The following is a 144179-nucleotide window of genomic DNA, read 5'->3' as shown; positions in this document are numbered from 1 at the left end:
GCATCAGATTGAGGAAGAGCAGTGTGGTTTCAGAAGTGGTAGAGGATGTGTGAATCAGGTGTTTGCTTTGAAGAATGGATGTGAGAAACACTTAGAAAGACATATGGATTTGTATGTAGCATTTATGGATCTGGAAAAGGCATATGAGAAAGCTGATAGAGATGCTTTGTGGAAGGTATTTAGAGTATTTGGTAAGGGAGGTAATTTGCTGGAAGTAGTGAAAAGGATATATGGCATGTACACCAGTGGGAAGAGAGGAAAGTGATTGGTTCCCATTGAATGTCGGTATGCGATAGGGATACGTGATGTCTCCATGGTTGTTTAATTTGTTTATGCATAGGGTTGTTAGGGAGGTAAATGCAAGAGTTTTGGAGAGGGGGGAGGGCAAATATGCAGTCTGTTGTGGATGAGAGGGCTTGGGAAGTGAGTCATTTGTTGAGAGAGCAGACGAGGGTGTATTGAAATGGTTTGGTCACATGGAGAGAATGAGTGATGAAAGATTGATAAAGAGGATGTATATGTCAGAGGTGGAGGGAACGAGAAGCGGGAGACCAAATTGGAGGTGGAAGGATGGAGTGAAAAAGATTTTGCGCGATCGCGGCCTCAACATACAGGAGGGTGAAAGGCGAGCAAGGAATAGAGTGAATTAGAACGATGAAGTATACCGGGGTCGACGTGCTGTCAATGGATTGAGCCAGGACATGTGAAGCGTCTGTGGTAAACCATGGAAAGTTATGTGGGGCCTGGATGTGGAGAGGGAGCTGTGGTTTCGGTGGATTACACATGACAGCTAGAGACTGAGTGTGATCGAATGTGGCCTTTGTTGTCTTTTCCTAGCGCTACCTCGCGCGCGCGTGGTGGGGGGGGGGAAGTGCTGTTTGATGTGTGGACGGGTGGTGATGGGAAAAGATGAACACAGCAAGTATGAATCTGTAGATGTGTTTATATGTATATGTCTGTGTACGTATATGTATGTATACGTTGAAATGTATAGGTATATTTGCGTGAGTGCGCGTTTTTGTATATACATGTGTATGTGGGTGGGTTGGGCCATTCTTTCGTCTATTTCCTTGTGCTACCTCGCTAACGCGGGAGACAGCGACTAAGTATAATAAGCCAATAGAAATGATATATGTATATAACTTTTAACATGATTAAACAAAGCACTTGATTCTTGTCCTGCTCTTATATTGTTCGTTTGTTTCTTTTCTTGGGTTTAACGGTCAGCGACCTATAAGTAAGGTCATTAGGCCTGCAACCTTGTTATGTTGTTATCATCACCAAGCAGATTGTGTATGGTGAAGTTTGTTTTTTTTCTTGAAAAATAATTTGTCAGACTCCCTGTTTTCACGGTACTTTTTGCATTTTATGATAAGGTGGTCTATTGTTATATTGGTTTGGCAGGTTTCACATATCGCTGGAAAGTTTCGGTTAATATAGGGTTGTAGATGGCTGTTGTATGTGCAGTTGAGGCGTAGATGGGCTAGCATTACTTCTCTTCCGTTCCTCCTGTACGAGGTCGTTCTGTCCGCTACTTGTGGTTGGATATTTTTGGTTTACTCAGATTGGTCCACTGACTTTGCCACAGAAGAAATATTGATTATTTTTCCTGCATTATATTCATGTTGCTTAAGTCTAACAGAAAGGTCTTTACCAGTCTGCCCAACATAAAACATATTACAGTTTTTATAGTGGACTTTGTAAACACAACCCGAAGAATTTTCTGGAGGTTTTGATTAAGATATTCATGATAGTATTGTTATAGCTGAACGCTACGTTTACGTTACAAGATTTAAACAATCTGGGAAGTAATGAAGAATTATCACTAAAAGGGAGAATTAAAGGATTCTTGGTATCAGAGGGAACCCATTTTCAAAGAGGTGTTTTTGTGTTGCTCAGTGACCCACTTGAACCTTAGTGAAATCCTAGTACCTGCCCCTAAATGCCATCGGGAGCTTACCAGTCTCATTTTCTCCTCACACAAGAAGGTGAGTACACTTCTTGTTTGTTCTGCAACATATTTGATAGGCTTCTAGGAGGCGTTAGGAAAAAAGCGAATCCTTGGAAAAACTAGATGATAGGATAAAAGGATGTGAAGAGGAAGCTGGGCTCTTGACGGCGAAACAGGAAACACCCACAGGTATATGATCTGGGTATATAGTTTAGATAGTAGGACAGCAACCGTTGAGACGAAGTTGGAAGATACTTCCACCTTCCAACCTGCGAGGAAAACTTGTCACCGCATTACCAACTAGCAACGAACTCTCCACGCACGATAGGTTTAGCGTACTGGATGATGAAGTACAGGATGATCCTAGCATCACCATGGTCGGGACTCTATAATCAGACATCAGGACCACGAGTTCTGTGCGAAGGGTAGAAATAGGAAGAACTTGTGTTACGCAGGTGCTAAGTTAAAACAAGTCCTAAATAAGTATGTCAAAATGTTTAGAATACTGATGGCGTTACTGCGTTGTCGGTTCTTTTTTATTTTGCTCTTTGAGAACCATTTGTAATCCTCGATTAGAGTCTGAAGATCATGAAACTGATTTGTGACTTTCATCTCTTGATATGATGTGGTATATGTCTGTTGTTTATTGGATTAAGAGGTAATTAGGCTTCCTATAGAAACTGTCTTTTAGAATATGTGTGGAATGTATCCTGCTGAGCAGCCAGTCTTATTTACCTTGAGTGAATCATCTCATCTTTGGCAGAAAAAAATTTCTTGATGTTACTATTCCCAGTATATGTCTGGTTTTGTGTGTGTATCTTCCATTCTTCCACAAGTTTTGTTCTTGTTATAATACTGGGGTGATATCACCATCCACCCTGTAGTCTAGTAGCCTTTGTATAAGATTGCTAGTGTCGGGTAAGGCCAGGGAGATTATATCGCATGGGGTTAAGTCAGGGAGATTATGTCCGGCATGGAGTGAGGCCAGGAAGACTGTCTGGTGTGGGGTGAGGCCAGGGAGATTATGTCTGGTGTGTGGTGAGACCAAGGAGATTATATAGTGTGGGGTGAGACCAAGGAGATTATATAGTGTGGGGTGAGGCCAGGGAGATTATATAGTGTGGGGTGAGACCAAGGAGATTATATAGTGTGGGGTGAGACCAAGGAGATTATATAGTGTGGGGTGAGGCCAGGGAGATTATATAGTGTGGGGTGAGACCAAGGAGATTATATAGCGTGGGGCGAGGCCAGGGAGATTACATATGGGATGGGGTGAGACCAGGGAAATTACATTAGGCGTGTGGTGACACCATGGAGATTATGTCTGGTTTGTGGTGAGACCAGGGAGATTATGTATAGTGTGGGGCGAGGCCAGGGACATTGTACCTAGTTTGGAGCAAGTCCAAAATTACATTTGGTGTGGGGTGAGTCCAGGGAGATTATATCTGGTTTGGAGTGAGTCCAGGGAGATCATATGCTCCAGGCCGTCTTTGACTACTTACTTCCTCGTTTCCTTTGTTAAGGTCTTCTTATTTCTCGGAAAAATTTTCTTTTCTTCTTCCTTGAGCTTATTTCATCTCTTCACCCATAAGGCAAGAGGTCTCTATTCTACTGCTTCCTTATAAAGGCTTATGAATTTTGTTGGCGTCTTCTGCTAAGGATTTATAGGTGTCTCCTGCTGGGGATTTATAGGTGTCTCCTGCTGGGGATTTATAGGTGTCTCCTGCTGGGGATTTATAGGTGTCTCCTGCTGGGGATTTATAGGTGTCTCCTGCTGGGGATTCTGTCTCCTGATGGGTATTTGTGTCTCCTGCTGGGGATTTGTTTGAGTCTTTTTCTGGGGATCTATACGTGTCTCCTGCTGGGGATTTGTAGGTTTCTCCTGCTGGGATTACTAGGTTTTCTAGATTCTTCACATTGTTCTCCTACATTAAGTTTGCTGCCTCTATTCCGCCTCTTTCTGAAGGAGGTGTATCAAAAGTTGGTAAATAAAGACCGAGATGATCTATCAGTCCTGCTTGTATGAACGCAATGAACTGTCTTCGTGCTGTTAGTCAGGTTTGTTTTATATCAGGCCTCCCAGCAGATAGACTGGTACGACTTCTCTGATCAGATTATATAAGTTTCATGTACTACTGAGCGGCAGATATATGTTGCCAGGCCTCTGGTCATGAGAAAACCCATCAGTTAGTTTACAGGAATGTCATGTTTTATGACGACTGTTGTCACGTCACTGATACTTTCCATGGTGTGGAACTCTATGCATTACTGTGTAGCGAGGGATTTTCAGAGTGCTCGTTGCTTTTAAGGTCATGACTATTGATGAGGATGACGTCCGGATGGCATTGTGTCTGTGTTGTTGAGTTTTGCACTTCCTGGTAAACCGGTACTGGACATTCTGTTGTACTATTCATAAATCAGAAGTTCTTATCTGGGTCTCTGTCTGGAAGTGATGTCTTTTGGCCATCTTTGTTCATCGGTTGTTGATTTTTTGAACTGATACAAAGGACTACAAAGGAATTCAAGCATCAACAGATCACTGGATCCTCTCGAGGCTGCTTGTGATAGTGGAAGATCTCAGAAACACAAAGAATGGTGTGGTAAAGGTTAGGTGGCATACACATAATTCAAAAGGTATGTAACATGCAAATTCTCATATTGACTCTGGAGGCACAAATAATGAAAGCCGTGGAACTGAAACCAAGTATTTATCAGGTTTATTCTTAAACATATCTATAGTATTGCCTTCAACCATTCTAATAGGCAAACCGTTCCTTATGTTAACAATCCTGTTGAATAAAGTACTGCGCCTCATTCGAGGTAGATTTGCCGAAGGGTTTGTATCCATTATCGTGAGTAAAATCAAACGAGTCAAGACTTAGGTAACTTGATAGATCAAGATTATAAAAGCCGTTCATCACTTTGAATACCTGTATTACTTCACCTCTTAACCTTCCTTCTCTAAGCTAAGCGGATTCGTGTAATCTGATCTCGTAGGATTTACATCTCAATCCGGGAATCATCTTTATAGCACAGCACTGTGGGCTCTCCATTCTCTCTGTCTTTCTCCAGGTTAAGTGACCATAACTGAACACAATACTAAAGATGTGGAAGAACTAATGAAATCCAAAGAGTAAAGATGATTTCCTTAGACTTCAGTTCGAAGACACTGCCCATGAAGTCAAGGAAAAGGTTTGCTCTCTTCACGGGTTGTGTTCATTTACTTGACTTTACGCCACAAGAGATTATTACACCAACGTCTTTTTTCTCGATTTCCTTGGGCAGTTCAACAGAATTTGTATTGTAGCTTACCTTATTGGTTTTACTACCAATATATAAAACTTTATACTTATCAATATATATATATATATATATATATATATATATATATATATATATATATATATATATATATATATATATATATATATATATATATATATATATATATATATATATATATATATATATATGCATATATATATATATATATATATATATATATATATATATATATATATATATATATATATATATATTTTATTTTTTTTTTGTCGCTGTCTCCCGCGTTTGCGAGGTAGCGCAAGGAAACAGACGAAAGAAATGGCCCAACCCACCCCCATACACAGGTATATACATACGTCCACACACGCAAATATACATACCTACACAGCTTTCCATGGTTTACCCCAGACGCTTCACATGCCCCGATTCAATCCACTGACAGCACGTCAACCACGGTATACCACATCGATCCAATTCACTCTATTCCTTGCCCTCCTTTCACCCTCCTGCATGTTCAGGCCCCGATCACACAAAATCTTTTTCACTCCATCTTTCCACCTCCAATTTGGTCTCCCTCTTCTCCTCGTTCCCTCCACCTCCGACACATATATCCTCTTGGTCAATCTTTCCTCACTCATTCTCTCCATGTGCCCAAACCATTTCAAAACACCCTCTTCTGCTCTCTCAACCACGCTCTTTTTATTTCTACACATCTCTCTTACCCTTACGTTACTTACTCGATCAAACCACCTCACATAACACAATGTCCTCAAACATCTCATTTCCAGCACATCCATCCTCCTGCGCACAACTCTATCCATAGCCCACGCCTCGCAACCATACAACACTGTTGGAACCACTATTCCTTCAAACATACCCATTTTTCCTTTCCGAGATAATGTTCTCGACTTCCACACATTCTTCAAGGCTCCCAGAATTTTCGCCCCCTCCCCCACCCTATGATCCACTTCCGCTTCCATGGTTCCATCCGCTGCCAGATTCACTCCCAGATATCTAAAACACTTCACTTCTTCCAGTTTTTCTCCATTCAAACTCACCTCCCAATTGACTTGACGCTCAACCCGACTGTACCTAATAACCTTGCTCTTATTCACATTTACTCTTAACTTTCTTCTTTCACACACTTTACCAAACTCAGTCACCAGCTTCTGCAGTTTCTCACATGAATCAGCCACCAGCGCTGTATCATCAGCGAACAACAACTGACTCACTTCCCAAGCTCTCTCATCCCCAACAGACTTCATACTTGCCCCTCTTTCCAAAACTCTTGCATTCACCTCCCTAACAACCCCATCCATAAACAAATTAAACAACCATGGAGACATCACACACCCCTGCCGCAAAATATATATATATATATATATATATATATATATATATATATATATATATATATATATATATATATATATATATATATATATATATATCCCTGGGGATAGGGGTGAAAGAATACTTCCCACGCATTCCTCGCGTGTCGTAGAAGGCGACTAGAGGGGACGGGAGCGGGGAGCCAGAAATCCTCCCCTCCTTGTATTTTTTTAACTTTCTAAAATGGGAAACAGAAGAAGGAGTCACGCGGGGAGTGCTTATCCTCCTCGAAGGCTCAGACTGGCGTGTCTAAATGTGTGTGGATGTAACCAAGATGTGAAAAAAGGAGAGATAGGTAGTAAGTTTGAGGAAAGGAACCTGGATGTTTTGGCTCTGAGTGAATAGAAAGCTCAAGGTTAAAGGGGAAGAGTGGTTTGGGAATGTCTTGGGAGTAAAGTCAGGGGTTAGTGACAGGACAAGAGCAAGGGAAGGAGTAACAGTACTCCTGAAACAGGAGTTGTGGGAGTATGTGATAGAATGTAAGAAAGTAAGTTCTCGATTAATATGGGTAAAACTGAAAGTTGATGGAAAGAGATGGGTGATTATTTGTGCATATCACCTGGGCATGAGAAGAAAGATCATGAGAGGCAAGTGTTTTGGAAGCAGCTGAATGAGTGTGTTAGTGGTTCTGATGCACGAGACCGGGTTATAGTGATGGGTGATTTGAATGCAAAGGTGAGTAATGTGGCAGTTGAGGGAATAATTGGTATACATGGGGTGTTCAGTGTTGTAAATGGAAATGGTGAAGAGCTTGTAGATTTGTGTGCTGAAAAAGGACTGGTGATTGGGAATACCTGGTTTAAAAAGCGAGATATACATAAGTATACGTATGTAAGTAGGAGAGATGGCCAGAGAGCGTTATTGGATTACGTGTTAATTGACAGGCGCGCGAAAGAGAGACTTTTGGATGTTAATGTGCTGAGAGGTGCAACTGGAGGGATGTCTGATCATTATCTTGTGGAGGCTAAGGTGAAGATTTGTATGGGTTTTCAGAAAAGAAGAGTGAATGTTGGGGTGAAGAGGGTGGTGAGAGTAAGTGAGCTTGGGAAGGAGACTTGTGTGAGGAAGTACCAGGAGAGACTGAGTACAGAATGGAAAAAGGTGAGGACAATGGAAGTAAGGGGAGTGGGGGAGGAATGGGATGTATTTAGGGAAACAGTGATGGATTGCGCAAAAGATGCTTGTGGTATAAGAAGAGTGGGAGGTAGGTTGATTAGAAAGGGTAGTGAGTGGTGGGATGAAGAAGTAAGATTATTAGTGAAAGAGAAGAGAGAGGCATTTTAACGATTTTTGCAGGGAAAAAATGCAATTGAGTGGGAGATGTATAAAAGAAAGAGACAAGAGGTCAAGAGAAAGGTGCAAGAGGTGAAAAAGAGGGCAAATGAGAGTTTGGGTGAGAGAGTATCATTAAATTTTAGGGAGAATAAAAAGATGTTCTGGAAGGAGGTAAATAAAGTGCGTAAGACAAGGGAGCAAATGGGTAACTTCAGTGAAGGGCGCAAATGGGGAGGTGATAACAAGTAGTGGTGATGTGAGAAGGAGATTGAGTGAGTATTTTGAAGGTTTGTTGAATGTGTTTGATGATAGAGTGGCAGATATAGGGTGTTTTGGTCGAGGTGGTGTTCAAAGTGAGAGGGTAAGAGAAAATAATTTGGTAAACAGAGAAGAGGTAGTAAAAGCTTTGCGGAAGATGAAAGCCGGCAAGGCAGCAGGTTTGGATGGTATTGCAGTGGAATTTATTAAAAAAGGGGGTGACTGTATTGTTGACTGGTTGGTAAGGTTATTTAATGTATGTATGACTCATGGTGAGGTGCCTGAGGATTGGCGGAATGCGTGCATAGTGCCATTGTACAAAGGCAAAGGGGATAAGAGTGAGTGCTCAAATTACAGAGGTATAAGATTGTTGATTATTCCTGGTAAATTATATTGGAGGGTATTGATTGAGAGAGTGAAGCCATGTACAGAGCATCAGACTGGGGAAGAGCAGTGTGGTTTCAGAAGTGGTAGAGGATGTGTGGATCAGGTGTTTGCTTTGAAGAATGTATGTGAGAAATACTTAGAAAAGCAAATGGATTTGTATGTAGTATTTATGGATCTGGAGAAGGCATATGATAGAGTTGATAGAGATGCTCTGTGGAAGGTATTAAGAATATATGGTGTGCAAGGCAAGTTGTTAGAAGCAGTGAAAAGTTTTTATCGAGGATATAAGGCATGTGTACGTGTAGGAAGAGAGGAAAGTGATTGGTTCTCAGTGAATGTTCGTTTGCGGCAGGGGTGTGTGATGTCTCCATGGTTGTTCAATTGTTTATGGATGGGGTTGTTAGGGAGGTAAATGCAAGAGTTTTGGAAAGAAGAGCAAGTATGAAGTCTGTTGGGGATGAGAGAGCTTGGGAAGTGAGTCAGTTGTTGTTCGCTGATGATACAGCGCTGGTGGTTGATTCATGTGAGAAACTGCAGAAGCTGGTGACTGAGTTTGGTAAAGTGTGTAAAAGATGAAAGTTAAAAGTAAATGTGAATAAGAGCAAGGTTATTAGGTACAGTAGGGTTGAGGGTCAAGTCAATTGGGAGGTTAGTTTGAATGGAGAAAAACTGGAGGAAGTAAAGTGTTTTAGATATCTGGGAGTGGATCTGGCAGCGGATGGAACCATGGAAGCGGAAGTGGATCATAGGGTGGGGGAGGGGGCGAAAATCCAGGGAGCCTTGAAGAATGTGTGGAAGTCGAGAACATTATCTCGGAAAGCAAAAATGGGTATGTTTGAAGGAATAGTGGTTCCAACAATGTTGTATGGTTGCGAGGCGTGGGCTATGGATAGAGTTGTGCGTAGGGGGATGGATGTGCTGGAAATGAGATGTTTGAGGACAATGTGTGGTGTGAGGTGGTTTGATCGAGTAAGTAACGTAAGGGTAAGAGAGATGTGTGGAAATAAAAAGAGCGTGGTTGAGAGAGCAGAAGAGGGTGTTTTGAAATGGTTTGGGCACATGGAGAGAATGAGTGAGGAAAGATTGACCAAGAGGATATATGTGTCGGAGGTGAAAGGAACAAGGAGAAGTGGGAAACCAAATTGGAGGTGGAAAGATGGAGTGAAAAAGATTTTGTGATCGGGTCCTGAACATGCAGGAGGGTGAAAGGAGGGCAAGGAATAGAGTGAATTCGATCGATGTGGTATACCGGGGTTGACGTGCTGTCAGTGTATTGAATCAGGGCATGTGAAGCGTCTGGGATAAACCATGGAAAGCTGTGTAGGTATGTATATTTGCGTGTGTGGACGTATGTATATACATGTGTATGGGGGGGGGGTTGGGCCATTTCTTTCGTCTGTTTCCTTGCGCTACCTCGCAAACGCGGGAGACAGCGACAAAGTATAAAAAAAAAAAAAAAAATATATATATATATATATATATATATATATATATGAAAGCCGGCAAGGCAGCAGGTTTGGATGGTATTGCAGTGGAATTTATTAAAAAAGGGGGTGACTGTATTGTTGACTGGTTGGTAAGGTTATTTAATGTATGTATGACTCATGGTGAGGTGCCTGAGGATTGGCGGAATGCGTGCATAGTGCCATTGTACAAAGGCAAAGGGGATAAGAGTGAGTGCTCAAATTACAGAGGTATAAGTTTGTTGAGTATTCCTGGTAAATTATATGGGAGGGTATTGATTGAGAGGGTGAAGGCATGTACAGAGCATCAGATTGGGGAAGAGCAGTGTGGTTTCAGAAGTGGTAGAGGATGTGTGGATCAGGTGTTTGCTTTGAAGAATGTATGTGAGAAATATTTAGAAAAGCAAATGGATTTGTATGTAGCATTTATGGATCTGGAGAAGGCATATGATAGAGTTGATAGAGATGCTCTGTGGAAGGTATTAAGAATATATGGTGTGGGGGGAAAGTTGTTAGAAGCAGTGAAAAGTTTTTATCGAGGATGTAAGGCATGTGTACGTGTAGGAAGAGAGGAAAGTGATTGGTTCTCAGTGAATGTAGGTTTGCGGCAGGGGTGTGTGATGTCTCCATGGTTGTTTAATTTGTTTATGGATGGGGTTGTTAGGGAGGTAAATGCAAGAGTTTTGGAAAGAGGGGCAAGTATGAAGTCTGTTGGGGATGAGAGAGCTTGGGAAGTGAGTCAGTTGTTGTTCGCTGATGATACAGCGCTGGTGGCTGATTCATGTCAGAAACTGCAGAAGCTGGTGACTGAGTTTGGAAAAGTGTGTGGAAGAAGAAAGTTAAGAGTAAATGTGAATAAGAGCAAGGTTATTAGGTACAGTAGGGTTGAGGGTCAAGTCAATTGGGAGGTGAGTTTGAATGGAGAAAAACTGGAGGAAGTGAAGTGTTTTAGATATCTGGGAGTGGATCTGGCAGCGGATGGATCCATGGAAGCGGAAGTGGATCATAGGGTGGGGGAGGGGGCGAAAATCCTGGGGGCCTTGAAGAATGTGTGGAAATCGAGAACATTATCTCGGAAAGCAAAAATGGGTATGTTTGAAGGAATAGTGGTTCCAACAATGTTGTATGGTTGCGAGGCGTGGGCTATGGATAGAGTTGTGCGCAGGAGGATGGATGTGCTGGAAATGAGATGTTTGAGGACAATGTGTGGTGTGAGGTCGTTTGATCGAGTGAGTAACGTAAGGGTAAGAGAGATGTGTGGAAATAAAAAGAGCGTGGTTGAGAGAGCAGAAGAGGGTGTTTTGAAGTGGTTTGGGCACATGGAGAGGATGAGTGAGGAAAGATTGACCAAGAGGATATATGTGTCGGAGGTGGAGGGAACAAGAAGAAGAGGGAGACCAAATTGGAGGTGGAAAGATGGAGTGAAAAAGATTTTGTGTGATCGGGGCCTGAACATGCAGGAGGGTGAAAGGAGGGCAAGGAATAGAGTGAATTGGAGCGATGTGTTATATCGGGGTTGACGTGCTGTCAGTGGATTGAAGCAAGGCATGTGAAGCGTCTGGGGTAAACCATGGAAAGCTGTGTAGGTATGTATATTTGCGTGTGTAGACGTGTATGTATATACATTGTGTATGGGGGTGGGTTGGGCCAATGTACACATATATATACACACACAGACACATACATATATACCCATGCACACAATTCACACTGTCTGCCTTTATTCATTCCCATCGCCACCTTGCCACACATGGAATACCATAGCCCTCCCCCCCACATGTGTGCGAGGTAGCACCAGGAAAAGACAACAAAGGCCCCATTCGTTCACACTCAGTCTCTAGCTGTCATGCAATAATAACCGAAACCACAGCTCCCTTTCCACATCCAGGCCCCACACAACTTTCCATGGTTTACTCCAGAGGCTTCACATGCCCTGATTCAATCCTCTGACAGCACGTCAACCCCGGTATACCACACCGATCCAATTCACTCTATTCCTTGCCCTCCTTTCACCCTCCTGCATGTTCAGGCCCCGATCACACAAAATCTTTTTCACTCCATCTTTCCACCTCCAATTTCGTCTCCCACTTCTCCTCGTCCCCTCTACCTCCGACACATATATCCGCTTGGTCAATCTTTCCTCACTCATTTTCTCCATGTGCCCAAACTATTTCAAAACACCCTCTTCTGCTCTCTCAACCACGCTCTTTTTAGTTCCACACATCTCTCTTACCCTTACATTACTTACTCGATCAAACCACCTCACACCATACATTGTCCTCAAACATCTCATTTCCAGCACATCCACCCTCCTGCGCACAACTCTATCCATAGCCCACGCCTCGCAACCATACAACATTGTTGGAACCACTATTCCTTCAAACATACCCATTTTTGCTTTCCGAGATAATGTTCTCGACTTCCACACATTCTTCAAGGCTCCCAGGATTTTCGCCCCCTCCAACACCCTATGATTCACTTCCATCTGCTGCCAGATCCACTCCCAGATATCTAAAACACTTTACTTTCTCCAGTTTTTCTCTATTCAAACTTACCTCCCAATTGACTTGACCCTCAAGCCTACTGTACCTAATAACCTTGCTCTTATTCACATTTACTCTTAACTTTCTTCTTTCACACACTTTACCAAACTCAGTCACCAGCTTCTGCAGTTTCTCACATGAATCAGCCACCAGCGATGTATCATCAGCGAACAACAACTGACTCACTTCCCAAGCTCTCTCATTCACAACAGACTTCATACTTGCCCTTCTTTCCAAAACTCTTCCATTCACCTCCCTAACAACCCCATCCATAAACAAATTAAATAATCATGGAGACATCACACACCCCTGCCGCAAACCTACATTCACTGAGAACCAATCACTTTCCTCTCTTCCTACACGTACACATGCCTTACATCCTCTATAAAAACTTTTAACTGCTTCTAACAACTTGCCTCCCACACCATATATTCTTAAAACCTTCCACAGAGCATCTCTATCAACTCTATCATATGCCTTCTCCAGATCCATAAATGCTACATACAAATCCATTTGCTTTTCTAAGTATTTCTGACATATATTCTTCAAAGCAAACACCTGATCCACACATCCTCTATCACTTCTGAAACCACACTGCTCTTTCCGAATATGATGCTCTGTACACGCCTTCACCCTCTCAATCAATCAATATATATATATATATATATATATATATATATATATATATATATATATATATATATATATATATAAATATATATATATATATATATATATATATATATATATATATATATATATATATATATATATATATATATATACATATATATATATATATATATATATATATATATATATATATATATTTTCTTTTCTTTTCTTTGTCGCTGTCTCCCGCGTTTGCGAGGTAGCGCAACTAAACAGACGAAAGAAATGGCCCAACCCACCCCCATACACATGTATATACATACGTCCACACACGCAAATATACATACCTACACAGCTTTCCATGGTTTACCCCAGACGCTTCACATGCCCTGATTCAATCCACTGACAGCACGTCAACCCCGGTATACCACATCGATCCAATTCACTCTATTCCTTGCCCTCCTTTCATCCTCCTGCATGTTCAGGCCCCGATCACACAAAATCTTTTTCACTCCATCTTTCCACCTCCAATTTGGTCTCCCACTTCTCCTTGTTCCTTTCACCTCCGACACATATATCCTCTTGGTCAATCTTTCCTCACTCATTCTCTCCATGTGCCCAAACCATTTCAAAACACCCTCTTCTGCTCTCTCCACCACGCTCTTTTTATTTCCAAACATCTCTCTTACCCTTACGTTACTTACTCGATCAAACCACCTCACACCACACATTGTCCTCAAACATCTCATTTCCAGCACATCCATCCTCCTGCGCACAATTCTATCCATATCCCACGCCTCTCAACCATACAACATTGTTGGAACCACTATTCCTTCAAACATACCCCTTTTTGCTTTCCTAGATAATGTTCTCGACTTCCACACATTCTTCAAGGCTCCCAGGATTTTCGCCACCTCCCCCTCCCTATGATCCACTTCCGCTTCCGTGGTTCCATCCGCTGCCAGATCCACTCCCAGATATCTAAAGCACTTTACTTCCTCCAGTTTTTCTCCATTCAAACTTACCTCCCAATTGACTTGACCCTCAACCTTACTGTACCTAATAACCTTGCTCTTATTCACATTTACTCTTAACTTTCTTCTTTCACACACTTTACCAAACTCAGTCACCAGCTTCTGCAATTTCTCACATGAATCAGCCACCAGCGCTGTTATCATCAGCGAACAATAACTGACTCACTTCCCAAGCTCTCTCATCCCCAACAGACTTCATACTTGCCCCACTTTCCAAAACTCTTATATTCACCTCCCTAACAACCCCATCCATAAACAAATTAAACAACCATGGAGACATCACACACCCCTGCCGCAATCCTGCATTCACTGAGAACCAGTCACTTTCCTCTCTTCCTACACGTACATATGCCTTATATCCTCGAAAAAACTTTTCACTGCTTCTAACAATATATATATATATATATATATATATATATATATATATATATATATATATATATATATATATATATATAATATATATATATATATATATATATATCTATTTATATTTTATTTTTATTTATTAAACTTTGTCGCTGTCTCCCGCGTTTGCGAGGTAGCGCAAGAAACAGACGAAAGAAATGGCCCAACCCACCCCCATACACATGTATATACATACTTCCACACACGCAAATATACTTACCTACACAGCTTTCCATGGTTTACCCCAAACGCTTCATATGCCATGATTCAATCCACTGACAGCACGTCAACCCCGGTATACTACATCGATCCAATTCACTCTATTTCTTGCCTTCCTTTCACCCTCCTGCATGTTCAGGCCCCGATCTCACAAAATCTTTTTCACTCCATCTTTCCACCTCCAATTTGGTCTCCCACTTCTCCTCGTTCCCTCCACCTCCGACACATATATCCTCTTGGTCAATCTTTCCTCACTCATTCTCTCCATGTGCCCAAACCATTTCAAAACACCCTCTTCTGCTCTCTCAACCACGCTCTTTTTATTTCCAAACATCTCTCTTACGCTTACGTTACTTACTCGATCAAACCACCTCACACAACACATTGTCCTCAAACATCTCATTTCCAGCACATCCATCCTCCTCCGCACAACTCTATCCATAGTCCACGCCTCGCAACCATACAACATTGTTGGAACCACTATTCCTTCAAACATACCCAATTTTCCTTTCCGAGATAATGTTCTCGACTTCCACACATTCTTCAAGGCTCCCTGGATTTTCGCCCTCTCCCCCACCCTATGATCCACTTCCGCTTCCATGGTTCCATCCGCCGCCAGATCCACTCCCAGATATCTAAAACACTTTACTTCCTCCAGTTTCTCTCCATTTAAACTTACCTCCCAATTGACTTGACCCTCAACCCTACTGTACCTAATAACCTTTCTCTTATTCACATTTACTCTTAACTTTCTTCTTTCACACACTTTACCAAACTCAGTCACCAGCTTCTGCAGTTTCTCACATGAATCAGCCACCAGCGCTGTATCATCAGCGAACAAGAACTGACTCACTTCCCAAGCTCTCTCATCCCCAACATACTTCATACTTGCCCCTCTTTCTAAAACTCTTGCATTCACCTCCCTAACAACCCCATCCATAAACAGATTAAACAACCATGTAGACATCACACAACCCTGACGCAAACGTACATTCACTGAGAACCAATCATTTTCCTCTCTTCCTACACGTACACATGCCTTACATCCTCGATAAAGACTTTTCACTGCTTCTAACAACTTGCCTCCCACACCATATATTCTTAATACCTTCCACAGAGCATCTCTATCAACTCTATCATATGCCTTCTCCAGATCCATAAATGCTACATACAAATCCATTTGCTTTTCTAAGTATTTCTCACATACATTCTTCAAAGCAAACACCTGATCCACACATACTCTAACACTTCTGAAACCACACTGCTCTTCCCCAATCTGATGCTCTGTACATGCCTTCACCCTCTCAATCAATACCCTCCCATATAATTTACCAGGAATACTCAACAAACTTATACCTCTGTAATTTGAGCACTCACTCTTATCCCCTTTGCCTTTGTACAATGGCACTATGCACGCATTCCGCCAATCCTCAGGCACGTCACCTTGAGTCATACATACATAAAATAACCTTACCAACCAGTCAATAATACATATATATATAAATATATATATATATATATATATATATATATATATATATATATATATATATATATATATATATATATATATATATATATATATATATATATATATATATATATTTTTCTATCTTTTCTTTTAAACTGAGGGGTGTGTGATTTCTCCATTGCTGTTTAATTTGCTTATGGATGTGGTTGTTAAGGAGGTGAATGCAAGAGTTTTGGAAAGAGGGGCAAGTATGAAGTCTGTTGTGAATGAGAGAGCTCGGGAAGTGGGTCAGTTGTTGTTCGTTGATGATACAGCGCTGGTGGCTGATTCATGAGAGAAACTGCAGAAGCTGGTGACTGAGTATGGTAAAGTGTGTGAAAGAAGAAAGTTAAGAGTAAATGTGAATAAGAGCAAGGTTATTAGGTACAGTAGGGTTGAGCGTCAAGTCAATTGGGAGGTAAGTTTGAATGGAGAAAAACTGATTGAAGTAAAGTGTTTTAGATATCTGGGAGTGGATCTGGCAGCGGATGGAAAAATGGAAGCGGAAGTAAATCATAGGGTGGGGGAGGGGGCGAAAATCCTGGTAGCCTTGAAGAATGTGTGGAAGTCGAGAACATTATCTCGGAAAGGAAAAATGGGTATGTTTGAAGGAATAGTGGTTCCAACAATGTTGTATGGTTGCGAGGCGTGGGCTATGGATAGAGTTGTGCGCAGGAGGGTGGATGTGCTGGAAATGAGATGTTTGAGGACAATGTGTGGTGTGAGGTGGTTTGATCGAGTAAGTAATGTAAGGGTAAGAGAGATGTTTGGAAATAAAAAGAGCGTGGTTGAGAGAGCAGAAGAAGGTGTTTTGAAATGGTTTGGGCACATGGAGAGAATGAGTGAGGAAAGATTGACCAAGAGGATATATGTGTCGCAGGTGGAGGGAACGAGGAGAAGTTGGAGACCAAATTGGAGGTGGAAAGATGGAGTGAAAAAGATTTTGTGTGATCGGGGCCTGAACAAGCAGGAGTGTGAAAGGAGGGCAAGGAATAATGTGAATTGGATCGATGTGGTATACCGTGGTTGACGTGCTGTCAGTGGATTGAATCAGGGTATGTGAAGCGTCTGGGGTAAACCATGGAAAGTTGTGTGGGGCCTGGATGTGGAAAGGGAGCTGTGGTTTCGGGCATTATTGCATGACAGCTAGAGACTGAGTGTGAACGAATGGGGCCTTTGTTGTCTTTTCCTAGCGCTACCTCGCACACTTGAGGGGGGGAGGGCTATGGTATTCCATGTGTGGCGAGGTGGTGATGGGAATGAATAAAAGCAGACAGTGTGAATTGTGTGCATGGGTATATATGTATGTGTCTGTGTGTGCATATATATATATGTGTGCATTGAGATGTATACGTATGTATATTTGCGTGTGTGGACGTGTATGTATATACATGGTGTATGGGGGTGGGTTGGGCCATTTCTTTCGTCTGTTTCCTTGCGCTACCTCGCAAACGCGGGAGACAGCGAAAGAATACCTCCCACGCATTCCTCACGTGTCGGAGAAGGCGACTAAAGGGGACGGGAGCGGGGGCTCAAAAACTCTCCCCTCCTTGTATTTTAACTTTCTAAAAGGGGAAACAGAAGAAGGAGTCACGCGAGGAGTGCTCATCCTCCTGGAAGGCTCAGATTGGTGGGTCTAAATGTGTATGGATGTAACTAAGATGATAAAAAAGGAGAGATAGGTAGTATGTTTGAGGAAAGGAACCTGGATGTTTTGGCTCTGAGTGAAAGGAAGCTAAAGGGTAAAGGGGAAGAGTGGTTTGGGAATGTCTTGGGAGTAAAGTCAGGGGTTCGTGAGAGGACAAGAGCAAGGGAAGGAGTAGCACTACTCCTGAATCAGGAGTTGTAGGAGTATGTTATAGAGTGTAAGAAAGTAAATTCTAGATTGATATGGGTAAAACTGAAAGTTGATGGAGAGAGATGGGTGATTATTGGTGCATATGCACCTTGGCGTGAGAAGAAAGATCATGAGAGGCAAGTGTTTTGGGAGCAGATGAATGAGTGTGTTAGTGGTTTTGATGCACAAGACCGGGTTACAGTGATGGGTGATTTGAATGCAAAGGTGAGTAATGTGGCAGTTGAGGGAATAATTGATATAAATGAAGTGTTCAGTGTTGTAAATGGAAATGGTGAGGAGCTTGTAGATTTATGTGCTGAAAAAGGACTGGTGATTGGGAATACCTGGTTTAAAAAGCGAGATATACATAAGTATACGTATGTAAGTAGGAGAGATGGCCAGGGAGCGTTATTGGATTACGCACTATAGAGAGACTTTTGGATGTTAATGTGCTGAGAGGTGCAACTGGAGGGATGTCTGATCATTATTTTTTGGAGGCGAAGGTGAAGATTTGTGGGGGTTTTCAGAAAAGAAGAGAGAATGTTGGGGTGAAGAGAGTGGTGAGAGTAAGTGAGCTTGTAAAGGAGACTTTTGCGAGGAAGTACTAGGAGAGACTGAGTACAGAATGGAAAAAGGTGAGAACAAAGGAGGTAAGGGGAATGGGGAAGGAATGGGATGTATTTTGGGAAGCAGTGATGGCTTCCGCAAAAGATGCTTGTGGCATGAGAAGCGTGGGAGGTGGGTTGATTAGAAAAGGTAGTGAGTGCTGGGATGAAGAAGTAAGATTATTATGAATGAGAAGAGAGAGGCATTTGAACTATTTTTGCAGGGAAAAAATGCAAATGAGTGGGAGAGGAATAAAAGAAAGAGGCAGGAGGTCAAGAGAAAGGTGCAAGAGGTGAAAAAGAGGGCAAATGAGAGTTGGGGTGAGAGGGTATCATTAAATATCAGGGAGAAAAAAAACATGTTTTGGAAGGAGGTAAATAAAGTGCGTAAGATAAGGGAGCAAATGGGAACTTCAGTGAAGGGGGCTAATGGGGAGGTGATAAAAAGTAGTGGTGATGTGAGAAGGAGATGGAGTGAGTATTTTGAAGGTCTTTTGAATGTGTTTGATGATAGAGTGGCAGATATAGGGTGTTTTGGTCGAGATGGTGTGCAAAGTGAGAGGGTTAGGGAAAATGATTTGGTAAATAGAGAAGAGGTAGTAAAAGCTTTACGAAAGATGAAAGCCGGCAAAGCAGCAGGCTTGGATGGTATTGCAGTGGAATTCATTAAAAAATGGGGTGACTGTATTGTTGAGTGGTTGGTAAGGTTATTTAATGCATGTATGATTCATGGTGAGGTGCCTGAGGATTGGCGGAATGCTTGCATAGTGCCATTGTATAAAGGCAAAGGGGATAAGAGTGAGTGCTCAAATTACAGAGGTATAAGTTTGTTGAGTATTCCTGGTAAATTATATGGGAGGGTATTGATTGAGAGGGTGAAGGCGTGTACAGATCATCAGATTGGGGAAGAGCAGTGTGGTTTCAGAAGTGGTAGAGGATGTGTGGATCAGGTGTTTGCTTTGAAGAATGTATGTGAGAAATACTTAGAAAAACAAATGGATTTGTATGTAGCATTTATGGATCTGGAGAAGCCATATGATTGAGTTGATAGAGATGCTCTGTGGAAGGTTTTAAGAATATATGGTGTGGGAGGCAAGTTGTTAGAAGCAGTAAAAAGTTTTTATCGAGGATGTAAGGCATGTGTACGTGTAAGAAGAGAGGAAAGTGATTGGTTCTCAGTGAATGTAGATTTGCGGCAGGGGTGTCTGATGTCTCCAAGCTTGTTTAATTTGTTTATGGATGGGGTTGTTAGGGAGGTGAATGCAAGAGTTTTGGAAAGAGGGTCAAATATGCAGTCTGTTGTGGATGAGAGAGCTTGGGAAGTGAGTCAGTTGTTGTTCGCTGATGATACAGCGCTGGTGGCTGATTCATGTAAGAAACTGCAGAAGCTTGTGACTGAGTTTGGTAAAGTGTGTGAAAGAAGAAAGTTAAGAGTAAATGTGAATAAGAGCAAGGTTATTAGGTACAGTAGGGTTGAGGGTCAAGTCAATTGGGAGGTAAGTTTGAATGGAGAAAAACTGGAGGAAGTAAAGTGTTTTAGATATCTGGGAGTGGATCTGGCAGCGGATGGAACCATGGAAGCGGAAGTAAATCATAGGGTGGGGGAGGTGGCGAAAATTCTGGGAGCCTTGAAGAATGTTTGGAAGTCGAGAACATTATCTCCGAAAGCAAAAATGGGTATGTTTGAAGGAATAGTGGTTCCGACAATGTTGTGTGGTTGCGAGGCGTGGGCTATGGATAGAGTTGTGCGCAGGAGGGTGGATATGCTGGAAATGATATGTTTGAGGACAATGTGTGGTGTGAGGTGGTTTGATCGAGTAAGTAACGTAAGGGTGAGAGAGATGTGTGGAAATAAAAAGAGTGTGGTTGAGAGAGCAGAAGAGGGTGTTTTGAAATGGTTTGGTCATATGGAGAGAATGAGTGAGGAAAGATTGACCAAGACGATATATGTGTCAGAGCAGGAGGGAACGAGGAGAAGTGGGAGACCAAATTGAAGGTGGAACGATGGAGTGAAAAAGATTTTGAGTGATCAGGTCCTGAACATGCAGGAGGATGAAAGGCGTGCAAGGAATAGAGTGAATTTGAACGATGTGGTATACCGGGGTCGACGTGCTGTCAATGGATTGAACCAGGGCATGTGAAGCGTCTGGGGTAAACCATGGAAAGCGTGTGGGGCCTGGATGTGGAAAGGGAGCTGTGGTTTCGGTGCATTATTACATGACAACCAAAGACTGAGTGTGAACGAATGGGGCCTTTGTTGTCTTTCCTAGCGCTACCTCTCACACATGAGGGGGAGTTGGTTGGTGAGAGTAAGTGAGCTTGGGAAGGAGACTTGTGTGAGGAAGTACAAGGAGAGACTGAGTACAGAATGGAAAAAGGTGAGAACAAAGGAGGGAAGGGGAGTGGGGGTGGAATGGGACGTATTTAGGGAAGCAGTGATGGCTTGCGCAGAAGATACTTGTGGCATGAGAAGCGTGGGAGGTGGGTTGATTAGAAAGGGTAGTGAGTGCTGGGATGCTGAAGATTATTAGTGAAAGAGAAGAGAGAGGCATTTGGATGATTTTTGCAGGGAAAAAATGCAAATGAGTGGGAGATGTATAAAAGATTAAGACAGGAGGTCAAGAGAAAGGTGCAAGAGGTGAAAAAGAGGGCAAATGAGAGTTGGGGTGAGAGAGTATCATTAAATTTTAGGGAGAATAAAAAGATGTTCTGGAAGGAGGTAAATAAAGTGCGTAAGACAAGGGAGCAAATGGGAACTTCAGTGAAGGGGGCTAATGGGGAGGTGATAACAAGTAATGGTGATGTGAGAAGGAGGTGGAGTGAGTATTTTGAAGGTTTGTTGAATGTGTTTGATGATAGAGTGGCAGATATAGGGTGTTTTGGTCGAGGTGGTGTGCAAAGTGAGAGAGTTAGGGAAAATAATTTGGTAAACAGAGAAGAGGTAGTAAAAGCTTTGCGGAAGATGAAAGCCGGCAAGGCAGCAGGTTTGAATGGTATTGCAGTGGAATTTATTGAAAAAGGGGGTAACTGTATTGTTGACTAGTTGGTAAGGTTATCTAATGTATGTAAGACTCATGGTGAGGTGCCTGAGGATTGGCGGAATGCGTGCATAGTGCCATTGTACAAAGGCAAAGGGGATAAGAGTGAGTGCTCTAATTACAGAGGTATAAGTTTGTTGAGTATTCCTGGTAAATTATATGGGAGGGTATTGATTGAGAGGGTGAAGGCATTCACAGTGCATCAGACTGGGGAAGAGCAGTGTGGTTTCAGAAGTGGTAGAGGATGTGTGGATCAGGTGTTTGCTTTGAAGAATGTATGCGAGAAATACTTAGAAAAACAAGCAAATGGATTTGTATGTAGCATTTATGGATCTGGAGAAAGCATATGATAGAGTTGATAGATATGCTCTGTGGAAGGTACTAAGAATATATGTTGTGGGAGGCAAGTTGTTAGAAGCAGTGAAAAGTTTTTATCGAGGATGTAAGGCATGTGTACGTGTAGGAAGAGAGGAAAGTGATTGGTTCTCAGTGAATGTAGGTTTGCGGCAGGGGTGTGTGATGTCTCCATGGTTGTTTAATTTGTTCATGGATTTTGTTGTTAGGGAGGTGAATGCAAGAGTTTTGGAAAGTGGGGCAAGTATGAAGTCTGTTGGGGATGAGAGAGCTTGGGAAGTGAGTCAGTTGTTGTTCGTTGATGATACAACGCTGGTGGCTGATTCATGTGAGAAACTGCAGAAGCTTGTGACTGAGTTTGGTAAAGTGTGTGAAAGATGAAAGTTAAGAGTAAATGTGAATAAGAGCAAGGTTATTAGGTACAGTAGGGTTGAGCGTCAAGTCAATTGGGAAGTAAGTTTGAATGGAGAGAAACTGGAGGAAGTAAAGTGTTTTAGATATCTAGGAGTGGATCTGGCAGCGGATGGAACCATGGAAGCAGAAGTAAATGATAGGGTGGGGGAGAGGGCAAAAATCCTGGGAGCCTTGAAGAATGTTTGGAAGTCGAGAACATTATCTCCGAAAGGAAAATGGCTATGTTTGACGGAATAGTGGTTCCAACAATGTTGTATGGTTGCGAGGCTTTGGCTATGGATAGAGTTGTGCGCAGGAAGGTGGATGTGCTGGAAATGAGATGTTTGAGGACAATATGTGGTGTGAGGTGGTTTGATCGCGTAAGTAATGTAAGGGTAAGAGAGATGTGTGGACATAAAAAGAGCGTGGTTGAGAGGGCAGAAGATGGTGTTTTGAAATGATTTGGGCACGTGGAGAGAATGAGTGAGGAAAGATTGACCAAGAGGATATATGTGTCGGAGGTGGAGGGAACGAGGAGAAGTGGGAAACCAAATTGGAGGTGGAAAGATGGTGTGAAAAAAAATATTGAGCGATCGGGCTTGAAAATGCAGGAGGATGAAAGGCGGGCAAAGAATAGGGTGAATTGGATCGATGTGGTATACCGGGGTCGACTTGCTGTCAATGGATTGAATCAGGGCATATGAAGCGTCTGGGGGAAACCATGGAAAGTTCTGTGGAGCCTGGATGTGGAATCAGAGCTGTGGTTTCGGGCATATTTGCATGTCAGCTAGAGACTGAGTGTGAACGAATGGGGCCTTTGTTGTCTTTTCCTAGCGCTACCTCGCACACATGAGGGGGGAGGGGGGTGTTATTCCATGTATGGCGAGGTGGCGATGTGAATTGTGTACATGTGTATATATGTCTGTGTCTGTGTTTGTATATATATGTGTACATTGAGGTGTATGGGTATGTATATTTGCTTGTGTGGACGTGTATGTATATACATGTGTATGGGGGTGGGTTGGGCCATTTCTTTCTTCTGTTTCCTTGCGCTACCTCGCAAACGCGGGAGACAGCGACAAAACAAAATAAAACAGAAAAAGAAAAAAAAAAGAAAAATATATATATATATATATATATATATATATATATATATATATATATATATATATATATATATATATATATATATATATATATATTTCTTTTTTCTTTCAAACTATTCGCCATTTCCCGCGTTAGCGAGGTAGCGTTAAGAACAGAGGACTTTTTTTCTTTCACTCTCCTGTATGCTTGGGCCCCGATCGCTCAAAATGTTTTTCACTCCATTCCTCCATCTCCAATTTGGCCTTCCATTTCTCTTCTTTCCCTCCACCTCTGACGCACATACACTGTTTGTCAATCTTTCCTCACTCATTCTCTTCATGTGACCAAACCATTTTAATACACCCTCTTCTGCTCCCTCAACCACACTCATTTTATTATCACACATCTCTCTTACCCTTTCATTACTTACTCGATCAAACCACCTCACACCACATAATGTCGTCAAACATCTCATATCCAACACATTCACCCTCCTCCGTACTACCCTATACATAGCCCATTCCTCGCAACCATATAACATTGTTGGAACCACTATTCCTTCAAATATACCCATTTTTGCTCTTCGAGATAACGTTCTCGCCATCCACATATTTTTAACCCTCCCAGAACCCTCGCCCCCTACCCTACCTGTGACTCCGCTGCTATATCCACTCCCAGATATCTAAAACACTTCAGTTTCTCCAGCTTTTCTCCATTCAAACTTGCTTCCCAGTTGACTAGTCCCTCAACCCTACTGAACCTAAAACCTTGCTCTTATTCACATTTACTCTCAGCTTTCTTCTTTCACACACTTTACCAAACTCATTCACCAAAATCTGCAGTTTCTCACCGGAAACAGCCACCAGCGCAGTATCATCAGTGAACAACAATTGATTCACTTCCCAAGCCCTCTCATCCACAGCAGACTGCATATTCGCCCCTCTCTCCAAAACTCTTGCATTTACCTCCCTAACAACCCCATCCATAAACAAATTAAATAACCGTGAAGCCATCACACACCCCTGCCGCAAACCGACATTCACCGAGAACAATCACTTTCTTCTCTTCCTACTCGTTCACAGGCTTACATCCTTGATAAAAACATTTCACTGCTTCTAGCAATTTACCTCCTACACCATATACTCTTAATGCCTTCCACAAAGCATCTCTATCAACTCTATCATATGCCTACTCCAGATCCATAAATGCTACATACAAATTCATCTGTTTTTCTAAGTATTTCTCACATACATTCTTCAAAGCAAACACCTGATCCACACATCCTGTACCTCTTCTGAAACCACACTGCTCTTCCCTAGTCTGATGCTCTATGCGTGCCTTCACCCTGTCAATCAATACTTTCCCATATAATTTCCCAGGAGTTCTCGACAAACTTATACCTCTGTAATTTGTACAATAGCACTACGCATGCATTACGCCAATCCTCAGGCACTTCCCCATGAACCATACATACATTCAATATCCTTACCAACCAGTCAACAATACAGTCGCTACCCTTTTTAATAGATTCCGCTCCAGTACCATCCAAACCCGCCGCCTTGCCGGCTCTCATTTTCCGCAATGCTTTAACTACCTCTTTTCTGTTCACCAAACCATTTTCCCTGACCCTCCCACTTCGCACATCACCTCGACCAAAACACCCTACATCTGCCATTATATCTTCAAACACATTCGACAAACCTTCAAAATACTCACTCCATCTCCTTCTCACTTCACCACTACTTGTTATTATGTCCCCATTAGCCCCCTTCACTTATGTTCCCATCTGTTCTCTTGTCTTACGCACTATGTTTACCTGCTTCCAAAACATCTTTTTATAATACCTAAAATATTATGATACTCTCTCACCCAAACTCTCACTTGCCCTCTTTTTCACCTCTTGGACCTTTCCCTTGACCTCCTGCCTCTTTCTTTTATACATCTCCCAGTCATTCGCACTACGTCTCTGCAAAAACCGTCCAAATTCCTCTCTCTTCTCTTTCACTAACAATCTTTCTTCTTCATCCCAACACTCACTACCCTTTCTAATCTGCCCACCTCCCACCTTTCTCATGCCACACGCATCTTTTGTGCAAGCCATCACTGCTTTCCTATGTACATCCCATTCCTCTTCCTTTCCCTTTACGTCATTTGCTCTCACCTTTTTCCATTCTGCACTCAATCTCTCCTGGCACTTCCTCACACAAGTCTCCTTTCCAAGCTCACTTACTCTCACCACTCTCTTCACCCCAACACTTCCTTCTTTTTTGAAAACCTCTACAAATCTTCACCTTCGCCTCCACATCCCTCCAGTTGCACCTCTCAGCACATTACCCTCCAAAAGTCTCTCTTTCACGCGCCTATCAATTAATACATAGTCCAATAAGGCTCTTCGGCCATCTCTCCTTCTTACATACTTATACTTATGTATATCTCTCTTTTTAAACCAGGTATTTCCAATCACGAGTCCTTTTTCGGCACACAAATCTATAAGCTCTTCACCATCTCTATTCACAGCACTGAACACCCCATTTACGTCATTTGCTCTCACCTTTTTCCATTCTGCACTCAATCTCTCCTGGCACTTCCTCACACAAGTCTCCTTTCCAAGCTCACTTACTCTCACCACTCTCTTCACCCCAACACTCCCTTCTTTTTTGAAAACCTCTACAAATCTTCACCTTCGCCTCTACATCCCTCCAGTTGCACCTCTCAGCACATTACCCTCCAAAAGTCTCTCTTTCACGCGCCTATCAATTAATACATAGTCCAATAAGGCTCTCCGGCCATCTCTCCTTCTTACATACTTATACTTATGTATATCTCTCTTTTTAAACCAGGTATTTCCAATCACGAGTCCTTTTTCAGCACACAAATCTATAAGCTCTTCACCATTTCTATTCACAGCACTTAACACCCCATGCACACCAATTATACCCTCAACTGCCACATTACCTACCTCTGCATTCAAATTACCTATAACTATAATCGGGTCTCGTGCATCAAAGCTGCTAACACACTCACTCAGCTGCTCCCAAAACACTTGCCTCTCATGATTTTTCTTCTCATGACCAGGTGAATAGGCCCTTGTAATCACCCACCTCTCTCCATCCAGTTTCAGTTTTACCCATATCACTCTAGAGTTCACTTTCTTACACTCTATCACACACTCCCACAACTTCTGCTTCAGGAGTAGTGCTACTCCTTCCTTTGCTCTTGTCCTCTCACCAACTCCTGACTTTACTCCCAAGACGTTCCCAAACCAATCTTCCTGTTTACCTTTGAGCTTTGTTTTACTCAGAGCCCAAACATCCAGGTTCCTTTCCTCAAACATATTACCATTCTCACCCTTTTTGTCATCTTGGTCCTTTTTCAGCACACAAATCTACATGCTCTTCACAAATTCCATTTACAACGCTGAACACCCCATGTACACCAATTATACCCTCAACTGCCACATAATTCTCCTTTGCATTCAAAACACCCATCACTCTAACCCGGTCTCGTTCATCAAAGCTGCTAACACACCCACACAGCTGCTTCCAAAAGAATTGCCTCTCATGACCTTTCTTCTCATGACCAGGTGCATAGGCACCAATAATCACCCATATCTCTCCATCCACTTTCAGTTTTACCCATACAATCTAGAGTTTACTTTCTTACACTTTATCACATACTCCCATAATTCCTGCTTCAGGAGTAGTGCTACTATTTCCTTTGTTATTGTCCTCTCACCAACCCCAGACTTTACTCCCAAGACTTTCCCTAACCACTCCTCCCCTTAACCCTTGAGCTTTCTTTCACTCAGAGATAAGACATCCAGGTTCCTCTCCCCAAACATACTATCTAACTCTCCTTTTTTCTCATCTCTGTTACATCCACACACAAAACAAACGCAGACGGACTCAACAACTGAGCAGATGGTCGACATTGTTGTGATATCTATCTAACCTGTATAGTATCCTTGACTCATAGTTGTTATTTGATATGTTGGGAATATCATATCTTGCAATTAAGAATATACATTATTACTAGAGCCACTATATGGAGGAGGGAGATCATATGCTTGCAACCTCACAGTGTTGATCGGTGCCCCAGGGCAACAGCAAACACCATCAGAAGGTGGGAATGTTCACATATAGAGGAAAAGTACAGCAGGAATGATCTCACACAGAGGAAGACAGTGGGAATCTTCTCATATAGAATGAAGGAGCTATGAGAATGATCTTATATAAAAGAGGTCAGTGTGAGTGTTATATACAGGAGGAAGACGGTGTGAATGTTCTCATACAGGAGGGGGACGGTGGGAATGTTCTCATACAGGAGGGGGACGGTGGGAATGTTTTCATACAGACTGAAAAGACGGTGGGAATGTCCTCATAGAGAATGGAAGGACGGTGGAAATATTGTCATATAGAAGAGAACGACGATGAGAATACTATCATATAAAGGAGAATAACGGTAGGAATGTTTTCATATACAGTGAAAGATACAGTGAAGGACGTTGACAACATTCTCATATACAGTGAAGGACGTTGAGAACATTCTCATATACAGTGAAGGACGTTGAGAACATTCTCATATAGAGAAGAGGGACGGTGGTAATGTTCTCATATGGAGGAAATAGACGGTAAGAAAGTTCTAGTACAGCAGGGAAGGACGGTAGGAATGTTCTCATATAGAGGAGGACTTTGTTAATGTTCTCATATAGAGGAGGACTTTGTTAATGTTCTCATAAAGTAGAGGAGGACGGTGTGAATGTTCTCATATGGAGAAGGACGGAGGGATGGGAGGGGGGGATTTCTTCATTTACAGAGGAAAGGCTCTGAGAAAATTCTCCTATGCAGGAAAAGGACGGTCGGGATGGTCTAATATATAGGTGGGGACGGTGGAAATGTTCTCCTACAGAGGGGAAGGACGATGGAAATGTTCTCCTACAGAGGGGAAGGACGGTGGAAATGTTCTCCTACAGAGGGGAAGGACGATGGAAATGTTCTCCTACAGAGGGGAAGGACGGTGGAAATGTTCTCCTACAGAGGGGAAGGACGGTGGAAATGTTCTCCTACAGAGGGGAAGGACGATGGAAATGTTCTCCTACAGAGGGGAAGGACGGTGGAAATGTTGTGTCACATGAAGTGCGGGGTTCTGAATGTTACTCACCTCTGAGACTGAAGGGCCCAAGCCTCTGTCCGCTTACCGGATGATTGATTATTGACAGGCTACCTCCAGCGGCTCTGCCTCGTCTAAAACACACACACACACACACACACACACACACACACACACACACACGGGAGCATTGTATTCCCTAAGTTTATTAGGCAGACCGACTCTGCCTAGACTTCTAAGATCAGTTAAAGTCCTACACATCCGTTGGTTGACCGTCACAGAAAATTGTTACTAATTATGAAAATTAAAACCATCAACAGGAAAGCAGTTGTAAGAGAAGCAAAATATGTCTCTACAAATCATAAGTTTACTGAGGGTGTGTTCTTATCATAGTAAGTTATTTGTAAAGTTAATGTTTCTAGGTTTATAGTTTTAGTTTGGTTAATAGCATGTTTCTCAGGATGTTCATGTATCTGTGTCTGATAAGTTCAGGCTGTTCATGAATCTGTGTTTGGTAAGGTTCTTTTAAACACATGTGTTTGTTAATTCTAAACTTTGTCTTTGTCAAGGTCATTTTTGCCACGCTGGCTTTGCATTTGTTAATGGTTTGTCTTTGTCTAGGTCATGGTCTGGTCCCGTGTTTATTAGGGTCTCGTCTTTTCCAGGCTGTCTTGAGTCTATTTTGTTTCTACGTTTGGCGGAACTTCTCTCATTAGAGTCCTCCATTTGAAGTTTTATTCGTGTCAAGGTCTTGTTTTAGTATGTATTTTTTGTTTTGTTTTGTTTTTGGTTGTGTAATTCAGGTTTTTTTGTACATTTGTATTTTAGGGAATTTTCTTTCCCAAATCTTAAATACTTCATGATCATTTTTTCTATTGCTGAAGCCATTATTTGTTGATTAGATCAAGTGTTCGTTATCATTGTTGGCTAGAATGCTGTAGGCAGCAATGATCATAACACCAAAGACATGAGGCGCTGGGCTGAACTGGTCGTGAGGTACGGTGAGCCAGGGGTGGATACGGTACAGAGAGCTCGGCTTTAATTGTGCCTGTGTCCCTGCTTGCATGTTTCCTGCTTTTCTTCAACCCTGACACATGGACCCTCTGACGTGAGGGCCATAGTAGTAGTAGGAAAAAAATCATTAATGATCATTTACGTTCATTGCCTCGGCTTCCATCGCAGCACCAGGTTCTCCAATGCTCTTCGCCCATTCCTCTTCATTAACAGGTGTCGTCGTCAGTGTGGCCGTCTCCACCAACCTTATCACCAGTGATTGATCTTCATTTTTTCTGTTCTCTAATTTTTTTGTCATTCAGCCATTAGGTGGGTGCTCAAAAGCAAGCTGTCCAAAATTCTCCATTTTATTTCAATCAAGCTTTCACCTTCAGGAATCTACAAGAAAGAGGAAAAAATGCGTCATAAAACTAAGATATCAATTGTAAAAGGCAAACAGCATGTATATGAGAAACAAATTCGGAAAATCCCACAAAACATAGAATGTAAGGGAAAAACACTAAAAGCGATAAAAATTAATGATATCATGACGGGTAGTAAGAGCTACACCATAGATACAAAATATGGATGAAGATTTATAGAAAAACTTACAGTTGAGGAAACACAAAACTGATACGCTTCACCTGGTACCCTGTTCTTGGTGTCCTGCTCCTTATGTCCGTCTGTTGGTATGCTGTTTACTCTCTGTTTATGCTCTTATTGTCGTGCTCTTGATGCCCTTTTCCTGGTAACTTACTGCTGGTGTCCTGCTCCTAGGGCCGTTCATCTGTTACTCTGCTCTTGGTGTCATGCTAATGGTGCCCATTTCCTGGTATCCTGGTCTTTGTGTCCTGCTCCTGATGCCATTCTCATGGTACCCTGATCTTGGATGTCCTGATCTTGATGCCCTTCTGGTACCCTGCTTTTGGTGTATCGCTCCTCATTCTACTTTCCTGGTTCCCTGATCTTGGATGTCCTGTTGTTGATGCCCTTTTCCTGGTACCCTGTTCCTTGTGTCGTGCTCCTAGTACCCTTCTTCTGATACCATCTTCTTTGTATCCTAGCTCAGATGCCCTCCTCCTGTTACCCTTCTCTTGTTGTCCTACTCCTGATGCCATTCTCTTGGTAACTTGTTCTTAGTGTCCTGTTCCTAGTACCCTTTTCCTGGTACCCTGCTCTTGGTGTGATACTCCTTATGCCCTTCTGTTACTATGCCTTTGGTGTCGTAATGCTGCTGCCCTGCTCTTGATGTACTACTCCTGATGCCCTTCTCCTGCTAACGTGCTCTTGGAGTCCTGCTCCTGATACCCATCTCCCTAAATCTGATGCCCATCTCTTGGTACCCTGCTCTTATTCTCCTGCTCCTAGTGCCCTTCTCTTAGTACCGTACCCTTTTTGGCCTGCTCCTGATTTCATTTTCCGAGAATCCTTCTTTTGGCGTCCTGGTCTCGGTGCCCTTTACCTGATAACCTGTTCTTGGTGTCCTGCATCTGTTGCCCACTTCCTTTTATCCTGCTCTTGGGAACCTACTACTGATGCCCATCTCCTGGTACCCTGCTCTTGGTGTCCTGCTGTTAATGCCCTTCCCCAGGTCTCCTACTCGTGATACCCATCTCTTGTTACCTTGCTCTTGTTCCCCTGCTCCTAGTGCCCTTTTCGTAGTACCCTGCCCTTTTTGCCCTAAGCCTGGTGTCATTTTCTTTGTATCCTGGTTTTGTTGTCCTATTCTTGATGCCCATCTCCTGGTACCCTGCTCTTACTTTGATACTACTTATGCCCTTCTGCTACCATGCCTTTGGTGTCGTAATCCTGACACCCTTTTTCTGCTGCCCTATTCTTGGTGTACTGCCCCTGATGCCCTTCCCTTGGTCTCCCGCTCTTGATGTCCTGTTCCTGATACCCTTTTCCTGCAGCCCTGCTCTTGGTATACTGCTCCTGGTTCCTTCTCCTGGTAGCGTGCTCTTGGTGTTCTGCTCCTGATACTCATCTCCGTATACCTTTTTCTTAGTGTTCTGTTCCTGATGCCAATCTCATGGTATCCTGTTCTTGTTCTCCTGCTCCTAGTGCTCTTTTCCTAGTACGCTGCCCCTTTGGGCCTGTTCCTGGTGACATTTATCTAGTATCCTGCTTTTGGTGTCCTACTCTTGATGTCCTTCTCCTGGTAACTTGTTCTTGGTGTCTTGATCCTGATGCCTTTTTATTGGTACCATGATCTCGGTGTCATGCAAATTGTTTCCTTCTCCTGGTATCCTTCATTTGGTGTCCTGCTCTGGATGCCTTTTTCCTGCTCCGAGTGCCCTTCTCCTACTCCTGATGCCCTTCCCTTAGTACCCTACTCTTAGTATCCTGCTCCTGATTCCCTTCTTCTGGTATCCTGTTCTTGGTGTCCTGATCCTTGTGCCTTTTTCCTGGCACACTACTCTTGGTGTCCAGCTCCTGATGCCCTTCCCCTGGTGTCCTGCTCTTGATGTCCTGATCCTGACGCCCTTCTCCTGGTGCCCTGCTCTTGCATTCCTGCTCCTGATGCCCTTCTCGTAGTCTCCTGTTCTTGATGTCCTGCACCTGATGCCCTTCCCCTGGTACCCTGACTTTGATGTCTTATTCCTAGTGACCTTCCCCAGGTGCCCTGCTCTTGTTGTCTTGCTCTTGTTGTCCTGCTCCTGATGCCCTTCTACTTGTACCCTGTTCTTGGTGTCTTATTCCTAGTGCCCTCTTCTAGTACCCTGCCATTGGCGTTCTGCTCCTGGTGCCCATATGCTGGTATCCTTCTAGTGTCTTCCTCTTGATGCCCTTTTTCTGGTAAACCGTTCTGGGTGTCCAGCTCCTAGAGCCGTTCTCGTGGTATAATTCGCTTTGTGTTCTACTCCTGATGCCCTTCTCTTGGTAACGTGCTCTTGGTGTCCAGCTCCTGATGCCCTTTTCCTGGTACACTGCTCTTGATATACATCTATTGCCCTTCTCCTGGTACCTTGCTCTTAGTGACGTGCTCTTCATGCCCTTCTCCTGGTACCTTGCTCTTAGTGACGTGCTCTTCATGCCCTTCTCCTGGTACCTTGCTCTTAGTGACGTGCTCTTCATGCCCTTCTCCTGGTACCTTGCTCTTAGTGACGTGTTCTTGATGCCTGGTACCCACCTCTTTTCTTATCCTGCCCCTGATGATCTTCTGTTATTATACTCTTTGTCTCCTGCTTCTGATGTCCTTCTAAAGCTCTTGGTCCTGCTCGTAGTGCCCTCTTCGTAGTACCCTGCTCTTCATGTCCTGTTCCTGATGTCCTTCCCTTGGTACCCTGCTCTTGGTGTGATATTCCGCATGCCCTTCTGCCACCCTGCCTTTGGTGTTGTAATCCTGCTGCCCTGCTTTTGGTGTAATGCTCTTGATGCCCTTTTCCTGTTAGCGTGCTCTTGGCGTCCTACTTATGATACCCAACTCCGTACACCTTATTCTTAGTGTCCTGTTACTGATGCCTATCTCTTGGTACCCTTCTCTTCTTCTGCTCCTAGTGCTCTTTTCCAATTACCCTGCCTTTTTTGGCTTGCGCCTGATGTCATTTTCCCAGTACCCTGCTTTTGATGTCCTACTCTTGATGCCCTCTTGGTAACCTGCTCCTGGTGTCTTGTTCCTGATGCCCTCTTCATGGTGTCCTGCTCCTGATGCCTATTTTCTGGTACCTGCTTCGGTATCCCGGTCCTGATACCCTTCCCCTTGTACCCTGCTCTTCTGCTACTAGTACCGTTCTCCTAGTACCCTGCTCTTGAAGTTCTGCTCCCGATGCCCTTCTCCTAATACCTTGTTCTTCATGTCCTGCTTCTGATGCCCTTCTCCTAGTACCCTGCTCTTGGTGCCCTAACCATAATGCCCTTTTCCTATTACCTTCCTTTTCGTGTCGTGCTCCTGTTGCCCTTCTGGTATCCTGTTCTTGATGTCCTGCTCCTTATGCCTTTCTCTTTGTACCCTGTTGTTGGTTTCCTGCTCTGACGACATTATCCAGGTACCCTGCTCTTGCTGTCCTGCTCCTAGTGCACCTCCCCTAGTACCCTGATCTTGATGTCCTCCTGATACCCTTGTCCTGTTACCCTACACTTGGTGTCATGCTTATGATGCCCTTCTCCTGGTATCCAACAGCTGGTGCCCTGCTCCTGACGCCCTTCTTCTGGTAGCCTGCTCTGGGTGTCCTGCTTCTGATGCGCTTTTACTGGTACATTACTCCTAACCTCCTGCTCCTAGTGCCCTTTTCTTAGTACCCTGCTCTAAGTGTCCTTCCAATGATTCTATTTTCCTGGTACCCTGCTCTTGATGTCCTGCGCCTGGTATCCTTCTTCTGGTACCTTACTCTTTGTGTCCTGCTCCTGATACCCTTTTTCCTTGTATCCTGCTCTTAGAGTCCTACTCCTGATGACCTTCTCGTGGTATCCTCCTCTTGGTGTATTACTTTCATTGTCCTTTTCCTGTTACCCTACTCTTAATGACGTGCTCTTAATGCCCTTCTCCTCGTACCTTGCTCCTCTTGTCCTTCTGATACTCTTCTGGTTCCCTTCTCTTGGTGTCCTCCTCCTGATACCATTTTCCTAGTTCCCTGCTATTGGTGTCGTGTTCCTAATGCCATTCTACTGTTACACACATCTTGTTGTCCTGCTCCTCATGCCGTTTTTCTAATACCCTTCTCTTGGTATCCTGCCTCTAATACCATTTTCCTAGTACCCTGCTCTTGCTGTCCTGTTCCTAGTGCTCTACTCTTTAAACCAATCTCTTTTGTCCTTCCTATGATGACCTGGGACCCTGTTCTTGGTGTCTTGTTCCTGACATCATTTTCATGATACCCTGCCCTTAGTGTCGTCTTCCTAATGCCGTTCTCCTGATACTCACTTCTTGGTGTCCTACTCCTAGTGCCCTTCTTTTTGAACCATTCTGTTTGTGTCCTGCTTATATGGCCCTTTACTTGTACCCTGTTCTTGATGTCCTGCTATTTGTTCCCTTTTCATGGTGCTCTGCTCTTGGTGTCTTGTTCCTGAAGCCCTTTTCCTAGTGTTCTTCTCTTGGTGCCCTGCTCCTGGTGCCCTTCCCCTAGTACTCTGCTCTTAGTGTCCTTTTCTTGATGCTCTTCTACTTTTACCCTGCACTTAGTCTCCTGCTCCTAGTGGCCTTTTCCTGGTACCCTGCTCTTGGTATTCTATTCCTGATGTCCCTCCCCTGGTACCCTGCTCTTAGTGTCCTGCATCTGATGCCCTTCTCTTGGTACCCTGCTCTTGGTGTCATACTCCTTATACCCTTCTGCTACCCTGCACCTGGAGTCCTGCTTATGGTACCCTTTTCTTGCTACCCTGCCCTTGGTAGTACCTTACTCTCAGTGTGTTATGCCTGATGCCCTTCTCCTTGTGCCCTGCACTTTTTGTCCTCCTGATGCCCTTCTTCTGGTACCATGTTCTTTGTGTCCTTCTCTTGATGCCCTTTCCCTTGTACCCTGATTTTGATGTCCTACTCTTGATCCCTGGTACCTTGTTGCTGGTGTCCTGTTCCTCTTGGCATTTTCCTGGTAACCTAATCTTGATGTGCTGCCCTTGATGCCATTTTCCTGGTATCATGCTTTTGGTGTCCTTTTTATAACTTTCTCCTGGCAACCCATTGTCGATGTCCTGCTCCTGGTGCCCTTTGCTTGGTAGCCAGCTTTCAGTGTCCTGCTCCTGGTGCCCTTTGCTTGGTAGCCAGCTTTCAGTGTCCTGCTCCTGATGCCCTTCTCCTGGTACCCTTCTATTTGTGTCCTGTTCCTAGTGCCCTTTTCTTGGTGCCCTGTTCTTGGTGTCCAATTCCATATTCCATTTTTCTAGTACCCTTCTCTTAGTGTCCTACTCCTGATTGATGCCCTTCTCCTGGAACCCTACTCTTGGTGTTATGCTTCCTGATATCCTTCACTAAGTGCCCTGTTCTGGGTGTCCTACTCCTGATTGATGCACTGCTCGTGGTACCCTGCTCTTGATGTACTGCTTCTGTTGCCCATCTCCTGGTATCATGCTCTTGGTGTCCAGCTCCTGATACTCTTTTCCTGGTACATTACTCGTGCCCTTCTTCTGGTAACCAACCTTTGTTGTCCTGCTCCTGATGTCCTTCTACAGTTACACTGGTCTTGTTGTCTTGTCTCTGATGCCCTTCTTTTCTGTTATCCTACTCTTGGTGTGCTGCTTCTGATCCCCTTTCCCTGGTATTCTGCTCTTAGTGTCCTACTCCGGTTGCATTTTTCCTGATACCATTTTGCTGCTGTTCTGTACCTCATGTCACTTTCCTGGTACCCTGATCTTGGTGTGCTGCCTCTAATGCCCTTTTTCTGGTATCCTGCTTTATGTGTTCAGCTCCTGATGACCTTCTCCTGGTACCCTGCCGTTGGTGCCCTGCTCCTAGTGCCCTTTTCCTAGTACCTTGCCCTTCATGTCTTATTCCATATTCAATTTACTAATACCCTACTCTTAGTGTCCTGCTCCTGATGCCCTTCTCTTTGTACCCCTCGTAGTATCCTACTTCTGGTGCCCTTTTCTTGGAACCCTGTTCTTGATATTCTGCCCTAATGTCCTTTTCCTAATGCCCTGCTCTTGGTGTCCTGCTCCTAGTGCCCTTCTCCTTGTACCAAGCCCTTGTTGTCCTGCTCCTGCTGCCTATCTGCTGGTATCCTGCTCTAAATGTCTTGCTGTTGATGCCCTTTTCCTGGTAAACTGCTCCTGGTGTTCCTCTCTTGTTGCCATTCTCCTGGTGCCCTGGTCTTGGTGTCTTGTCCCTGATGTCCTTCTCCAAGTATATCGTGCGCTTGGTGTCCTGCTCCTGAAGCCCTTTTCCTGGTAGCCTGCTCTTGGTGTCCTGCTCCTGATGCCCTTTACTTGGTATCCTGCTCCTGGCGTCCTGCTTCTAGTGTCCTTTTCATGGTACCCTGCTCTTAGTGTCCTACTTCTAGTGCCCTTCTCCTGGTGCCCTACTCCTAATGCCCTTCTTTCACCTTCCTTTTTGTGTCCTGCTCTTGTTGCCCTTCTCTTGTTACTCTGTTCTTGATGTCCTGCTCCTGATGTCATTCTCCTGGTGCCCTGTTCTTGGTGTCCTGCTCCCAGTGCTCTTCCCTGGTACCCTGCTCTTGATATCCTCCTTCTGAGACCCTTTTACCCTAATCTTTGTGTCATGCTAATAGTGCCCTTCTCCTGGTACCCTGCTCTTGCTGTCCTGTTACTATTGCCTGGTACCCTTCTGTTGGTGTGCTGTTCTGATGCCCTTCCCCTGGTATTCTGCCCTTTGTGCCACTCTCTTGGCACCCTGCTCCAGGTGTCCCGCTCCTAGAAACCTTTTCCTGGGACCCTGCTCGAAATGTCCTTTTCATAGTTCCATTTTCCCAGTACCTTGCTCTTAGTGTCCTACACTTGATACCTTTCCCTTCGATGCCTACTCTTTGTGTCTTGCTTCTGAAGCCCTGTTTCTGGTACCCTGTTCTTGCTGTTCTGCGCATAGTACTATTTCCTTGTATCCTGCTTATGGAGTCCTGTTTATGTAGTCCTTCTACTGATACCATCTCTTAGTGTCCTACTCCTGATGGCCTTTTTCTGGTGCCCTCCATTGTTGTCATCCTAATGCCATTTTCCTAGTACCCTACTCTTGGTGTACTGTGCCTGACGCCATTTTCCTGGTACAATTCTCTTGGTGTCTTGCCCTAGAGTCCATCTCCTTGCACCCTGCTCTTCGTGCCTTCTCCTGATACCCTTCTCATGGTTCTCATGTGTTTTCCTCTTGATGCTATTTTGCTTGTACCCTGCTCTTGGTGTCGTGTTTCTGATTCCATTATAATGGTACCATGCTTTTGGTGTCTTGCCCTTGAGTCACTCTCTTAGTAACCTGCTCTTTGTGTCCTGCTTCTTTTCCCCTTCACTTGGTACTCTGCTTTTAGTTTCCTGCTTCCAATGTCCTTGTTCTGATACTCTGCTCTTGACGTCCTCCTGTTCCTGATGCACTTTTTCTAATACCCTGGTCTTGCTCTCCAGCTTTTGGTGCCCTTCTACTGGTACCCTGCTCTTGGTGTCATGCTTCTGATGCCCTTCTCTTGCTTCCCTGCTCTTGCTTCCCTGCACCTGATGCCCTTCTCCTGGTACCCTACTTTTGCCGTCCTGCTCCTTATTCCCTTCTCCTGGTGCCTCAGTATTGGTGTCCTGCTCCTACTGCCATTTTCCTATTGCTGTGCTCTTAGTGACCTGCTCCTGATGCCATTTTCCTAGCATCCTTCTCTTGGTGTCATGTTCCTGATGATCTTCTCCTGTTACTATGATATTGGTGTCTTGCCCCTGATGCTCTCCTCCTGGTACTCTATTCTTGGTGTCCTAGTCCTGATGCCCTTCACCTGGTACCTTGTTGATGGCGTCCTGTTCCTGACGCCATTTTTGTGGTACCCTGCTCTTGGTGTGCTGCACTTGAAGCCCTTCTTCTGGTACCCTGCTCTTGCATTCCTGCTTCTGATGCATTTCTCGTGTTACCCTGCTCCTGATGTCCTGTTCCTGGTACCCTGCTCTTGGTGTCCTACTCCTAATGCCCTTGTCTTGGTACCCTCCTCATTGTGTCTTGCTCCTGATGCCCTTTTCCTGATACCCTGCTCTTATTATCCTGGTCCTAGTGTTCTCCTCCTGGTACCATGCTTTTTGCGCTGCTCTTGATGTCCTTCTCCTGGTACCCTGCTCTTGGTGTTCTGCTCCTGATGCCCTTCTCCTGGTGCACTGCTCTTGGTGTTTTGTTCCTGATCCCTTTCTTCTGGTACCCTTCTCTTTTCGTCCTGCTCATGATGCACTTTTCCTGTGTCCCTGCTCTCGATGTCCTGCTCCTTATGTCCCTTTCATAATGCCCTGCTCCTGATGTCCTGTTCCTGATGCCTATTTCCTGGTATCCTGCTCTTGGTGTCCTGATCCTAATGCCCTTTTTCCCTTGTCCCTACTCTTGGTCTCCTGCTCCTGGTGTCCTTCTCCTGGTGCGCCGACCTTGGTGTCTTGCTCCTGATGTCCTTCTCCCGGTTCCGTGGTCTTGATGTACTGCTCCTGATGCCATTTTCCAGGTACCCTACTTCTGGTGACCTGCTCTTGTTGCCTTTTTCCCAGTATCTTAGTCTTAGTGTCCTCCTCCTGATGCCCTTCTCCTATTGCACTGCACTTGGTGTCCTAGATCTGATGCCCTTCACCTGGTACCCTGTTGTTAGTGTCCTGCTCCTGGTGTCCTCTTCCTAGTAACATCCTGTTGCTGTCCTTTTCCTGGTCTGCTTGTGTCCTGCTCCTGGTACACTGCTGTTTCTATTCTGCTCCTGGTACCCTGTTGTTAATGTTCAGCTCCTGTTGCCCTGTTGCTGTTAGTGTCCTGCTGCTGGTACCCTGCTCTTGGTGTCCTGATCCTAATGCCTTTCTTCGGTACCCTGCTTTTGGTATGCTTCTCTTGGTGCACTTCTCTTGGAGCACTGCTCCTAGCGACCTGATGCTAGGGTTCTATTCCTAGTGCCTCACTGCTGGTACCCTTCTCCTTGTATCCTGTCGTTGGTGTCCCTTTCCTGGTATCTTTTTTTCTGGAACTTGCTCGTTGCATCCTATACCTTTTGCCTTGCTCCTTGTGTCCTGCTCCAGGTGCCCTGCTCTTAGTACCTTACTCCAAGAGACCTGATACTGATGATCTGCTCCCTGTACCCTTTTTCTGGTACCTTCCTGTTGGTATTCCTATTCCCAGTGTCCTTTTCTTGGTAACCTCCTGTTGATGTCCTTTTTCTGGTCTTTTTGTGTCCTGTTTCTGGTGTCCTGCAGTTAGTGTCCTGCTCCTGTTACCCTACTGTTTCTATCTTGTTCCTGGTATCCTACTGTTGTTGTCCAGTTCATGGTGCCCTTCTGTTGCCGTGTTGCTCTTTGCACCGTTCCTTTGGTATCTTGTCCCTAGCACCCTGATGTTAATGTCCTGCTCCTGGTACCTGATGTTGGTGTCTTGCTCCTGGTACCCTACTATCAGTGTCCTGTTCCCGGTACCCTCATGTTAGTGTCTTGCTCCTGGTACTGCTCCTGCTGCTATCTTCCTGGTGTCCTGCTCCTGATGCCCTGCTGTTGGTGTCCTACTGTTGGTGCCCTTCTCCTGGTGTCCTACTCCTGCTACCTTCCTCCTCAAGCACTGCTCCAGGTGCCCATCTCCTGGTGTCATGTTCCTCTTGCCCTTCTCCTCGTGATAACTTCTTTGTTGTGTATGGAGAGAATGTTCCAAACTCGTCGGGCCCCAGCTCCATCATAAAATTTTAAATTTCATTATACTCTCAGCATCCACAATTTCATCATTAAGTTTATCCAATCATCCATCACAGTTATACTGAAAATGTATTTCAGATTCCCTTTCGAACAAGATTCTTATCTAATTACATGTTATGGCCTCTGGTTATATCTCTACACCTTTCGAAGAACTGTTAGCTGCTGACATCACCAAACTGGTTAAAAACCTTAAGGGTTGTAAGCATGTCACCTCTCACTCTTCCTTCTTCCACGATGGTGAAATCTAAGGCTTCTCTGTAATTGATTTCTGTCAATCCTGGTATCATTTTCGTTGCCCTCTTCAGGACCTTCATTAGTAGTTCTTTTTACTTTTTAATCTCGTAGACCGACTGGAAGAGAAGCATATTCTGGTTTTGGCCTAGTGAAGGATGCGAACAGCTTGCTGATAATTTCCTTGTTTATATATTTGACTGCTGCTGTTCTGATACTTGCCGAGAGACAATTTTTCTCTTGTCCACTTCTTCCAAGGCGAGACTATGGAGACTGATTAGGAATGATGTCTACTTCCAAGTCTCTCTCGCACACGCATTGCTTCATCTTATTTCATGTTGGATTACATTTACATTGAGGTCTTCTCTCACTGTCTCCCAGCCTTAATATTTGGCATAAATTCGGGTTGAGTTTCATCAACCATTATCAGTCCAATTTTGGAGATTTTCTGGTTCCCCTTGTAGACGAATGTACTTTGCTTTTCACCTCCCTCACGACTTTGGCATCATTCAGAGATATTTTCAGGCAGGAGTCTAATCCTTTTGGTACATACATATGTCATGTACATAGATCAAAACATATAAGGGGATGGTTGGAGAGACTGTATTTTGGAAGCACACAGGAAGCACTGACCAGAGTAGTCTACCACCTTGCTGCTCAGATCACTGCTAATAACTTATCAAGAAAATATATAATTTCTTCACTTGATCTTTCCTTTGAGAGAGAAAATAGATCTTATCTCAACTTTGATTTTATATGTACCTTTGACGTATTTTTGTCTCAATTCTACATATGCAGAGTCTAATTTTGTACCATCAAATCTTGTCTAGATTCAATATTTGTGGAAATTCTAAGTTTTCCGTTTTCTTTTTTAATATCACCTAATTCTATAGCGTACAGTTCTAACTCCCCTTGGTGAATTTACTCAAAATTCTATAGGTGCTTTTTAATTAATGTTACTTAAATCTGTCTGATTTCTGTAGAATTCTTGATCTCCTTCATGCTTCTTACCAACAAATCTCTGTTCTTAGTCATTGTTCAATCAGGTTGCATAACTTTCATACCCTTTGTTATGTGTGCTTGTATTAGTACGCTTGGAATACACAGTTATGTATTACATGATGTGTTACTGATATTGTTATATGATTTCTTAATCTTCGAGAGCTGAGTTTTGCAGCAGCACACGATTTGTTTTGTCGTTTTCTTTGAAACATTTTAGTGACCAAGTATGCTTGGCTGTCTGTTATTAAAGACAGCTGATATGCTACAAACTTTGGATTAGTGTGTTGGTGTCGCGATGAATTTGTTGTTACAGTGTTCATAACCTTTTCCACACACACACACACACACACACACACACACACACACACACTCACACACACACACACACACACTGGTTTAGCTGCTCCCTCTCCTAGTGTCATGGGAACGAGAATAAGAGCAGCTTTGCAAGAATTTGTAATAGAATTAAGGCAGAATGAAACTCAGGATGAAAATAGGTTCATGGCCTGATACGCTTTATTCCTGTCAGGTCAAGAATTATAACAAGACCGGTAAAATCACAATGGACAAACAACTTTATCCCAATCAAATTGACTTCTGCTATGCAATCAGCACAGCTGGAGGCATCTCAGTCGTCGTAGGAATACTGGTCTTAATGAAAGTCCGTATACGAGGGAAAGCTCCGTGCCCTTCCGAGCCTTGCTTGACGGAGGAGGCGAATTCTGATCGGAAGACCCTCAGGTGAAGAAATGGTAGTGTTTAGAGGCAGAAAACAGGTGAGAGGAGCAAACGTAACAATCAAAACCTTGTGTTAAGTATTTAGTTGATTGTTCCACATTGTCAATGAAGGGGAAAAGAAAGGGCCTTGACTCCATCACGATCATCCCGAGAAAAGCCAAATCAATGTAGTAAACATAGAAGGAAAGATTTCGAGGATAAAGAAATCTTGAGCTGAGAAACTTAAGATCCTCGGGGCAAGAAACGGACGCTTTTATATGGCAGTTAACACAAATACTACATCTTTGGGGCGCAAACGTAAATACAGACTGTAAGTGGGGAGTTTATATGTAACAGGAGAGGTAACCCTGGACTGTTGGATCTCAGAGAGAAAATATCTATTCATTTAATCACATCCCAAAAAAGACGATTACGCGAGGAAATAAATAGGCGAACGGTTTTAAACATACAGCAAGCTGGATCAAAGGCCTTTAGTGTTTCAGAAGTCGACAAAGAAAGGATCAGGTCTGGGACCAGCGTCGGTAAAGGTGGGGGAAGGTTACGTTCGTTCGATGACATTGATGGGATGTCCCAGGAATATGAAGCCCTCCTCGACCAGTGGGTCCGTTTCGATTCAACGCCAGAGGCCCAATATCATGAGACGTTTTCATCTACGTGACAAGGAAAAGGAAACCAAATACTCTATAGTACAGAGCCGTGTTTATTACGTGTTGTCAGGTGTCACGTGTAACTTGGGGAGAATGCATATTTGTGTATTGAAATCCTTCACGCCACGTGTAGATGAAAGAGAAAGAAAATGACAGCAACTGGGGCCTGGAAGGGGAACGTGACAGCCACTACAAAGTAAGTTCAGTGCTCCTTCGTAACCATCCTTCCCAACACCGAGCCAGAAGTGCCTCTCTGGTCATTGGCTGCTGACTTGTCCCCTTATGGTCATGATTCAGCCTAAAATGCTAGTGACGTCCCTTAAGGTTGTGACGTGATCCGAGATGCTTGTGATGTGCCCGTAAGGTTGTGACGTGATCCAAGATGCTTGTGATGTGCCCGTAAGGTTGTGACGTGATCCAAGATGCTTGTGATGTGCCCGTAAGGTTGTGACGTGATCCGAGATGCTTGTGATGTGCCCGTAAGGTTGTGACGTGATCCAAGATGCTTGTGATGTGCCCGTAAGGTTGTGACGTGATCCAAGATGCTTGTGATGTGCCCGTAAGGTTGTGACGTGATCCAAGATGCTTGTGATGTGCCCGTAAGGTTGTGACGTGATCCAAGATGCTTGTGATGTGCCCGTAAGGTTGTGACGTGATCCAAGATGCTTGTGATGTGCCCGTAAGGTTGTGACGAGATCCGAGATGCTTGTGATGTGCCCGTAAGGTTGTGACGTGATCCAAGATGCTTGTGATGTGCCCGTAAGGTTGTGACGTGATCCGAGATGCTTGTGATGTGCCCGTAAGGTTGTGACGTGATCCGAGATGCTTGTGATGTGCCCGTAAGGTTGTGACGTGATCCGAGATGCTTGTGATGTGCCCGTAAGGTTGTGACGTGATCCAAGATGCTTGTGATGTGCCCGTAAGGTTGTGACGTGATCCGAGATGTTTGTGATGTGCCCGTAAGGTTGTGACGTGATCCGAGATGTTTGTGATGTGCCCGTAAGGTTGTGACGTGATCCAAGATGCTTGTGATGTGCCCGTAAGGTTGTGACGTGATCCGAGATGTTTGTGATGTGCCCGTAAGGTTGTGACGTGATCCGAGATGCTTGTGATGTGCCCGTAAGGTTGTGACGTGATCCGAGATGTTTGTGATGTGCCCGTAAGGTCGTGACGTGATCCAAGATGCTTGTGATGTGCCCGTAAGGTTGTGACGTGATCCAAGATGCTAGTGATATGCCCGTAAGGTTGTGACGTGATCCAAGATGCTTGTGATGTGCCCGTAAGGTTGTGACGTGATCCAAGATGCTTGTGATGTGCCCGTAAGGTTGTGACGTGATCCAAGATGCTTGTGATGTGCCCGTAAGGTCGTGACGTGATCCACTAGCCAACGGGCGCCCCATGTACATCAGGCCGAAGCCCACACTTTACCTCACGAGGCGCGCCACTGACCACGCCGCCTGACCAACGACGTCGCATCTAAGCAATCTCTTCTGTACACTGTGACAGTTCATGTAGATATCAACACATTGCACCAACGTGTTTGTGTCTGTCCGCCTCTAGGTTAGCACATCCCAGTGAAACGTCAACACTGGACAGGAAGGCCTCACTGTCGCGCGGGTCATCGCAAGGACACTCCGTCGTAACTCTAATTCGTTCGACGGTTGTTCTGAACCTTACTTTAGAAGTAATTAAAGGCGTATATATCTTAAGAATTTTGTCGGTACTGTTATATATATATATACATCAGTCATCAGAGTCACCCAAAGTATAGACGATGAGGTCGAAATTTACGGACAAGAGAGAGAGAGAGAGAGAGAGAGAGAGAGAGAGAGAGAGAGAGAGAGAGAGAGACAGAGAGAGAGAGACAGAGAGAGAGAGACAGAGAGACAGACAGACAGACAGACAGACAGAGAAGTCTCCCGCTTTCAACATTCATCGTCTTGCTTAATGGGGTTGGGAAGAGGAGAATTAACAGCACGAAATGTTAGATTTTCCCGACTTATCAAAAGTAACGGTAATCAATAGCATTTCATGGTCAAGTACCATCCCTCATTTCTGATATGAACCTGCAGGAGGATAATAGTGCTATAATCTCTAAGTGGTAGGGTGGAGTGAGTCACTGCAGACGTTATTAAAGTAGTCACTAGATGATGTGTGGGTGGGCGGAGAGCGAGCCGTATTGACGTAACATTGTGTCGTGGGTAGTACGGAGGAGGGGCGGGTGTAGGGTGTCCCTGAGCTGGGAGTGGATGATGTGTTGTGTGGGACCTTTGAATGGAGAGTATCGATGGCAGACCATCCCGATCCCAAGCTGTAACGGAGCATCTCCTTAAGACATGAGCATTTCCATCAAGTGTTGCGGGGACACACTATCCCAAGATGACGGCAGATCACCTTGATCCCAGCTGTACAGGATCATCTCATCAAGACTTTGGAAGGTGCATAAGTGTTATGTGGAAAAGGAGCTGTGGTTTCGGTGCATCATTCCATGACAGCTAGAGAATGAGTGTGAACGAATGTGGCCTTTGTTGTCTTTTCCTAGCGCTACCTCGCACAAATGAGGGGGGAGGGGGTGGTCATTCCATGTGTGGCGAGGTGGCGATGGGAATAAATAAAGGTAGACAGTATGAATTATGTACATGTGTATATATGTATATGTCTGTGTGTTTATATATATGTGTACATTGAGATGTATATGTATGTATATTTGCGTGTGTGGACGTGTATGTATATACATGTGTATGTGGGTATGTTGGTCCATTCTTTCGTCTGTTTCCTTGCACTACATCGCTAACGCGGGAGACAGCGACAAAGCAAAATGAATAAATGATAAATATATATATATATATATATATATATATATATATATATATATATATATATATATATATATATATTTTTTTTTTTTTTTTTTTTTTTTCATACTATTCGCTATTTCCCGCGATAGCGAGGTAGCATCAAGAACAGAGGACTGGGCCCCTGTGGGAATATCCTCACCTGGGCCTCTTCTCTGTTCCTTCTTTTGGAAAATTAAAAAAAAAAAAAAAAAAAAGGAGAGGGGAGGATTTCCAGCCCCCCGCTCCCTTCCCTTTTAGTCGCCTTCTACGACACGCAGGGAATACGTGGGAAGTATTCTTTCTCCCCTATCCCCAGGGAAAAAATATATATATATATATATATATATATATATATATATATATATATATATATATATATATATATATATATATATATCTTTTCTTTTCTTCCAAAAGAAGGTACAGAGAAGGGGGCCAGGTGAGGATATTCCCTCAAAGGCTTAGTCCTCTTTTCTTAACGCTACCTCGCTAATGCGGGAGATGGCAAATAGTTTGAAAGAAAGAATATATATATATATATATATATATATATATATATATATATATATATATATATATATATATATATATATATATATATATATATATTTATTTATATATATATATATATATATATATATATATATATACTTATTTATTTATTTTGCTTTCTCGCTGTTGAGGGTCAAGTCAATTGGCAGGTGAGTTTGAATGGAGAAAAACTGGAGGAAGTGAAGTGTTTTAGATATCTGGGAGTGGATCTGGCAGCGGATGGAACCATGGAAGCGGAAGTGGATCATAGGGTGGGGGAGGGGGCGAAAATTCTGGGGGCCTTGAAGAATGTGTGGAAGTCGAGAACATTATCTCGGAAAGCAAAAATGGGTATGTTTGAAGGAATAGTGGTTCCAACAATGTTGTATGGTTGCGAGGCGTGGGCTATGGATAGAGTTGTGCGCAGGAGGATGGATGTGCTGGAAATGAGATGTTTGAGGACAATGTGTGGTGTGAGGTGGTTTGATCGAGTGAGTAACGTAAGGGTAAGAGAGATGTGTGGAAATAAAAAGAGCGTGGTTGAGAGAGCAGAAGAGGGTGTTTTGAAGTGGTTTGGGCACATGGAGAGAATGAGTGAGGAAAGATTGACCAAGAGGATATATGTGTCGGAGGTGGAGGGAACGAGGAGAAGAGGGAGACCAAATTGGAGGTGGAAAGATGGAGTGAAAAAGATTTTGTGTGATCGGGGCCTGAACATGCAGGAGGGTGAAAGGAGGGCAAGGAATAGAGTGAATTGGAGCGATGTGGTATACCGGGGTTGACGTGCTGTCAGTGGATTGAATCAAGGCATGTGAAGCGTCTGGGGTAAACCATGGAAAGCTGTGTAGGTATGTATATTTGCGTGTGTGGACGTATGTATATACATGTGTATGGGGGGGGGGTTGGGCCATTTCTTTCGTCTGTTTCCTTGTCTGTTTGAGGACAATGTGTGGTGTGAGGTGGTTTGATCGAGTGAGTAACGTAAGGGTAAGAGAGATGTGTGGAAATAAAAAGAGCGTGGTTGAGAGAGCAGAAGAGGGTGTTTTGAAGTGGTTTGGGCACATGGAGAGAATGAGTGAGGAAAGATTGACCAAGAGGATATATGTGTCGGAGGTGGAGGGAACGAGGAGAAGAGGGAGACCAAATTGGAGGTGGAAAGATGGAGTGAAAAAGATTTTGTGTGATCGGGGCCTGAACATGCAGGAGGGTGAAAGGAGGGCAAGGAATAGAGTGAATTGGAGCGATGTGGTATACCGGGGTTGACGTGCTGTCAGTGGATTGAATCAAGGCATGTGAAGCGTCTGGGGTAAACCATGGAAAGCTGTGTAGGTATGTATATTTGCGTGTGTGGACGTATGTATATACATGTGTATGGGGGGGGGTTGGGCCATTTCTTTCGTCTGTTTCCTTGCGCTACCTCGCAAACGCGGGAGACAGCGACAAAGTATAAAAAAAAAAAAAAAAAAAAAATATATATATATATATATATATATATGGTATTGACTGAGAGGGTGAAGGCATGTACAGAGCATCAGATTGGGGAAGAGCAGTGTGGTTTCAGAAGTGGTAGAGGATGTGTGGATGAGGTGTTTGCTTTGAAGAATGTATGTGAGAAATACTTAGAAAAGCAAATGGATTTGTATGTAGCATTTATGGATCTGGAGAAGGCATATGATAGAGTTGATAGAGATGCTCTGTGGAAGGTATTAAGAATATATGGTGTGGGAGGCAAGTTGTTAGAAGCAGTGAAAACTTTTTATCGAGGATGTAAGGCATGTGTACGTGTAGGAAGAGAAGAAAGTGATTGGTTCTCAGTGAATGTAGGTTTGCGGCAGGGGTGTGTGATGTCTCCATGGTTGTTTAATTTGTTTATGGATGGGGTTGTTAGGGAGGTGAATGCAAGAGTTTTGGAAAGAGGGGCAAGTATGAAGTCTGTTGGGGATGAGAGAGCTTGGGAAGTGAGTCAGTTGTTGTTCGCTGATGATACAGCGCTGGTGGCTGATTCATGTGAGAAACTGCAGAAGCTGGTGACTGAGTTTGGTAAAGTGTGTGAAAGAAGAAAGTTAAGAGTAAATGTGAATAAGAGCAAGGTTATAGGTACAGTAGGGTTGAGGGTCAAGTCAATTGGGAGGTAAGTTTGAATGGAGAAAAACTGGAGGAAGTAAAGTGTTTTAGATATCTGGGAGTGGATCTGGCAGCGGATGGAACCATGGAAGCGGAAGTGGATCATAGGGTGGGGGAGGGGGCGAAAATCCTGGGAGCCTTGAAGAATGTGTGGAAGTCGAGAACATTATCTCGAAAAGCAAAAATGGGTGTTTGAAGGAATAGTGTTTCCAACAATGTTGTATGGTTGCGAGGCGTGGGCTATGGATAGAGTTGTGCGCAGGAGGATGGATGTGCTGGAAATGAGATGTTTGAGGACAATGTGTGGTGTGAGGTGGTTTGATCGAGTAAGTAACGTAACGGTAAGAGAGATGTGTGGAAATAAAAAGAGCGTGGTTGAGAGAGCAGAAGAGGGTGTTTTGAAATGGTTTGGGCACATGGAGAGAATGAGTGAGGAAAGATTGACCAAGAGGATATATGTGTCGGAGGTGGAGGGAACGAGGAGAAGTGGGAGACCAAATTGGAGGTGGAAAGATGGAGTGAAAAAGATTTTGTGTGATCGGGGCCTGAACATGCAGGAGGGTGAAAGGAGGTCAAGGAATAGGGTGAATTGGAGCGATGTGGTATACCGGGGTTGACGTGCTGTCAGTGGATTGAATCAGGGCATGTGAAGCGTCTGGGGTAAACCATGGAAAGCTGTGTAGGTATGTATATTTGCGTGTGTGGACGTATGTATATACATGTGTATGGGGGTGGGTTGGGCCATTTCATTCGTCTGTTTCCTTGCGCTATATATATATATATATATATATATATATATATATATATATATATATATATATATATATATATATATATATATATATATATATATATATATATATATATATATATATATATACATATATATATATATATATATATGAGTAACATTTGCTGGTTTCAAGTCATTTGGAACCTGACCATCTGATAGAGATTTGTTGAATATTTTTGTTATAGGTTATATCAGCAGTCTCCTAAACTTCTTACGTTTATTTCTTCCTTTGACAAACTACACCTTTTATCCTCCTATTCATCCATGATGAGGTTGAAATACTGCAAGTTCTCTTTGTAATTCGTGGAAAATGTTTACCTTCAATCTCGAGTAATTTGTTTTTATAATTATTTCACATTTACTGTGAGAACGTATAGATGCCGTGATTATTTATTTTTTTTTTTTTTTGTGAGCAGCTTTTCTACATCTACAAGGATTTGATAGTCCCAAGTATAGAATACTCTTCACACATCCGGGCTTGCTCACCCTCCACCTCTCTATAAACTAGAGAAAAGTCAAAAGCCTTCCGTCTCATTAATTCTCCTGGCATCATCTCTCTTCAACCCTCCCTTTCCACACGCCGCAATGCTCTCTCTCTCTCTCTCTCTCTCTCTCTCTCTCTCTCTCTCTCTCTCTCTCTCTCTCTCTCTCTCTCTCTCTCTCTCTCTCTCTCTCTCTCTCTCTCTCTCTCTCTCTCTCTCTCTCTCTCTCTCTCTCTCTCTCTCTCTCTCTCTCTCTCTCTCTCTCTCTCTCTCTCTTCCATTGATGTCATATTGGCTATTGTCCTCGTACATCATCTTCATGTCCTCGCCCTAAAGGTATGGACCCGTGGAACTCGTTTGGATGCTGCTTCTGTGTGAAGTCGGTCACCCGAGGATTGGCTGTCATGGTACCCATTCTTCCCTCAAGCATCAAAGATGTGAAATTCTCTTCCTTTTTTATGTTCTTTTCTTCTCCCATTAATTTCCTTCCTTTAAGAGTTAGGTTGCCAACATTTCCGGAGCCATAATTGATTCCCAGTTACTTTCCTTATAATTCTTTTTTCTCATCCAAAAATGAACTTGATGGAAGCATGTTATTTGCCCGTACAGTAAAAAGATAATGTATATATGGAATAACTCACCATCTTGACTGCTTTCGCTCGCTGGTGTCATGCACAAACTCAGGATTTGTGCTGGTGATTACCTACGTGTGCTGCACAGGAAGAGGAATTTACGCTCGTGTGTGTGTGTGTGTGTGTGTGTGTGTGTGTGTGTGTATTTATTGCCACACAAAGTCCAGTGTGGCGAGCAGTACCTCCTTTCTAACTACCCCATTTTCTTTCACTCCTGCCCCCTCGCTGTGCTTCGTTTGTCCAGAGTTAACCAACTGATCTCCTCCAGCCTGATATCTTCCCAGCCTGACTGTCTGAACATGATCGCCTTAACCTACCAAATAGCCGTCCGCTCGCCAGGCCAGGTTGATCCCATTTCTTCTAGACTTGCCCACGTTCACTTGGGTCTTGGCTAACACAGGATGCTGATGCAGTTAAACTCTACCTGTTGACTAATCAGAGTCTTCCCCATCCTGTTTAAAACGCTCTTAGTTCTTCACATTTCTCAGATTCGCTGTGAATGACACGGGCTTTACAGGGTAGATATAATCCTATATTCAGTTCCTTTCTTTTCCTCCTGTCTCAGCTTCACCTCTGCACCTTCCAGCACGCCTCTAATACTTCTAAGTACGGTAGAATTTTCTCAACAAAATTTTCTTACATACTAGAAGGTTGTTCCTTACTTGATTACTTCGTATTCCTTGCTTGGATGACCATATCTTACCATGAAGTGTTTATCACAGTTGTTGGTAATGTTACCAGAGCTCTGAACATAGCATGGCTGCAAGTGGCAACGGTGACCTCATTCATAGTGAACTATGTGAGACGATGGTGGACGTATGTTTGGATTGATCCAGTTCTGATCTTATAGTAATTTACCATGAAATGTAACACCATTATTTATCAGTCAGAAATTCAACAAAATTATTCATCACTCACGAATCTAGTAATCTATTTTCAAACTGTGTCTGTCACAACAACAGAGAAACTGCATCTCCTGTGTCATGACTCATGAAACAGACTGACAAATAGAAAGACAGACGAGCAGGCCAGTAGAAAAACAGACAGATAGACAGATAGACAGACAGAGTGGGCGTTGCCTTCTTCCTCGGTCTCCAACTTTAAGATGCACCTAATGACTTTACCGTTTTAAAATAAACCAGGACCCCAGGTGCCTTCCCCTGGCTCCCTGTCCCCTGTGGCTTATATGGAAGGTGCCGAGCTGGCTGGGGTTAGGGAGAGAGAGAGAGAGAGAGAGAGAGAGTAGAGAGTAGAGCTAAATTAAGAGCCTGGGAGGTTGAGATTACCGCTGCATGTGGTGATAAGTGATGCAGAACCCACGCAATATAGCTCGGTCGTGTTATCATGGTCAAAAGAAATGGGGAAAAGAAGAAAACAAACAATATTCTTAATTCTTATGACGAATGAAAGTTCATCTCAAATACAGCACAAAAGGTAGTCCCTCCCAGCAGCCACTGTGTCATCTAGCGAGTAGCTGACTGGACCAGAGTTGTTGGGTCTTTTGCTGGGGCGTCAGCCAGATCTCTGTTGCACCTGGCGCCTCCCACTGGTCCCTGTGTTCCTGCCTACTGGGCTAAACTTTGGGTCTTATTGGTGTGTGTGTGTCCTCACAGTCAACAGTAGTGTGGACAAGAGGTGAAGAAGTTGCTGTCTGTTTACTGAAGAGTGAATTGGTGCTACCCATGTCAACAGTAGCCCTAGACGTTTGTATTTACACGATTCTATGTTCTCTGTGAACGACAGGATGAAATCCTCTAAGTTTAATAAGACTGCATTACATAAGGTTGATATAAAACATATATACTCCAAAATACTTTGCAATGAATAACATTACATACTTCTGTTCAATGACAGACCAATATATTGTATATCTCTTCACCAGAACTCCGGTCAGTGCCATTTACAACTGAAAACAACTTTTGATGGCTCAGAAGATACAGACTCAGAAAGTGGAGAAAATGTTTTGTCCTTACCAGCAATTTAGGAAAATAGATGAGCTGTTGACAAACGTTATAGAAGAAGGTAAAATGAAAAATAAGATTCAGATGAACCATTTCACAAGCCTCAGTAAGTATCTTACACGAATCTCTACAGATTTTGGTGACCACTGTAGATGAACTGTGTGTTTGTGTCGATCTATTTACTGTAAGGGTCAGCGTGAATGCCCAGTGAGTCTTATGTTTCATGTCTGTGAGCAAAATCATTCATGATACCACATTGATGACGTATGATTACGTCACACAGCCGTAGGTCTACCTCAACATTTCCTCTCACTCACACTTCTCTCGTAAACAATGGTGAACAATCCCTCTGTTTGATGCCACTACGTACGTACGTCCTCTTGCCACGTCGTCATGTTGCTTCCAGGAAACTCTCTTAACAGACCAGAGTTTAGTGCTATGGTCGAGATGTTGACTCCTGGAAGGTAAGAGAGACGGACGAATGTCTAAAATGTCTACAGTGAAGGGAGAACAATCTGAGGATTTACCGCTGGCGCACGATCATTTACCGCTTGCATGTGAACGATGGAGGAGTTAGGTGACCATATTGATATAAGGGTCTATGAGGAATGCCGTCAAGGAAGACTTGTACTTCAGTCAGCACTCTAGAACTCATCGTCTTACACCATATATTAAACAACTTATTTTGATTTAGATAAAAGGTTTATATAGCTTATCAAACTTTAGACTTTGATTTTCAAAGGCATTCAGGACACATTATTTCCTTTCGAAGATGTCGTTTCCACGCCACACCTTCATTGTTATTTATCGCATGACAAAGTCCCAAAGTCCAGACAGTCCTCTGAAAGACGTGTAAGGCTTGAGCTACCTCCTATAGGGCGAGGTGCTATTCCGTACGTTCCTCTTCTGCGGGGTTTCCTTCTTCAGCGAGCTCAAGTGGTCCTGGTACACTCGGTATTCCGTCGGGGACATTAGGCCCCTGGAAAACACAAAGGTACATCAGGTTCCTACAAGAAACAGGTTGGCACCAGGGCCCTGGAAGAGACATTGGCATCCTGGAAGATGAAAGGCATCAGATCATTGCAAACATAGAGAAGTATCAGGTTCCATGAGGTGACAAGACGTCAGGCCTTGACAAGCAGAGCAGCATCAACTACTCTACATTTCAGAACTCTTAAAAATTCAAGTCTTTATTACGACTAATATAAGTAACTGAACATTAGAATCACAGAAGATAGGGAAGCTCAATAACACATTTCAGTATATGAAGTTATGAAGGTACAAGTCAGCATCATTATCCTAGATGTCACAAGTGAGTATCATTACCCTAGATGTCACAAGTGAGCATCATTACCCTGGATGTCACAAGTCAGCGTCATTACCCTAGATTTCACATGTGAGCATCAGGATCCTCGATGTCACAAGTGAGCATCACTACCCTAGATGTCACCAGTCATTATCATTACCCTAGATGTCACAAGTGAGCATCAGGATCTTAGATTTCACGAGTGAGTATCATTACACTAGCTGTCACAAGTCAGCATCATTACCCTAGATGTCACAAGTGAGCGTCATTACCCTAGATGTCACAAGTGAGCATTATTACCCTAGATGTCACAAGTCAGCATTATTACCCTAGATGTAACAAGTGAGCATCATTACCCTAGATATCACAAATCAGCATCATTACATTAGATTCAAAAGTCAGCATTATTGCCATAGATGTCACAAGTGAGCATCATTACCCTAAATGTCACAAGTCAGCATCATCATCCTACATGTCAAAAGTCAGCATCATTAACCTAGATGTCATAAGTGAGCATCATTACCCTGGATGTCACAAGTGAGCATCATTACCCTAGATGTCACAAGTCAGTATTATTACCCTAGATGTCACAAGCGAGCATCATTACCCTAGATGTCAAAAGTCATCATCATTACATTAGATGTCACAAGTCAGCATTATTACCCTAGATGTCACAATTGAGCATCATTACCCTAGATGTCACAAGTCAGCATCATTACTCTAGACGTCACAAGTCACCATAATTACCCTAGATGTCACAAATCACCATCAGAACGCTAGGTGTCACATGTGAGCATCATTACCATAGATGTCACAAGTCAGCATCATTACCCTAGATGTCACAAGTCAGCATCGTTACCCTAGATATCACTAGTCAGCATCATTACCCTAGATGTAACAAATCAGCATTATTACCCTAGATGTCACAAGTGAGCATCATTACTCTAGATGTCACAAGTGAGCATCATTAGCCTAGATGTCAAAAGTAAGCATCATTACATTAGATTCAAAAGTCAGAATTATTACCCTAGATGTCACAAGTGAGCATCATTACCCAAGATGTCACACGTCAGAATCATCACCCTGGATGTCACAAGTCAGAATCATTACCCTAGATGTCACAAGTCAGCATCATTACCTAGATGTCGCAAGTTAGCATCATTACCCTAGATGTCAAAAGTCAGCATCATTACCCTAGATGTCACAAGTCAGCATCATTACCCTAGATGTCACAAGTAGCATCATTACCTAATTCACAAGTGAATATTACCCTAGATGTCACAAGTCAGCATCATTACCCTAGATGTCACAAGTGAGCATCATTACCCTAGATGTCACAAGTGAGCATCATTACCCTAGATGTCACAAGTCAGCATCATTACCTAGATGTCCAACAATCAAGCATCATTATACCATAATGTCACAAGTGAGCATCATTACCCTAGATGTACAAGTCAGCATCATTACCTAGATGTCAAAAGTCAGCATCATTACCCTAGATGTCACAAGTGAGCATCATTACCCTAGATGTCACAAGTAAGCATCATTACCCTAGATGTCAAAAGTCAGCATTGTTACCCTATATGTCAAAAGTGAGCATCATTACCCTAGATGTCACAAGTTAGCATCGTTACCCTAGATGTCACAAGTCAGAATCATTTCCCTAGATGTCACAAGTCAGCATCATTACCCTGGATGTCAAGGGTCAGGATCACGATCCTAGATGTCACAAGTGAGTATCATTACCCTACATGTCACAAGTGAGCATCACTACCCTAGATGTCAAAAGTCAACATCATTACCCGAGATATCACAAGTGAATATCAGGATCCTAGATGTCACAAGTGAGCATCACTACCCTAGATGTCGCAAATCAGCATCATTATCCTAGATATCAAAATTCAGCATTATTACCCGAGATGTCAAAAGTGAGCATCATTACTCTAGATGTCACAAGTCAGCATCATTTCCCTAGATGTCACAAGTCAACGTCATTACCCTAGATGTGAAGGGTCAGGATCACTGTCCGAGATGTCACAAGTGAGCATCATTACCCTAGATGTCACATGTGAGCATCACCACCCTAGATGTCACAAGTCAGCATCATTACCAGAGATATCACAAGTGAGCATCATTACCCTAGATGTCACAAATGAGCATCATTACCCTAGATGACAAAAATCAGCATCAGGATCCTAGATGTCAAAAGTGAGCATCATTACCCTAGATGTCACAAGTCAGCATTATTACCCTAGATGTCACAAGTCAGCTTCAGAACGCTAGTTGTCACAAGTGAGCATCATTACCCTAGATGTCACAAGTCAGCATCATTACCCTAGATGATACAACTCAGCATCATTACCCTCTATGTCAAAAATCAGCATTATTATCCTAGATATCACAAATAAGCATTATTACGTTAGATGTCACAACTCAGCATCATGACGCTAGATGTCACAAGTCAGCATCATTACCCTAGATGTCACAAGTCAGCATCATTACCCTAGATTTCACAAGTCAGCATCATTACCCTGAATGTCAAAAGTCAGCATCATTATCCTAGATGTCACAAGTCAGCATCAGGATCCTAAATGTCACGAGTCAGTATTATCGTAGACTTCAAAAGTCAGCATCATTGCCCTACATGTCACAAGTTAGAATCATGGCGCTAGATGTCACAAGTTTGCATCATCTCCCTAGATGTCACAAGTCAGCATCATTACCGTTGATGTCACAAGTCAGCATCATTACCCTAGATGGCACAAGTCAGTATCATTACCCTATACGTCACAAATCAGCATCATTGCCCTAAATGTCTAAACTCAGCATCATTACCGTAGATGTCACAAGTCAGCATTAGGATCCTTAATGTCACAAGTGACCGTCATTACCCTAGATATCACAACTGAGAATCATTACCTTAGATGTCACAAATCAGCATCATTACCCTTGATATCAAAGTGAGCATCATTACCCTAAATGTCACATATCAGCATCATTACCTTAGATATCACAAGTCAGCATTATTTCCCTAGATGTCACAAGTGAGCATCATTTCCCAAGATGTCACAAGTGACAATCATTATACTACATGTTACAAGTCAGCATCATTACCCTATATGTCATATGTCAACATCATTGCGTAGATGTCACAAGTCAACATCATTACCCTAGATGTAACAGGTCAGCATCAGGATCCTAGATGTCAAAAGTGAGCGTCATTACCCTAGATGTCACAAGTCAGCATCATTACCCTAGATGTCACAAATCAGCATCATTACCCGAGATGTCACAAGTGAGCATCATTACCCTAAATGTCATAAATCAGCATCATTACCCTAGATATCACAAGTCAGCATTATTTCTCTAGATGTCACAAGTGAGCATCATTTCCCTAAATGTCACAAGTGAGAATCATTATCCTAGATGTCACAAGTCAGCATCATTACCCTAGATGTCACAAGTCAGCATCAGAACGCTAGATGTCATAAGTCACCATCATTACACTAGGTCTCACAAGTGAGCATCATTACCCTAGATGTCACAAGTTATCATTATTACCCTAAATTTTAAATGTGAGCATCATTACCCTAGATATCGCAAGTGAGCATCATTCCCTAGATGTCACAAGTTAGCATTATTACCCTAGATGTCACAAGTCAGCATCATATCACTAGATGTCACAAGTCAGCATCATTACCCTAGATGTCACAAGTCAGCATCATTACCCTAGATGTCAAGAGTCAGTATTTTTACCCTAAATGTCACAAGTGGGCATCATTACCCTAGATGTCATAAGTGATCATCAGGATCCTAGATGTTAAAAGTGAGCATCATTACACTAGATGTCACAAATCATCATCAGAATCCTAGATGTCACAATGGGGCATCATTACCCTAGATGTTACAATTCAGTATCATCACCATAGATGTCACAAGTCAGCATCATTGCCCTAAATAAACACAAGTCAGCATCATTACCCTAGATGCCACAAGTCAGCATCAGGATCCTAGATGTCATAAGTGAGCATCATTACCCTATATGTCACAAGTGAGAATCATTGCCCTAGATGTCAAAAATCAGCATTATTACCTAGATGTCACAAGTGAGGATCATTACCCTCAATGTCACAAATCAGCATCATTACCCTAGATATCACAAGTCAGCATTATATCCTTAGATGTCACAAGTGAGAATCATTACCCTAGATGTCACAAGTGAGCATCATTACACCATATGTTACATTTCAGCATCATTACCCTAGATGTCACAAGTCAGCATCAATGCCCTAGATTTCACAAGTCAGAATCATTACCCTAGATGTCACAGGTCAGCATCAGGATCCTAGATGTCACAAGTGAGCGTCATTACCCTAGATATGACAAGTGAGCATCATTACCCTAGACGTCACAAATCAGCATCATTACTCTAGATGTCACAAGTCAGCATCATTACCCTAATTGTCACAAATCAGCATCATTACCCAATATATCACAAGTAAGCATTATTTCCCTATATGTCAAAAGTGAGCAACATTACCTAAATGTCATAAGTGAGCATCATTATCCTATAGGTCACAAGGCAGCATCATTACCATAGAAGTCACAAGTCTGCAACAGAACCCTAGATCTCATAAGTCAGCATGATTACCCGAGATGTTACAAGGGAGGATCATTACCCTAGATGTCACAAGTCAGCATTATTACCCTAGATGTTACATGTGAGCATCATTACCCTAGATGTCACAAACCAGCATCATTGCCCAAGATGTCACTAGTGAGCCTCATTACCCTAGATGTCACAAGTCAGCATCATATCTCTAGATGTCAGAAGTCAGCATCATTACACGAGATGTCACAAGTCAGCATCATTACCCTAAATTTCACAAGTCAGCATTATCACCCTAAATGTCACAAGTGAGCATCATTACCCTAGATGTCACAAGTGAGCACCAGGATCCTAGATGTCACAAGTGAGCATCATTACATTAGATGTCACAAGTCAGCATCAGGATCCTAGATGTCACAAGTGAGCATCGTTACCCTAGATGTCATAAATCAGCATCATTACATTAGAATTAGCATTATTAGCATTATTAGCATTATTTCCCTAGATGTTACAATTGATCATCATTACCTTAGATGTCACAAGTCAGCATCATTACCCTAGATGCCACAAGTCAGCATCAGGATCCTAGATGTCAAAAATCAGCATTATTAACCTATATGTCACAAGTGAGAATCATTGCCCTAGATGTCAAAAATCAGCATTATTAACCTAGATGTCACAAGTGAGGATCATTACCCTCAATGTCACAAATCAGCATCATTACCCTAGATATCACAAGTCAGCATTATATCCCTAGATGTCACAAGTGAGCATCATTACCCTAGATGTCACAAGTGAGCATCATTACACCACATGTTACATTTCAGCATCATTACCCTAGATGTCACAAGTCAGCATCATGCCCTAGATTTCACAAGTCAGAATCATTACCCTAGATGTCACAGGTCAGCATCAGGATCCTAGATGTCACAAGTGAGCATCATTACCCTAGATATCACAAGTGAGCATCATTACCCTAGATGTCACAAGTCAGCATCATTACCCTAGATGTCACAAGTCAGCATCATTACCCTAGATGTCACAAGTCAGCATCATTACCCTAGATGTCACAGTCAGCATTATTACCCTAATGTCACAAGTGAGCATCATTAGCCTAGATGTCACAAGTGAGCATCACCATCCTAGATGTCACAAGTCAGCATCATTACCTGATATCAAAGTGAGCATCTGATCCTAGATGTACAAGTCGATCATTACCCTAGATGTCACAAGTCAGCATCATTCCTAATTCACAATAGCATCATTACCCTAGATGTCACAAGTCAGCATCAGGTTCCTAGATGTCACAAGTGAGCATCATTACCCTAGATGTCACAAGTAAGCATCATTGCCCTAGATGTCACAATCAGCATCATTACCCTAGATGTCACAATGAGCATCATTATCATAATGTCACAAATCATCATCATTACCCTAGATATCACAAGTCAGCATTATTTCACTAGATGTCACAAGTGAGCATCATTACCCTAGATGTCACAAGTGAGCATCATTACCCTAGATGTCAGAACTCAGCATCATGACGCTAGATGTCACAAGTCAGCATCATTACCTAGATGTCACAAGTCAGCATCATTACCTAGATGTCACAAGTCAGCATCATTACCCTAGATGTCACAAGTCAGCATCATTACCCTAGATGTCACAAGTCAGCATCATTACCCTAAATGTCAAAAGTCAGCATCATTACCCTAAATGTCACAAATGAGCATCATTACCCTAGATGTCACAAGGCAGCATCATTACCCTAGATGTCACAAGTGAGCATCATTACCCTAGATGTCACAAGTGAGCATCATTGATCCTAGATGTCACAAGTCAGCATCATTACCCTAGAATGTCACAAGTCAGCATCATTACCCTAGATGTCACAAGTGAGCATCATTACCCTAGATGTCACAAGTGAGCATCATTACCCTAGATGTCACAAGTAGCATCATTACCCTAAGTGTCACAAGTAGCATCATCCTAGATGTCAAAGTGAGCATCATTACCTAGATGTCACAATCAGCATCATTCCCTAGATGTCAAATGACATCATTACGTAGTCAATCAGATATTACATAGATTCACAAGTAGCATCATTACCCTAGATGTCACAAGTGAGCATCATTACCCTAGATGTCAAAAGTCAGCATCTTTACCATAGATGCCACAAGTGAGCATCATTACCATATGTCACAAGTCAGCATCATTCCTAGATGTCAAAGTAACATCATTACCTAATGTCACAAGTCAGCATCAGATCCTAGATGTCACAAGTGAGCATCATTACCCTAGATGTCACAGTGAGCATATTACCCTAGATGTCACAATCAGCATCATTACCCAGATGTCACAAGTAGCATCATTACCTAATGTCACAAATCAGCATCATTACCCTAGATTCACAAGTCAGCATATTTTCTAGATGTCACAAGTATCATTACCCTAGATGTCACAAGTCAGCATATTACCTAAATGTCACAAGTCAGCATCATTACCCTAGATGTCACAAGTCAGCATCATTACACTAGATGTCACAAGTCAGCATTCATTACCCTAGAGTCACAAAGTCAGCATCATACCCATAGATGTCACAAGTCAGCCTCATTAACCCAGATGTCACAGGTCAGCATTATTACCCTATATGTCACAATTGAGACTCATTACCCTAGATGTCACAAGTCAGCAATATTACGCTAGATGTCATAAGTCAGCTTCAGAACGCTAGTTGTCACAAGTGAGCATCTTTACCCTAGATGTCACAAGTGAGCATCATTACCCTAGATGTTACAAGTCAGCATCATTACCCTATATGTCAAAAGTCAGCATTATTACCCTAGATGTCACAAGTGAGCATCATTACCCTAGATTTCACAAGTCAGCATCATCACACTAGATGTCAAAAGTGAGCATCATTACCCTAGATGTCACAAGTCAGCATCATTACCCTAGATGTCACAAGTCAGCATCATTGACCTAGATGTCACAAGTCAGCATCATTACCCTAGATGTCACAAGTCAGCATCATGACCCTAGATGTCACAAGTGAGCATCATTACCCTAGATGTCACAAGTGAGCATCATTACCCTAGATGTCACAAGTCAGCATCAGGATTCCCTAGATGTCACAAGTGAGCATCATTACCCTAATGTCACAAGTCAGCATCATAACCTAGATGTCAAAAGTCAGCATCATTACCCTAGATGTCACAAGTGAGCATCATTACCTTAGATGTCACAAGTCAGCATAAGGACCTAGATGTCACAAGTCAGCATCATTACCCTAGATGTCACAAGTCAGCATCAGTACGGTAGATGTCACGAGTCATCATCATTACCCTAGATATCACAAGTCAGCATCATTACCCTAGATGCCACAAGTCAGCATCATTACCCTAGATATCATAAGTCAGCATCAGGATCCTAGATGTCACAAGTGAGAGTCATTACCCTAGATGTCACAAGTCAGCATCATTATCCGAGATGTCGCAAGTGAGCATCAGATCCTAGATGTCACAAGTGAGCATCAGGATCCTAGATGTCACAAGTGAGCATCATTACCCTAGATGTCACAAGTCAGCATCAGGATCCTAGATGTCACAAGTGAGGATCATTACCCTAGATATCACAAGTCAGTATCATTACCATAGATATCGCAAGTCAGCATCATTACCCTAGATGTCACAAGTCAGCATTATTACCCTAGATGTCACAAGTCAGCATCATTACCCTAGATGTCACAAGTCAGCATCATTACCTTAGATGTCACAATTGAGCTTCAAGATCCTAGATGTCACAACTGAGCATCATTACCCTAGATGTCACAAGTCAGCATCATTACCCTAGATGTCACGAGTCAGCATTATTACCCTAGATGTCATAAGTCAGGATCATTACCGTAGATGTCACAAGTGAGCATCATTTCCTAGATGTCTCAAGTGAGCATCATTACCCTAGATGTCACAAGTCATCATCATTACCCTAGTTGTCACAAATCAGCATTATTACCCTAGATGTCACAAGTCAGCATCATTACCCTAGATGTCACAATTAGCATCATTACCCTTGATGTCACAAGTCAGCATTATTACCCTAGATGTCATAAGTGAGCATCATTACCCTAGATGTTATAAGTCAGCATCATCACCCTAGATGTCACAAGTCAGCATCATAACCCTAGATGTCACAAGTCAGCATCAGGACCCTAGATGTCATAAGTCAGCATCATAACGCTAGATGTCACCATGAGCATCATTACCCTAGATATCACAAGTGAGCATCATTATCCTAGATGTCACAAATCAGCTTCATTACCCTAGATATCACAAGTCAGCATTATTACCCTAGATGTAACAAATGAGCATCATTTCCGTAGATGTCACAAGTGAGCATCATTACCCTAGATTTCACAAGTCAGCATCATCACCCTAGATGTCAAAAGTGAGCATCATTACACTAGATGTCACAAGTCAGCATCATTACCCTAGATGTCACAGTTTAGCATCATTACCCTAGGTGTCACAAGTCAGCATCATTACCCTAGATGTCACAAGTGAGCATCATTACCCTAGATGTCACAAGTCAATTTTATTTCCCTAGATGTCACAAGTCAGCATCAGGACGCTAGATGTTACAAGTCAGCATCATCACTCTAGATATCACAAGTCAGCGTCATCATCCTAGATGTCACAGGTCAACATCATTACCCTAGATGCCACAAGTCAGCATTATTAGCCTAGATGTCACAAGTCAGCATCATTACCCTAGATGTCACAAATCAGCATCATTACCCTAGATATCACAAGTCAGCATTATTACCGTAGGTGTCACAAGTCAGCATTATTACTCTAGATATCCTAAGTGAGCATCATAACCCTAGATGTCACAAGTGAGCATCATTACTCTAGATATCACAAGTCAGCATCATCACACTAGATGTCACAAGTCAGCAACATCACCCTTTATTTCATAAGTCAGCATTATTACCCTAGATGTCACAAGTCAATATTATTACCCTAGATGTCACAAGTCAATATCATTACCCTAAGTGTCACAAGTCAGCATCATCACCTTAGATGTCACAATTCAGCATTATTACCCTGGATGTCACAAGTCATTACCCTAGATGTCACAAGTCAACACTGCTACCCTGGATGTCACAAGTCATCACCCTAGATGTCACAAGTCAACATTATTACCCTGGATGTCACAAGTCAGCATCAGGACACTAGAGGTTACAAGTTAGTGTCAGGACCTCTGAGGTCAGGACAGCATCAGGTTCCTAGAATTCACAATTCAGCATGAGAACCTTCGAGGATATAAGTTAGCATCAGAATCCTTGAGGACATAAGTCAGCATCAGGATCCTATAGGATATAGCATCATGACCCTAGAGAATATAAACCAGCATCAGGACACTAGAGGACAAAAGACAGCATTATGTCCCAAAGCTCATATATCAGCATCAGGACCCTAGAGGTCACAGGTCAGCATCAAGACCTTAGAGGACATTAGTCAGCATCAGGACTGAAGGAAACAAGTCAGCATTAGGACCCTGAAGGATATAAGAGAGCAATCAGGACCCTGAAGAGGACATATCAAGATAAGATCACTAAATGACACACGACCTTAATGATGCGAGTCAGCACCAAAGATGAGAGCACTCAGCATTATGACCAGGGTAACATTGTATACCAGCTGGAGAACAACATCGAGAACCTGAAAGAAACGAAGCATCAGTGTTCTGGAGGAGAGACATTAGTCACTCTCAGGAAACTGAAAAACATACGTACTGCAACTGAACATCAAATGGCTCAAATCAACTTCAGGAACCTACAAATACAACTCAAAATAAAGACCTTGAAACTGAAAAGGCAGAATTAGGGCCGTGGAGGACATAACACTGTGTAATATTTTTTGTCAAGGGAAATGAGTGTTATTTTCTAATTGTTTATGTCTAAAACATATAGAAAATGGTTATTATTCCCTTGAAACGTTACTTTTGTGATCAAGACAATGATATTTTGAAATTTACCTATTTTTTCAGAACATTCTAGATAGATTCAATGCTGAGTATCTATCACAGAACTTTCCAGAAGTTTCTAGTGATACAGATTTGTGGTATAGATATAAGGGCCTTAAGCCAACCAGTTCAGTATAGACCTAGCTGCCTAAGTGGATACATATATATATACATTTTTCTGAGATGCCATCTAGAGGCTGCAAGCATCTGGCAGACACATTTTGCTGTATCTGCCGCCAAGTTATAAAAACAAAAGCGAATAAAACTACTTCGTGGCAGCATCAGCTAAGATGTGCGAGGCCTAGAAGACATATTTCGGTATGACTGTCTCCCAGGGATTAAGCCATATTCTGGCCACCTCATTTCACCCGCGAACTCTGCAAGAAAAAAACCTGGAAGGTAACGTAGACGGTTGTTGTTCGTTTGGAAGGCGGATTTTTATCTTGACATTTTTTAGAATTTTTCAAAACTAAAGAAGTTCTGATTCTATACTTTTCTCTATTTTTCAATGTTATTGACAAAACATCATATCTGGATTATGCTGAGAAAGTCTCTTACACATTAGTCATGGATGAAATAAATCTATAAACAAATGTGTAATTTTTTCATAATCACAATTCTATATTGTTCTTGTTCAGGATGGTACAGAGGAGAAAAGAGAGCCATGTTCGCCATCCCAACAATACACCGGGAACCCACTGACTGTTCAAGCAATTGCTACATCTGCACGGTGGACCCTTCCAAACGTCGGATCGGCAAGACTGCACCTGCTATCATGTATCCGGACCTTCCGTCATCCATTACCTCAAAGCTGTGCTGCTCCATAACAAGAACAAGTACCCGTCTCTTCCCTGGCTCACTCGGTGCACCTCAAAGAAAAATACAACAGTGTCAAGACCTTGCTAGACTCTTGAAGTATGATGAGTGCAGCTGGAAGGACATTGAAGATTTCATTGTGGTAGCACTCTTGATGGTTCTCCAAGGCGGTTTTACCATGTTTCCCTGCTATCTTTGCCTCTGGGATAGTATGGACACAGCGGCACAATACCACAGGCGGGACTGGTCACAGCGGACCGAATTCTCTGTGAGGATAAACAACGTCAAGTAGGAGCCACTAGTGGACCCCGGAAGGTGTTGATGCTACCACCACTGCACATACAATTAGGCCTTATGAAACAATTTGTCACGCCTCTAGATAGGGAGTCTGCAGCCTTCAGTTTCCTTCGAGACTTCTCCCCTAAGCTCTCTGAGGCAAAGGTCAAAACCGTTGTCATTGTCAGACTACAAATAAAGACGATCCTGAAGTACAAGGAATTCTCCAAGAAGCTCACTAGGAAGGAGAAAGCAGCTTGGTACAGCTTTATCGCAGTGATGCGAGACTTCCTGGGAAATAACATGGCCGGAGACTATGTGGAGGTGGTTGAGACTATAGTGAAGAGCTACGCCAAAATGGTCTGAAAAATGTCCCTCAAAGTCCATTTCCTTGAAGCTCATCTTGATAAATTTAAGGAGAACATGGGAACGTATTCGGAGGAGCAAGGCGAGCTCTTCCACCAGGACTTTGAGAGCCGCTACCAAGGAACATATGACGAGAACATGATAGATTATATTTGGGGTCTGATTCATGATTGATTTGCAGTACAATCGTAAATCTCGAAAAATCACTCACTTCTAAATCTTTTGTGATCACTTTTCTTTAAAATTAGTGTAAATACATGCTAATTTTGATTCATATAATGCTTTTGTATGTGAACAAAAAATGCAAATTCGCCCGCTGTCCAACTGGAAATAGGTTCATGTCACAATATCATTGTATTGGTCACAGAGGCAAAGTTGTAAGGGAATAATTGCCTTTTTCTCTACATTTTATACACAAACAGTCAGGAAATAACACTCGCTACCTAGGAACAGAAATTGTGTTACAGTATAAACTAATATCGTCTTTGGAAAAGAATACGCAAATCACTATCGGTATCCTGGAAACTTAAGGGGCCGTTGAAAGCAAGGCAACATCAAGAGCCTGAGAAGCATATATCTGAGTCAGGAACCTAGAGATCAGTTTGGGAACCCTGAGGGCCGTAAATTGATATGAAAACCATGGAGGACACAAGTCAGGATCGGGATCTTGCAGAACACAGACAAGTTCTAAGATTCTGGAAGACACAAACCAGCATTGATACTCTGGAAGGTGCAAGCCAGCATTAAGACTCTGGAAGACACAAGTCAACATTAAGTCTCTAGATGGTGCAAGTCTTCCTGGAGGTTCTGGAAGACATTTGTCAACAGTATGACCCTGGAAGACACGAATCAGCATCAGGACCCGGCAGAAAACACACCAGTGTGAAAGCCCTAGATCATACAAATCAGTCAGGACCCCGGAAGACACAAGTCAGTATCGGGCACCAAAAGACACAAATCTGTAACAAGAGCGGCTTCACAACGTTACCTGCCATTGAGTATGTGTTTATAGTGCTGAATCACGCCTCATCTTGCCCAAAATAATCGATATCCTTGGGCCCTAGATCTTTGACCTTTGCCTTCATCTCCCATACTGTAATCATTTAATCTATTCGCTTTTTGGATTTCTGTTGCCCTAGTTAGCAAACCTCTTTAACAGCAAATCTCCCCCACATAGTATGACGGTGACCTGTATGTACTGTGACCTGGTGGTGTACCCTTGGAAGTGACAATAGTTCATGATACCCATAAAGTGCCTAATCACCTACCAGTTGACATATATTGCCTAACGAGGTACAGTGTCGTCTGATGAAAACTGAGCTGTCATTAAGCTCCTTTCATGTAAACATATAAACCTTACCAATGATCTACTGTGATCCGTATAATGATATGTAAATCCAATTGCACTTATTTCTAAAGGTCCCGACCAGGTGCAGAATACCAGTGACATATAACACGGTGCTGGACTGTGATGGCTTGTGACCATACATCTTCCCATTCTGATCAACATCCTATCATTTGTCTTTAATGGTCTGGCTCTGACCTGTAATGTCCTGTGATCTGGTAGTGACATGTGACTTACCAATGGTTCCTGGTGACCTGGGGACATGTTACCTTGTTATGTCTCCTCAGTAAGTTGTGGTTTAACCTTATACTACAGTGGCCACAGCAGTCCCGTTCACTTGTCAGTAATCAATAATTTCCTTATACAAACCTGAGGCTTGGCACTCTACAGACCTCCGCAACGAATCAACTACCATCGTGACTGGAGACTTGTACAATGAACCGTTTTATTAAGACTAACCTTTGGTAACTTGCAGGCCAGATATCACCTCTATTGGTAACTTGACCAATGACCCGTAGCTTAACCTTTACGTCTAATAGATTTTGATTTAGCCTTGACCCCTCCAGAGCCCATAACCATATTAACAATACGACTTACAACCTAACACAACCCTGACGCACAATATCGACCTATGATGACCCCTGAGTCGACACTGACTTTCATTTATCAGTGGCAAGACAATGACCCATGATCACCCTTGACCCGTCACTGATCTTCAGTGACCACGACCTGACACACTGACCTTTGAAGTGTATCGAGGGAAACCCAGACGCCACCAGATAACAAACGACGACTCAGCTGTTTGGATTCCTCGACTTTGGCTGCACACACCTGAAGGAGAGAGATGAGGCTATGTGGCCAACAACCATATACTCGATGTGTTGATTCACAGACACTTAGACACTGGGATACGATATTAGACCCATAGATCCAGGCAGAGGATGCGGGAACTGGGGTTTTGTAAGTGTACTCACTCCCTCTGGACCAGATATGTTCAGAATATGGTATGAATATAGCATGAATTACCATATGGGTGGGTGTCTGTGTGTGTGTGTGTGTGTCTTAATGTGATGATGTGATTCAATGTTCACTGCATCTGTATGTAAGAGTCTGTATATGCTCTCTCTCTCTCTCTCTCTCTCTCTCTCTCTCTCTCTCTCTCTCTCTCTCTCTCTCTCTCTCTCTCTCTCTCTCTCTCTCTCTCTCTCTCTCTCTCTCTCTCTCTCTCTCTCTCTCTCAGAAAGTCACAGGAGACAAACACGCACAACCTAAGCAAACATGAAGAATACCGAGATTTACATATACGCAACACATTCACACAAAAACTAATGTAAGAAACGTGGTAGCTGCACTGTCACAGCCCTGGACCCGGGGAGATCATACCAGACCCATGAAACGGGAAGGCGATTTAAGACCCCTCAAACCAGGGACAAGATATCAGACCACTGGATAAAGGGAGACAACATCAGACCACTGGATCCAGGGAGACAACATCAGACCACTGGATCCAGGGAGACAGTATCAGACAACTGGATCCAGGGAGGCAATATCAGACCACTGGATCTATGGAGACAATATCAGACCACTGGATCCAGGGAGACAATATCAGACCACTGGATTTAGGGAGACAATATCAGACCACTGGATTTAGGGAGACAATATCAGACCACTGGATTTAGGGAGACAATATCAGACCACTGGATCCAGGGAGACAGTATCAGACAACTGGATCCAGGGAGACAATATCAGACCACTGGATTTAGGGAGACAATATCAGACCACTGGATTTAGGGAGACAATATCAGACCACTGGATTTAGGGAGACAATATTGACCACTGGATCCAGGGAGACAGTATCAGACAACTGGATCCAGGGAGACAATATCAGACCACTGGATTTAGGGAGACAATGTCAGACCACTGGATTTAGGGAGACAATATCAGACCGCTGGATCCAGGAAGACAATATCAAACCCTTGAATCCAGAGAAACAATCCAAGACGCCTGAATCCAGGGAGACGATATCAGATCACTGGATCAAGGGAGGCCAAGTAAGATTTCTGAATTTAGGGAAATGATCTTATATCTCTGATTCTAGGGAGACTTTATCAGATCCTAGGATCCATGTAGACCAAAAAATGTTGTGTGAGAGAGGGAGAGTGGTATATAGGAGAGAAAGATTGTTGTATGAGAGGAGGAAGATTGGTACATAGGAGAGAAAGATTGTTGTATGAGAGGAGGAAGATTGGTATATAGGAGAGAAAGATTGTTGTATGAGAGGAGGAAGATTGGTATATAGGAGAGAAAGATTGTTGTATGAGAGGAGGAAGATTGGTACATAGGAGAGAAAGATTGTTGTATGAGAGGAGGAAGATTGGTACATAGGAGAGAAAGATTGTTGTATGAGAGGAGGAAGATTGGTACATAGGAGAGAAAGATTGTTGTATGAGAGGAGGAAGATTGGTACATAGGAGAGAAAGATTGTTGTATGAGAGGAGGAAGATTGGTACATAGGAGAGAAAGATTGTTGTATGAGAGGAGGAAGATTGGTATATAGGAGAGAAAGATTGTTGTATGAGAGGAGGAAGATTGGTACATAGGAGAGAAAGATTGTTGTATGAGAGGAGGAAGATTGGTACATAGGAGAGAAAGATTGTTGTATGAGAGGAGGAAGATTGGTACATAGGAGAGAAAGATTGTTGTATGAGAGGAGGAAGATTGGTATATAGGAGAGAAAGATTGTTGTATGAGAGGAGGAAGATTGGTACATAGGAGAGAAAGATTGTTGTATGAGAGGAGGAAGATTGGTACATAGGAGAGAAAGATTGTTGTATGAGAGGAGGAAGATTGGTATATAGGAGAGAAAGATTGTTGTATGAGAGAGGGAGAGTGGTATATAGGAGAGAAAGATTGTTGTATGAGAGGAGGAAGATTGGTATATAGGAGAGAAAGATTGTTGTATGAGAGGAGGAAGATTGGTACATAGGAGAGAAAGATTGTTGTATGAGAGGAGGAAGATTGGTACATAGGAGAGAAAGATTGTTGTATGAGAGGAGGAAGATTGGTATATAGGAGAGAAAGATTGTTGTATGAGAGGAGGAAGATTGGTACATAGGAGAGAACGATTGTTGTATGAGAGGAGGAAGATTGGTACATAGGAGAGAAAGATTGTTGTATGAGAGAGGGAGAGTGGTATATAGGAGAGAAAGATTGTTGTATGAGAGGAGGAAGATTGGTATATAGGAGAGAAAGATTGTTGTATGAGAGGAGGAAGATTGGTATATAGGAGAGAAAGATTGTTGTATGAGAGAGGGAGAGTGGTATATAGGAGAGAAAGATTGTTGTATGAGAGGAGGAAGATTGGTACATAGGAGAGAAAGATTGTTGTATGAGAGGAGGAAGATTGGTACATAGGAGAGAAAGATTGTTGTATGAGAGGAGGAAGATTGGTACATAGGAGAGAAAGATTGTTGTATGAGAGGAGGAAGATTGGTACATAGGAGAGAAAGATTGTTGTATGAGAGAGGGAGAGTGGTATATAGGAGAGAAAGATTGTTGTATGAGAGGAGGAAGATTGGTACATAGGAGAGAAAGATTGTTGTATGAGAGGAGGAAGATTGGTATATAGGAGAGAAAGATTGTTGTATGAGAGGAGGAAGATTGGTACATAGGAGAGAAAGATTGTTGTATGAGAGAGGGAGAGTGGTATATAGGAGAGAAAGATTGTTGTATGAGAGGAGGAAGATTGGTACATAGGAGAGAAAGATTGTTGTATGAGAGGAGGAAGATTGGTACATAGGAGAGAAAGATTGTTGTATGAGAGGAGGAAGATTGGTATATAGGAGAGAAAGATTGTTGTATGAGAGAGGGAGAGTGGTATATAGGAGAGAAAGATTGTTGTATGAGAGGAGGAAGATTGGTACATAGGAGAGAAAGATTGTTGTATGAGAGGAGGAAGATTGGTATATAGGAGAGAAAGATTGTTGTATGAGAGAGGGAGAGTGGTATATAGGAGAGAAAGATTGTTGTATGAGAGGAGGAAGATTGGTACATAGGAGAGAAAGATTGTTGTGTGAGAGAGGGAGAGTGGTATATAGGAGAGAACGATTGTTGTATGAGAGGAGGAAGATTGGTACATAGGAGAGAAAGATTGTTGTATGAGAGGAGGAAGATTGGTACATAGGAGAGAAAGATTGTTGTATGAGAGAGGGAGAGTGGTATATAGGAGAGAAAGATTGTTGTATGAGAGGAGGAAGATTGGTACATAGGAGAGAAAGATTGTTGTATGAGAGGAGGAAGATTGGTACATAGGAGAGAAAGATTGTTGTATGAGAGGAGGAAGATTGGTACATAGGAGAGAAAGATTGTTGTATGAGAGGAGGAAGATTGGTACATAGGAGAGAAAGATTGTTGTATGAGAGGAGGAAGATTGGTATATAGGAGAGAAAGATTGTTGTATGAGAGGAGGAAGATTGGTACATAGGAGAGAAAGATTGTTGTATGAGAGGAGGAAGATTGGTACATAGGAGAGAAAGATTGTTGTATGAGAGGAGGAAGATTGGTACATAGGAGAGAAAGATTGTTGTATGAGAGAGGGAGAGTGGTATATAGGAGAGAAAGATTGTTGTATGAGAGGAGGAAGATTGGTATATAGGAGAGAAAGATTGTTGTATGAGAGGGAAGAGTGGTGTATGGGAGAGGAGGATTGCTATACGGTAGAGGAAGATCGGTATATGTGGAAGTATTGGTATATGGGAGGAAATCACTGGTAATGTTATAGGAGGGGAAGATTAGTGTTGCAAAAGCAAAGTTTGATATAGAAATGCACAGGACGGGGAGCAGAAAGGCTCATGGGTCAAGCAAAAATACAAACTTATCCAGACAGAACAGAAAACTGGTGAAGATCAGTCATACAGCAGTGTGGTGCTGGTCATACAGCAATATACAGAGTTATAGAGCAATATATAGATATTCAAAGAGCAATATAGAACGTTATGTAGCAATATAAGATTTGTATAGCAATATACAGAGTCAAATAGTAATGTACAGAGATCTGTAAAACAATATAGAGAGCATTGTATAGTAATATAGAGAGGGCTAAATCGTAAAATGGAAAACTAAATATAGCAGCATGTAGAAACATACAGCTTATGATTCAAAGATAAGATTTTATATATCTACATATTCTTGTTTAAGATCTGATGATATATGAAGTGGGGTAATATCACAATAACTGGATTTACTGAAACATGAATGTAGTATTATGGATCACATTGTGGGTAGCAGAGAGGTGAGGATCACCAACACTCTCCCCAGTCACACTACTGTTGGAGAGGAGGATCACCAACACTCTCCCCAGCCACACTATTGTTAGAGTAGAGGATCACCAACACCCTCCCCGGCCACACTACTGTTGGAGAGGAGGATCACCAACACCCTCCCCGGCACACCACTGTTGGAGAGGAAGGTCACCAACACCCTTCTTGGCCACACTACTGCTGGAGGAGAGGATCACCAACACTCTCCCCAGCCACACTACTGTTGGAGGAGAGGATCACCAACACTCTCCCCGGCCACACTACTGTTGGAGGAGAGGATCACCAACACTCTCCCCGGCCACACTACTGTTTATCTTTTGCCCTCACCTTTACCTGCAAACTGTGCCTCCCTTCATCATGTGGCCACATCACTAACTCTTATCTCTTGGTCCGTGAGTCATAACATCCCAGAGACGACATCACTAGAAACATGCACACTGTCTCGACCATGTGTTCCTCCCAACCTTGACGCCTTGGGAGCAACTGGACATACCGTTGTCCTGCATCCATAGTAGGTCGCCCCCCCCCCCCACACATAGACACACTCCTTAACTAGGCCATTTGCTCATCTCTATACATGGACCAGCCCCAAAATCTTAGCAACAAAACTCCCAAATATTTTGAAATAACTAAGTGCTTGAATTGTCTTACACATAGTACAAGAGTCCCTACAATGTCCCTCAGACATAATACAAGATATTGTGCAGAACGAATCAGTTTCTCCTGCTAGGTTCATCGACGAGAACAAGGTAAGAGATACAAATAGCGAGTCAGTAAAACGTGATGTAAGTAGGTGCATACAACGAGGAGTGGGTGGGTGGGTGTGAGCCAGGCCGGGGCCGCAGTGTGGGTGAACGTGGCCACATAAAGGAACTACACTGCAGTGGAAGGACGTCAGACTGAGAGGAGAAACTTCTGGGTCTTGACAATCGCTGTGCTGCTCCTGCCTGGGGCTGAGAGAAGCGTTGGAATATAAAAAGTTCAATTGCTTTCGTTCGTTAAGGTAACAGAAGGATTAACATAAATAACAAGAAGGGAGGAATTATTCTTAGAGCTCATACAGGGAACATAGATGAGGTTGTGAGGAGGACAAGTGAAGCGTGTGAGGAGAGGGGCAACATCACACAGTGCCGGACGCTCTGACCAAACCATCTCGCTTTTTGCAGTGTTAAGGCCAGACCAGCCCGCTTGGACCATGGGTTTGTGTATCTGTACCTCTCTCTCTCTCTCTCTCTCTCTCTCTCTCTCTCTCTCTCTCTCTCTCTCTCTCTCTCTCTCTCTCTCTCTCTCTCTCTCTCTCTCTCTCTCTCTCTCTCTCTCTCTCTCTCTCTCTCTCTCTCTCTCTCTCTCTCTCTCTCTCTCTCTCTCTCTCTCTCTCTCTCTCTCTCTCTCTCTCTCTCTCATCTGGAACACTGGTCATGTCGTCCTGTGTTAGCTAGCTAAGCTGAACTGTGATCTATTTACCTTCAACCAAGCTGAGGGTTCAGCTTGACTCTTACCCATCTCAGAGCTGAACCAACTTATCTACTAACTACTGTAGTAAAGAAAGGTCTGCAGCTTTTACAGTTATGGCTCTGTCCAAACCTCCACTTAGCTCTTTCTGTTGTTCTCTCTGTGGTGCTAACTTTGCATCGTTCCCAAGAAAATCTGTTTTATTGCACCATGATCTGCCTCGTACAGCTGTCACCATGCAATTTTTTTTCTTTCCTCCGGCCGTCCCAGCAACCTGGATACCAAGAGCATTTCTGTATTTTCAGGAGAGAGCTGTCAGTTTTTGCCCCCAGGTGAACATTTCCGGCGGACGTTGGCTGACAGTGGTGAGGGCCGCCACTCAGCTTTGCTGGATACGAGGTGAGTAAAGTCAGTCCTTCACGTCCACCAGGGGTCGCCAACCTCACCATAAGAAGTGACTTTCTTCTTTAAATCAGCAGAAAAATGGAAATTTCTGTTATCAAATTGTGTTAAACCACACTAATCCTGTTACACACACACACACACACACACACACACACACACACACACACACACACACACACACACACACACACACACACACACACACACACACACACAGACACACAGACACACACACACACACACACACACACAGACACACACACACACACACACACACACACACACACACACAGACACACAGACACACAGACACACACACACACACACACACACACACACACACACACACACACACACACACACACACACATAGTACAACTCGTAACAAACCACACTATCCCTATAGCACAGAAACACAAATTATCATTCATAACAAACCACACTAACTGTGTAGCACACACACAAACAATTATGTTTCTTAACAAACCATACTAACCCTATAACACACACAAGCACATTCATTATGGTCCGCAATGCACAAAGAATAAGCATATTATGAGACTTTATCATTTATATTTCTGTGTTTGTGTTACTATCTTCACGGCTTATAACATTATGTAACCAGTTCACTACTAGAGGACAGACCCATATAACTGAAAAAGAACTATTTTTTCTGCCTATTACACCTGCTGTTAAGACGTATCAATTCGATCATTTTCTTACGTTGCTCAAGTGAATTCGTACCAGTAAGACGGTCGAGTTCGTACCAACAAAGTAGCCGAGTTCATCATGCCAGTATAACGGTCGAGTTCGTACCAAGAGAGCTGTCGAGTTTGTACCAGTAACACGGTCGAGTTCGTACCAAGAAAGCTGTCGAGTTTGTACCAGTAACACGGTCGAGTTCGTACCAAGAAAGCTGTCGAGTTTGTACCAGTAACACGGTCGAGTTCGTACCAAGAGAGCTGTCGAGTTTGTACCAGTAACACGGTCGAGTTCGTAGTTTTGTTTTAATTGTTTCATTGTTGGGAACCGAGCCAGCGGACTTGTCTCAAGGTCTCCTGGCAAACAATGGGACGTGCGTGACAGGTTCTCCACTAAAGATAAGAGAAGTGCGTATCCCTTTCTTAGTGGCTTCTGTTAAACTTGACGTGATGTCCACCATGACACGATAATTTTTCTGTAGCCACTAAGAAATTGTAAGTTGCCAGTACATTCATAGCCTTCCTCATGTAAACATCTTCAACTCTTACAAGAATGTTGAAAAACATGTAAGCATTTATCCCCTCGAGAAGCCATCGTGCACTGGAAATTAAGAATTAACGTGGCAACTATAACGAGAGACTATCCAGGTAATACAAGAATGGAAGAAGAATCAAGTGTGATCTTAAACATGCTCAACTATCACTTGCTGTCTTAAAAATTCTCTACCATCAGTTGTTATCTGAAACACTCTGCCTCATCAGACATCATCTTACAGACTCTCCCTAATCAGATGTTATCTCACAGACTCTCCCTCATCAGATATTATCTTACGGACTCTCCCTCATCAGATGTTATCTCACAGACTCTCACTCATCAGATGTTATCTTACGGACTCTCCCTCATCAGATGTTATCTCACAGACTCTCCCTCATCAGATGTTATCTTAAAGACTCTCACTCATCAGATGTTATCTTACAGACTCTCACTCATCAGATGTTATCTAACAGCCTCTCCCTCATCAGATGTTATCTTACAGACTCTCCCTCATCAGATGTTATCTTACAGACTCTCCCTCATCAGATGTTATCTTAAAGACTCTCCCTCATCAGATATTATCTTACAGATTCTCCCTCATCAGATGTTATCTTACAGACTCTCCCTCATCCGATGATATCTTCCAGACTCTCACTCATAAGATGTTATCTTACAGACTCTCCCTCAACAGATGTTATCTTACAGACTCTCACTCATCAGATGTTATCTTACAGACTCTCACTCATCAGATGTTATCTTACAGACTCTCACTCATCAGATGTTATCTTACAGACTCTCACTCATTAGATGTTATCTTACAGACTCTCACTCAACAGATGTTATCTTACAGACTCTCCCTCAACAGATGTTATCTTACAGACTCTCACTCATTAGATGTTATCTTACAGACTCTCACTCATCAGATGTTATCTTACAGACTCTCACTCATCAGATGTTATCTTACAGACTCTCACTCATTAGATGTTATCTTACAGACTCTCACTCAACAGATGTTATCTTACAGACTCTCACTCATCAGATGTTATCTTACAGACTCTCACTCATCAGATGTTATCTTACAGACTCTCACTCATCAGATGTTATCTTACAGACTCTCACTCATTAGATGTTATCTTACAGACTCTCACTCATCAGATGTTATCTTACAGACTCTCACTCATCAGATGTTATCTTACAGACTCTCACTCATTAGATGTTATCTTACAGACTCTCACTCAACAGATGTTATCTTACAGACTCTCCCTCATCAGATGTTATCTTAAAGACTCTCCCTCATCAGATATTATCTTACAGATTCTCCCTCATCAGATGTTATCTTACAGACTCTCCCTCATCCGATGATATCTTCCAGACTCTCACTCATAAGATGTTATCTTACAGACTCTCCCTCAACAGATGTTATCTTACAGACTCTCACTCATCAGATGTTATCTTACAGACTCTCACTCATCAGATGTTATCTTACAGACTCTCACTCATTAGATGTTATCTTACAGACTCTCACTCAACAGATGTTATCTTAGAGACTCTCACTCATCAGATGTTATCTTACAGACTCTCCCTCAGCAGATGTTAACTTACAGACTCTCCCTCATCAGATGTTATCTTACAGACTCTCACTCATCAGATGTTATCTTACAGACTCTCAATCATCAGATGTTATCTTACAGACTCTCACTCAGTAGGGAATGGATGAGGCCAGCGAGTATGAATATATACATGTGTATATATGTATATGTCTGTGTATGTATATGTATGTATACGTTGAAATGTACAGGTATGTATATGTGCGTGTGTGGGCGTTTATGTAAATACGTGCGTATGTGGGTGGATGAGGGCATTCCTCGTCAGTTTTCTAGCGCTACCTTGCCAATGCGGCAGACAGCGACTTCGTATAATACATATCAATGAATGAATACATACATATATATATATATATATATATATATATATATATATATATATATATATATATATATATATATATATATATATATATATATATATATATATATATATATATATATATATATATATATATATATATATATATATATATATATATATATATATATATATATATATATATATATATATATATATATATATATATATATATATATCCACTGACAGCACATCAACCCCGGTATGTCACATCGATCCAATTCACTCTATTCCTTGCACTCCTTTCACCCTCCTGCATGTTCAGGCCCCGATAACATAAAATCTTTTTCACTCCATCTTTCCATTTCCAATTTGGTCTCCCACTTCTCCTCGTTCCCTCCACCTCCGACACATATATCCTCTTCGTCAATCTTTCCTCACTCATTCTCTCCATGTGACCAAACCATTTCAAAACACCCTCTTCTGCTCTCTCAACCACGCTCTTCTTATTTCCACACATCTCTCTTACCCTTACATTACTTACCCCGATCAAACCCCCTTCACCCCAACCATTGTCCTAAAAACATTCATTTCCACCACCCCCCCCTGCGAAAAACTCTATCCATAGCCCCCCCTCGAAACCAAAACAACTTTTTAAAAAAACCCACAAACCCCTTCAAACATACCCTTTTTTTGCTTTCCGAATATATATATATATATAATATATAAAATATATTTTTTTTTTTTTTTTTTTTTTTTTATACTTTGTCGCTGTCTCCCGCGTTTGCGAGAAATATAATATTTATAATATAATATTTTATATTTATATATTTATATATATATATTTTTTTATTTTTTCAGGGGGGATGGGCAGAAAGAAACTTCCCCACTATTCCTGCGTGTCGTAAAGGGCGACTAAAAGGGGGGGAGGGGGGCGGGAACCCCCCCTTCTCTTTTTTTTTTTTTTTTAATTTTCCAAAAAAGAACAAAAGGGGGGCCGGGTGAGGATATTCCCTCAAAAGGCCCAGTCCTCTTTTTTAAACCTACCTCGCAAATGGGGGAAAGGGCGAAAATTAAAAAAAAAAAAAATATAAATATTATATAATATAAAAATTATATATAGAATAATAAAACATTATATATAAAAGATATATTATATATTTTTTTTTTTTTTAAAATTTTTGCCCGCTGTCTCCCGCTTTCGAGGAAAGCGAAAGGGAAACAACGAAAGAAAAACCCCCCCCCCCAACCATGTATAAACATACGTCCAACACGCAAATATACATACCTACAAAATTTTCCAGGGTTTACCCCAACGTTCAATGCCTTGATTCAATCCACGGACAGCCCCAAAAACCCCGGGTTATACCACATGGGCAAAAAATTTCACTCTATTCCTTGCCCTCCTTTAAACCCTCCTGCATTTTCAGGCCCCGATCCCCAAAAAATCTTTTTCACCCATCTTTCCACCTCCTTTTTTCTCCCCTTCTCCTCTTCCCCCTCCACCCCGACACATATACCCTCTTGGTCAATCTTTCCTCACTCATTCCTCCATTGCCCAAACCATTTCAAAACCCCCCTCTTTCTCCCTTTTCTCAACCACGCTCTTTTTTTTTCCACACATCCTTTTAAACCCTTTTCGTTATTTCCTCTAAAACCACCTCACCCCACACTTTGGCCTAAAAACATTTTTTTTTCCCAGCACATCCACCCCCTGCGCAAAACTCTATCCATACCCCAACCCCCTCGAAACCATACAACATTGGGAACCACTATTCCTCAAACAAACCCATTTTTGCTTTCCGAGAAAATTTCTCGATTTCCACACTTTCTTCAAGGCCCCCAAATTTTCCCGCCCCCCCCCCCCCAACCCTATAATCCATTTCCCGTTTCCATTTTTCCCCATCCCTCCCCGACCACCCCCAGATATCAAAAACACTTCACTTCCTCCAGTTTTTCTCACCCCCCAAATTGCTTGACCCTCAACCCAAACTGTACCTAAAAACCTTGCTCTTATTAAACATTTCTCTTAACTTTCTTCTTCCCCACACTTACCCAAAATCATCACCAGCTTCCATTTTCTCACATGAATCCCGCCACCACGCTTATCAACAGCGAAAAACAACTGACTCATTTCCCCCAAACCCCTCTCATCCCCAACAAAACTTCTAATTGCCCCTCTTTCCAAAAACCCTTTCATTTACCCCCTAAACAACCCCACCATTAAAAAAATTAAACAACCATGGAGACATCACACTTGACCCTCAAAACCCCACTGTACCAATAAACCCCTTTCCTTTTTCACATTTACCTAACTTTCTTCTTTTACAACCTTTTCCAAACCCATCACCACTTTTGCATTTTCCCCACATAATCACCACCAGCCTGTATCAAACCCGCGAACAACAACTGAACCCCTTCCCAAGCTCTCTCATCCCCAACAACTTATACTTGCCCCTCTTTCCAAAACTCTTTCATTCACCTTTCCCCAACAAAACCCCTTTCCCTAAACCCAAATTTAAAAAACCATGGGGAAAATTTACCACCCCTGCCGCAAAAACCCACATTCACTGGGAAAACCCTTTAAATTTTCCCCTCTTCCACCTACACAAGCCTTTCATCCTCATAAAAACTTTTTAGCTTCTAACAACTTGCCTCCAACTCAAATATTCTTAAATACCTTCCACAAGCATCCTATAATTTTATCATATCCTTCTCCAGAAACCAAAAAAAAGCACATACAAATCCATTTCCTTTTTTAATATTTTTTTACATACATTTTCAAAACAAACACCGATCCACAATCCTCTACCCTTCTGAAACCCCTGCCTTCCCCAACGGGGCTCTTAAAAAGCCTTCCCCTCTCAATCAATACCCTCCCTATAATTTACCAGGAATACTTTAACAAACTTAACCCCTGTTTAATTTGACACTCAAACCTTTCCCCCTTTTCCTTTGACAATGGGAATATGCATGCATTCCCCCCAGTCCCAGGGGACCTCACCCCCGATTTATACATAAAAATTTAAAAAACCTTTCCAACCCATCAACAAAACAGTCACCCCCTTTTTTAAAAAATTTCCACGCAATTTCCATTTCCCCCCTGTTTCCTTCCGCTTTCTCTTCCCAAAGCTTTTACTACCTCTTTCATTTACCAAATATTTTCCCTAAACCCCCCTCACTTTTCCACCACCTCACCAAAACACCCTATTTCTGCCCCTCTATATCAAACACATTCAACAAACCTTCAAAAAAAATTGACTCCCCTCTCCCTTCCACAAACCCCTACTTTTATAAAACCCCCCATTTCCCCTTCACTGGGTTCCCCCTTTGGTCCCTTGTCACGCAAATTTTTTTAAACCCCCTTCCCAAACATTTTTTTTATTTTCCCCAAAATTTTTGAACTTCTCACCCCCAAATCTCATTTTGGGCCCCCTTTTTTACCTCTTCCCCTTTCTCTTACCTCCTGCCTCTTTCTTTTAACATCTCCACTCATTTCCATTATGACCCTACGAAAAATCTCCAAAGCCCGCATCTCTTCTCTGTCACTAAGAAACCGGACTCTTCATCCCAACAGGCACTACCATCTAATCTCCCACCTCCTACGCTTCTCATGCCCAACATTTTTGCGAAATTCCATCACCCCTTCCCTTAAATACATTCCATTCCTCCCCCACACCCCTTACCCCCTTTTTGTTCTCCCCTTTTTTTCCTTTCGGTACTCATCTCTCCGGGGTTTTTTCCTCACACAAGTCTCCTTCCTCCCACTCACTACTCCTCACCACCTCTTCACCCCAACATTCTCTCTTCTTTTCTGAAAACCCTCTACAAATCTTCCCTTCGCCTCCACAAGACAATAAACAGAAACCCCCCATTTCCCCTCCACACATTAACACCCAAAAACTCTATCTTTCGCACCAAGCAATTATCACGTAATCCATAACACCCCTCGGGCCATTTTTTCCTACTTACAAAATTTTAATTTAATGTATATCTCCTTTTTAAACCGGGTTTTCCCCAAAATTCACCAGCCCCTTTTTCCCAAGCACAAAAAATCTACAAGCTTTTCACCATTTCCATTTACAAAAACTAAACCCCCAATATACCAATTTTTCCCTAAAATGCCTTATTACTCCTTTTCCACAAATCACCCATCACTATAACCCGGTCCCCTGGGGATCACAACTACAACACATTCATTCACTGCTCCCAAACACTTGCCTTTTTATGATCCCTTTTTTCTAAAGCCCCGGGCATAAGCACCAATAATCACCCCCTCTCTTTCCCTCAACTTTTAGTTTTAAACCCCCTAAACAAAACTAGAGTTTTCTTTTGACCCTTCACAACTCCCACAATCCTTTTCAGGATATTGGGACTCCTTCCCCTTCTCTTTCCTCTTTACCCCCCCCCTGACTTTATCCCAGGGCATTCCAAACTACCTTTTCCCCCTTTTCCCTTTACTTCGTTTCACCAACCAAAACATCCCGGTTCCCTTTCCCCAAAAATACTACCTACTCTCCTTTTTTCCATCTTGTTACATCCACATATATTTTAAAACCCCAAACTGACCTTCCCAAGAGGGTGGGGCACCCCCGCCTTTATTCCTTCTTTTGTTTTTCCCTTTCAAAAATATTAGATATATATATAAATAAGATATATAATATTTATAATATAATATATATATTATATATATTATATATATATATATATAGATATTATATAAATAATTTTATATTTATATTTTTTTTTTTTTAATTTGTCCTGTCTTTCCCCCGTTTGCGAGGTACCCCAAGGAAACGAAAAAAGAAAAGGCCCAAACCCCCCCCATACACTGTATATACATAAAGGCCACACACCAAACATACATACCTATACAACCCTTTTCACATATAACACACACAACATTTACATTATACACAAAGTACAAATTCAACTGTCTGCCTTAATTTTTTTTCCCATTTGCCACCTCCCACACTGGAAAAAACCGCCCCCCCCCCCTCTTTGCGAGGAGCGCTAAAAAACACCAAAAGGGCCCCATTTTGTTCACACTCGCCCCCTATCTGTCAGTAAAAGGGCCCAAACCACAGCCCCTTTCCCCAACAGGGCCCCCCACCCCTTTCCCATTTTTTCCCCAGACCTTTACATCCCTTTTTCAATCCATGAAAAGCACGCGACCCCCGGTATACCAAATCGTTCCAATTTTACTCTATTCCCTTCAAAAGCCTTTCCCCTCCGGGATGTTCAGGCCCCATCACACCAAAAACCCTTTTCATTTTTTCTTTCCACCTAAAAATTTTTCCCACTTCCCTCGTTTCCCCCCACCTCCGAAATAATCCTCTTGGTCAACTTTCCTCATTCATTCCTCCAAAGTCCCCAAAACCCCTTCAAAACACCCTTTTTTGGGGCCCCCCAACCACCTCTTTTTATTTCCACACATCTCCTTAAACCCTTTTTTTCTTATCTTTAAACCACCTCAACCCCCACATTGTCCTCAAACATCTCATTACAAAACACCTCCACCCTCCTGCCAAAACCTATCCAACCCACGCCCCCGCAACCATACAACATTTTTGGGAAACCCCTATTCCTTCAAACTTTCCCATTTTTTTTTTCCGAGTTTAAAGTTCTCGACTTCCCACTTTCCCTTCCCAAGGGGTCCCCGAATTTTCGAAACCCTCCCCCACCCTATGATTCACTTCCACTTCCCTGGTTTCCCTCCCGGGCCCAAACCACCTTCCCCCCAAAATCAAAAACTTTACTTCCCCCAATTTTTCTCCTTTTAAACTTACCTCCCAAATTTACTTGAAACCCCCCCAAAAAAAAATGGACCTAAAACCTTCTCTTTTTCCATTTACTCTTTAAATTTCTTTTTCACCCCACTTTTCCAAACTCATCACCACTTTTGCCCGTTTCTTACATGAATCAGCCCCAGCGTTGTATCATCAGCGAACAACAACTAAACCCCTTCACAAGCTCTCCCATCCGAACAGACTGCATACTTTCCCCTCTTTCCAAAACTCTTGCATTCACCTCCCTAACAACCTCATCCATAAACAAATAAAACAACCATGGACACATCACACACCCCTGCCGCAAACCTACATTTACTGAGAACCAATAACTTTCCTCTCTTCCTACACGTACACATGACTTACATCCTCGATAAAATCTTTTCACTGCTTCTAACAACTTGCCTCCCACACCATATATTCTTAATACCTTTCACAGAGCATCTCTATCAACTCTATCATATGCCTTCTCCAGATCCATAAATGCAACATACAAATCCATTTGCTTTTCTAAGTATTTCTCACATACATTCTTCAAAGCAAACACCTGATCCACACATCCTCTACCAGTTCTGAAACCACACTGCTCTTACCCAATCTGATGCTCTGTATATGCCTTCATCCTCTGAATCAATACCCTCCCATATAATTTACCAGGAATACTCAACAAACTTATACCTCTGTAATTTGAGCACCCACTCTTATCCCCTTTGCCTTTGTACAATGGCACTATGCACGCATTCCGCCAATCCTCAGGCACCTCACCATGAGTCATACGTACATTAAATAACCTTACCAAACAGTCAATCATACAGTCACCCCCTTTTATAATAAATTCCACTGCAATACCATCCAAACCTGCTGCCTTGCCGGCTTTCATCTTCCGCAAAGCTTTTACTACCTCTTCTCTGTTTACCAAATCATTTTCCCTAACCCTCTCACTTTGCTCACCACCTCGACCAAAACACCCTATATCTGCCACTCTATCATCAAACACATTTAACAAACCTTCAAAATACTCACTCCATCTCCTTCTCACATCACCACTACTTGTTATCACCTCCCAATTTGCGCCCTTCACTGAAGTTCCCATTTGCTCCCTTGTCTTACGCACTTTATTTACCTCCTTCTAGAACATCTTTTTATTCTCCCTAAAATCTAATGATACTCTCTCACCCCAACTCTCATTTGCCCTCTTTTTCACCTCTTGCACCTTTCTCTTGACCTCCTGTCTCTTTCTTTTATACATCTCCCACTCAATTGCATTTTTTCCCTGTAAAAATCGTCCAAATGCCTCTCTCTTCTCTTTCACTAATAATCTTACTTCTTTATCCCACCACTCACTACCCTTTCTCATCAACCCATCTCCCACTCTTCTCATGCCACAAGCATCTTTTCCGCAATCCATCACTGATTCCCTAAATACATATATATATATATATATATATATATATATATATATATCTCTATCAGATATATATATATATATATATATATATATATGTATTTAGGGAATCAGTGATGGATTGCGGAAAAGATGCTTGTGGCATGAGAAGAGTGGGAGATGGGTTGATGAGAAAGGGTAGTGAGTGATAGAGATGCTCTGTGGAAGGTATTAAGAATATATGGTGTGGGAGGCAAGTTGTTAGAAGCAGTGAAAAGTTTTTATCGAGGATGTAAGGCATGTGTACGTGTAGGAAGAGAGGAAAGTGATTGGTTCTCAGTGAATGTAGGTTTGCGGCAGGGGTGTGTGATGTCTCCATGGTTGTTTAATTTGTTTATGGATGGGGTTGTTAGGGAGGTAAATGCAAGAGTCCTGGAAAGAGGGGCAAATATGAAGTCTGTTGGGGATGAGAGAGCTTGGGAAGTGAGTCAGTTGTTGTTCGCTGATGATACAGCGCTGGTGGCTGATTCATGTGAGAAACTGCAGAAGCTGGTGACTGAGTTTGGTAAAGTGTGTGGAAGAAGAAAGTTAAGAGTAAATGTGAATAAGAGCAAGGTTATTAGGTACAGTAGGGTTGAGGGTCAAGTCAATTGGGAGGTGAGTTTGAATGGAGAAAAACTGGAGGAAGTGAAGTGTTTTAGATATCTGGGAGTGGATCTGTCAGCGGATGGAACCATGGAAGCGGAAGTGGATCATAGGGTGGGGGAGGGGGCGAAAATTTTGGGAGCCTTGAAAAATGTGTGGAAGTCGAGAACATTATCTCGGAAAGCAAAAATGGGTATGTTTGAAGGAATAGTGGTTCCAACAATGTTGTATGGTTGCGAGGCGTGGGCTATGGATAGAGTTGTGCGCAGGAGGATGGATGTGCTGGAAATGAGATGTTTGAGGACAATGTGTGGTGTGAGGTGGTTTGATCGAGTAAGTAACGTAAGGGTAAGAGAGATGTGTGGAAATAAGAAGAGCGTGGTTGAGAGAGCAGAAGAGGGTGTTTTGAAATGGTTTGGGCACATGGAGAGAATGAGTGAGGAAAGATTGACCAAGAGGATATATGTGTCGGAGGTGGAGGGAACGAGGAGAAGAGGGAGACCAAATTGGAGGTGGAAAGATAGAGTGAAAAGATTTTGTGTGATCGGGGCCTGAACATGCAGGAGGGTGAAAGGAGGGCAAGGAATAGAGTGAATTGGAGCGATGTGGTATACAGGGTTTGACGTGCTGTCAGTGGATTGAATCAAGGCATGTGAAGCGTCTGGGGTAAACCATGGAAAGCTGTGTAGGTATGTATATTTGCGTGTGTGGACGTGTGTATGTACATGTGTATGGGGGGGGGGGTTGGGCCATTTCTTTCGTCTGTTTCCTTGCGCTACCTCGCAAACGCGGGAGACAGCGACAAAGTATAAAAAAAAAAAAAAAAAAAAAAAAATATATATATATATATATATATATATATATATATATATATATATATATATATATATATATATATATATATATATATATATATATATATATACATATATATCGAGGATGTAAGGCATGTGTACGTGTAGGAAGAGAGGAAAGTGATTGGTTCTCAGTGAATGTAGGTTTGCGGCAGGGGTGTGTGATGTCTCCATGGTTGTTTAATTTGTTTATGGATGGGGTTGTTAGGGAGGTAAATGCAAGAGTCTTGGAAAGAGGGGCAAGTATGAAGTCTGTTGGGGATGAGAGAGCTTGGGAAGTGAGTCAGTTGTTGTTCGCTGATGATACAGCGCTGGTGGCGGATTCATGTGAGAAACTGCAGAAGCTGGTGACGGAGTTTGGTAAAGTGTGTGGAAGAAGAAAGTTAAGAGTAAATGTGAATAAGAGCAAGGTTATTAGGTACAGTAGGGTTGAGGGTCAAGTCAATTGGGAGGTGAGTTTGAATGGTGAAAAAGTGGAGGAAGTGAAGTGTTTTAGATATCTGGGAGTGGATCTGTCAGCGGATGGAACCATGGAAGCGGAAGTGGATCATAGGGTGGGGGAGGGGGCAAAAATTTTGGGAGCCTTGAAAAATGTGTGGAAGTCGAGAACATTATCCCGGAAAGCAAAAATGGGTATGTTTGAAGGAATAGTAGTTCCAACAATGTTGTATGGTTGCGAGGCGTGGGCTATGGATAGAGTTGTGCGCAGGAGGATGGATGTGCTGGAAATGAGATGTTTGAGGACAATGTGTGGTGTGAGGTGGTTTGATCGAGTAAGTAACGTAAGGGTAAGAGAGATGTGTGGAAATAAAAAGAGCGTGGTTGAGAGAGCAGAAGAGGGTGTTTTGAAATGGTTTGGGCACAAGGAGAGAATGAGTGAGGAAAGATTGACCAAGAGGATATATGTGTCGGAGGTGGAGGGAACGAGGAGAAGAGGGAGACCAAATTGGAGGTGGAAAGATGGAGTGAAAAGGATTTTGTGTGATCGGGGCCTGAACATGCAGGAGGGTGAAAGGAGGGCAAGGAATAGAGTGAATTGGAGCGATGTGGTATACAGGGGTTGACGTGCTGTCAGTGGATTGAATCAAGGCATGTGAAGCGTCCGGGGTAAACCATGGAAAGCTGTGTAGGTATGTATATTTCCGTGTGTGGACGTGTGTATGTACATGTGTATGGGGGGGGTTGGGCCATTTCTTTCGTCTGTTTCCTTGCGCTACCTCGCAAACGCGGGAGACAGCGACAAAGTATAAAAAAAAAAAAAAAACATATATATATATATATATATATATATATATATATATATATATATATATATATATATATATATATATATATATATATATATATATACATATATATATATATATATATATATATATATATATATATATATATATATATATATATATATATATATATATATATATATTTTTTTTTTTTTTTTTTTTATACTTTGTCGCTGTCTCCCGCGTTTGCGAGGTAGCGCAAGGAAACAGACGAAAGAAATGGCCCAACCCCCCCCCCCATACACATGTACATACACACGTCCACACACGCAAATATACATACCTACACAGCCTTCCATGGTTTACCCCAGACGCTTCACATGCCTTGCTTCAATCCACTGACAGCACGTCAACCCCTGTATACCACATGACTCCAATTCACTCTATTTCTTGCCCTCCTTTCACCCTCCTGCATGTTCAGGCCCCGATCACACAAAATCCTTTTCACTCCATCTTTCCACCTCCAATTTGGTCTCCCTCTTCTCCTCGTTCCCTCCACCTCCGACACATATATCCTCTTGGTCAATCTCTCCTCACTCATTCTCTCCTTGTGCCCAAACCATTTCAAAACACCCTCTTCTGCTCTCTCAACCACGCTCTTTTTATTTCCACACATCTCTCTTACCCTTACGTTACTTACTCGATCAAACCACCTCACACCACACATTGTCCTCAAACATCTCATTTCCAGCACATCCATCCTCCTGCGCACATCTCTATCCATAGCCCACGCCTCGCAACCATACAACATTGTTGGAACCACTATTCCCTCAAACATACCCATTTTTGCTTTCCGAGATATATATATATATATATATATATATATATATATTTTTTTTTTTTTTTTTTTTTTTTTATACTTTGTCGCTGTCTCCCGCGTTTGCGAGGTATATATATATATATATATATATATATATATATATATATATATATATATATATATATATATATATATTATCACTGGAGATAGGGCAGAAAGAATACTTCCCACGTATTCGCTGCGTGTCGTAGAAGGCGACTAAAAGGGAAGGGAGCGGGGGGCTGGAACTCCTCCCTTCTCGTTTTTTTTTTTTTTAATTTTCCTAAAGAAGGAACAGAGAAGGGGGCCAGGTGAGGATATTCCCTCAAAGGCCCAGTCCTCTGTTCTTAACGCTACCTCGCTATCGCGGGAAATGGCGAATAGTAAAAATATATATATATATATATATATATATATATATATATATATATATATATATATATATATATATATATATATATTTTATTTTAATCTATTATACTTTGTCGCTGTCTCCCGCGTTTGCGAGGTAGCGCAAGGAAACAGACGAAAGAAATGGCCCCCCCCCATACACATGTATATACATACGTCCACACACGCAAATATACATACCTACACAGCTTTCCATGGTTTACCCCAGACGATTCATATGCCTTGATTCAATCCACTGACAGCACGTCAACCCCGGTATACCACATCGCTCCAATTCACTCTATTCCTTGCCCTCCTTTCACCCTCCTGCATGTTCAGGCCCCGATCACACAAAATCTTTTTCACTCCATCTTTCCACCTCCAATTTGGTCTCCCTCTTCTCCTCGTTCCCTCCACCTCCGACACATATATCCTCTTGATCAATCTTTCCTCACTCATTCTCTCCATGTGCCCAAACCACTTCAAAACACCCTCTTCTGCTATCTCAACCACGCTCTTTTTATTTCCACACATCTCTCTTACCCTTGCGTTACTCACTCGATCAAACCACCTCACACCACACATTGTCCTCAAACATCTCATTTCCAGCACATCCATCCTCCTGCGCATAACTCTATCCATAGCCCACGCCTCGCAACCATACAACATTGTTGGAACCACTATTCCTTCAAACATACCCATTTTTGCTTTCCGAGATAATGTTCTCGACTTCCACACATTCTTCAAGGCCCCCAGAATTTTCGCCCCCTCCCCCACCCTATGATCCACTTCCGCTCCATGGTTCCATCCGCTGCCAGATCCACTCCCAGATATCTAAAACACTTCACTTCCTCCAGTTTTTCTCACCTCCCAATTGACTTGACCCTCAACCCTACTGTACCTAATAACCTTGCTCTTATTCACATTTACTCTTAACTTTCTTCTTCCACACACTTTACCAAACTCAGTCACCAGCTTCTGCAGTTTCTCACATGAATCAGCCACCAGCGCTGTATCATCAGCGAACAACAACTGACTCAGTTCCCAAGCTCTCTCATCAACAACAGACTTCATACTTGCCCCTCTTTCCAAAACTCTTGCATTTACCTCCCTAACAACCCCATCTATAAACAAATTAAACAACCATGGAGACATCACACTTGACCCTCAACCCTACTGTACCTAATAACCTTGCTCTTTTTCACATTTACTCTTAACTTTCTTCTTTCACACACTTTACCAAACTCAGTCACCAGCTTCTGCAGTTTCTCACATGAATCAGCCACCAGCGCTGTATCATCAGCGAACAACAACTGACTCACTTCCCAAGCTCTCTCATCCCAACAGACTGCATACTTGCCCCTCTTTCCAAAACTCTTGCATTCACCTCCCTAACAACCCCATCCATAAACAAATTAAACAACCATGGAGACATCACACACTCCTGCCGCAAACCTACATTCACTGAGAACCAATAACTTTCCTCTTTTCCTACACGTACACATGCCTTACATCCTCGATAGAAACTTTTCACTGGTTCTAACAACTTGCCTCCAACATCATATATTCTTAGTACCTTCCACAGAGCATCTCTATCAGTTCTATCATATGCCTTCTCCAGATCCAAAAATGCTACATACAAATCCATTTCCTTTTCTAAGTATTTCTCACATACATTCTTCAAAACAAACACCTGATCCACATATCCTCTACCACTTCTGAAACCACACTGCTCTTCCCCAATCTGATGCTCTGTACATGCCTTCATCCTCTCAATCAATACCCTCCCATATAGTTTACCAGGAATACTCAACTAACTTACACCTCTGTAATTTGAGCACTCACCTTTGTCCCCTTTGCCTTTGTACAATGGCACTATGCATGCATTCCGCCAGTCCTCAGGCACCTCACCATGAATCATACATACATTAAATAACCTTACCAACCAGTCAACAATACAGTCACACCCTTTTATGATAAATTCCACAGCAATACTATTCACGTCCGTTGCCTAGCCGGCTTTCATCTTCCGCAAAGCTTTTACTACCTCTTCTATGTTTACCAAATTATTTTCCCTAACCCTCTCACTTTGCACACCACCTCGACCAAAACACCCTATATCTGCCTCTCTATCATCAAATACATTCAACAAACCTTCAAAAAACACTCACTCCATCTCCTTCTCACATCACCACTACTTCTTATCAGCTCCCCATTTCCCTCTTCACTGAGGTTTCCCATTTGTTCCCTTGTCTTACGCACTATATTTACCTCCTTCCTAAGCATCTTTTTATTCTCCCAAGAATCTAATGATACTGTCTCACCCAACTCTCATTTGCCCTCTTTTTCACCTCTTGCACCTTTCTCTTGACCTCCTGCCTCTTTCTTTTATACATCTTCCACTCATTTCCATTATTACCCTACAAAAATCGTCCAAATGCCTCTCTCTTCTCTTTCACTAATAAACTTACTTCTTCATCCCACCATTCACTACCCTTTCTAATCTGCCCACCTCCTACGCTTCTCATGCCACAAGCATCTTTTGCGCAAGCCATCACTGCTTCCTTAAATACATTCCATTCCTCCCCCACTCCCCTTACCTCCTTTGTTCTCACCTTTTTTCCATTCTGTACTCAGTCTCTCCTGGTACTTCCTCACACAAGTCTCCTTCCTCCCAAGCTCACTTACTCTCACCACTCTCTTCACCCCAACATTCTCTCTTCTTTTCTGAAAACCTCTACAAATCTTCACCTTCGCCTCCACAAGACAATGATCAGACATCCCTCCAGTTGCAACTCTCAGCACATTAACATCCAAAAGTCTATCTTTCGCACGCCTAGCAATTAAAACGTAATCCAATAACACTCTCTGGCCATCTTTCCTACTTATATACGTATATTTATGTATATCTCTCTTTTTAAACCTGGTATTCCCAATCACCAGTCCCTTTTCAGCACATAAATCTACAAGCTCTTCACCATTTCCATTTACAACACTAAACACCCCAAGTATACCAGTTATTCCCTCAACTGCCATATTACTCACTTTTCCATTCAACTCACCCATCACTATAACCCGGTCTCAGGCATCACAACTACTAACACATTCATTCAGCTGCTCCCGAAACACTTGCCTTTCATGATCTTTCTTCTAATGCCCAGGTGCATATGCACCAATAATCACCCATCTCTATCCGTCAACTTTCAGTTTTACCCATATCAATCTAGAGTTTACTTCGTACACTCTATCACATACTCCCACAACTCCTGTTTCAGGTAGTGCCACTCCTTCCCTTGCTCTTGTCCTCTCACCAACCCCTGACTTTACTCCCAGGACATTCCCAAACTACTCTTCCCCTTTACCCTTGAGCTTCGTTTCACTCAGAGCCAAAACATCCAGGTATCTTTCCTCAAACATACTACCTATCTCTCCTTTTTTCTCATCTTGGTTACATCCACATATATTTAGACACCCCAATCTGAGCCTTCGAAGAGGATGAGCACTCCCCGCGTGATTCCTTCTTCTGTTTCTCATTTCATATATGTATATATATATATATATATATATATATATATATATATATATATATATATATATATATATATATATATATATATATATATATATATATATATATATATATATTTATTTCTATTTATTTGTCGCTGTCTTCCGCGTTAGCGAGGTAGCGCAAGGAAACAGACGAAAGAATGGCCCAACCCGTCCACATACACATGTATATACATACACGTCCACACACGCAAACATACATACCTATACATCTCAATGTACACATATATACACACACAGACATATACATATATACACATGTACATAATTCATACTGTCTGCCTTTATTTGTTCCCATCGCCACCTCGCCACACATGGAATAACCGCCCCCTCCCCCCTCATGTGTGCGAGGTAGCGCTAGGAAATGACACCAAAGGCCCCATTCGTTCACACTCAGCCTCTATCTGTCATGTAATAATGCACCGAAACCACAGCTCCCTTTCCACATCTAGGCCCCACACAGCTTTCCATGGTTTACCCCAGACGCTTCACATGCCCTGGTTCAATACTTTGACAGCACGTCGACCGCGGTATACCACATCGTTCCAATTCACTCTATTCCTTGCACGCCTTTCACCCTCCTGCATGTTCAGGCCCCGATCACTCAAAATCTTTTTCAATTCTTCTTTCCACCTAAAATTTGGTCTCCCACTTCTCCTCGTTCCCTCCACCTCCGAAATATATATCCTCTTGGTCAATCTTTCCTCATTCATTCTCTCCATGTGACCAAACCACTTCAAAACACCCTTTTCTGCTCTCTCAACCACACTCTTTTTATTTCCACACATCTCTCTAACCCTTATATTACTTACTCGATCAAACCACCTCATACCACACATTGTCCTCAAACATCTCATTACAAGCACATCCACCCTCCTGCGCAAAACTCTATCCATAGCCCACGCCTCGCAACCATACAACATTGTTGGAACCACTATTCCTTCAAACATACCCATTTTTGCTTTCCGAGATAATGTTCTCGACTTCCTCACATTCTTCAAGGCTCCCAGAATTTTCGCATCCTCCCCCACCCTATGATTCACTTCCACTTCCATGGTTCCATCCGCTGCCAGATCCACTCCCAGATATCTAAAAATCTTTACTTCATCCAGTTTCTCTCCATTCAAACTTACCTCCCTATTGACTTGACCCTTAACACTACTGTACCTAACAACCTTGCTCTTATTCACATTTACTCTTAACTTTCTTCTTTCACACACTTTACCAAACTCAGTCACCAGCTTCTGCAGTTTCTTACATGAATCAGCCACCAGCGTTGTATCATCAGCGAACAACAACTAACTCACTTCACAAGCTCTCTCATCCAGAACAGACTGCATACTTGCCCCTCTTTCCAAAACTCTTGCATTCACCTCCCTAATAAACCCATCCATAAACAAATTAAACAACCATGGAGACATCACACACCCCTGCCGCAAACCTATATTCACTGAGAAACAATCACTTTCCTCTCTTACTACACGTACACATGCCTTACATCCTCGATAAAAAGTTTTCACTGCTTCTAACAACTTTCCTCCCACACCATATATTCTTAATACCTTTCACAGAGCATCGCTATCAACTCTATCATATGCCTTCTCAAGATCCATAAATGCTACATACAAATCCATTTGTTTTTCTAAGTATTTCTCACATACATTCTTCAAAGCAAACACCTGATCCACACATCCTCTACCACTTCTGACACCACACTGCTCTTCCCCAATCTGATGCTCTGTACATGCTTTCATCCTCTCAATCAATACCCTCCCATATAATTTACCAGGAATACTCAACAAACTTATACCTCTGTAATTTGAGCACTCACTCTTATCCCCTTTGCCTTTGTACAATGGCACTATGCAAGCATTCTGCCAATCCTCAGGCATCTCACCGTGAGTCATACATACATTAAATAACCTTACCAACCAGTCAACAATACAGTCACCCCCCTTTTTTTAATAAATTCCACTGCAATACCATCCACACCTGCTGCCTTGCCGGCTTTCATATTCCGTAAAGCTTTTACTACCTCTTCTCTATTTACCAAATCATTTTCCATAACCCTCTCACTTTGCACACCACCTCGACCAAACCACCCTATATCTGCCGCTCTATCATCAAACACATTCAACAAACCTTCAAAATACTCACTCCATCTCCTTCTCACATCACCACTACTTGTTATCACCTCCCCATTAGCCCCCTTCACTGAAGTTCCCATTTGCTCCCTTGTCTTACGCACTTTATTTACCTTTTTCCAAAACATCTTCTTCTTCTCCCTGAAATTTAATGATACTCTCTCACCCCAACTCTCATTTGCCCTTTTTTCACCTCTTGCACCTTTCTCTTGATCTCGTGCATCTTTCTTTTATACCTCTCCCACTCATTTGCATTTTTTCCTTGCAAAAATCGTCCAAATGCCTCTCTCTTCTCTTTCACTAATAATCTTACTTATTCATCCCACCACTCACTACCTTTTCTAATCAACCCACCTCCCACGCTTCTCATGCCAGAAGCATCTTTTGCGCAAGCCATCACTGCTTCCCTAAATACATCCCATTCCTCCCCCACTCCCCTTACCTCCTTTGTTCTCACCTTTTTCCATTCTGTACTCAGTCTCTCCTGGTACTTCCTCGCACAAATCTCCTTCCCAAGCTCACTTACTCTCACCACTCTCTTCACCCCAACATTCTCTCTTCTTTTCTGAAAACCCCCACAAATCTTCACCTTAGCCTCCACAAGATAATTATCTGACATCCCTCCAGTTGCACCTCTCAGCACATTAACATCCAAAAGTCTCTCGTGCGTCTATCAATTAACACGTAATCCAATAGCGCTCTCTGGCCATCTCTCCTACTTACAAACGTATACTTATGTATATCTCGCTTTTTAAACCAGGTATTCCCAATCACCAGTCCTTTTTGAGCATATAAATCTGCAAGCTCTTTACCATTTTCATTTACAACAGTGAACACTCCATATATATATATATACATATATATATATATATATATATATATATATATATATATATATATATATATATATATATATATATATATATATATATATATATATATATATATATATATATATATATATATATATATATATACATATATATATATATATATATATATATATCTGGGGATAGGGGAGAAAGAATACTTCCCACGCATTCCTCACGTGTCGTAGAAGGCGACTAGACGGGAGCGGGGGGCCAGAAATCCTCTCCTCCTTGTATTTTAACTTTCTAAAATGGGAAACATAAGAAGGAGTCACGCGGGGAGTGCTCATCCTCCTCGAAGGCTCAGACTGGGGTGTCTAATTGTGTGTGGATGTAGCCAAGATGAGAAAAAAGGAGAGATAGGTAGTATGTTTGAGGAAAGGAACCTAGATGTTTTGGCTCTGAGTGATACGAAGCTCAAGGGTAAAGGGGAAGAGTGGTTTGGGAATGTCTTGGGAGTAAAGTCAGGGGTTACAGAGAAGGGGGTCAGGTGAGGATATTCACTCTAAGGCCCAGTCCTCTGTTCTTAACGCTACCTCGCTAATGCGGGAAATGGCGAATAGTATGAAAAAAAAAAAAAAAAAATATATATATATATATATATATATATATATATATATATATATATATATATATATATATATATATATATATATATTTTAATTTTATTATACTTTGTCGCTGTCTCCCGCGTTTGCGAGGTAGCGCAAGGAAACAGACGAAAGAAATGGCCCAACCCCCCCCCCGCCATACACATGTATATACATACGTCCACACACGCAAATATACATACCTACACAGCTTTCCATGGTTTACCCCAGACGCTTCACATGCCATGATTCAATCCACTGACAGCACGTCAACCCCGGTATACCACATCGCTCCAATTCACTCTATTCCTTGCCCTCCTTTCACCCTCCTGCATGTTCAGGCCCCGATCACACAAAATCTTTTTCACTCCATCTTTCCACCTCCAATTTGGTCTCCCTCTTCTCCTTGTTCCCTCCACCTCCGACACATATATCCTCTTGGTCAATCTTTCCTCACTCATCCTCTCCTTGTGCCCAAACCACTTCAAAACACCCTCTTCTGCTCTCTCAACCACGCTCTTTTTATTTCCACACATCACTCTTACCCTTACGTTACTCACTCGATCAAACCACCTCACACCACACATTGTCCTCAAACATCTCATTTCCAGCACATCCATCCACCTGCGCACAACTCTATCCATAGCCCACGCCTCGCAACCATACAACATTGTTGGAACCACTATTCCTTCAAACATACCCATTTTTGCTTTCCGAGATAATGTTCTCGACTTCCACACATTCTTCAAGGCCCCCAGGATTATCGCCCCCTCCCCCACCCTATGATCCACTTCCGCTTCCATGGTTCCATCCGCTGCCAGATCCACTCCCAGATATCTAAAACACTTCACTTCCTCCAGTTTTTCTCCATTCAAACTCACCTCCCAATTGACTTGACCCTCAACCCTACTGTACCTAATAACCTTGCTCTTATTCACATTTACTCTTAACTTTCTTCTTCCACACACTTTTCCAAACTCAGTCACCAGCTTCTGCAGTTTCTCACATGAATCAGCCACCAGCGCTGTATCATCAGCGAACAACAACTGACTCACTTCCCAAGCTCTCTCATCCCCAACAGACTTCATACTTGCCCCTCTTTCCAAAACTCTTGCATTTACCTCCCTAACAACCCCATCCATAAACAAATTAAACAAGCATGGAGACATCACACACCCCTGCCGCAAACCTACATTCACTGAGAACCAATCACTTTCCTCTCTTCCTACACGTACACATGCCTTACATCCTCGATAAAAAGTTTTCACTGCTTCTAACAACTTTCCTCCCACACCATATATTCTTAATACCTTTCACAGAGCATCTCTATCAACTCTATCATATGCCTTCTCCAGATCCATAAATGCTACGTACAAATCCATTTGCTTTTCTAAGTATTTCTCACATACATTCTTCAAAGCAAACACCTGATCCACACATCCTCTACCACTTCTGAAACCACACTGCTCTTCCCCAATCTGATGCTCTGTACATGCCTTCACCCTCTCAATCAATACCCTCCCATATAACTTACCAGGAATACTCAACAAACTTATACCTCTGTAATTTGAGCACTCACTTCTTATCCCCTTTGCCTTTGTACAATGGCACTATGCACGCATTCCACCAATCCTCAGGCACCTCACCATGAGTCATACATACATTAAATAACCTTACCAACCAGTCAACAATACAGTCACCCCCTTTTTTAATAAATTCCACTGCAATACCATCCAAACCTGCTGCCTTGCCGGCTTTCATCTTCCGCAAAGCTTTCACTACCTCTTCTCTATTTACCAAATCATTTTCCCTAACCCTCTCGCTTTGCACACCACCTCGACCAAAACACCCTATATCTGCCACTCTATCATCAAACACATTCAACAAACCTTCAAAATACTCACTCCATCTCCTTCTCACATCACCACTACTTGTTATCACCTCCCCACTTGCGCCCTTCACCGAAGTTCCCATTTGCTCCCTTGTCTTACGCACTTTATTTACCTCCTTCCAGAACATCTTTTTATTCTCCCTAAAATTTAATGATACTCTCTCACCCCAACTCTCATTTGCAGTTTTTTTCACCTCTTGCACCTTTCTCTTGACCTCCTGTCTCTTTCTTTTATACATCTCCCACTCAATTGCATTTTTTCCCTGCAAAAATCGTCCAAATGCCTCTCTCTTCTCTTTCACTAATACTCTTACTTCTTCATCCCACCACTCACTACCCTTTCTAATCAACCCACCTCCCACTCTTCTCATGCCACAAGCATCTTTTGCGCAATCCATCACTGATTCCCTAAATACATCCCATTCCTCCCCCACTCCCCTTACTTCCATTGTTCTCACCTTTTTCCATTCTGTACTCAGTCTCTCCTGGTACTTCCTCACACAGGTCTCCTTCTCAAGCTCACTTACTCTCACCACCCTCTTCACCCCAACATTCACTCTTCTTTTCTGAAAACCCATACAAATCTTCACCTTAGCCTCCACAAGATAATGATCAGACATCCCTCCAGTTGCACCTCTCAGCACATTAACATCCAAAAGTCTCTCTTTCGCACGCCTGTCAATTAACACGTAATCCAATAACGCTCTCTGGCCATCTTTCCTACTTACATAAGTATACTTATGTATATCTCGCTTTTTAAACCAGGTATTCCCAATCATCAGTCCTTTTTCAGCACATAAATCTACAAGCTCTTCACCATTTCCATTTACAACACTGAACACCCCATGTATACCAATTATTCCCTCAACTGCCACATTACTCACCTTTGCATTCAAATCACCCATCACTATGACCCGGTCTCGTGCATCAAAACCACTAACACACTCATTCAGCTGCTCCCAAAACACTTGCCTCTCTTGATCTTTCTTCTCATGCCCAGGTGCATATGCACCAATAATCACCCACCTCTCTCCATCAACTTTCAGTTTTACCCATATTAATCGAGAATTTACTTTCTTACACTCTATCACATACTCCCACAACTCCTGTTTCAGGAGTATTGCTACTCCTTCCCTTGCTCTTGTCCTCTCACTAACCCCTGACTTTACTCCCCAGACATTCCCAAACCACTCTTCCCCTTTACCCTTGAGCTTCGTTTCACTCAGAGCCAAAACATCCAGGTTCCTTTCCTCAAACATACTACCTATCTCTCCTTTTTTCACATCTTGGTTACATCCACACACATTTAGGCACCCCACTCTGAGCCTTCGAGGAGGATGAGCACTCCCCGCGTGACTCCTTCTTCTGTTTCCCATTTTAGAAAGTTAATATATATATATATATATATATATATATATATATATATATATATATATGTATATATATATATATATATATATATATATATATATATATATATATATATATATATATATATATATTTATTTATTTTGCTTTGTCGCTGTCTCCCGCGTTAGCGAGGTAGCGCAAGGAAACAGACGAAAGAATGGCCCAACCCACCCACATACACTTGTATATATATACCTGTCCACACACGCAATTATACATACCTATGCATCTCAACGTATACATATGTATACACACACAGACATTTACATATATACACATGTACATAATTCACACTGATTGCCTTTATCGATTTCCATCGTCACCTCGCCACACATGAAATAACAACCCCCTCCCTCCTCATATGTGCAAGGTAGCGCTAGCAAAAGACAACAAAGGCTACATTCGTCCACACTCAGTCTCTAGCTGTCATGTAATAATGCACCGAAACCACAACTCCCTTTCTACATCTAGGCCCCACAGAACTTTCCATGGTCTACCCCAGACGCTTCATATGCCCTGGTTCAATCCACTGACAGCACGTCGACCCCGGTATACCACATCGTTCCAATTCACTCTATTCCTTGCACGCCTTTCACCCTCCTGCATGTTCAGGCCCCGATCACATAAAATCTTTTTCACTACATCTTTCCACTTCCAATTTGGTCTCTCACTTCTCGTTCCCTCCACCTCCGACACATATATCCTCTTTGTCAATATTTCCTCTCTCATTCTATCCATGTGACCAAACCATTTCAAAACACCCTCTTCTGCTCTCTCAACCACACTCTTTTTATTACCACACATCTCTCTGACCCTATTATTACTTACTCGATCAAACTACCTTACACGACATATTGTCGTCAAGCATCTCATTTCCAGCACATCCACCCTCCTCCGCACAATCTATCCATAGCCCACGCCTCGCAGCCATCTTACATTGTTGGAACCACTATTCCTTCAAACATACCCATATTTGCTTTCCGAGATAATGTTCTCGACTTCCACACATTCTTCAACGCTCCCAGAATTTTCGCCCCCTCCCCCACCCAATGATTCACTTCCGATTCCATGGTTCCACTCGCTGCCAAATCCACTCCCAGATATCTAAAACAGTTCACTTCCTCCAGTTTTTCTCCATTCAAACTTACGTCCCAATTGACTTGACCCTTAACCCTTCTGTACCTAATAACCTTACTCTTATTCACATTTACTCTCAACTTTCTTCTTTCACACACTTTACCAAACTCAGTCACCAGCTTCTGCAGTTTTTCACATGAATCAGCCACCAACGATGTATCATCAGTAAACAGTATATATATATATATATATATATATATATATATATATATATATATATATATATGAATTTCTGTTCTCGGATTAGCGTCGAGAAGTAAGATAAACACTCAAGTATTGCCAGATGCAGTACGCTGGCACGCACAAGTACAAGCTAATGAAGGTTACACAAGGACCTTACCCAGTGGTGCCATCCCTCCACTCTGAACGTAAGGAGGCTGATAATTACTTCTTATTGTAGTCTTAAGAAAATGACTGAGGGAATGTGTTATCCCAAGAGACTGACGTTGTACTATGGTGTCGCGAAGTCTCTACAATCCACAGAACAGAAGAGCTGGGGTGTCAGAGCAGGGGATGGCACAGATAGCTTATCCCTGTACACAAGACTGTAACATGACTCGGTATAAAAGTGTCTGATCATTTAAAAGCATCACACATCATCCCTCAACTCCTCAGACGACTGATCTTGGACCACGCTCGTCAACCATTAGAGGGAAACACAAGCAAACAGCTGTTTTCACTATTGGTGTGTTCTATTGAGTCATTATCAAATCTGACCATGAGATGATGACACCTGTCACTATCACCAGAGAGATGAAGGTGTACAAGGAACGTCCCGCTCCAACCTGCCTGAGTCACCACTAGGCGCTGACCACAGTGAACTAGAACCACCAGCCCAGCATCAGACTTGATCACTAACCGTACAGATCTACCACGCCACAATACCCACCAGGTAGCACACAGTACCCATCACTAACGATACAGTACCCATCACTAACGTCAGAGTACCCATCACTAACGTCACAGTACCCATCAATAACGTCACATTACCCATCATTAACGATAGGTTAACCCGTCACGAACGTCAGAGTAACTCATCACTAACGACAAAGTGCCCATCAGTGACGTCACACTATCCATCACTAACGATAAGTTAACCCGTCACGTCAAAGTAACCCATTACTAACGTCACAGTACCCATCAATAACGTCACATTACCCATCACTAACGATAAGTTAACCCGTCAATAACGTCAGAATAACCCATCACTAATGACACAGTGCCCATCACTAACGTCACAGTACCCATTAATAACTTCACATTACCCATCACTAACTAACGTCACAGTAATGAATTACTAACGACACAGGGCCCATAAATAACGTCACAGTATCCATCACTAACGATAAATTAACCTGTCACTAACGTCACAGTAACCCATCACTAACGGCACAGTACAATTCACTAACGTCACAGTACCCATCACTAACGACACAGTGCCCATCACTAACGTCACAGTGCCCATCACTAACGTCACAGTGCCCATCACTAACGACACAGTGCACATCACTAACGATTGATTAACCCGTCACTAACGTTAGAGTAAGCCATCACTAACGACACAGTACGCATCACAAACGTCACAATACCCATTATAACGACAAATCAAACTGCCACCAACGTCAGAGTAAGCCCATCACTAACGACACAGTGCCCATCACTAACGTCACAGTATCCATCACTAACGGTTTATTGATCCGTCACTAACGTCATAGTAGCCCATCACTAACGACACAGTACCCATCACTAACGTCACAGTGCCCATCACTAACGTCACAGTGCCCATCACTAACGTCACAGTGCCCATCACTAACGACACAGTGCCCATCACTAACGACACAGTGCCCATCACTAACGTCACAGTGCCCATCACTAACGTCACAGTGCCCATCACTAACGTCACAGTGCCCATCACTAACGTCACAGTATCCATCACTAACGGTTTATTGATCCGTCACTAACGTCATAGTAGCTCATCACTAACGACACAGTGCCCATCACAAACGTCACAGCATCCATCACTAACGGTTTATTGATCCGTCACTAACGTCATAGTAGCCCATCACTAACGACACAGTACCCATCACTAACGTCACAGTACGCATCGCTAACGATAAATCAAACCATCGCTAACATCAGAGTAACCCATCACTAACAACACAATACCCATCAATAACGTCACATCACCCATCACTAATGACAAACTAACCCATAAGTAACATCACATTAACCCATCACTAACGACGCAACAAACACATCACTAACGACACATTAACCCATCACTAACGACACAGTACCCATCACTCGGGGCACAGAACCCATCACTCAGGACACAGTTACCCATCACTCACGACAGATTAGCCCACCGCCGACGAGAGAGTAGCCCATCACTAACGACACAGTAGCCCATCACTGTGATGGTTATTGATTAATGTCACTGTGATGGTTGGTGGTTAATGTCACTGTGATGGTTGCTGATTAATGTCACTGTGATGGTTGTTGATTAATGTCACTGTGATGGATGAAGGTTCTTACTACTGTGATGGTTGTTGATTAATGTCACTATGATGGATGAAGGTTCTTACTACTGTGATGGTTGTTGATTAATGTCACTATGATGGATGAAGGTTTTTACTACTGTGATGGTTGTTGATTAATGTCACTGTGATGGTTGTTGATTAATGTCACTATGATGGATGAAGGTTCTTACTATTGTGATGGTTGTTGATTAATGTCACTATGATGGATGAAGGTTCTTACTACTGTGATGGTTGTTGATTAATGTCACTATGATGGATGAAGGTTCTTACTATTGTGATGGTTGTTGATTAATGTCACTATGATAGATGAAGGTTCTTACTACTGTGATGGTTGTTGATTGATGTCACTGTGATGGATGAAGGCTCTTACTACTGTAATGGTTGTTGATTAATGTCACCATGATGGATGAGGCTCTTACTACTGTAATGGTTGTTGATTAATGTCACCATGATGGATGAAGGCTCTTCCTACTGTGATGGTTGTTGATTGATGTCACTGTGATGGTTGGAGGTTTTTACTACTGTGATGGTTGCTGATTGATGTCACTGTGATGGTTGTTGATTAATGTCACTGTGATGGTTGTTGATTAATGTCAATGTGATGGTTGCTGATTAATGTCACTGTGATGGTTGTTGATTAATGTCATTGTGATGGATGAAGGCTCTTCCTACTGTGATGGTTGTTGATTGATGTCACTGTGATGGTTGGTGGTTCATGTCACTGTGATGGTTGTTGATTAATGTCACCATGATGGATGAAGGTTCTTACTACTGTGATAGTTGTTGATTAATGTCACCATGATGGATGAAGGCTCTTCCTACTGTGATGGTTGTTGATTGATGTCACTGTGATGGTTGGAGTTATTACCGTGATTGGTTGATTAATGCAACTGTGAAGGTTGTTAATTAATGCACCATGATGGTGAAGACTCATCCACTGTGATGGTTTATTGATTCACGGATGCTACCTGTGATGGTTGTGATTGATGTCACTGTGATGGTTGTTGATAATGTCACTGTGATGGTTGTTGATTAATGTCACTGTGATGGTTGCTGATTAATGCTCACTGTGATGGTTGTTGATTAATGTCACTGTGATGGATGAAGGTTTACTACTGTGATGGTGTTGATTATGTCACTATGATGGATGAAGGTTCTTACTACTGTGATGGTTGTTGATTAATGTCACTGTGATGGTTGTTGATTAATGCTACTGTGATGGTTGTTGACTAATGTCACTGTGATGGTTGTTGATTAATGTCACTGTGATGGATGAAGGTTCTTACTACTGTGATGGTTGTTGATTAATGTCACTATGATGGATGAAGGTTCTTACTACTGTGATGGTTGTTGATTAATGTTACTGTGATGGTTGGTGGTTCATGCCACTGTGATGGTTGTTGATTAATGCCACTGTGATGGTTGTTGATTAATGCCACTGTGATGGTTGTTGATTAATGTCACTATGATGGATGAAGGTTCTTACTACTGTGATGGTTGTTGATTAATGTCACTGTGATGGTTGTTGATTAATGTCACTATGATGGATGAAGGCTCTTACTACTGTGATGGTTGTTGATTAATGTCACTGTGATGGTTGTTGATTAATGTCACTGTGATGGTTGTTGATTAATGTCACTGTGATGGTTGTTGATTAATGTCACTGTGATGGTTGTTGATTAATGCCACTGTGATGGTTGTTGATTAATGTCATTATGATGGATGAAGGTTCTTACTACTGTGATGGTTGTTGATTAATGTCAATGTGATGGTTGTTGATTAATGTTACTATGATGGATGAAGGTTCTTACTACTGTGATGGTTGTTGATTAATGTCACTATGATGGATGAAGGTTCTTACTACTGTGATGGTTGTTGATTAATGTCACCATGATGGATGAAGGCTCTTACTACTGTGATGGTTGTTGATTAATGTCACTGTGATGGTTGTTGATTAATGTCAATGTGATGGTTGTTGATTAATGTTACTATGATGGATGAAGGTTCTTACTACTGTGATGGTTGTTGATTAATGTCACTGTGATGGTTGTTGATTAATGTCACCATGATGGATGAAGGCTCTTACTACTGTGATGGTTGTTGATTAATGTCACCATGATGGATGAATGTTCTTACTACTGTGATGGTTGTTGATTAATGTCACCATGATGGATGAAGGTTCTTACTACTGTGATGCTTGTTGATTAATGTCACTGTGATGGTTGTTGATTAATGTCACCATGATGGATGAAGGCTCTTACTACTGTGATGGTTGTTGATTAATGTCACCATGATGGATGAATGTTCTTACTACTGTGATGGTTGTTGATTAATGTCACTATGATGGATGAAGGCTCTTACTACTGTGATGGTTGTTGATTAATGTCACCATGATGGATGAATGTTCTTACTACTGTGATGGTTGTTGATTAATGTCACTATAATGGATGAAGGCTCTTACTACTGTGATGGTTGTTGATTAATGTCACCATGATGGATGAATGTTCTTACTACTGTGATGGTTGTTGATTAATGTCACTATGATGGATGAAGGTTCTTACTACTGTGATGGTTGTTGATTAATGTCACCATGATGGATGAAGGCTCTTACTACTGTGATGGTTGTTGATTAATGTCACTGTGATGGTTGTTGATTAATGTCACCATGATGGTTGTTGATTAATGTTACTATGATGGATGAAGGTTCTTACTACTGTGATGGTTGTTGATTAATGTCACTGTGATGGTTGTTGATTAATGTTACTATGATGGATGAAGGTTCTTACTACTGTGATGGTTGTTGATTAATGTCACTGTGATGGTTGTTGATTAATGTTACTATGATGGATGAAGGTTCTTACTACTGTGATAGTTGTTGATTAATGTCACTGTGATGGTTGGAGGTTCTTACTACTGTGATGGTTGTTGATTAATGTCACTGTGATGGTTGGTTGATTAATGCTACTGTGATGGTTGTTGATTAATGCTACTGTGATGGTTGGTGATTCATGCCACTGTGATGGTTGCTGGTTAATGCTACTGTGATGGTTGTTGATTGATGCTACTGTGATGGTTGGTGATTCATGCTACTGTGATGGTTGTTGATTGATGCTACTGTGATGGTTGTTGATTGATGTCACTGTGATGGTTGGTGGTTCATGTTACTGTGATGGTTGTTGATTGATGCCACTGTGATGGCTGGTGATTCATGCCTCTTTCCTTGACTGGTCGGCGCCTCTGCCAATGTGTCTTACCCTTGCTTCGAGCCTGGCGCTGCGTTCTGGATCGTCTCTCCACTTGACCCCTCCTATCCTGGCTCTCGTTGTCGTCAACCTCGTCGTCCTCGGCGGACGAGACAGCTTTGTCAGTCTGGATCCTCACCTCAAGATGCACTCTGGTGAGGAGAAATGAACTATTAGATATCTGAGGGTATCTTTCTGGAATAGTTCCTTGATCCCTCTCCCCTTACCCTATATCCCCCTGTATCATGACTCCCTGGTCTTTGCATCCCTCAGGTCATGTCTCCCTGGCTTGCATATCCCTCTGGTCGTGTCTCCCTGGATTATGCATCCCTATGACTGTTTCTCCCTGGCTTATGTAACCCTCTGGCCGTGTCTCGTTTGTGTACCTGTATGGTCGTTTCTCCCTGGCTTGTGTATCCCTATGACTGTGTCTCCCTGGCCCTCATCCCATGGCCCGTTTCACGGGTACAGTTAAGGTGTCAAGTAGTCTCTCTCTCTCTCTCTCTCTCTCTCTCTCTCTCTCTCTCTCTCTCTCTCTCTCTCTCTCTCTCTCTCTCTCTCTCTCTCTCTCTCTCTCTCTCTCTCTCTCTCTCTCCAATGGCCAGACGGAACCACAAGACTAAAAGTGTCGCTTGTTATGTAGTTTTTATAATACTTACGTTCTTCCACCTTTTTAATTTCTTTTTAGAGAATTGATTAATACTTTCAAAGGAAAAAGGTGTAGCGCACAGCTCTTGTAAACCTCTGATAATCCATTATTGCCTTAAAAGATACAGAAATGAAATACGTGTAGATATTTACTTATCAAGTAATAAGACATCCTCAAGCGTGAACTTACATCTTGCCTTTCCCTGGCCTGCTGACAGGTGTGTATGTGGAGGCGTCGTTGATAATGGTTCGGAGCAGCCCTCCCCGTGTCTGCACCAACAGGCTATCATGTTCCAAACTCTTGTTTTGTCTTTCGTGCACGTGCGTGACACCCTCGTTGTGTTGTTGATGATAACGAACACTGCGATTAGGGGTTCCAGGCGCACTGAGGAGTCTATTTACATCCGCCAGCGGTCTCTGCTGTTGATCGGTTAAGGCATCGAATTCCAGATCACTCGGGATGGGGCTGATTTCAGACATGACTGTTGACAGTTCTTTCTTTTTCACTTTTCTAACTGTGTTTGTTGGCGTTTTGTTTCCGGTCTTTGCTGAAGGTTCCTTTTTACGAAGAGTCTGGCTGGAGCGAGTCTGTGGCGTCTCGTGATCCTTGTTTCTTTGTTTTTTGGTCTTCTGCTTCTTAGTGGTGCCGTTTGCTGAATGAGGAGGCTGAGTCAACTGACTGTCCTCCCTGTCTGACATACGAGCACTCCCGTCGCTCTCTGACCCAGCACTGACGACGATACTCAGCTGGATCTTTTTCTTGTTATCACCGCTGACCTTCTTCTTGCTGGCTGAGTTTAGCCTTTGCTTCAGGTTACTCCGAGTCTTGTTTATGATATCTCTCTCCGAATCATTATACTTCTGATAGGTATTCTCCACCCCGAGGTCTGGTTCTTCTAGTGATGATCGTGAGGGCCGTCTTGTAAGTGGGGATTTCTTAGGCTTGGTGAACAGTTTCCTGAAGGGAATGAAACCAGAACCATTTCTAGGCTTGTACCCTCGAAGTTTGAGGTCTTCTTTAGTCTCTGATGTGTTATCCTCTTCATCTGCTTCGTCATCTGCTTCGCGTGGAACTAGAGCTTCCCTTGCTGTAGGGCAGAGAAGTGGTGTTTTTTGGATGATTAGCCCATCGTAAGGCTTTAAGTCCTGCTTGACCCTTTGAGCGTGGTGAGTATTGTTTATACATGCAGGTTTTTTGTGAGTGTCACTGTAATAAATGTTTGGAGAGGAAGCAGATCGCGTTACCCTCGTCGAATTAGTCTTGATGTCATCGCCTGGGCACATCTGATCCTCAGGATTAGGTTCAACGTTGATATTAGTCAGAGGAGCAGTGTCCTCTTCTGGCTTCTTACTTCTTGAAGACAAAATTTTTTCACAGTGGGGCGGACCGGTCTCTTCACTGGATGGTGCAAATGACAACAGTGGAGTGACACAACTCTTATATCTGACTTGCATCCTACGTCTTACAGGTTTTGCTGCATCTGGAGTTGCTGCTGCTTGTGGGACAGGTCCTGAAGATCCCGACCACGCTAAACGCCGCGCTCTCACCACCAGAGCTGTGGTGGGGGAGAGGGACGACAGCTGGTGGTGAGAGGTTGTGTGTCGGGGGTCTCGCTGCGTGAGGCCGTCAACGCCACGGCCCGCCGCCCACGTGTCGTCAGAGGCCGCCCGTACCACCCGCCGTTCACTTCCCCCGTAGATTTCCCGAGCGGTGGGCGGCGCCTCCTCGGTGTGTCGACGGAGGAGGGCCGGGCGCTCCTTCTTCCCATCACCGACCATCCTCGCCGTGTCCTTCATGCTGGAGGGAATAAACACATTAAGGTGTGAGTGGTAAGGTATTCACATACAGATATTCACAAATGCTCACATGGCTGAACTCATCAGGATAAAGACACTGCCATAAGTGGTAACAAGGGTTCGCTGATCGTTAAGATCTAAGCAATCATGAGTGATGCATGAATGCATTGGACTGAAGACAGTAGAACTTCAATTCCTAACTAGCAATAACCCAGTTCTGTTACTCCTTCACAAAACTTGACCTAGTTCTGGACATGAACCTCTACCTGCTGGCTAAAATGAGATTTTTGTCGTGAGTAGTTAGCCTGCTGGGTCCCTCCTGGTTTTTGGGGACTATCGACTAATGCACTTTAGTTGTCTGTTGCCCTCTTAAAGTCTCATGATGTATAACCTAATTTTGCTCCGTGGAGCTCCCACGTCTACTGGCAATAGATCATCCTCCCTGGATTTCCAACACTATCTTCAACTATCACATACTTCCTGGATCTCCAACATAACCTCACACCATCACACACCACATGGATCAATATAACCTTCCACCATCACACATCCTTTGGATCTCCAGCATTACTACCCACCATCACACATCCCTGGAACTCCAACGCTACCTCCTACCATCTCATATCCACTGGATCTCCAACATTACCTCCCACCATCACACATCCTCTGGATCTCTAACATTACCTCCCACCATCACACCCTCAATGAACCTCTCATATCAACTTCCATCATCACTCACTCCTAGGCCCTCCAATATTAGCTCTCACCATCACACACTCCCTGGACCTCCAACATTAGTTCTCACCATTACATACTTCATTAACTTCCAACATTACCTCGCACCATCACACATTCCCTAGACCTCAAGCATTAACCTCCACCATCACACGCTCACTGGACCTCCAACCTTAGCTCCCACAATCAAATACTCCCTGGAACCGCAAAATTGAATCCCACCATCTCTCACTCCCTGGACCTACAACATTAGCTCCCACCATCACACATTCCCTGAACCTCCACTATTTCCCAGCATCACACACTCCTTAGATCCTCAGCATAAACTTTCACCATCACACTCCCTGGACCTCCTCAGCATCACACACTCGCTGGAGCTTCAGGACAACTGCTCTACCATCACATACTCCCTGGACCTAGGATGAGCACTCACTATCACACACTCACTGAAGCTCCAGGACAAGCGCTCACCATCACACACCTTCTGGAACCCCAGGATAAGTGCTCACCATGACAGAATCCCTGGACCTCCAGAACAAGCGCTCACTATCACACACTCCCTTGATCTCCAGGATGAGCTCTCACCATCACTACCTTCGGGCCTCCAGTATGACCACGAATACATCAGCCTACGACATGGACGGCATCAAACACCGTCAATGTAATGAGGTTGTGGTTACCCCTTAAGCACATCATGGCTCAGAGTGACGGCATTTCACGTGTAGTGGCCGAAGCTGGCGACATCGTCAGAAGTGCAGAGGGTTAGTCTGCAAGATGGTCTTCTTGTGTGCCAGGATGCAGGGTCAGTGACCTTCACATGTACTGCGTTGTTTTACACATTACACGACTCTCTGACGATTATTTTTTAGAGTGCCAGCACAGATTTTCTTGTGTAGAGAGCGTGTTTGCATGAACGCACCCTATCTATAAGGGCATAAATGAAACACAATCTACCATTATGTATACATATATAATATATATATATATATATATATATATATATATATATATATATATATATATATATATATATATATATATATATATATATATATATATATTTTTTTTTTTTTTTATTATTCTTTGTCGCTGTCTCCCGCGTTTGCGAGGTAGCGCAAGGAAACAGACGAAAGAAATGGCCCAACCCCCCCCCCATACACATGTATATACATACGTCCACACACGCAAATATACATACCTACACAGCTTTCCATGGTTTACCCCAGACGCTTCACATGCCTTGATTCAATCCACTGACAGCACGTCAACCCCGGTATACCACATCGCTCCAATTCACTCTATTCCTTGCCCTCCTTTCACCCTCCTGCATGTTCAGGCCCCGATCACACAAAATCTTTTTCACTCCATCTTTCCACCTCCAATTTGGTCTCCCTCTTCTCCTCGTTCCCTCCACCTCCGACACATATATCCTCTTGGTCAATCTTTCCTCACTCATTCTCTCCATGTGCCCAAACCACTTCAAAACACCCTCTTCTGCTCTCTCAACCACGCTCTTTTTATTTCCACACATCTCTCTTACCCTTACGTTACTCACTCGATCAAACCACCTCACACCACACATTGTCCTCAAACATCTCATTTCCAGCACATCCATCCTCCTGCGCACAACTCTATCCATAGCCCACGCCTCGCAACCATACAACATTGTTGCAACCACTATTCCTTCAAACATACCCATTTTTGCTTTCCGAGATAATGTTCTCGACTTCCACACATTCTTCAAGGCCCCCAGAATTTTCGCCCCCTCCCCCACGCTATGATCCACTTCCGCTTCCATGGTTCCATCCGCTGCCAGATCCACTCCCAGATATCTAAAACACTTCACTTCCTCCAGTTTTTCTCCATTCAAACTCACCTCCTAATTGACTTGACCCTCAACCCTACTGTACCTAATAACCTTGCTCTTATTCACATTTACTCTTAACTTTCTTCTTCCACACACTTTACCAAACTCAGTCACCAGCTTCTGCAGTTTCTCACATGAATCAGCCACCAGCGCTGTATCATCAGCGAACAACAACTGACTCACTTCCCAAGCTCTCTCATCCCCAACAGACTTCATACTTGCTCCTCTTTCCAAAACTCTTCCATTTACCTCCCTAACAACCCCATCCATAAACAAATTAAACAAAGATGGAGACATCACACACCCCTGCCGCAAACCTACATTCACTGAGAACCAATCACTTTCCTCTCTTCCTACACGTACACATGCCTTACATCCTCGATAAAAACTTTTCACTGCTTCTAACAACTTTCCTCCCACACCATATATTCTTAATATATATATATATGTATATATATATATATATATATATATATATATATATATATATATATATATATATGTATATATATATATATATATCTATATATATATATATATATATATATATATATATATATATATATATATATATATATATATATATATATATATATATATATATATATATATATATATATATATATATATATATATATATATATATATACATATATATATATATATATATATATATATATATATATATATATATATATATATATATTAATACGAATAAAGTGTATATGAACGCGCACCTTCATAGAACATACAAAGCTCCAACAGCCAGGATCGAACCTGGAACCCCTTGCACAAGGGGTCCCAGGTTCGATCCTGGCTGTTGGAGCTTTGTATGACATATATATATATATATATATATATATATATATATATATATATATATATATATATATATATATATATATATATATATATATATATATATATATATATATTAATATTTATATTCATATTTATATTTATATTTATATATATTCTTATATATGGGGAATAGGGGATTGAGAATACTTCCCACGCATTCCTCACGTGTCGTACAAGGCGAGTAAAGGGGACGGTAGCGGTGGGGCCAGAAACCCTCCCCTCCTTGTATTTTAACTTTCTAAAAGGGGAAACAGAAGAAGGAGTCACGCGAGGAGTCCTCATCCTCCTCGAAGGCTCAGATTGGGGTGTCTAAATGTGTGTGGATGTAACCAAGATGAAAAAATAGGAGAGATAGGTAGTGTGTTTGAGGAAAGAAACCTGGATGTTTTGGCTCTTAGTGAAACGAAGCTAAAGGGAAAACGGGAAGAGTGGTATGGGAATGTCTTGGGAGTAAAGTCAGGGGTTAGTGAGAGGACAAGAGCAGGGGAAGGAGTAGCTTGTGGGAGTATGTGATAGAGTGTAAGCAAGTAAATTCTAGATTGATATGGGTAAAACTGAAAGTTGATGGAGAGAGATGGGTGATCATTGGTGCATATGCACCTGGGCATGAGAAGAAAGATCATGAGAGGCAAGTGTTTTGGGAGCAGCTGAATGAGTGGGTTAGTGGTTTTGATGCACGCGACCGGGTTATAGTGATGGGTGATATGAATGCAAAGGTGAGTAATGTGGCAGTTGAGGGAATAATTGGTATACATGGGGTGTTCAGTGTTGTAAATGGAAATGGTGAAGAGATTGTAGATTTATTTGCTGAAAAAGGACTGGTGATTGGGAATACCTGGTTTAAAAAGCGAGATATACATAAGTATAGGTATGTAAGTAGGAGAGATGGCCAGAGAGCGTTATTGGATTACGTTTTAATTGACAGGCGCGCGAAAAAGAACTTTTGGATGTAAATGTGCTGAGAGATGCAACTGGAGGGATGTCTGATCATTATCTTGTGGAGGCTAAGGTGAAGATTTGTGGGGGTTTTCAGAATAGAAGAGTGAATGTTGGGGTGAAGAGGGTGGTGAGAGTAAGTGAGCTTGGGAAGGAGACTTGTGTGAGGAAGTACCAGGAGAGACTGAGTACAGAATGGAAAAAGGTGAGAACAATGGAAGTAAGGGGAGTGGGGAAGGAATGGGAGCCTTGAAGAATGTTTGGAAGTCGAGAACATTATCTCGGAGAGCAAAAATGGGTATGTTTGAAGGAATAGTGGTTCCAACAATGTTGTATGGTTGCGAGGCGTGGGCTATGGATTGAGTTGTGCGCAGGAGGGTGGATGTGCTGGAAATGAGATGTTTGAGGACAGTATGTGGTGTGAGGTGGTTTGATCGAGTAAGTAATGTAAGGGTGAGAGAGATGTGTGGAAATAAAAAGAGTGTGGTTGAGAGAGCAGAAGAGGGTGTTTTGAAATGGTTTGGTCACATTGAGAGAATGAGTGAGGAAAGATTGACAAAGAGGATATATGTGTCAGAGGTAGAGGGAACGAGGAGAAGTGGGAGACCAAATTGGAGGTGGAAAGATGAAGTGAAAAAGATTTTGAGTGATCGGGGCCTGAACATTAAAAAACATGGAGACATCACACACCCCTGCCGCAAACCTACATTCACTGGGAACCAATCACTTTCCTCTCTTCCTACACGTACACATGCCTTACATCCTCGATAAAAATTTTTCATTGCTTCTAACAACTTGCCTCCCACACCATATATTCTTAATACCTTCCACAGAGCATCTCTATCAACTCTATCATATGCCTTCTCCAGATCCATAAATGCTACATACAAATCCATTTGTTTTTCTAAGTATTTCTCGCATACATTCTTCAAAGCAAACACCTGATCCACACATCCTCTACCACTTCTGAAACCACACTGCTCTTCCCCAATCTGATGCTCTGTACATGCCTTCACCCTCTCAATCAATACCCTCCCATATAATTTTCCAGGAATACTCAACACAATTATACCTCTGTAATTTGAGCACTCACTCTTATCCCCTTTGCCTTTGTACAATGGCACTAAGCAAGCATTCCGCCAATCATCAGGCACCTCACCATGAATCATATATACATACATACCAATATTAATCGAGAATTTACTTTCTTGCATTCTATCACATACTCCCACAACTCCTGTTTCAGGAGTAGTGCTACTCCTTCCCTTGCTCTTGTCCTCTCACTAACCCCTGACTTTACTCCCAAGACATTCCCAAACCACTCTTCCCCTTTACCATTGAGCTTCGTTTCACTCAGAGCCAAAACATCCAGGTTCCTTTCCTCAAACATACTACCTATCTCTCCTTTTTTCACATCTTGGTTACATCCACACATATTTAGACACCCCAACCTGAGTCTACGAGGAGGATGAGCACTCCCCGCGTGACTCCTTCTGTTTCCCATTTTTTTTTAGAAAGTTAAAAATACAAGGAGGGGAGGATTTCTGGCCCCCCGCTCCCGTCCCCTCTAGTCGCCTTCTACGACACGTGAGGAATGCGTGGGAAGTATTCTTTCACCCCTATCCCCAGGGATAATATATATATATATATATATATATATATATATATATATATATATATATATATATATATATATATATATATATATTTTTTTTTTTTTATACTATTCGCCATTTCCCGCGATAGCGAGGTAGCGTTAAGAACAGAGGACTGGGCCTTTTTTGGAATATCCTCACCTGGCCCCCTCTGTTCCTTCTTTTGGAAAATTAAAAAAAAAAAAAACGAGAGGGGAGGATTTCCAGCCCCCCACTCCCTCCCCTTTTAGTCGCCTTCTACGACACGCAGGGAATACGTGGGAAATATTCTTAATCCCCTATCCCCAGGGATATATATATATATATATATATATATATATATATATATATATATATATATATATATATATATATATATATATATATATATATTTCTGACCCCCAGCTCCCGTCCCCTCTAGTCGCTTTCTACGACACGCGAGGAATGCGTGGGAAGTATTCTTTCACCCCTATCCCCAGGGATAATATATATATATATACACACACACACACACACACACACACACACACACATACGCACATATATACACACACACACATACATATATATACATATGAAAAATGTAAGAAACAATTTAGAAAAACTGAAACTTCTAGCTTGAAATGAAATGAAAAAAAATGAATGTCACATGATGGTTCAACCTTTGGCTATGGAAAAAGGAAATGTATAATTTATTTACATAAACGTCAATAGTAGTTCTCATCAATTTAACCACTGTATCAATAAGCTTCAATATCTAAGCTACATTTTTTTCAATTTCACTATTTTCTTGTCAAAGCACCATGTATGAAAACTATCACTCCAGTACACAACTATAAACATTTACTTCCCCTTTAAAAAAAGTTCTGGGGAAGTCTGTCTCGATACACTGCGGGACACTCTACCACCTGGCGAGGTTTGTGTTGCAATGGTTCTTGATTCACAAACGTAGTAGCATCACTGGTGGGCCAAGATAGTTCCGTTGGCGAAGAGGAGCTCATGAAACATGTCGGAAAGCATGCTACTGCAGGCAGGAGTGAAGGCTGATGCAAACTGGTATCGCTCTGAATGATATGATGGGGACGAGATGATCCTCTGACTCACGTCAACGGGTAAGGTAGAGCAATCCCGACGACCTCACTATCCTCACGGCCTCTCCAGCCACGCTGCCACTGGAGTTGGTATCAGGCGTGGCTCTCCACCAGTGACCGTGTGTGCGGCAGACGTGCAGCGTGGGCAGGGGGTGGCGGCGTCCATAAATATATATATATATATATATATATATATATATATATATATATATATATATATATATATATATATATATATATATATATATATATATATATATATATATATATATATATATATATATATATATATATATATATATATATATATATATTTTACTACCTCTTCTCTGTTTACCAAATCATTTTCCCTAACCCTCGGACTTTGCACACCACCTCGACCAAAACACACTATATCTGCCACTCTATCATCAAACACATTCAACAAACCTTCAAAATACTCACTCCATCTCCTTCTCACATCACCATTACTTGTTATCACCTCCCCATTTGCGCCCTTCACTGAAGTTCCCATTTGCTCCCTTGTCTTACGCACTTTATTTACCTCCTTCCAGAACATCTTTTTATTCTACCTAAAATTTAATGAAAGCCGGCAAAGCAGCAGGTTTGGATGGTATTGCAGTGGAATTTACTAAAAAAGAGGTTGACTGTATTGTTGACTGGTTGGTAAGGTTATTTAATGTATGTATGACTCATGGTGAGGTGCCTGAGGATTGGCGGAATGCGTGCATAGTGCAATTGTACAAAGGCAAAGTGGATAAGAGTGAGTGCTCAAATTACAGAGGTATAAGTTTGTTGTGTATTCCTGGTAAATTATATGGGAAGGTATTGATTGAGAGGGTGAAGGCATGTACAGAGCATCAGACTGGGGAAGAGCAGTGTGGTTTCAGAAGTGGTAGAGGATGTGTGGATCAGGTGTTTGCTTTGAAGAATGTATGTGAGAAATACTTAGAAAAGCAAATGGATTTGTATGTAGCATTTATGGATCTTGAGAAGGCATATGATAGAGTTGATAGAGATGCTCTGTGGAAGGTATTAAGAATATATGGTGTGGGAGGCAAGTTGTTAGAAGCAGTTAAAAGTTTTTATCGAGGATGTAAGGCATGTGTACGTGTAGGAAGAGAGGAAAGTGATTGGTTCTCAGTGAATGTAGGTTTGCGGCAGGGGTGTGTGAAGTCTCCATGGTTGTTTAATTTGTTTATGGATGGGGTTGTTAGGGAGGTGAATGCAAGAGTTTTGGAAAGAGGGGCAAGTATGAAGTCTGTTGGGGATGAGAGAGCTTGGGAAGTGAGTCAGTTGTTGTTCGCTGATGATACAGCGCTGGTGGCTGATTCATGTGAGAAACTGCAGAAGCTGGTGACTGAGTTTGGTAAAGTGTGTGAAAGAAGAAAGTTAAGAGTAAATGTGAATAAGAGCAAGGTTATTAGGTACAGTAGGGTTGAGGGTCAAGTCAATTAGGAGGTGAGTTTAAATGGAGAAAAACTGGAGGAAGTGAAGTGTTTAGATATCTGGGAGTGGATCTGGCATCGGATGGAACCATGGAAGCGGAAGTGGATCATAGGGTGGGGGAGGGGGCGAAAATTCTGGGAGCCTTGAAGAATGTGTGGAAGTCGAGAACATTATCTCGGAAAGTAAAATGGGTATGTTTGAAGGAATAGTGGTTCCAACAATGTTGTATGGTTACGAGGCGTGGACTATTGATAGAGTTGTGCGCAGGAGGATGGATGTGCTGGAAATGAGATGTTTGAGGACAATGTGTGGTGTGAGGTGGTTTGATCGAGTAAGTAACGTAAGGGTAAGAGAGATGTGTGGAAATAAAAAGAGCGTGGTTGAGAGAGCAGAAGAGGGTGTTCTGAAATGGTTTGGTCACATGGAGAGAATGAGTGAGGAAAGATTGACCAAGAGGATATATGTGTCGGAGATGGAGGGAAGGAGAAGAAGAGGGAGACCAAATTGGAGGTGGAAAGATGGAGTGAAAAAGATTTTGGGTGATCGGGGCCTGAACAGCAAGGAGGGTGAAAGGAGGGCAAGGAATAGAGTGAATTGGAGCGATGTGGTATACCGGGGTTGACGTGCTGTCAGTGGATTGAATCAAGGCATGTGAAGCGTCTGGGGTAAACCATGGAAAGCTGTGTAGGTATGTATATTTGCGTGTGTGGACGTATGTATATACATGTGTATGGGGGTGGGTTGGGCCATTTCTTTCGTCTGCTTCCTTGCGCTACCTCGCAAACGCGGGAGACAGCGACAAAGCAAAAAAAAAAAAGAAAATATGTATATATATATATATATATATATATATATATATATATATATATATATATATATATATATATATATATATATATATATATATACGTAGGTTTGCGGCAGGGGTGTGTGATGTCTCCATGGTTGTTTAATTTGTTTATGGATGGGGTTGTTAGGGAGGTGAATACAAGAGTTTTGGAAAGAGGGGCAAGTATGAAGTCTGTTGGGGATGAGAGAGCTTGGGAAGTGAGTCAGTTGTTGTTCGCTGATGATACAGCGCTGGTGGCTGATTCATGTGAGAAACTGCAGAAGCTGGTGACTGAGTTTGGTAAAGTGTGTGGAAGAAGAAAGTTAAGAGTAAATGTGAATAAGAGCAAGGTTATTAGGTACAGTAGGGTTGAGGGTCAAGTCAATTGGGAGGTGAGTTTGAATGGAGAAAAACTGGAGGAAGTGAAGTGTTTTAGATATCTGGGAGTGGATCTGGCAGCGGATGGAACCAAGGAAGCGGAAGTGGATCATAGGGTGGGGGAGGGGGCGAAAATTCTGGGAGTCTTGAAGAATGTGTGGAAGTCGAGAACATTATCTCGGAAAGCAAAAATGGGTATGTTTTAAGGAATGGTGGTTCCAACAATGTTGTATGGTTGCGAGGCGTGGGCTATGGATAGAGTTGTGCGCAGGAGGATGGATGTGCTGGAAATGAGATGTTTGAGGACAATGTGTGGTGTGAGGTGGTTTGATCGAGTAAGTAACGTAAGGGTAAGAGAGATGTGTGGAAATAAAAAGAGCGTGGTTGAGAGAGCAGAAGAGGGTGTTTTGAAATGGTTCGGGCACATGGAGAGAATGAGTGAGGAAAGATTGACCAAGAGAATATATGTGTCGGAGGTGGAGGGAACGAGGAGAAGAGGGAGACCAAATTGGAGGTGGAAAGATGGAGTGAAAAAGATTTTGTGTGATCGGGGCCTGAGCATGCAGGAGGGTGAAAGGAGGGCAAGGAATAGAGTGAATTGGAGCGATGTGGTATACGGGGGTTGACGTGCTGTCAGTGGATTGAATCAAGGCATGTGAAGCGTCTGGGGTAAACCATGGAAAGCTGTGTAGGTATGTATATTTGCGTGTGTGGACGTATGTATATACATGTGTATGGGGGTGGGTTGGGCCATTTCTTTCGCCTGTTTCCTTGCGCTACCTCGCAAACGCGGGAGACAGCGACAAAGCAAAAAAAAAAAAAAAAAAAAAAAAATATATATATATATATATATATATATATATATATATATATATATATATATATATATATATATATATATATATATATATATATATATATATATATATATATATATATATATATATATATATATACGTACATACACATATACACATATATACACACATACACACATATACACATATATATATATTTACATATATATATATATATATATATATATATATATATATATATATATATATATATATATATATATATATATATATATATATATATATATATATATATATACATTTGAAAAATGTAAGAAATAATTTAGAAAACTGAAACTTCTATCTTCAAATGAAATTAAAAAATGAATGTCGTATTATGGTTCAACCTCTGGCTATGGAAAAGGGAAATGTTGACAAACGTCAACAGTGTTTTTCATCAATTTAACCACTGTATTATATTGCCTGGACCACTTCTCTTATCATGAAACTGGAATATTGGCTTATGATGTTTCTCAATTGTCTTCATTGCACAATATATATATACATATACATATATACATATATATATATATATATATATATATATATATATATATATATATATATATATATATATATATATATATATATATATATATTTTTTTTTTTTTTTTTTTTTTTTTTTGTTTTTTATACTTTGTCGCTGTCTCCCGCGTTTGCGAAGTAGCGCAAGGAAACAGACGAAAGATATGGCCCAAACCCCCCCCCCCCCCATACACATGTACATACGTCCACACACGCAAATATACATACCTACACAGCTTTCCATGGTTTACCCCAGACGCTTCACATGCCTTGATTCAATCCACTGACAGCACGTCAACCCCTATATACCACATCGCTCCAATTCACTCTATTCCTTGCCCTCCTTTCACCCTCCTGCATGTGCAGGCCCCGATCACACAAAATCTTTTTCACTCCATCTTTCCACCTCCAATTTGGTCTCCCTCTTCTCCTCGTTCCCTCCACCTCCGACACATATATCCTCTTGGTCAATCTTTCCTCACTCATTCTCTCCATGTGCCCAAACCATTTCAAAACAACCTCTTCTGCTCTCTCAACCACGCTCTTTTTATTTCCACACATCTCTCTTACCCTTACGTTACTTACTCGATCAAACCACCTCACACCACACATTGTCCTCAAACATCTCATTTCCAGCACATCCATCCTCCTGCGCACATCTCTATCCATAGCCCACGCCTCGCAACCATAGAACATTGTTGGAACCACTATTCCTTCAAACATACCCATTTTTGCTTTCCGAGATAATGTTCTCGACTTCCACACATTTTTCAAGGCTCCCAAAATTTTCGCCCCCTCCCCCACCCTATGATCCACTTCCGCTTCCATGGTTCCATCCGCTGACAGATCCACTCCCAGATATCTAAAACACTTCACTTCCTCCAGTTTTTCTCCATTCAAACTCACCTCCCAATTGACTTGACCCTCACCCCTACTGTACCTAATAACCTTGCTCTTATTCACATTTACTCTTAACTTTCTTCTTCCACACACTTTACCAAACTCAGTCACCAGCTTCTGCAGTTTCTCACATGAATCAGCCACCAGCGCTGTATCATCAGCGAACAACAACTGACTCACTTCCCAAGCTCTCTCATCCCCAACAGACTTCATACTTGCCCCTCTTTCCAGGACTCTTGCATTTACCTCCCTAACAACCCCATCCATAAACAAATTAAACAACCATGGAGACATCACACACCCCTGCCGCAAACCTACATTCACTGAGAACCAATCACTTTCCTCTCTTCCTACACGTACACATGCCTTACATCCTCGATAAAAACTTTTCACTGCTTCTAACAACTTGCCTCCCACACCATATATTCTTAATACCTTCCACAGAGCATCTCTATCAACTCTATCATATGCCTTCTCCAGATCCATAAATGCTACATACAAATCCATTTGCTTTTCTAAGTATTTCTCACATACATTCTTCAAAGCAAACACCTGATCCACACATCCTCTACCACTTCTGAAACCGCACTGCTCTTCCCCAATCTGATGTTCTGTACATGCCTTCACCCTCTCAATCAATACCCTCCCATATACCCTCCCATTTACCAGGAATACTCAACAAACTTATACCTCTGTAATTTGAGCACTCACTCTTATCCCCTTTGCCTTTGTACAATGGCACTATGCACGCATTCCGCCAATCCTCAGGCACCTCACCATGAGTCATACATACATTAAATAACCTTACCAACCAGTCAACAATACAGTCACCCCCCTTTTTAATAAATTCCACTTCAATACCATCCATATATATATATATATATATATATATATATATATATATATATATATATATATATATATATATATATATATATATATATATATATATATATCTTTTTTTTTTCTTTTTTTTTTGTCGCTGTCTCCCGCGTTTGCGAGGTAGCGCAAGGAAACAGACGAAAGAAATGGCCCAACCCACCCCCATACACATGTATATACATACGTCCACACACGCAAATATACATACCTACACAGCTTTCCATGGTTTACCACAGACGCTTCACATGCCCTGATTCAATCCACTGACAGTACGTCAACCCGGTATACCACATCGCTCCAATTCAATCTATTCCTTGCCCTTCTTTCACCCTCCTGCATGTTCAGGCCCCCATCACACAAAATCTTTTTCACTCCATCTTTCCACCTCCAATTTGATCTCCCTCTTCTCCTCGTTCCCTCCACCTCCGACACATATATCCTCTTGGTCAACCTTTCCTCACTCATTCTCTCCATGTGCCCAAACCATTTCAAAACACCCTCTTCTGCTCTCTCAACCACGCTCTTTTTATTTCCACACATCTCTCTTACCCTTACGTTTCTTACTCGATCAAACCACCTCACACCACACATTGTCCTCAAACATCTCATTTCCAGCACATCCATCCTCCTGCGCACCACTCTATCCATAGCCCACGCCTCGCAACCATACAACATTGTTGGAACCACTATTCCTTCAAACATACCCATTTTTGCTTTCCGAGATAATGTTCTCGACTTCCACACATTCTTCAAGGCTCCCAGAATTTTCGCCCCCTCCCCCACCCTATGATCCACTTCCGCTTCCATGGTTCCATCCGCTGCCAGATCCACTGCCAGATATCTAAAACACTTTACTTCCTCCAGTTTTTCTCCATTCAAACTCACCTCCCAATTGACTTGACCCTCAACCCTACTGTACCTAATAACCTTGCTCTTATTCACATTTACTCTTAACTTTCTTCTTTCACACACTTTACCAAACTCAGTCACCAGCTTCTGCAGTTTCTCACATGAATCAGCCACCAGCGCTGTATCATCAGCGAACAACAACTGACTCACTCCCAAGCTCTCTCATCCCCAACAGACTTCATACTTGCCCCTCTTTCCAAAACTCTTGCATTCACCTCCCTAACAACGCCATCCATAAACAATTTAAACAACCATGGAGACATCACACACCCCTGCCGCAAGCCTACATTCACTGAGAACCAATCAATTTCCTCTCTTCCTACACGTACACATGCCTTACATCCTCGATAAAAACTTTTCACTGCTTCTAACAACTTGCCTCCCACACCATATATTCTTAATACCTTCCACAGAGCATCTCTATCAACTCTATCATATGCCTTCTCCAGATCCATAAATGCTACATACAAATCCATTTGCTTTTCTAAGTATTTTTCACATACATTCTTCAAAGCAAACACCTGATCCACACATCCTCTACCACTTCTGAAACCACACTTCTCTTATATGATATATGTTTGATGATAGAGTGGCAGATATAGGGTGTTTTGGTCGAGGTGGTGTGCAAAGTGAGAGGGTTAGGGAAAATGATTTGGTAAACAGAGAAGAGGTAGTAAAAGCTTTGCGGAAGATGAAAGCCGGCAAGGCAGCAGGTTTGGATGGTATTGCAGTGGAATTTATTAAAAAAGGGGGTGACTGTATTGTTGACTGGTTGGTAAGGTTATTTAATGTATGTATGACTCATAGTTAGGTGCCTGAGGATTGACGGAATGCGTGCATAGTGCCATTGTACAAAGGCAAAGGGGATAAGAGTGAGTGCTCAAATTACAAAGGTATAAGTTTGTTGAGTATTACTGGTAAATTATATGGGAGGGTATTGATTGAGAGGGTGAAGGCATGTACAGAGTATCAGATTGGGGAAGAGCAGTGTGGTTTCAGAAGTGGTAGAGGATGTGTGGATCAGGTGTTTGCTTTGAAGAATGTATGTGAAAAATACTTAGAAAAGCAAATGGATTTGTATGTAGCATTTATGGATCTGGAGAAGGCATATGATAGAGTTGATAGAGATGCTCTGTGGAAGGTATTAAGAATATATGGTGTGTGAGGCAAGATGTTAGAAGCAGTGAAAAGTTTTTATCGAGGATGTAAGGCATGTGTACGTGTAGTAAGAGAGGAAAGTGATTGGTTCTCAGTGAATGTAGGTTTGCGGCAGGGGTGTGTGATGTTTCCATGGTTGTTTAATTTGTTTATGGATGGGGTTGTTAGGGAGGTGAATGCAAGAGTTTTGGAAAGAGGTGCAAGTATGAAGTCTGTTGGGGATGAGAGAGCTTGGGAAGTGAGTCAGTTATTGTTCGCTAATGATACAGCACTGGTGGCTGATTCATGTGAGAAACTGCAGAAGCTGGTGACTGAGTTTGGTAAAGTGGGTGAAAGAAGAAAGTTAAGAGTAAATGTGAATAAGAGCAAGGTTATTAGGTACAGTAGGGTTGAGGGTCAAGTCAATTGGGAGCTAAGTTTGAATGGAGAAAAACTGGAGGAAGTAAAGTGTTTTAGATATCTGGGAGTGGATCTGTCAGCGGATGGAACCATGGAAGCGGAAGTGGATCATAGGGTGGGGGAGGGGGCGAAAATTCTGGGAGCCTTGAAAAATGTGTGGAAGTCGAGAACATTATTTCGGAAAGCAAAAATGGGTATGTTTGAAGGAATAGTGGTTCTAACAATGTTGTATTGTTGCGAGGCGTGGGCTATGGATAGAGTTGTGCGCAGGAGGATGGATGTGCTGGAAATGAGATGTTTGAGGACGATGTGTGGTGTGAGGTGGCTTGATCGAGCAAGTAACGTAAGGGTAAGAGAGATGTGTGGAAATAAAAAGAGCGTGGTTGAGAGAGCAGAAGAGGGTGTTTTGAAATGGTTTGGGCACATGGAGAGAATGAGTGAGAAAAGATTCACCAAGAGGATATATGTGTCGGAGGTGGAGGGAACAAGGAGAAGTGGGAGACCAAATTGGAGGTGGAAAGATGGAGTGAAAAAGATTTTGTGTGATCGGGGCCTGAACATGCAGGAGGGTGAAAGGAGGGCAAGGAATAGAGTGAATTGGATCGATGTGGTATACCGGGGTTGACGTGCTGTCAGTGGATTGAATCAAGGCATGTGAAGCGTCTGGGGTAAACCATGGAAAGCTGTGTAGGTATGTATATTTGCGTGTGTGTGGACGTAGGTATATACATGTGTATGGGGTGGGTTGGGCCATTTCTTTCGTCTGTTTCCTTGCGTTACCTCGCAAACGCGGGAGACAGCGACAAAGCAAAAAAAAAAAAAAAAAAGATATACATATATTCTTTTTTATACCAATCGCCATTTCCCGCATTAGCGAGTTAGCGTTAAGAACACAGGATGAAGACTGGGCCCCTGAGGGAACATCCTCACCCGGCCCCCCTCTCTGTTTCTTCCTTTGGAAAAAAAAAGAGAGGGGAGGATTTCCAGCCTCCCGCTCCCTCCCCTTTTAGTCGCCTTCTACGACACGCAGGGAATACGTGGGAAGTATTCTTTCTCCCCTATCCCCAGGGATAATATATATATATATATATATATATATATATATATATATATATATGTATATATATCCTTCTCACATCACCACTACTTGTTATCACCTCCCCATTAGCCCCCTTCACTGAAGTTACCCTTTGCTCCCTTGCCTTACGCACTTTATTTACCTCCTTCCAGAACATCTTTTTATTCTCCCTAAAATTTAATGGTACTCTCTCACCCCAACTCTCATGTGCTGGAAATGAGATGTTTGAGGGCAATATGTGGTGTGAGGTGGTTTGATCGAGTAAGTAATGTAAGGGTAAGAGAGATGTGTTGAAATAAAAAGAGCGTGGTTGAGAGAGTAGAAGAGGGTGTTTTGAAATGGTTTGGGCACATAGAGAGAATGATTGAGGAAAGATTGACCAAGAGGATATATGTGTCGGAGGTGGAGGGAACGAGAAGTGGGAGACCAAATTGGAGGTGGATGCATGGAGTGAAAAAGAATTTGAGTGATCGGGGCCTGAACATGCAGGAGGGTGAAAGGCGGGCAAGGAATAGAGTGAATTCGATCGATGTGGTATACCGGGGTCGACGTGCTGTCAATGGAGTGAATCAGGGCATGTGAAGCGTCTGGGGTAAACCATTGAAAGTTCTGTGGGGCCTGGATGTGGAAAGGGAGCTGTGGTTTCAGGCATTATTGCATGACAGCTACAGACTAAGTGTGAACGAATGGGGCCTTTGTTGTCTTTTCCTAGCGCTAACTCGCACACATGAGGGGGGAGGGGGATGTTATTCCATGTGTGGCGAGGTGGCGATGGCAATGAATAAAGGCAGACAGTGTGAATTGTGTGCATGTGTATATATATATATATATATACATGTGTCTGTGTGTGTATATATATGTGTACATTGAGATGTATGGGTATGTATAATTGCGTGTGTGGACGTGTATGTATATACATGTGTATGGGGGTGGGTTGGGCCATTTCTTTCGTGTTTCCTTGCGCTACCTCGCAAACGCGGGAGACAGCTACAAAGCAAAATAAATATAATGTAGCTGGTGACTGAGTTTGGTAAAGTGTGTGAAAGAAGAAAGTTAAGAGTAAATGTGAATAAGAGCAAGGTTATTAGGTACAGTAGGGTTGAGGGTCAAGTCAATTGGGAGGTGAGTTTGAATGGAGAAAAACTGGAGGAAGTGAAGTGTTTTAGATATCTGGGAGTGGATCTGGCAGCGGATGGAACCATGGAAGCGGAAGTGGATCATAGGGTGGGGGAGGGGGCGAAAATTCTGGGGGCCTTGAAGAATGTGTGGAAGTCGAGAACATTATCTCGGAAAGCAAAAATGGGTATGTTTGAAGGAATAGTGGTTCCAACAATGTTGTATTGTTGCGAGGCGTGGGCTATGGATAGAGTTGTGCGCAGGAGGATGGATGTGCTGGAAATGAGATGTTTGAGGACAATGTGTGGTGTGAGGTGGTTTGATCGAGTGAGTAACGTAAGGGTAAGAGAGATGTGTGGAAATAAAAAGAGCGTGGTTGAGAGAGCAGAAGAGGGTGTTTTGAAGTGGTTTGGGCACATGGAGAGAATGAGTGAGGAAAGATTGACCAAGAGGATATATGTGTCGGAGGTGGAGGGAACGAGGAGAAGAGGGAGACCAAATTGGAGGTGAAAAGATGGAGTGAAAAAGATTTTGTGTGATCGGGGCCTGAACATGCAGGAGGGTGAAAGGAGGGCAAGGAATAGAGTGAATTGGAGCGATGTGGTATACCGGGGTTGACGTGCTGTCAGTGGATTGAATCAAGGCATGTGAAGCGTCTGGAGTAAACCATGGAAAGCTGTGTAGGTATGTATATTTGCGTGTGTGGACGTATGTATGTACATGTGTGTGGGGGTGGGTTGGGCCATTTCTTTCGTCTGTTTCCTTGCGCTACCTCGCAAACGCGGGAGACAGCGACAAAGTATAATAAAAAAAAATATAATATATATATATATATATATATATATATATATATATATATATATATATATATATATATATATATATATATATATATATATATATGTTCAGGACAGGATCACTCAAAATCTTTTTCACTCCATCTTTCCACCTCCAATTTGGTCTCCCACTTCTCGTTCCCTCCACCTCTGACACATATATCCTCTTGGTCAATCTTTCCTCACTCCTTCTCTCAATGTGACCAAACCATTTCAAAACACCCTCTTCTGCTCTCTCAGCCACACTCTTTTTATTTCCATACATCTCTCTTACCCTTACATTACTCTCGATCAAACCACCTCACACCACATATTGTCCTCAAACATCTCATTTTCGGCACATCCACCCTCCAGCGCACAAGCTTTACGGAAGATGAAAACTGGCAAGGCAGCAGGTTTGGATGGTATTGCAGTGGAATTTATTAAAAAAGGGGGTGACTGTATTGTTGACTGGTTGGTAAGGTTATTTAATGTATGTATGATTTATGGTGAGGTGCCTGAGGATTGGCGGAATGCGTGCATAGTGCCATTGTACAAAGGCAAAGGGGATAAGAGTGAGTGCTCAAATTACAGAGGTATAAGTTTGTTGAGTATTCCTTGGAAATTATATGGGAGGGTATTGATTGAGAGGGTGAAGGCATGTACAGAGCATCAGATTGGGGAAGAGCAGTGTGGTTTCAGAAGTGGTAGAGGATGTGTGGATCAGGTGTTTGCTTTGAAGAATGTATGTGAGAAATACTTAGAAAAACAAATGGATTTGTATGTAGCATTTATGGAACTGGAGAAGGTATATGATAGAGTTCATAGAGATGCTCTGTGGAAGGTTTTAAAAATGTATTGTGTGGGAGGCAAGCTGTTAGAAGCAGTGAAAACTTTTTATCGAGGATGTAAGGCATGTGTACGTGTAGTAAGAGAGGAAAGTTATTGGTTCTCAGTTAATGTAGGTTTGCGGCAGGGGTCTGTGATGTCTGCATGGTTGTTTAATTTGTTTATGGATGGGGTTGTTAGGGAGGTGAATGCAAGAGTTTTGGAAAGAGGGGCAAGTATACAGTCTGTTGTGGATGAGAGAGCTTGGGAAGTGAGTCAGTTGTTGTTCGCTGATGATACGGCGCTGGTGGCTGATTCATGTAAGAAACTCCAGTGGTTCCAACAATGTTGTATGGTTGCGAGGCGTGGGCTATGGATAGAGTTGTGCGCAGGAGGATGGATGTGCTGGAAATGAGATGTTTGAGGACAATGTGTGGTGTGAGGTGGTTTGATCGAGTAAGTAACGTAAGGGTAAGAGAGATGTGTGGAAATAAAAAGAGCGTGGTTGAGAGAGCAGAAGAGGGTGTTTTGAAATGGTTTGGGCACATGGAGAGAATGAGTGAGGAAAGATTGACAAAGAGGATATATGTGTCGGAGGTGGAGGGAACGAGGAGAAGTGGGAGACCAAATTGGAGGTGGAAAGATGGAGTGAAAAAGATTTTGTGTGATCGGGGCCTAAACATGCAGGAGGGTGAAAGGAGGGCAAGGAATAGAGTGAATTGGATCGATGTGGTATACCGGGGTTGACGTGCTGTCAGTGGGTTCAATCAGGGCATGTGAAGCGTCTGGGTTAAACCATGGAAAGCTGTGTAGGTTTGTATATTTGCGTGTGTGGACGCGTGCATATACATGTGTATGGAGGTGGGTTGGGCCATTTCTTTCGTCTGTTTCCTTGCGCTACCTCGCAAACGAGGGAGACAGCGACGAGGTATAAAAAAAAAAATATATATATATATATATATATATATAAAGTGCGTAAGACAAGGGAGCAAATGTGAACTTCAGTGAAGGGGGCTAATGGGGAGGTAATAACAAGTAGTGGTGATGTGAGAGGAAGATGGAGTGAGTATTTTGAAGGTTTGTTGAATGTGTTTGATGATAGAGTGGCAGATATAGGGTGTTTTGGTCGAGGTGGTGTGCAAAGTGAGAGGGTTCGGGAAAATGATTTGGAAAACAGAGAAGAGGTAGTAAAAGCTTTGCGGAAGATAAAAGCCGGCAAGGCAGCAGGTTTGGATGGTATTGCAGTGGAGTTTATTAAAAAAGGGGGTGACTGTATTGTTGACTGGTTGATAATGTTATTTAATGTATATATGATTCATGGTGAGGTGCCTCAGGATTGGCGAAACGCTTGCATAGTGCCATTGTACAAAGGCAAAGAGAACAAAGGTGAGTGCTCAAGTTACAGAGGTATAAGTTTGTTGAGTATTTCTGATAAATTATATGGTAGGGTATTGATTGAGAGGGTGAAGGCATGTACAGAGCATCAGATTGGGGAAGAGCAGTGTGGTTTCAGAAGTGGTAGAGAATGTGTGGATCAGGTGTTTGCTTTGAATAAGGTATGTGAGAAATACTTAGAAAAGCAAATGGATTTGTATATAGCATTTATGGATCAGGAGAAGGCATATGATAGAGTTCATACAGATTCTCTGTGGTAGGTATTAAGAATATATGGTGTGGGAGGCAAGCTGTTACAAGCAGTGAAAAGTTTTTATCGAAGATGTAAGGCATGTGTACGTGTAGGAAGAGAGGAAAGTGATTGGTTCTCAGTGAATGTAGGTTTGCGGCAGGGATGTATGATGTCTCCATGAATGTTTAATTTGTTTATGGATGGGGCTGTTCGGGAGGTAAATTCAAGAGTTTTGGAAAGAGGGGCAAGTATGCAGTCTCTTGTGGATGATAGTGCTTGGGAAGTGAGTCAGTTGTTGTTCGCTGATGATACAGCGCTGTTGGCTGATTCATGTGAGAAACTGCAGAAGCTGGTGATTGAGTTTGGTAAAGTGTGTGAAAGAAGAAATTTAAGAGTAAATGTTAATAAAGCCAAGGTTATTAGGTACAGTAGGGTTGAGGGTCAAATCAATTGGGAGGTAAGTTTGAATGGAGAAAAAAAAAGATTTTGAATGATCGGGGCCTGAACATGTATGAGGGTGAAAGACGTGCAAGGAATAGAGTGAATTGGAACGATGTGGTATACCGGGGTCGACTTGCTGTCAATGGATTAAACCAGGGCATGTGAAGCGTCTGAAGTAAACCTTGGAAAGTTCTGTGGGGCCTGGATGTGGAAAGGGAGCTGTGGTTTCGGTGCATTATTATATGACAGCTAGAGACTGAATGTGAACAAATGGGGCCTTTGTTGTCTTTTCCTAGCGCTACCTCGCACACATGAGGGGGGAGGGGGTTGTTATTCTATGTGTGGCAAGGTGGCGATGGGAATAAATAAAGGCAGACAGTATGAATTATGTACATATGTATATATGTACATGTCTGTGTGTGTATATATATGTATACGTTGAGATGCATAGGTATGTATATTTGCGTGTGTGGACGTGTATGTATATACATGTGTATGTGGGTGGGTTGGGCCATTCTTTCGTCTGTTTCCTTGCGCTACCTCGCTAACGCGGGATACAGCGACAAAACAAAATAAATAAATAAATAAATAAATAAATGTGTATAGATGAGAAAAAAGGAGATATAGGTAGTATGTTTGAGGAAAGGAACCTGAATGTTTTGGCTCTGAGTGAAACGAAGCTCAAGGGTAAAGGGGAAGAGTGGTTTGGGAATGTCATGGGAGTGAAGTCAGGGGTTAGTGAGAGGACAAGAGCAAGGAAAAGAGTAACACTACTCCTGAAACAGGAGTGATGGGAGTATGTGATAGAGTGTAAGAAAATAGACTCTAGATTGATATGGGGAAAACTGAAATTTGATGGAGAGAGATGGGGGATTATTGGTGCATATGCGACTGGGGATGAGAAGAAAGATCATGAGAGGCAAGTGTTTTGGGAGCAGCTGAGTGAGTGTTTTAGAGGTTTTGATGCACGAGACCTGGTTATATTGATGGATGATTTGAATGCAAAGGTGAGTTATGTGGCAGTTGAGGGAATAATTGGTATACATGGGGTATTCAGTGTTGTAAATGGAAATGGTGAAGAGCTTGTAGATTTATGTGCTCAAAAAGGACTTTTGATTTGGAACACCTGGTTTAAAAAGAGAGATATACATAAGTATACGTATATAAGTAGGAGAGATGGCCAGAGAACGTTATGGGATTACGTGTTAATTGATATGCACGCGAAAGAGAGACTTTTGGATGTTAATGTGCAGAGAGGTGCAACTGGAGGGATGTCTGATCATTATCTTGTGGAAGCGAAGGTGAAGATTTGTAGGGGTTTTCAGAAAAGATGAGAGAATGTTGGATGAGAGTAAGTGAGCTTGGGAAGGAGACTTGTGTGAGGAAGTACCAGGAGAGACTGGGTCCAGAATGGAAAAAGGTGTGAACAAAAGACGTAAGGGGAGTGGGGGAGGAATGGGATGTATTTAGGGAAGCAGTGATGGCTTGAGCAAAAGATGCTTGTGGCATGAGAAGAGTGGGAGGTGGGCAGATTAGAAAGGGTAGTGAGTGGTGAGATGAAGAGGTAAGATTGTTAGTTAACGAGAAGAGAGAGGTATTTGGACGATTTTTGCAGGGAAATAATGCAAATGAGTGGGATGTGTATAAAAGAAAGAGGCAGGATGTGAAGAGAAAGGTACAAGAGGTAAAAAAGAGGGCAAATGAGAGTTAGGGAGAGAGAATATCATTAAATTTTAGGGGGAATAAAAAGATGTTTTGGAAGGAGGTAAATAAAATGCGTAAGACAAAGGAACAAATGGGAACTTCAGTGAAGGGGGCTAATGGGGAGGTGATAACAAGTTTTGGTGATGTGAGAAGGAGATGGAGTGAGTGTTTGAAGGTTTGTTGAATGTGTTTGACGATAGAGTATCAGATATAGGGTATTTTGGTCGAGGTGGTGTGCAAAGTGAGAGGGTTAGGGAAAATGATTTCGTAAACAGAGAAGAGGTAGTAAGAGCGTTGTGGAAGATTAAAGCCAGCAAGGCAGCATGTTTGGATGGTATTACAGTGGAATGTACTGAAAAAGGGGGTGACTGTATTGTTGACTGGTTGATAAGGTTATTTAATGTATGTATGATTCATGGTGAGATGCCTGAGGATCGGCGGAAATCTTGCTTAGTGCCATTTTACAAAGGCAAAGAGAACAAAGGTGAGTGCTCAAATTACAGAGGTATAAGTTTGTTGAGTATTCCTGGTAAATTATATGGGAGGGTATTGATTGAGAGGGTGAAGGCATGTACAGAGCATCAAATTGGGGAAGAGCAGTGTATTTTCAGAAGTGGTACAGGATGTGTGGATCAGGTGTTTGCTTTGAACAATGTATGTGAGAAATACTTATAAAAGCAAATGGATTTGTATGTAGCATTTATGGATCTGGAGAAGGCATATGATAGAGTTCATAGAGATGCTCTGTGGAAGGTATTACGAATATATGGAGTTGGAGGCAAGTTGTTAGAGGCAGTGAAAAGTTTTTATCGAGGATGTAAGGCATGTGTACGTGTAGGAAGAGAGGAAAGTGATTGGTTCTTAGTGGATGTAGGTTTGCGGCAGGGGTGTGTGATGTCTCCATGGTTGTTTGATATGTTTATGGATGGGGTTGTTAGGGAGGTGAATGCAAGAGTTTTGGAAAGAGGGGCAAGTATACAGTCTGTTGTGGATGAGAGAGCTTGGGAAGTTAGTCAGTGGTTGTTCGCTGATGATACAGCGCTGGTGGCTGATTCATGTGAGAAACTGCAGAAGCTGGTGACTGAGTTTGGTAAAGTGTGTGAAAGAAGAAAGTGAAGAGTAAATATGAATAAGAGCAAGGTTATTAGGTGAAGTAGAGTTGAGGGTCAAGTCAATTGGGAGGTAAGTTTGAATGGAGGAAAACTGGAGGAAGTAAAGTGTTTTAGATATCTGGGAGTGGATCTGGCAGCGGATGGAAACGGAAGTGAATCATAGGGTGGGGGAGGGGGCGAAAATTCTGGGAGCCTTGAAGAATGTTTGGAAGTCGAGAACATTATCTCGGAAAGCAAAAATGGGTATGTTTGAAGGAATAGTGGTTCCAACAATGTTGTATGGTTGCGAGGCTTGGGCTATGGATAGAGTTGTGCGCGGGAGGTTGGATCTGCTGGAAATGAGATGTTTGAGGACAATATGTGGTGTGAGGTGGTTTGATCGAGTAAGTAATAATAGGGTAAGAGAGACGTGTGGTAATAAAAAGAGTGTAGTTGAGAGAGCAGAAGAGGGTGTTTTGAAATGGTTTGGTCACATGGAGAGACTGAGTGAGGAAAGATTGACCAAGAAGATATATGTGTCAGAAGTGGAGGGAACGAAAAGAAGTGGGAGATCAAATTGGAGGTGGAAAGATGGAGTGAAAAAGATTTTTAGTGATCGGGGCCTGAACATGCAGGAGGGTGAAAGGCGTGCAAGGAATAGAATGAATTGGAACGATGTGGTATACCGGGGTCGAGTTGCTGTCAGTGGATTGAACCAGGGCATGTGAAGCCTCTCGCGTAAGCCATGGAAAGTTCTGTGGGGCCTGGATGTGGAAAGGGAGCTGTGGTTTCGGTGCAATATTACATGACAGCTAGAGACTGAGTGTGAACAAATGAGGCCTTTGTTGTCTTTTCTAGCGCTACTTCGCACACATGAGGGGAGGAGGGAGTTGTTATTTCATGTGTGGCGAGGTGGCGATAGGAATGAATAAAGGCAGACAGTATGAATTATGTACATGTGTATATATGTATATGTCTGTGTGTGTATATATATGTATACGTTGAGATGTATAGGTATGTATATTTGGGTGTGTGGACGTGTATGTATATACATGTGTATGTGGGTGGGTTGGGCCATTCTTACGTCTGTTTCCTTGCGCTACCTCGATAATGCATATATATATATATATATATATATATATAGAGGGGGATAGAGGAGACAGATTACGTCCCGCGCATTCCTCACGTGTCGTAAAAGGCGACTATTGGGGACGGGAGCGGGGGGCTGGAAACCCTCCCCTCCCTGTATTTTAACTTTCTAAAAGGAGAAACAGAAGAAGCAGTCACGCGAAGAGTGCTCATCCTCCTCGAAGGTTCAGATTAGGGTGTCTAAATGTGTGTGGATGTAACCAAAATGAGAAAAAAGGAGAGATAGGTAGTATGTTTGAGGAAAGGAACCTGGATGTTTTGGCTCTGAGTGAAACGAAGCTCAAGGGTAAAGGGGAAGAGTGGTTTGGAAATGTCATGGGAGTAAAGTCAGGGGTTAGTGAGAGGACAAGAGCAAGGGAAGGAGTAGCACTACTTCTGAAACAAGAGTTGCGGGAGTATGTGATAGAGTGTAAGAAAGTAAACTCTAGATTGATATGGGTAAAACTAAAAGTGGATGGATAAAGATGGGTGATTATTGGATCATGAGAGCAAGTGTTTTGGGAGCAGCTGAGTGAGTGTGTTAGTAGTGTTGATGCACGAGACCGGGTGATAGTGATGGGTGATTTGAATGCAAAGGTGGGTAATGTGGCAGTTGAGGGAATAATTGGTGTACATTGTGTGTTCAGTGTTGTAAATGGAAATGGTGAAGAGCTTGTAGAATTATGTGCTGAAAAAGGACTAGTGATTGGGAATACATGGTTTGAAAAGCGAGATATACATAAGTATACGTATGTAAGTAGGAGAGATGGCCAGAGAGCGTTATTGGATTACGTGTTAATTGATAGGCGAGCTAAAGAGAGACTTTTGGATGTTGATGTGCTGAGAGGTGCAACTGGAGGGATGTCTGATCATTATCTCGTGGGGTCGAAGGTGAAGATTTGTAGAGGTTTTCAGAAAAGAAGAGAGAATGTTGGGGTGAAGAGGGTGGTGAGAGTAAATGAGCTTGGGAAGGACACTTGTGTGAGAAAGTACCCGGAGAGACTGAGTACAGAATGGAAAAAGGTGAGAACAAAGGACGTAAGGGGAGTGGGGGAGGAATGGAATGTATTTAGGGAAGCAGTGATGGTTTGCACAAAAGATGCGTTTGGCTTGAGAAACGTGGGTGGTAGGCAAAGTAGAAAGGGTAGTGAGTGGTGGGATGAAGAAGTAAGATCATTAGTGAAAAAGAAGAGAGAGGCATTTGGACGATTTTTGCAGGGAAATAATGCAAATGAGTGGGCGATGTACAAAAGAAATAGGCAGGAGGTCAAGAGAAAGGTGCAAGAGATGAGAAAGAGGGCAAATGAGAGTTGGGGTGAGAGAGTATCATTGAATTTTAGGGAGAATAAAAAGATGTTTTGGAACGATGTAAATAAAGTGCGTAAGACAATGGAACAAATGGGAAGTTCAGTGAAGGGGGCTAATGGGAAAGTGATAACAGGTAGTGGTGATGTGAGAAGGAGATGGAGTAAGTATTTTGAAGGTTTGCTGAATGTGTTTGATGATAAAGTAGCAGATATAGGGTGTGACTGCATTGTTGCCTGGTTAGTAAGGTTCTTCAGTGTATGTATGATCCATGGAGAGGTGCCTGAGGATTGGTGGAATGCGTGCATAGTGCCATTGTACAAAGGCAAAGGGGATAAAAGTGAGTGCTCAAATTACAGAGGTATAAGTTTGCTGAGTATTCCTGGGGAATTATATGGGAGGGTACTGATTGATAGGGTGAAGGCATGTACAAAGCATCAGATTGGGGAAGAGCAGTTTGGTTTCAGAAGTGGTAGAGGATGTGTGGATCAGGTGTTTGCTTTGAAGAATGTATGTGAGAAATACTTAGAAAAGCAAATGGATTTATATGTAGCGTTTATGGATCTGGAGAAGGCATATGATAGAGTTGATAGAGATGCTCTGTGGAAGGTATTATGAATATATGGTGTGGGAGGCAAGTTATTAGAAGCAGTGAAAAGATTTTATCGAGGATGTAAGGCATGTGTACGTGTAGGAAGAGAGGAAAGTGATTGGCTCTCAGTGAATGTAGGTTTGCGGCAGGGATGTGTGATGTCTCCATGGTTGTTTAATTTGTTTATGGACGGGGTTGTTAGGGAGATGAATGCAATAGTTTTGGAAATAGGGGCAAGTATGCAGTCTGTTGTAGATGAGAGAGCTTGGGAAGTGAGTCAGTTGCTGTTGGCTGATGATACAGCGCTGGTGGCTGATTCGTGTGAGAAACTGCAGAAGGTGGTGACTGAGTTTAGGAAAGTGTATGAAGAAGAAAGCTCAGAGCAAATGTGAATAAGAGCAAGGCTATTAGGTACAGTAGGGTTGAGGGTCAATTTGATTGTGAGGTAAGTTTGAATGGAGAAAAACTGGAGGAAGTTAAGTGTTTTAGATATCTGTGGGTGGATTTGGCAGCGGATGAAACCATGGAAGCGGAAGTGAATCATAGGTTGGGGGAGGAGGCGAAAGTTCTGGGAGCGTTGAAGAATATGTGGAAGTCGAGAACATTATCTCGGATAGCAAAAATGGGTATGTTTGAAGGAATAGTGGTTCCAACAATGTTATATGGTTGCGAAGCGTGGGCTATGGATAGACTTGTGCGGAGGAGGGTGGATGTGCTGGAAATGAGATGTTTCAGGACAAAATGTGGTGTGAGGTGGTTTGATCGAGTAAGTAATAATTGAGTAAGGGAGATGTGTGGCAATAAAAAGAGTGTGGTTGAGAGAGCAGAAGAGGGTGTTTTGAAATGGTTTGGTCACATGGAGAGAATGAGTGAGGAAAGTTTGACCAAGAGGATATATGTGTCAGGGGTGGAGGGAACGAGAAATGTGGGAGGCCAAATTGGAGGTGGAAAGATGGAGTGAAAAAGATTTTGAGTGATCGGGGCCTGAACATGCAGGAGGGTGAAAGGCGTGCAAAGAATAGAATGAAATGGAACTATGTGGTATACCGGGGTCGACGTACTGTCAATGGATTGAATCAGGGCATGTAAAACGTCTGGGGTAAACCATGAAAGGTTATTACATGACAGCTAGAGACTGAGTGTGAACGAATGAGGCCTTTGTTGTCTTTTCCTAGCGCTACCTCGCGCACATGAGTGGGAGAGGGGGCTGATATTACATGCGTGGCGGGGTGGCGATGGGAATGAATAAGGGCAGACAGTATGAATTATGTACATGTGTATATATGTATATGTCTGTGTGTGTATATATATGTATACGTTGAGATGTAAAGGTATATATATTTGCGTGTGTGGATGTTTATGTATATACATGTGTATGTGGGTGGATTGGGCCATTCTTTCGTCTGTTTCCTTGCGCTACCTCACTAACGCGGGAGACAGTGACAAAGCAAAATAGATGATATATAAATAAAAAAAAGAATACATATATTATAATTTCTCGCTGTCTTCCTCTTCAGCGAGGTAGCGCAAGGAAACAAATGAAAGTATGACACAACGTACCCACATACACATGTATATACCTACACGTCCACACATGCACATATACATACCTATACATTTCAACGTATACATTTGTATACATATACACCGACATATACATACATATATATTATATATATATATATATATATATATATATATATATATATATATATATATATATATATATATATATATATATATATATATATATATATATATATATATATATATATATATATATGTTTATATATATATATATATATATATATATATATATATATATATATATATATATATATATATATATATATATATATATATATATATATATATATATATATATATATATATATATATATATATATATATATATATATATATATATATATATATATATATATATATATATATATATATATATGTTATCCCTGGGGGTAGGGGAGAAAGAATACTTCACACGTATTCCCTGCGTGTCGTAGAAGGCGACTAAAAGGGGAGGGAGCGGGTGGCTGGAAATCCTCCCCTCTCGTTTTTTTCAATTTTCCAAAAGAAGGAACAGAGAAGGGGGCCAGGTGAGGATATTCCCTCGAAGGCCCAGTCCTCTGTTCTTAACGCTACCTCGCTATCGCGGGAAATGGCGAATAGTACGAAAGAAAAGATATATATATATATATATATATATATATATATATATATATATATATATATATATATATATATATATATATATATATATATATATATATATATATATATATATATATGTTCATAATTCATACTTGCTGCCTTTATTCATTCCTGTCGCCACTCGGCCACACATGAAATGACAATCCCCCTTCCCTTGCATGCGCTCGAGGTAGCGCTAGGAAAAGACAACAAAGGCCACATTCGTTCACATTGTCTCTAGCTGTCATGTATAATGCACCGAAACCACAGCTCCCTTTCCACATCCAAGCCCTACAAAACTTTCCATTGTTTATCCCAGACGCTTAACATACCCTGGTTCAATCCAGTGACAGCACGTCGACCCCGGTATATCACATCGTTCCAATTCACTCTATTCCTTGCACGTCTTTCACCCTCCTGCATGTTCAGGCCTCGATCGCTCAAAATCTTTTTCCCTCCATCTTTCTGCTTCCAATTTGTTCTCCCACTTCTCTTTGTTCCCTCCACCTTTGACACATATATCCTCTTTGTCAACCTTTCCTCACTCATTCTCTCAATGTGACCATACCATTTCAAAACAACCTTTTCTGCTCTCTCAACCACACTTTTTATTTACCACACATCTCCCTTACCCTTTCATTGCTTACTCGATCAAACCACCACACACCACATATTATCCTCAAACATCTTTCCAGCACATCCAACCTCCTCTGCACAACTCTATCTGTAGCCCACCTATAGCTAACCTAACCTAACCTAACCTAACCTCGCAACCATAAAACATTGTTGGAACCACTATTCCTTCAAACATACCCATTTTTGCTTTCCGAGATAATGTTCTCTCCTTCAACACAAAGTTCAACTCTCCCAGAACTTTCGCCCCCTCCCCAACCCTGTGACTCACATCCGCTTCCATGTTACCATCCGCTGGCCGATCCACTCCCAGATATCTAAAATACTTCACTTCCTCCAGTTTTTTCCATTCAAACTAACCTCCCAACTAACTTGTCCTTCAACCCTACTGTACCTAATATCCTTGCTCTTATTCACATTTACTCTCAGCTTTCTTCTTTCACACACTTTACCAAACTCAGTCACCAGCTTCTGCAGTTTCTCATCCGAATCAACCACTAGCGCTGTATCATCAGCGAACAACAACTGACTCACTTCCCAAGCTCTCTCATCCGCAACAGACTTCATACTTGCCCCTCTCTCCAAAACTCTTGCATTCACCTCCTTAACAACCCAATCCATAAGCAAATCAAACAAGCATGGAGACATCACGCACCGCTTGCCGCAAACCGACATTCACTGAGAACCAATCACTTTCCTCTCTTCCCACCCGCACATACGTCTTACATCCTAGGTAAAAAACTTTTCACCGCTTCTATGTATATCTCTATATATTCATATGTGTGTGTGTATATATATATGAGCACATACACGTACTTACATATACATATGCATACATACATTCATATACGTATATATACATATACATATATACATATATACTTAAATGCCTTCATCCATTCCTGACACCATACCTCCCCAAAGGAAACAGCACAAATGCTTGAAGGAAAAGAAAAATGATAACATGCAAATTCTCTTATGTGCCCCCCACATCCGATCACCACATGCTGCGTCAGCGAGATAGCTCCAGGAAAAAGAGGAAGAAAGGCCACATCTGCTCACATTACACATTACACATGAGCTGTCATGTGTAATGCACCGAATCCACTGCTCTCTATCCATATTCCGGCCCCTACAGATCTTTCCATGGTTTTCTCCAGACGTTTGACATGCCCTGGTTCAGTCCGTTGACGACACGTTGACCCCAGGGTATCACAGTATTCTAATTCACTCTATTTCATGCGCGCCTCTCACTCTCCTGTATGTTCAAGACCCGATCGCTCAAAATCTTTTCATTCCATCCTTCCATCTCCAATTTACTCTCCTGGTTCTCCATGTTCTCTCCACTTCTGACACAAATATCCTCTTTGTCAACCTTTCTTCACTCATTTTCTCCATATGTCTAAACCATTTCAACACACCCTCTTCTGCTCTCTCAGTCACACTCTTTTTATCTTCCCACATCTCCTTTTCATTACTTACCCGATGAAACCCCCTCACACCACACATTGTCCTCAAACATTTCATTTCCACCACGTCTAACTTTCTCGGCACAACCCCATCTATAGCGCATGACTCGCATCCATATAATATTGCTGGAACTACTATTCCTTCAAAATGGACATTTCTGCTCTCACAGATAGCGTTCTCTCTTTAACCCATTCGTCATATCCAGTCTTCAAGCACTTTACCATAATCCATACATACAATGAACGACCTAATTGGGCAATAAACAACACAGTCATCCCCTTTCTTAGCAAATTCAAATGCAACACCATTCACTCGAAACGCCGAGCCACATTTCATCTTAGGCAAGGTTTCTAGCACCCTTTCTCCCTTCAGCAAACCGCCTACCATGACTCTCTCACTTCGCATAACTCCCCGGCCCAAGTATCCTACATTTGCCACGTTCAATCACTCTCTAAAGTAGTCACACCATCTCCCCTCCACCTCATCACTGTGTGCTACCACTTCTCCAATTGCCAAACTTACCGATTCTACCATTCGTTCTCTTGTTTTTCTCACATTCCTAGAACATGTTCTCTTTCTCTCTGAAGTTTACTGATACTCGCTAACACCAACTCTCATTTGCTTTCTCTTTCAGCTCCTGCACCTTCCTCTTGACCTCGTGCTCCTTTCTCTTGTACATCTCCCTATCATACTCACTTATTCCCTGTAAGTACCGCCAATATCCCTCTCTTTTCTCTTTCACCATCAGCTTAACTTCATCTCATCACTCTAATCCCTCTTTCACCTGCTCACCTTTCACGTGCAACACACTTCTTTTGCACATGCCAGAAATCCTTCCCTAAATACCTCCCATTCCTCAACACTCTCTTAATTTCTTCGATTTTCACCTATTGTCATTCTACAGTTAATCCTTACTGGTATTTCTTCACACAAACCTCTTTTCAAGCTCATTTTCACCTCTATCATTTCACCTAAATAGTTACCTCTTTTACGAAAGCCCTTACAAATCTTCACCCTCGCCTCCACCAGGTAATGATCAGATCTCACCATCTGACCCTGTCAGTACTGAGTACTCGAATAACTTCAGCTTACCATTTTTCCTACTTCACTTGTACCTCTGTATGACCCTCTTGTTGAACCAGGTATTCACACTGAATACCTCGTGCTCACAGGTTATGTTTTCAACTGCCACATTACCCACTTTTGCAGTCACATTACCAGTTACTAATACCCGATCTTTCGTATGAAAATTGCTAACAGACTCATTCAGCTGCTCCCAAAACGCTAACGAGTCTTCTCATGGCCAGTTGCATGAGCACTGAGAATCACCCACCCTTCGTGATCCACTTATAGCTTTTACCAGCATCATACTGGATCTCATCTCCTTCCTCACACACTCCCACAACTCCTATTTCAGCAGTGTGCTACCCTTTCCTTAGCTTTTGCTCTCAACCAACCCCTGGCTATATTCCTAAGACAATTCCCAAAATATTAATCCCCCTTACCCTTGAGCTTTAACTCAGAATCAGAATATCCAGTTTCCTTTCCTCAAACATGCTATCTATCTCTCTTTTCTTCTCATCTTTAGTACATCCAAACACATTACTATTACTATTGATGACAATATTCTTATTATCATTATTACTACTACTATTATTGTTATTATCATCATTATCATTATTATTGTTATTATCATTATTATTACCATTATCATTATTATTTTATTTTATTTATTTTGCTTTGTCGCTGTCTCCCGCGTTATCGAGGTAGCACAAGGAAACAGACGAAAGAAAGGCACAACCCACCCACATACGCATGTATATACATACACGTCCACACACGCAAATATACATACCTATACATCTCAACGTATACATATATAAACGTATACATATATACACATGTACATAATTCACACTGTCTGCCTTTATTCATTCCCATCGCCACCCCGCCACACATGAAACAACAACCCCCTCCCCCCTCATGTGTGCGAGGCAACGCTAAGAAAGGACAACAAAGGCCACATTCGTTCAAACTCAGTCTCTTGCTGTCATGTAATAATGCACCGAAACTGCATCTCCTTTTCCACATCCAGGCCCCACAGAACTTTCTATGGTTTACCCCAGACGCTTCACATGCCCTGGTTCAATCCATGGACAGCACGTCGACCCCGGTATACCACATAGTTCCAATTTGCTCTATTCCTTGCATGCCTTTCACCCTCCTGCATGTTCAGGCCCCGATCACACAAAATCTTTTTCACTCCATATTTCCACCTCCAATTTGGTCTCCCGCTTCTCCTCGTTCCCTCCACCTCTGACAAATATATCCTCTTGGTCAATCTCTCCTCACTCATTCTCTCCATGTGACAAAACCATTTCAAAACACCCTCTTCTGCTCTCTCAACCACACTCTTTATTACCACACATCTCTCTTACCCTATCATTACTTACTCGATCAAACCATCTCACACCACATATTGTCCTCAAACATCTCATTTGCAGCATATCCACCCTCCTCCGCCCAAGTCTATCCATAGCCCACGCTTCGCAACCATATAACATTGTTGGAACCACTATTCCTTCAAACATACCCATTTTTGCTTTCCGAGATAATGTTCTCGACTTCCACATATTCTTCAACGCTCCCAGAACTTTCGCCTCGTCCCCCAACCTATGATTCACTTCAGCTTCCATGGTCCCATCCGCTGCCAAATTCACTCCAAGGTATCTAAAACGCCTCACTTCCTCCAGTTTTTCTCCATTCAAACTTACCTCCCAATCAAATTGACCCTCAACCCTACTGTACCTAATAACCTTACTCTTATTCACATTTACTCTCAGCTTTCTTCTTTCACACACTTTACCAAACTCAGTCACCAGCTTCTGCAGTTTCTCACAAGAATCAGCCACCAGCGATGTATCATCATCCACAACAGACTGCATACTTGCCCCTCTTTCCAAAACTTTTGTATTCACCTCCCTAACAACCCCATCCATAAACAAATTAAACAACCAAGGAGACATCACACACCCCTGCCGCAAACCTACATTCACTGAGAACCAATCACTTTTCTCTCTGCCTATACGTACACATGCCTTACATCCTCGATAAAAACCTTTCACTGCTTCTAACAACTTGCCTCCCATACCATATATTCTTAATACCTTCCACAGAGCATCTCTATCAACTCTATCATATGCCTTCTCTAGATCCATAAATGCTGCATACAAATCCATTTGCTTTTATAAGTATTTCTCACATACATTCTTCAAAGCAAACACCTGATCCACACATCCTGTACCACTTCTGAAACCACACTACTCTTCCCCAGTCTGTTGCTCTGTACATGCCTTCACCCTCTCAATCAGTATCCTCCCATATAATTTCCCAGGAATACTCAACAAACTTATACCTCTGTAATTTGAGCACCCACTTTTATCCCCTTTGCATTTGTACAATGGCACTATGCAAGCATTCTGCCAATCCTCAGGCACCTCACCATGAGTCATATATACATTAAATAACCTTACCAACCAGTCAACAATGCAGTCACCCCCTCTTTTGATAAATTCCACTGCAATACCATCCAAACCCGCTGCCTTGCCGGCTTTCATCATCCGCAAAGCTTTCACTACCTCTTCTCTGTTTACCAAATCATTTTCCTTAACCCTCTCACTTTGCACACCACCTCGACCAAAACACCTTATATCTGCCATTCTATCATCAATATTATTATTATTATTATCATTATTATTATTATTATTACTATTATTATTATTATTATTATCATTATTATTATTATCATTATTATTATTATTATTATCATCATTACTATCTTATTATTATTATCATTATTATTATTATTATTATTATTATTATTATTATTATTATTATTATTATTATTATTATTATCATTATTATTATCATTATCATTATTATCATTATCATTATTATTTTCATTATTATTATTATTATTATTATTATTATTATTATTATTATTATTATTATTATTATTATTATTATTATTATCATTATTATTATTGTTATCATTATTATTATTATCATTATTATTATTGTTATTATTATTATTATTATTATTATTATCATTATTATTATTACTATTATTGTTATTATCATTACTATTATTTTCATTATTATCATTATCATTATCATCATCATTATCATTATCATTGTTATTTTCATTATTATTATTGTTATCATTATTATTATCATTATCATTATCATTATTATTATTGTTATCATTATTATTATTTCTATTACCATTATCATCGTTATCATCATTATCATCATTATCATTATTATTATCATTGTTATTATCATTATTATAATTATTATTATTATTATCATTATTGTTATTATTGATAACGATAATAATGATAATAGTAATAATAATAACAATAATAATTATGATGATAGTAATAATAACAATAATGATAATGATAATAATAATGATAATAATAATAATTAGTAGTAGTAGTAGTAGTAGTAGTAGGAATAGTATCATTATCATTATCATTATTATTATTATCATCATTATTATTATTTTCATTACTATCCTTGTGGATACGGGAGAAAGAATACTTCTCACGCATTCCCGCGCGTTGTAGAAAGCTACTTTCTAAAAGGGGAAACAGAAGAAGGAGTCACGCGGAGAGTG

At 42.1% G+C, this 144179-nt stretch overlaps 1 protein-coding gene across 1 annotated transcript; it reads right to left on the bottom strand.

The window, feature by feature from the left end:
- Nucleotides 1-105520: 105520 nt before the first annotated feature.
- On the bottom strand, nt 105521-108051 carry LOC139747264 (uncharacterized). Its single transcript, XM_071659358.1, has 2 exons — nt 106445-108051; nt 105521-105758 (listed from the first exon to the last, which is right to left on the bottom strand). Exons 1-2 carry the CDS (start codon nt 108049-108051, stop codon nt 105521-105523), a joined length of 1845 nt encoding a protein of 614 aa, XP_071515459.1.
- Nucleotides 108052-144179: the final 36128 nt, after the last annotated feature.

The sequence above is a fragment of the Panulirus ornatus genome, chromosome 68, assembly GCF_036320965.1.
Source record: "Panulirus ornatus isolate Po-2019 chromosome 68, ASM3632096v1, whole genome shotgun sequence".
In the NCBI taxonomy this organism is placed as follows: Eukaryota; Metazoa; Arthropoda; class Malacostraca; order Decapoda; family Palinuridae; genus Panulirus; species Panulirus ornatus.
Note: the sequence above shows the minus strand (reverse complement) of the source record. Positions and strands in the feature narration are given on the sequence as shown.

Excerpts from the sequence above, each read along its gene's own strand:
- LOC139747264 (XM_071659358.1), bottom strand. The coding sequence starts at position 108,051 with ATGAAGGACACGGCGAGGATGGTCGGTGATGGGAAGAAGGAGCGCCCG. Across the intron at positions 105,759-106,444 it reads AGGCCAGGGAAAGGCAAGAT|AGTGCATCTTGAGGTGAGGA; the intron begins GTAAGTTCACGC and ends TCTCCTCACCAG.